This window comes from Vulpes vulpes, chromosome 4, assembly GCF_048418805.1.
Source record: "Vulpes vulpes isolate BD-2025 chromosome 4, VulVul3, whole genome shotgun sequence".
NCBI classification, from domain to species: domain Eukaryota; kingdom Metazoa; phylum Chordata; class Mammalia; order Carnivora; family Canidae; genus Vulpes; species Vulpes vulpes.
The window spans coordinates 65,458,757-65,594,507 of NC_132783.1; the positions used below are offsets into that span (position 1 = coordinate 65,458,757).

General features: G+C 42.0%; 1 protein-coding gene and 1 long non-coding RNA gene across 2 annotated transcripts; one reads left to right on the plus strand and one right to left on the minus strand.

Annotated features, from left to right (window-relative positions):
- Window positions 1-22,536: 22,536 nt before the first annotated feature.
- On the minus strand, window positions 22,537-65,927 carry KCNK1 (potassium two pore domain channel subfamily K member 1). The gene is made up of 3 exons (XM_026008705.2): window positions 65,488-65,927; window positions 26,734-27,129; window positions 22,537-23,809 (listed from the first exon to the last, which is right to left on the minus strand). The coding sequence occupies exons 1-3, from the start codon at window positions 65,840-65,842 to the stop codon at window positions 23,550-23,552; spliced, it is 1,011 nt and encodes a 336-aa protein (XP_025864490.1). The 5' UTR covers window positions 65,843-65,927; the 3' UTR covers window positions 22,537-23,549.
- A 256-nt stretch (window positions 65,928-66,183) lies between these two features.
- LOC112927352 (uncharacterized) lies at window positions 66,184-91,680 on the plus strand. Its single transcript, XR_012001079.1, has 5 exons — window positions 66,184-66,324; window positions 68,461-68,503; window positions 78,941-79,016; window positions 87,846-87,932; window positions 91,455-91,680. It is a non-coding gene; the product is annotated as an uncharacterized lncRNA (long non-coding RNA).
- Window positions 91,681-135,751: the final 44,071 nt, after the last annotated feature.

Genomic DNA, 135,751 nt, shown 5'->3' on the forward strand with positions numbered 1-135,751 from the left:
AGAACCCATTAAAGATGCCAGGCACATAGTAGGTGCCCAGTAATTATTAGTGTACTCTCCTAACATTTACCTTATGAGGCAGACAGTAACCACCTGTCACAGAAGGAAGAAGGAAGATTCAGTTAAACTAACATTCTCAATGCCATCTGGGAATCAGTTAACATATGTAAATTATCTAAGTGGGTCCTGGTACATGGTAAGTGTCCTCCTGAATGTAAGCTCAAGACTTATTTGTTACTAAAATAAATGTTAGTTCACTATCCTCATTTCCACGGTTCTTATGTGTGAACACAACATTAAGAAGTTTCTGTTCCCCATGTAACTTGCCTATCTTGGGCATATATTCAGGCCACTTTTGCCAGATACAAGAAATGAGGCAGCATTAGACATGGCTCCTGTTCAATGGCCTGACAAAATCATTTAATAGCAAAATATAAAAATCCATCTGGGAGAAAGAGAAAACTACAGTGGGAGATGTAGCCAAACCACGTAGGGGAAGGGATTAGGATAAAATGTTGAGATTGAACAGCATTACTCAAGGGATCCGTTTTGAAATGACAACAGAAGGATCCCTGGGTGGCGCAGAGGTTTGGTGCCTGCCTTTGGCCCAGGGCGCAATCCTGGAGACCCGGGATCGAATCCCACGTCGGGCTCCCGGTGCATGGAGCCTGCTTCTCCCTCTGCCTATGTCTCTGCCTCTCTCTCTCTCTCTCTCTCTCTGTGGGTGTGTGTGTGTGTGACTATCATAAATAAATTTAAAAAAAAGAACTTTAAAAAAAATGAAATGACAATGGAAGAATCTAGAGATGAATGTCACGTGGGTGCATAGCAGGTGGTGGGGCGGATAAGGGGAGGGAGGAAGAGAAAATTGGAAACAGCAGGGACAGAGCTATAACTGGCATCAGCAGAGACATGAAGGTGAAAGCTGGCACTGGAACAGCATTAGGTTATTAGAACACCAGCTGATGGCAGTCAGGAGAAACAGGACCTGAGTTAGTGCCAACAATGACAGCATATAAAAGAGGGAGGAAATGGAAACCGAAGTGGCAATAAATTGAAGTTAGGCTTGAACATAGTCTAAGACCCATTCATTCACACACAAGCCATTTCAGTAGTAATAGTAATATGGTTAGGCCTCACTGTGCACTATGTCCTGGGCTAAGCGTGGCATCCGGGACTTTGTTGATAAGACATACAGTTGAAGGGTTCGAGGGCCATGTTCTTTCCCCCTCCACAGCATGTTTGTATTTCCCCTAGGCATCTAAAAGGAATAAATGGAAGAAGAAATTACAGAGTATGGTTCTCTTGGGATGCCTAATGTGAAGCAGCTTCTATAGGAACACCAGCAAGATGAAGATGGTTTTGTAGCAACAATAGGACTCTATAGGTTCCAATCTGTTCGGTGGATGAATCACAAATTAGTGTAGTAGTGCTCCAAAGAAATAAGAGGATGGTAGAAAAAGATCTGCATGAGGTAGTGAGTGTTCAATCAGTGCATGGAAAGTGAGAATGTGCAACCCAGTAAACATTTTATTATTAACCCTCAACTTTGAAAGACAATATAAAAATACTCTCAGTGAGATCTTCTTTGCAAGAGAACCTGTCAAGTTTTTACATCTCTATGTATTTATGTAGTTTTTATATGTCTATGTATTTATGTATCAAGACAGGAAACACATCAGATAGTTGCTCATAGAGTCATCCTAGTGTTACCAGTTCCCATGGCCTGATTTCTCATGGGTTGACATGACAAAGGCCTGATGTCCCTGCATGAGCTGTAAGAGAGGAACCTTGAAAATAGGAACTCTGAGCTTACGAAGGCGGCTGACGCATCTTCTCTTCCTTTCCTCTTCTGACAGGATGGGTGACGGTAGGTAGGCAGGGCGAGATTGAGAGAGAAAATAAGAGAGAGAGACCTTTGCTCTGGAATGTAAGCAAATATTCTCTGGGAAGGGAGGGGGGATGTTCCTACTTTTTTATTATCCACTTGAATGTAAGCAAATGACTCCATGGGAGATAAAACTTTAAATTCCCCAGAGCAGTACACAATCTCTCACTTCCGAGGCATGTTGGTCATTCAATCATCCTTTAACCCACGTGGCCAGTAATTTTGCTCAGAAGTCTCTGACTATGGGTAAATATGAAAATGTTCATGGAGAGTTATTTCCCAGCACTAAAGAACTGGTGTGCCTTGATGCTTGAATACATTGTATTGATCTTCTATGATCACACCTATTTTCCAAATATTTCCATTTCTACTGTGTCTGTACAACCCTGCCTTCATACCTTTTATTTACTTTGCTCCTTCCCTACAGCATGATTCTCTACCTGGTTTTCCTAGAGCCCTAGTTTCTGTAATGATCCCCAGGGAACTCTAGGGAAGCTGGGATGTATAGTAAAGAAAGGATCTCTTTCTTTGAATTCTGCCATTTCAATACCCAAACATCTGTAGCTCTTGTTCTATTTACTTGTTTTATTTATATGGTGTTTCCACATTTAAAAACTAAGTTTTTTATGGAGGTGCTTGGGGGGCTCAGTCATTAAGTGGTTGCCATTGGCTCAGGCCATGATCTTGGGGTCCTGGGATCCAGCCCCAGGTCAGGCTCCCTGCTCAGTGGAGGGTCTGCTTTCCCCTCTCTCTCTGCTGCTCCCTCTTGTGCTCTCTCTCGCTCTCTGTTTCTCATATAAATAAATAAAATCTTTTAAAAAAATAAGAAAATAAAAATGCATTTTATATGAAGAAAGGGACTCCTCATAGCAGACCCTTTTATAGGGCAAAATTTTAATTTTGATGAAATCCAATGTATCAAATTTTCCTCTTATGGATCATGCTTTGGATGTCAAGTTTAAAAACTTTTTGCCTAGCTCTAGACTCTGAGTATTTTCTTCTTTTTTTTATAAGTGTCTCGTAGTTTTGTGTTTTATCCTTAAGCCCATGGTCTATTTTGAGTTAGCCTTTGTATAACTGTATACTTAATGAAACTTACCTCAAGATAGTTATTTTGGCCTCTGAATACCAATCACCCTGTTCGTATTTGTTGAAAAACCTGTATTTCCTCAACTAAATTGTTTCTATACCTTTGACAAAAGTTAGCTTGTCATATTAGTGTAGGTGTATTCTTAGATTCTCTACTCTGTTTCATTGATTGATGTGTCTATCCTATCAGTACCACCCAATTTGACTGGCTATGTAATAAATCTTAAAGAATCCGGTAAACTGACTCTTCCCATTTCATTATTTTTCAAAATTGCTTAGCTCTTCAAGTTCCTTTTCATTTCCATTTCCATTTTATTTTATATATTTTTAAAGATTTTATTGATTTATTGATTATAGAAAGAGAGAGACAGTAAAAAAGCATGTTCAAGCAAGTGGGGGAAGCAGCGGGAGGGGGGAGGAAGGGGCAAGCAGATTCCACACTCGTGTAGAACCCAATGCAGGACACTATCCCACCACCCTGAGAACATGACCTGAGCTGAAACCAAGAGTCCAACTCTTAACTGACTGAGTCACCCAGATGCCCCTCCATATAAATTTTAGAATAATTTTGTCTATATCTGCAAAATATTATTCTGGAGTTTGATAAAAATTTGTACTAAACTTGGGTATCAGTTTGAGGAAAGCTGATACCTTTACTATGTTAATCTCCCAATCCATGAACATGACATATCTCTCCATCTAGTTATATCATATTTAATATCTTTCATTAGCTTTTACAGTTTTCAAAATACAAGTTCTCTACATATTTTGTTAGATTTATATCTAAATATTTCATTTTTATTTTGAGTTGATTATAAATGGAATTGTATTTTAAATTTTTGTTTGTGTTCATTGTTGATATATAGAAATATAATTGTTTTTTTGTATGTTTATCTTTTACACTGTGACTTTACTGCACTCATTGTTCTAGAGGGTTTTTTTTTTTTCACTGTGATAAAATATGCATAACACAAAACTTACCAGGGCACCTGGGTGGCTCAGTTGGTTGAGTGTCTGCCTTTGGCACATGTCATGATCTCAAGATCCTGAGATCTAGCCCCACGTCTGGGCTCCCTGCTCAGTGGGGAGTCTGATTCTCCCTCTCTATGTGTTCCTCCCCACAACTCGTGCTCTCTCTCTCAAATAAATAAATGAAATCTTAAAAAAAAATAAAATTTACCACTTAAGCCATATTTATGTGTATAGTTCAGTGGCAGTAAGTACATTCACCATCACCACTATCTCTAGAACTTTTTCATCACACCAAATTGAAACTCTGTAGCAGTTAAATATAACTCCCCATTCTCTGCCTCCTCCCCAGATACAGACAGTCACTAACTCTATAAATTTGGTTATTCCAGGTACATCATATAAGTGGAATCATATACTATTTGTCCTTTTGTGTCTGAAGTATTTCACTTCAGACTTCATGTCTTCAAGTTTCATCCATGTTGTAGTATGAGTATATGTCCTTCTTTAACCAATCTAAATGTCTATGTTATTTTATTATACAAAGACAAGTCCTCTATAATACCAAAACACACAGACATTTTAATTCTGTCCTCAGATTGATCTATCTCATTGCCTAGTATTTTGGAGGCAAACAACCCATTGCTTAATTTTTTAAATTCAATTTTCTTTTCTTTTTTTTAAAGATATTATCTATTTATTATCTTAGGGAGAGAGAGCACACATGCATGCATAAGCATACATGAGCAGGGGGAGGGGTAGACAGAGAGAGACAGAATCTTAAGCAGACTCTGGACTAGTGTGGAGTCCAACATGGGTCTCCACCTTGTGACCCAGAGATCATAACCTGAGCTGAAATCAAGAGTCAGACACTCAACCAACTGAGCCACTCAGGCACCCCTTAAATTCAATGTTCTTAAAGTAGAATAGATACTGTATAGACACAGATAAAACTAAAACTGTCATCTTACTGGAATGAAGAATTTCCTTCCTTTCGAAGATGGGATAATATTTTATTATATGTTTATACCATGTTTTGTTTATCTATTCATCCATCAATAGACATTAGGATTGTTTTCACTTTTGGCTATTGTGAACAATGCTGCTATGAACATGGGTGTAGAAGTATCTCTTTGAGACCCTGCTTTCAATTCTTTTGGTATAAAAGTAGAATCACTAGATCATATGGTAATTCCATGCATATTTTTTTGAGGAATTATCATACTGTGCCGTTTTACATTCCCACCTGCAATTAACAAGGGCTGCAGTTTTCCCACATCCTCACCAACTCTGTTGTTTCCTGTTTTTTTCTTTTTAAATAATTGATCCTAATAGGTGTGAAGTGGCATCTTATTGTCATTTTTCTTGCATCTTCCTAATGCTTAGTTATCATCTTTGCATGTACTTATGTTCATTTTATATCTTCTTGGAGAAATATCTAGTCAAGTCCTTTACCCATTTTTAAAAATTGGGTTGTTTGCTTTTTGTTGTTGAGTTGTAGTTCTTTGTACATTTTGGATATTAATCTCTTATCAGATATGCTATATGCAGGTATTTTCTCCATTCTCTGTGTTGCCTTTTCACTCTCTTGATCATGTCTTTTGATGCACAGAAGCCTTTAATTTGAAGAAGTCTGATTTATCTATTTTTTTCTTTTGTTGCCTATGTTTTTGGTGTCATATCCAAGAAATAATTGCTGAGTCCAATGTCATGAAGCTTTTCCTCTATGTTTTCTTCTAAGAGTTTTATAGTTTTAGCTCTTATATGTAAGTTTTGATCCATTTTGAGATAATTTTAGTATATGGTGTTAGGGCAAGGGTCCAACTTCCTTCTTTTATTAGTGAGTTCTAGAAAGTATTTGTAGATTCTTTGGGATTTTATTTATTTTTTTAAGATTTTTTTTTATTTATTCATGAGAGACAGAGAGAGAGACAGAGAGAGAGAGAGAGGCAGAGACACAGGCAGAGGGAGAAGCAGGTTCCATGCAGGGAGCCTGATGTGGGACTCGATCCTGGGACTCCAGGATCACACCCTGGGCTGAAGGCAGGCCCTAAACCACTGAGCCACAGGTGCGCCCAATTTTTTTTTCTTTGGGATTTTCTGTATAGACCATCACATCATCTTCAAATAGAGACGGTTATATTTCTTTATTTTAAATATTTATGTGTTTTATTTCCTTTTCTTGCCTTGGTGCACTGAATACTGTTACAGTGTCCAGAATTATGATGAATAAAAATGGTGATAGTTGGGACACTTGGGTGGCCCAGTGGTTGTCTGCCTTCAGCTTAGGGCGTGATCCTGGGGTCTGGGATTGAGTCCCCACATCAGGCTCCTGGTGGGGAGCCTGCTTTGCGCTCTGCCTTTGTCTCTGCCTCTCTCTGTGTGTGTCTCTCGTGAATAAATAAATAAAATCTTGAAAAAAAATGGTGATAACAAACATCCTGGCATTGTTCCCAGTCTTAGGAGGGAAGTATTCAGTTTTTTATCATTAAGCATATTGTTAACTGTAGGTGTTTTTTGTTTTGTTTTGTTTTGTCTGTATATACTTTCTATCAAGTAGAGGAAGTTCTTCTCTTGGCTGAGACTTTCTTTTTTTTTTTTTTCACTTGTTTTAAGTGTGTTCATAATTGTGTTTTATGATGGCTGCTGTAACATCTTTGTCAGAAATTCTAACATCTGTGTCATGTTGTCATTGGTATCTGCTGAGTGTTTTTTCATTCAGTTTGAGATCTTCTGAGTTCTTGGTTTGAGTGTTTTTCAACTGAAACCTGAACATTTTTTTATTATATAATGTGACTCTTATTTAAACCTTCTATTTTAATAGCATTCTCTTATACAGCTTAGGCAGAAGGTGAAGGTCACTGCCTCATTACCAACAGGAGGAGGTAAAAGCCCAGGTTTGCCATTTAGCTTCACTGACTCCTGAGAGGAAAGGGGTTCAATGTTACTTCTAGATAGGGGTGGAAGTTTTGGCTTTCCACGTGGTCTCCATTGATACCATTGTGTGGCTGGTCTCTTACCATGGGTGGTGATTAAAGCTCTTCTACTAGGCCTCCTCTGACTCTGAACGAGCAGTAGGGGGAGAGGCATCTGTCAGGTCAATGTCAGGCTCTACTGATACTGTTGGAGTGGAGGAAAGTGAGTAGGAGAGGAGGCTCATTACTGCCTGATATGCAGTCCCTAGCCCTTGCTTGGCCTCTTCTTGCACTACCTGGGTGACAGCAATGGAGTGCCTCACTATAGCTTGGTGAGGTTTGAAGTCTAGGCTTCCTAATATGCCTTTGCTGGCCTGGATGTCATGGGACATTTTTTTTTCTCCTGTGATGTTTGCTTGCTGTGTCTTCCTGGCTCCACTATTCAGAATTTTCTTGTGTTTATTCTGTATATAATGTCCAAAGTTGTAATTAGTGAGAAAAATAAGGAAAAATATCTCTATTCTGTCTTTTTTTTTTTTTTTTTTTTTTTTAGTTTTTACTTATTTATTTGAGAGAGAAAGAGAGAAAGCATGAGCAGGGGGTAGGGGCAGAGGGAGAGGGAAAAGCAGACTTCCCACTCAGCAGGGAGTCTGACAGACAGTTCGATCCCAGGACTCTGGGATCATGACCTGAGCCAAAGGCAGATACTTAACTGACTGAGCCACCCAGGAGCACCATATCTTCCTGGACACAGAATTCTAAGTTTACTTTTACTTGTTAAGACACTAGATCTTAATTATTCCCACCAGATAAAAAGACATGATAATTATGTGATGTGATAAAGGTGCTAGCTAATTCTATGATGGCAATTATATTGTAATATATGAATACAACAAATCAACATGTTGTGCCTCTTAAACTTATACAATATTATATATGTAAATATATTTTAGTTAAAAAAAGATAAGGGAAGGCAAAGCTGGGGATGAGGAAAATGAAACTTTAATGGTTAGACTAAAGCTTCAGACCCCTACAGAGCCTGTGGCAAAGCCTACAAAGTCACCTTGTCTTAAGACTGCCTCATTTTAAATTATATCATCGTTGTAACTGTGAAAGCATCAGACCTTCTCAGTAGGTTGTGAAACAGTCTAAACTTGAGAAAAGAAAGTCATGTTGAAGATTTTGAGGGGGGAAGCTGCTAAGTGAATTTCATCTATGTTTAAGAAATCAAATTTGTGGGGGCACCAGGGTGGTGCAGTCAGTCAAGCATCTAACTCTTGGTTTTGGTGCAAGTCGTGATTTGCAGGTTGTGAGATGGAGCCCTGCATTGGGCTCTGTGCTCAGCATGGAGTAACAGATTGTCTCTCCCGTTCCCTCTGCCCCTTACCCCCACGCTCCCTCTCTTTCAAAGAATAAATAAATCTTAATTAAAAAAAGGAAATAAACCAAATCTATAGTCAATGATCTATTTAAGCAGAGGACAGCACTGAGGGACTGTGGGCAGAAGTTTTGAGGGGTCACCCCAGCATTTCAAAGGACTCCAAATGCACTTAGCATCCCCCCTGTGCTTACCCCTTTGGCTTGCTTATATCTATAATACAAGCATATGTCTTGCCCACATATTGCCTATACATTATTCCTAAAAGGCCTCTCTAGATTTTGATAATAATTTATTGATGAGATTTCCCCCTTTAGCTCAAGTTAGACACTGAGTTAAAGAAAGGGGGTGTGACAGCCTCAACCCTGCATCTCTGGGCTGCACAGTGACCAGGCAGTGTTTAGAGTCTCCTCCATTAGTCAACAAAGTGAGCTCACAGCTTCTAGGGCCTTCAGGTTCCCAGAAAAATGAGGAGGAGAGGTTATAGGCTCACCTTATCAAACACCCTCCAGCAGATGCCACAGCCATTCCAAATCTTGGCCTAGAGTGGAAATGGTGTGGTTTTAAGAGCTGACAGGTAGAAACCTCAGCCTTCCTTTCTGCCACACTGGAGCTCCTTTCTGAAACAAAGAATGGTGACAATTCTTTGCATGCCTCACAGAAGAGTGTCTCTGCATTCTGGAGGGGGAGGCAGAGGGTGGTGATGAGGGGAACACTCCTCTCCGTGACATGTTATTGGGATCATGCAGACTTCTGGGAAGCCAGAACACTCTGCTCCATTGCAGCTACAAATCTTTAGACCTGGTAACATATTTTGAGCTTTGAGTTCTCCCCCCAAAAAAACCCATATCTGTACTTTGCTTTATTGAACGAAGGCTTACATTTATTTTTAAAGATGTGTTTATTTATTTAGAGAGGGGGAGGGGAAGAGGGAGAGAGAAACCCAAGCAGACTCTGCAGTGAGTATGGAGACTAACATGGGTCTCAATCTGACAACCTTGAGATCATGGCCCGATCCGAACCCAAGAGTCAGTTGCTTAACTGGCACCCCAGGGCTTACATTTCAATAGGTAAATAAACATGCTCTAGTGGTATTCAATGATCTTTCTATTGCTTTCTCTTGGCAAGAAACTTATTGTAAAGAGAAGTATGAATGGTACAGAGGTCAGAGAGTTGTTCAGAAAATTGAATAATGCTTCACTTGATGAGAAGGTGACAGTTCTTTCATTAATTTTCCAGGAAGTAGTTGAGTTGGAAGATCTAATGATCAGATCTAAAGGTCTAAGGTAAATTCCCATTCATCATCAACACTGAAAGAAAGAAGCCTTTAGGTAGAACATCACTTACTCTAGACGTGTCACACAAATATCTACTTCTATGGATAAAATTATCTTGTATTTTTTGGAACATCTTCTACCATGAATATAGTGACAATGAGCTATCTCATGGAAATACCATAGGCATTAATTATAATACAGTGCATGTGAAGTGCTTACCACTTATAAAAAGACTTAGATCTTAAGTCATTTTTCATGTTTTCATACAATGAACATTACGTTCTACTATGTAACACGATCTGACTTGACTTTCAGTTGTGATTTGGCAATAAACAAAGAATTCTTGTTTGGCTTTTCATCAGCCAGGAGCAAGTCCAGTTCTATATGGAGGATATCAATCAGAAAACTTGACTGTTTCCTGATGTCATTAATTGTGCTTCTCACAACACATATCTTTACCTTTGTGCTTCCTAATTATAAATATTTTATACCTAAAAGGCTAATAATACTTGTGGGTTGCTTTGAGATAATGCCTGGAAAACAATCATAGAAAAAATGCAATATTAGAATGAGTACAATTACCTCTTGACAGTGTATGGGCCCCCCAAAATAATCCTACTTTATTTGTAATCCCACCCTTTCTTCCTCCTTCATTTCTTCTTGTACTTGCATCTTTATCTATATATACCAACCACACACACTTCTCTGCAAGGATTAAGATCTTTCCAGATCTCGAAGGGTAAAACCTCCTAGATCTTTCCCTTTATAAATAGAAAGCTAAATCCACTTATGTTCATGAAAATGACTCTTACCAGGATGTTCAATTTCAGACATGACTTAAAAGCTACGGGTGTAGCCCTTCCAGCAGGGCTTTCTGCTTCCTTGGTTAGGCGATCTTAGTGCATTTTTAGAAACAGTGTTGGGGGAATGTTCCAAACAGCTCTGTGAGCCGGCAAAATGGTTGACTCTAGAGGCAAGGTCTCTCACACTGTGTTAGTTTTCAAGCTCCAGTTATTTAACAGGCCTTTAATCTGCCCTAGGTGCACTCAGCTCCCAGTAACTCCCTTTTTTATTCAATATTTACCAGAACCAGTAGTGATAATACACTCAGGCTGGGGCCTGAGTGCTGTCCTGGAGAGGAAGGGGGTTTGGGAAGCTTGGAGCAATGAGGCTGTGGGAAAACCATCAAGGGCCTCTCTCGAGCTCTATGATGACCCCATATGGGTTGGCAGGTGAAAAGACAAAATGGTTTCTTACCATGACTGATGGGGCCTCTCATGGTGACCATGTCTGGTTCCCAGTGTGCTTTTATCATACAGTAGTTATTGGCACAAAAAGTTCATAAATTGAAGATGAGTCAAATAAATGAAGTCACTGTGTTGGTCTCAGCCTATTAATAGTGATGCCACTGACAAGGAATGCCTTGGGCCCTTGCCTGGGTAGCAAGCCTCCACAGACTAGGGGTCAATGTTGAGGCTGGAAGGTACAGGGCACACCGGAGGGCCACACAGCAAGGTCACCAGGAGAAAGAGAGAAAGAACTCTGCCATTATTAGGGTCTGAGGGTAGGCTATTTGGGTTAAGTGGGTTCATTCTTTTAAAAAAATGTATTGGAATATAGTTGACACACAATGTTATATGAGTTTTAAGTGTACATCATAGTGATTTGACAAGTTTTTATGTTACACTGTGCTCACTGTGTAGCCACCATCTGTCACCACACGGCACCATTACAACATCATTGACTATATTCCCTATGTTATACCTTTCATCCTGGTGACTTACTCATTCCATAACTAGAAGCTCCTATCTCCCACTCCCCTTCACCCATTTTGCCCATCCCTCCACCCCACCCCCTCTGACAACAAAAGCTGAATCACCAGTAGTTACAGGTCTTTTTCTCCTTTCTGTTTGTTCACTCATTTGTTTTGTTTTTTAGATTCCACAAATGAGTGAAAAACTGGTTCACTCTTTATTGGTTCATTTAAAGCATAAGAGTGGGAGTTAAGGCCCGGGAGGGAGCAGCAGGGTCACTCAAGAGGTTAGCCAACTATTGCCCAGGGCTTCCTGAAAGAGGGAACTCCATAGGTGGGATGGTCCCATTCCTTCCCTGGTTGTTTTGCCAGTAGCTATGTCCATACAGCTAGCTGGCAATGTATTTATTCAAGACGGGTGTCTTTAGACATGGATGCTTCCCCAGTGAAATAGCTCAGTCAGGTACTTACATTACAGAAACAGAGGGGAATAGCAAAGCAGGAGAAAGGAGGCAAGTAAAGAGCAACTGGAGGTTTAAATTTATGTCCAGAATAAATAAAAGATACCCCTAATAAAAGCCTCTCTCCACTGCCTTTTTTTTTCCTGAAACACAAAACTTACATAATTTGGGTACACTGGTATAATAATATAAGCCTCCTACCTTCCCATAACTGTTGAGCTGGTTCTTTGGTTTCAGGCCCTGGCTGGCTCAGCTGAAGCTCTTGGATCCCCTGCATGTGGGTTCGGCCACATTCCAACCTGGGCCTGCTGCTGACCTGGGCAGCAAGACCAAGCTAGAATGAGGGCAGCATCTTGCATCTGCCATTCTTGCCTGCCACCAGCTCTCATCTAAGTGAATCTGATCTCCTGTACTTGGACAGGATCCTGTTACTCGTCAGTCTAGACCCCTTCGGTGATGTCTTACTGCTCGTAGGCCACAGACACTACTTCCCCATGGGTCTGCCCCTCCAGCTTTAGCTCCCATCAGACCCCCCCACCTCCCCACCCCCACTGCTGCTTTCTCTGCTGTGGCCACACTTATGCCCCATGATGACCTTTATTGTCCCTTCCATGGCTGGACCATCCTCCCTCCTTATTCACCTACTAAACTTCTACTCATTTTCGAACACTGACTAGATCAAATCTAACAGCCTCCTGGAGCACTCTACCTCTGCTCTGGATCCCTGCACAGGTGCTACTTTAGTTGTTTGTCCCAGGCTGGCTTCCCTGGGAGACTGGCTCTGACCCCTTAAAGTCCCAGCATGAGTGGTATGTTGGTGGGTACTCAAACGGGGTGTGCTGCATTGAGGATGGCCCTGAGAATTGGTCCACAGTGGAGCCACAGGGCTGGGCCTTTGAACCTGGCATTGGCTGTCATTGGATAGACTCCATGGAGGAGATGTCATCCTGAACAAGGCAGCTTTTTTCAGCAGAGGACAAGTAAAAGACTCAGCAGTGAGCCATTAGCCAGCAACAGTGCAGGCAGGGTACTGGGGAGGTAGTGCCTCAGTCCCAGAAGGGGTTCTGGGAAGCCCATGATAGCATCCACTACAGTACTTGTGTTGTTTGGCCAATGCCTCTCTGGGCCCCCTGGTGCAAGCTTCTTGAGAATAGCGTCAGTTTTGTTGTGCAAGTGTTTAGTGTAGCACTGGGCACAGTTCGGGATCTGGTAGATGTTTGTTAAAGGACAAATTAATCCAATCTATGCGATCAACCTTCCAGGTTTGCCCAAGACTGTCCTGGTTTTAGCAGTGAAAGCCCTATATCTCAGGAAAACCATCAGTCCCAGGAAAACTGGAGCAACTGGTCACCCTACCCCTACCATTCCTAAATACTCCTACTAACCCTGAATGGAGTTCACTGTAACTTATGGTTTACCTTGCAGATAGTCTGGCAGGGACTACCCTTCTTGCTCTTAAATGAGGAGATAGACCTTGACTTTGGTTTACATTTCTGCTTCTAAGACTTAAGTCTTACTATCCCTTTTCTACATCGAGCCTCTGGTTTCTGACCTACATTTGTAAGGCATTGGCCATTCCTGTAACCCAGCAGGTCCGTCTAGATTCCTAATCTCAGGACACTCTGGTCTACCTCATCCTGTTGCCACTTGACCATCTCTCATTCTCTTTCCACTCTCTCCAATCACTTGAAAACTAGGGGATGGTGTGATATGTTGTCTCATGTAAGGTGCTGCTTCACAAAGGAATGACTGTGTCTTTTTGAAACTATAGGCTCAGTGGGAATCACGGGCTGGCCTGGATCAAGGAAAGAATAATCAGGCCAACACCATGGAGAAGATGGTGTGGTCCGTGTCACCTGGTTCAAACTGATCCACTTAGAGAACTTAAGAGACATAGAACAGTTTGGGAATTTTCTTGGAAAAAATTCAAAAGAACAGCATTGGGCTCTCTACATTCAGTCCCCTGTTAGGCTATCTGATCTCTGTGATCATTTCCAATGCAGGCTTCTAGGATAAAATCTGAAGCTCAAAGGTCTTGGGTTTCTTGCCAACTAGGATATCTGGCTCCATTGGTACACTTCCTTTTCACACTAAATTTTAAGTCCAATTCCCACTCTTTATGAACATATCTATTGGGAATTTAATCAATTTTGACTGGTGACATGTCTGATGAATGGGGAGACCATCTAAGGAGGAATGTGTTAAAATGCTAAAGAGATGAGTAGCCAGTCGGGCATCACCCAATGTCTAGACCTACAATTTTGAGAGGAGCAAGAAAAAAATCTCCTGATGTCTTGGCACATCTGCAGATGAAAATACACTGTCTTCCTTTCAGGGATGTTCATCTACAGATACCCACTAAAAGGAAAAAAAAATCAGTAACGTTGCAGTTCACACAATACTGACCCACTTTAAGGAATGTTCACCACAGAACATATTTGTACTATTATTTTATGAAGATACAGTTGGGAAATGGTGTGTAAATTTAATGGGATAACTAGGACTAGTCACTATCAAAGCATCAGTGTGCAGTGAGATTCATGCAAAACTACTCTACTGGATATGATTTCATCTTTCTTTGAAGGCACTAAAATCTTCTACATAGTTCCAGTGTAACTGTTGTGAGCACTGATCATCATTGTGGAGCAGGGCCAGTTAAAAACCAATTCCTAGTTGATAGCTTGTTTGCTATTACCTGGACACAGGAAGTCATAAACTTCCATGTCTAAATAGGCACAAGATAATGTTGTTTCAGAATTATGTGGGAAACTCTTTCCCTCATGGTAACTGATATGAAAATGATCTTCTTCACTGGGATCAGGTCTCATCTCACCCCCCACTGAAGAATCAGTGCTTACCTCAGGACCTGGTGGCAACTTCTAAATCTGGGTTAACCCAGGTGGTCACAGGACTAGCACTTAGTCCATGGGGTCTCATGGACAGAGAAATAGTTTTGGAATTGGTATCTTTGACAAAGAACTTTCACTAGTTACATGGAATGGAATAAAAACAAAATGTGTAATATATTACTATAAAACAGCTGTAGATGCAATTATGTAATTATCCATCATTCTACCAAATTAGCTTCCTAAATTTAAGGCTCGAGCCACATAAGAATAAAATAAGTTGGCATTAGATGTCACATGTGTGTACAACTGGAATTCTATGCAGGATACAAAAACACATTTAGATTATGGCTAAGTATTTCAGAAGGTACAGGTAGGAATATGTCCTTTGTTTCCGACTCTTCATGTATACTATTTAAAATGTTTGGAGTGCCTGAGTGACTTCATTGGTTAACCATCTGCCTTTGGCTCAGATCTTGATACCAGGTCTTGAGATCGAGCCCCTTATTGCTGAGCAGGGAGTCTGCTTCTCCGTCTTCCTCTGCCCTTCTTCCCAGCTCATTTTTTCTTTCTCAAATAAAGAAAATCTTTTAAAACATAAGATATTGGGATGCCTGGATGGCTCAATGGTTGAGCGTCTGCCTTTGGCTCAGGGCATGATTCCGGTCCCAGGATCAAGTCCCACATCAGGCTCCCTACATGGAGCCTGCTTCTCCCTCTGCCTGTGTCTCTGCCTCTCCCTGTGTGTCTCTCATGAATAAGTAAATTTTAAAAATCTTTAAAAAAATAAAATATTTATCAGACCCACTGTGTTATACGCATTAAGGTCACCCCCCCCCTCCATTCTGGGTATCTATGCTGAGAGCCTTTCCTGGTCTCTTTATCCCACTTCTGCTTTCATAAAACTGCCATGTCCACCTTGTAGCTAAATCCAATGTCATTTCCTTTAGCACATTTGGAATTTTCTAGCAGTCGACACTTTGCCCACATTCTGTGTCTTGATACCTTCCTTCCAAATGTCAGGCACCATACTGGGTTTTTTGCACACATCATCTCATTTAATCTCTGTGAAGGTCTGCATTACACCAAACCCAACATTATCACCAACCAAACTCATCTCTTCTCAACCTGTACTTTTATTCTTATCAGTTGTTTTTATTACAATTGACATGCAAGATCTTATTAGTTTTAGGTGTACAACGTGGTTGGAGATTCATATCCATTGTGAAATGCTCATTACAAGAAGTCTAGTTAATGTCTGTCACCATACAAAGTGAATGCAATTGTTATTGACTATATTCTCCATACTTATTATTATTAGTAAGTCATCCCTGTGACTTCTTTATAAGTGGAGATTTGCATTTCTTGACTCTCGCCTACCTCCAAACCACTTCCCCTCTGGCAATCACCAATCCATCTTCTGTATCTATGAGTCTAAGTTTTGTTTGGTTTGACTGTTTTGTTTTTTTAGATTCCACATATAAGCAAAATCATCTTGAGATTTGTCTCCCACTGCCTTATTTCACTGAGCATAACACACTCTAGGTCCATCCATGTTGTTGTAAATGGCAATATTTCATTCTTTTTCACGGCTGAGTAATATTCCATATATATTGTTTCCATGTCTTGGCTATTGTAAATAATGCTACAGTGAACACAGGGGTGCATATATCTTTTCAAATTAGTGTTTTCATTTTCTTCAGATACCCAGTCTGAGAGCTGAGGATCATATGATAATTCTTTTAAAAATTTTTAAAAACTTTATGAAGAGCCTCCATGCTGTCCTCCACAGTGGCTGCACCAATTTACACTCCCACCAATAGTATACAAGGGTTCCCTTTCCTCCATGTCCTCACCAACACTAGTTATTTCTTGTCTTTTGATAACAGCCACTATGACTGGTGTGGGGTGATATCTCATTGTGGTTTCAACTTTTTTTTGAGTACTACTACTTTAGGTTTAGATTAGAAGCTTTTGTCTCTTCTTCATTATAATTTTTATGAGTAGGAAATCATGGTGATACCCCTTGAAGCTCTGTGGGAGTGTTCCCTCACCACTTCTTTCTTTCCTCCTTTGTTTCTCTTCTAGTCCATGTTTACCAGCACATGTCTCATGACTGTGACAGGGACCCAGCTGTCCTTCCCACTCTTAGCCTGGGCTAACCTTCTTCTGCCTTTGGTATCTATGTTCCAATTCTCAGAACACTCCGGTACTTTGACTAAGTTTTCAAAACACTCTTCCTACTGTATTTCTCACTATTCCTTCACCTACTTAGTTACCAATATTACTGTTATATAAGAAGCAAGCTGGATGTAGAAACATTTTGAGGCTCAGAATGGTTATTAAATAATTCTGGCACTTGGGGCACCTGGGTGGCTCAGTGGGTTAAGCATCTGCCTCAGCTCAGGTTATGATCCTAGGGTCCTGGGATCGAACCCCACAACGGGCTCCCGGCTCAGTGGGGAGTCTGCTTACTCTCCTTCTAACCCCCCCCCCAGCTTGTGCTCTTGTGCTCTTTCTCTCTCAAATAAATAAAATCTTTAAAAAAGTAATTTTGAAAAAAAAAAAGTAATTCTGGCACCTATATTTTGTTATGACAGATGATATGCCAGGGTGTTGGGCTAAGAGCTTTTCAAGAAATTGCTGGGACCCTTACATACCCAAAGAAGATACAATTCTCCCCACCTGAGAGATGAGCTGAGGTCAGCCATAGTTTGCCCATCACCCCACGACCAGAGAATGGCTCAAGTGGGCCTAGGAGCAGGACTGATGCCTTATAATTCGTATCACAAGTCCCTATTCTATAGCCACCCAGCTGTGCTCGTCACTTTGGCTTATGCTGCTCTCCCAAATGCCACTACCCTGTGTTTCTAAGATCCAGTGGCCCCACAAAACCTTTCCTACTATTAAAGTGAAATACAGAATGGAGGCCAGGCTTGAAAACTCCCTGAGCAGACCAGAACATTCATTTATTTATTCATTCATTTATTGAGAGTGAGCATGCATGCACATATGTGGGCACTCACATGTGAGAGCTCAAAGGAGGGGCAGAGGGAGAATTCCAAACAGGCTCCATGCCCAGTGCTGAGCCTCATACAGGGCTCGATCTCATGACCCTGAGATCATGACCTGAGCCGAAACCAAGAGTCTGAACGAAGGCTTAACCAACTGAGCCACCTAGGTGTCATCTGAACACTTAAACCATATACGTCAAACTAACACTTGCTTATTTCAAGAATGTGGGTGAAACTTAGGTTATTTCCTGTAAATGCCTCTAATAATCACAAAAGAAACTTAAGTCTTAACTTGCTTAATTGGTATGAGACAACCACTTTTAACCAATCCCTGCCGTTGGTGACCATTGTCAAGGCTAAAACTCTCCCTCCTCTTCACTTTCTAAGCCATTCTGCACTTCATATTGGTTCTGGGTTTCAAGGTTCCCAGTTTGTGAACTGCTATTATATACACAATAAGCTCTTACTAAACATGATTTTACTTATCTGGTTTCAATTTTCCCTATTTCTGTATTTTTGACACCACCCACCCCAATGCCAGATACCTCTTCCTCCTTTGAGTTCATGATCATTTTCCATCTGCAAGACACCACGGAGTATTAGAATTTCATGACCCCATGTTGCTAGTTAGTGTATTGTTTATTCTCCACATAGAAAATAGGTGAGTTCCTTGAGAACCTGCACCATATGTCACTTACACAGCACTAGGAATCAACTTGTCCTTCAGGGAAATGCCTAAAATTGTTTTTGTTTAAAGATTTATTTTAGAGATATAGAGAGTGCATGTGAGAGGGAGAAGGGGCAGAGGGAAAGAATCCTCATGCAGACTCTCCCCTAAGCATGGAGCCCCACAAGGGGCCAAGATCATGACCTGAGCTGAAACCAAGAGTCAGACACTTAACCGATTGAGCCACCCAGGTGCCCCTAAAATTGGTTTTAATGGTAGCAGCTAACAGGCATGAAAGTGTTCCCTATTAAGCACCAGATGCTGGCTCCTTGCTTTGCATTCATCATCTCCTTCAGCCCCTGGAAACACCCTCCTGTAATCCTTGAGCTGTAACACCTGCAGACAGCCCTTAGGTTCACCTGTTCCCCAAGAACCAGTTCCTTTTAGAACCAGATCAGAGGGGAGCTCCTGTGACCCCTTCACACACCTTTACCTCTTCACATGGACTGGGGCCCCATGGGTGATCTGGAGGGGGTTGGGGGGGGCGGTTTGAGGATGTGAGGCACGGTGCAAAAAACTGGTAGGGAGAGTCCAAAACTTAAGTGTGCAAATGATGTCAAGCTACCTTGAATTTTTCACCATGCTCAGCCCATCTATTAACCTATAAGGGTAATGATTCACTGTTATATTTAGTTATTTATAGCTTTGTCATTATACTGATTTTTAGCTACTGCTTATAATAATTTTTTTAAAAACAAGTCTATGCTTTCAAGTGATTTTGATAGCTTACATTGATTTTTTTTTCTTTTTTGTAAAAAGAGTGTATAACTCACGCTGCAAACTCTTCATTCTTTCTCTACTCCCCGGTATAGCATCTTTCTTTCTTTCTTAGCTCACAGGCAGGTGTCGCGGGGATGAGATTCACATGCACCTCTTTTCTGCAAGTCTGATGCTCCACGTGGGATTCACCGACATGGATTCTCACACACAGGTAAGTAAGCGCCCATGATTTTACCATTTTATGACCTGGGTACAAAGCTTTTCACACTTGACCTGATACTCTGCCTAATGTGCATAAAATGCCTCTTTTCTTTCTGCCTTAGATAAGCCATGAAGACTTGAGATTCACACATCAGCCAGAAACAACTTCAAATGCAGGGTGATTTCTTTTCCTTTTTTTTTTTTTTTTAAGATTTTATTTATTTGAAAGAGACAATGAGCAATGGGGAGGAGAGGGAGGGGCAGAAGGAGTAGGTGGGGAGGAGCAGAGCAGGAGAGAGAAGCAGGCTCCCTGCTGAGCAGCGGGGCCCACGCAGGGGAAGGCTCCATCCCAGGACCCCAGGAACATGACCTGAGTTCAAGGCAGACACTTAACTGACTGAACCATCCAGGCGCCCCCATTTGGTTCTTCTCGTAAAGCCCCTCCACAATGATCTGAAATACATTCTTGGTGGCAATAGCCAGGTTCCTGCAGACTGATGTATGAGGCCTGTCCTCCAGCCACTGCCCCTTCCTTGGAGCACATCACTAACACTGACACGTGAAGTCTGCACCTGGCATGGCCCTGGGCTCTGCTGCTCTCTGCCCAACATGGGGCTCGATCCCAGGACCTGGAGATCATGACCTGAATCCAAGGCAGATATTTAATCAACAGAGCCACCCAGGCATCCCTAATGCAGCAATTTAAAGCAATAACATTTATACAGAGCAAGAATAAAGTAATGCAGGAGTTTCAGGTAAATTATGCTAATGTTTCTGAGCACCTACGGACTCATTGGTAAGTTAAATATCTCACTGCCAATGGGCTCTGGGTGTCTAGCCACTGCTTAGAAAGAATTGCTGACTTATATGCATGGATATATATATATATATATATATACACATATATATATATACATACATACATATATATATATATAAAATGGTCACAACTTATATACTAATGGACAAAAATGAAAAAAAACCCTCAAGACTCAATTTCTCCAATTAAAATAAATGTCTGATTTACTTACAGAAGACTCTGGTAGTCAGATAAATGACAGCAAAGCTATACACTCATGAGCTTACTACCTCATCTTGAAAAAGGAGATATTTAGCCTAAAAGAATTTTTCAGACAATGGAAGTTATATTTAAAAAGCAAGCCTCTTAATGGGGCAACTGGCTGGCTTAGTCAGTGGAGTTTGTGACTACTGACCTCAGGGCTGTGAGTTCAAGCCCCACATCAGGTGTAGCGTTTACTTAAAAATAAACTCATTTAGGGGGACCTGGATGGCTCAGTAGGTTAAAAATCTGCCTTTGTCTCAGGTCATGATCCCAGGGTCCCAGGATTGAGCCAGCATTGGGTTCCCTGCTCAATGGGGAGTCTGCTTCTCCCTCTTCTTCTGCTCCTCCATCCCCTTGCTCATCCGTACTCTGTCAAATAAATAAAATCTTTAAAATAACCCTGAATTTTAATCATTTTATATGGAAATACATCCCCACTTACTCTATTTCCTTAGAATATATTAAGTGTAGTTTAACATTGTTATGAAAATCACAATATTGAAATAACTTAAAAAAAAAAAACAACGCTGTCCTGGGGGCTGTTTGCTCCCACTGGGAGGGCTATAGAAGGCAGTTCTTTTCTTCTGAGTCTGCCTTTCATGTCAGGCTTTCAACAGCCCTGGCAACTCCTCTCAGTGCACCTACTAGCAGTTAGCAAATGGTTCTCAAAGCAGATGGCAGAGGGCACTAGGATCCACAAACCACACACAGCCGGCTGGCAAAGTTTTACCAATGTGGAAAATCCATTTTCGCAATCCAGTATTCATACTTTCACAATTGTGCTGGCCTGAGTGTGTCCTGTTGTTTTGCTTATGTAACCTGAAATTCATACACAGGAGTACTCTCCTTGAAAGACACGGGTTTCTGCTGCTTCTCTATCCTGAGGGTATTTCCTAGGATTCTTAAGAACTCAATCTAGAACACTCCTGCCAAAGAGTTAGATCACTGAGCTTATATTTGACTCCAAATCCTCTTTGCTAGTATTCACTCCCACCTTCACCTTCACCCATGCTCCCCTTCAACCAGAAAGTTCCAAGGTCACCTCCCTGCTGCCCACTGCTCACTGCCTGCTGCTCCTTGCGCCCCAGCGGGTCCACTGTCTGTTCTCTGATTGACAGCAGGCTCCTCCTTCAGGACCACAGGTGGGCATCTGCTCATTGGCCAAGGACCAAAAGCAAGCACAGGAAGATACTCTGCCTTACAATATGCATCCAACAGAGCACAGGAGGCAACACTTGCTCCCAATTTTGCACCTCCCCCTTCACATTCAAAACAACAAAAGCAATTTGAAGGGCACTAAGTTAGTGCCTTCTCTGCAGAATCATAAAATTATGCTTTGAAAATTAACTAGTTCTGTGACTCAATAACATCATGATTCATGATGCTATTTCTCCTTCTTTGTATTTTGCACTCCCCTCTTAGTCAAGAATGGTGGCACCTCAGTTCTCTTTTCCTGCAAGGAATATAAAGACACTGTCTCTTTGTAAAAGCCACCATTCGTGTGGCTTGTATCCTGCAACACCACTGTACCATCTGTGAACTTTCCAAACCAGTCGTGTCCTTGATGCATGCCCCTATTGGCTGAGGAGTCTCTATTCCACTCCTTAACCAACCACCAACCCCCAGCCTAAGAGCAGCCTCCACCGTGGAGACACAGCATGGGATGTAGAAGAAATGTGCTTACAGGGCAGCATCACCCAGATCTAGAGGAATCGAACACTGGAAGGTGGAGAGGGGATTGTCTACTGAGGGCATCACAGGAGCTCTGGAGTGGCATGGAGGCTCCAGAATGGAACTTTCTTATGGTTTTGTTATTCTGAGGCCAGATGAGATCTCCTACAATAAGGAAGGGCCCTGCTTATGGAAGGTCAGCAGGCAGCAGGAAAGACCTAGTAATGGTGTGGGCCCAGGGTGGCACGTCATGGAGATGTTTCTGAGCAAGCCCCCTAAGGCGAGGACACTCTGCTTGGTTGGCTCATCAGCTCATCAGGGCATGGATTCCCATCAACAACTCAAGCAGCACCTCCCGGGCAACTACCTAGGGGAGAGGAGACTCGGTTAGCAGGTCACTGAGGATCAGCTATCACACAGGGTCTTTTTCATTTTCTCTTCTGAAGTTCTTAATAGTGTCCTGTGTATACCAGTTAAATGTTGCCTTAGTGGCTCCTATAAAGGAGTATATATATATATTATCCACATGGAGGAAAGCTTTTCTTGATATATTAAAGCATAGGATTGCAACCAGCTATGATTTTTATTGATTTCATCTTGTAAATTTAAAAGCTCTCTGATTAATTTAACAGAATCTGTTCATTTGGGGCTTCTCTATTCGTGTTCTGGGCTTTAGTACCAGGTGACTACAAATCACAGCGCACTTTCAAACAAAATAACTTCTTTTACAAATCATATTAGTCATTAGCTGTTCTCTTCCAGAGAAATACTTACAAATATTTTAGACACTTGATATCATACTATTACAAGGGGTAGAAACATTTATTGTAGCAGAATACTATAGTAACTCACTCCTAAATGTATTGTTTCTCTTATTTTATTGTAGCAACTCTCGATTCTTTAGTACAAAGAGAAATCAAAAGGAAAAAATATCTACAATCTTGGGTTAAGAAGTATGCTGGGATCTGGTGACTAAACCATATGTACAAGATATAAACATATTTATACTTGTATGTACACAGTTAATGGTTGCCTATTCATTATAAATAGTAGGTTTAAGTTAGATTCTACAAAAATAATGATTTGGGATGGGCACATGCAAACTGGTACACATAAACTTATTTATAAAACACATCTCTATGCTTCTCTCTTTTTTTGTTCTCAAATATAAATGTTACTATTTAGCCATCAGCTAAAATGATTTAAATCCCAAAGTCCCCAATCAAAAGTATAAAATCTGCTTCTATCCACAGCAGCACACTTCTTCAAGTATTCTTTATCTCTTTGTAAAGTCTAGGTAATTTTGTCACATATGAATTATAGGTACAATTATAGGTACATATCCTATTTCCTCAGGAGACAGTCCTCCAGAGTAAAAGCTTCCTTTGTTTCATGACTTTGGTGTGTGTGTGTGTGTGTGTGTGTGTGTGTGTGTGTGTGTGTTTGTAAATATTTCAAACAGTAGATATCTGTTAAAAGATCATCTTGGCTTCTACAATGCTCATTCAAATAAATAAGACAAAGGCTTTTTCTCCTGGCCCCGACCCTGGTGCTCTGGGGACAATGCCACAAAGCCATCAGTTGCCCGCCGAGCCATCAGGGTGGGCAGAAGACTGCAGGCTCACGAAAGGCTCGTTCTGCTTCCGATCCTCCTTGGGGCCCCCTGCCTGGTCTGCGATGGATGAGAAGGACAACTGGTCGTGTTCTATGATGTGTACTCGGTCTTCATCCTTGTCCTTCTTCACATAGAACATTTTTCTGAATTTTTTGAGCTCGTGGAGTTCACAGAAGGTTTCTAGAACTACCAACATGGCAATGAGGCCAAGTAGCAGGTAACCTGAGTGAGAGAAAAGCATGTCAGTGGGATCAAGTCATGGATGACTCAAGCAGCGACACAAGAGTGTGCCACTTTTTGAATTTCTAGGGATGTTCTGAGGTCCGTGGCTCCAAGAGGGATTACCCAGAGAAAAATGAAGAATGACTTAACTTTCTACAAACTTTGATTATTCAGAATCAGGGAGTAATTTCTGAGAAAACAATAAGCTGGGGCTGACATGGCATCATTAAAGAGAATGCCATCCTGCACTCACCTGCCCCAAAGGGAGACCTGCAGGGAGAGGGCTCTTCACCTCTGCTTCATCATCAATGGCTCCCAAAAACCCAGTGACACGTCCCTAGAGTTTTTGATTGAAGGCTCAGCACAGAGCTTGCCACCTTATTAAGGACTCGATACTTTTGTCAGTATTTCCACCAGGGAGTAAGAAGGACAGCAGTAGAAATTATAGTTTAGATGAAAACCCCTCTAAGAATTAATGCCAACATGGATCAGGCCTTTGTGTAGGGATTCACCCTTGACCAGGATCTAACTGCACACTGAGCGCCCATGATGGGACAGTCATTTTGGGGGCATGTGGACCACTCACTGATTAACTCTATCAGCTTCTTACACCAAAATAAAAGATAACCTGTTGATTCAGGTCACATGCTTATTCCCTGAATTTGGTGATGGGACAGTGGTGATTTTAAGGCAGTTCCAACACATTTAAAATCAGTTCCCGGGAAATAAAAATTCATCATGGAAGGGAACAGGGAAGTGAAAATGAAAATGAAAAATAACAAAATCCCAATTTCATGGCCCAGTGGTAAGATGTTTGCAGAGGATTTTCAGGAAATAAATGAACCAGCTAGAATGAGTAGCATAATAGGGACGAGGGGGCTGATTATCTCAAGAATGCAGAGAAACACCATTCTAGCATCTGTAGAATTTGGCTATTAAGTTTTGATGATAACATGGTATACCGTAGAAAGAGCAATGACAGGGGTGCCTGGGTGTCTCAGTTGGTCAAGCAACCAACTCTTGATTTCAGCTCAGGTCATGATCTCAGGGTGGTGAGATCCAGCTCCATGTCAGCTCTGTGCTCAGTGGGGAGTCTACTTGGGATTCTTTCTCTCTCTCTCCCTCTCCCTCTGCCCCTCCCTGCTGTGTGCATGTCTGTGTGCACTCTCTCACTCTAAAATCAATCAATCCATAAAAAAAAAAAAAAGAAATAGCAATGACATTGTTGGACTAGTTGACAATTCCCCCTCTTTTCCTTCATCCAGTGTTTAGTCAAGCCCTTGAGTGCTGACAAAAATACCCATGGGGTTTCAGGCAAAAGCTGTGGGATTTTATCCTATGCACAACTTAATATACCTTTGAAATATTTGCTCCGCTCAGTGTGTATGGTACATGGCCACCTAAGAAAACCTGGTTCACATTGTAACAAGTGCTAAGATCATCTTCAAGGCTTTAGCATTATTGAAAAAATTGAGGGAGTTCAACAGTTGGGCAGAATTTGAGAAGACAGTGAACACAAGAGGGAAGTAGAGCTAGCAAACACAATGACAGAAACGTTCAACTTCTCTAAGTTCTAAAAAAACTAAATTAAAAATAGGAGGTAATAGTTTACCTAACAGATGAAAAAACATTTTAAGATAATGTTTATTGGAGCTACCAAATTTGCAACAGAATGCCCCTAATTCTACTGGCCCACGCTACCCCATGAAGGCTGAAACCATTATGCTCAGATCACTTAAGCTTGTAATGCCATTTGGAAAGCACCAGGTCAGTATGTTTTGTGTGTCACAAGAAAGGTATATTCGCTTTGGCCAGCAATCCTACTTCTGGAAAGATATCCAAGTAGAAAAAGTATAAACATATACAAAGATTTACTATAGTGTTGTTTATAACGCTCCCAGCTTGGAAGCAATCTAAACAGTCAGTAGAGGCGTTGTTCGATTACAATATAGCCACTGCTGAAATATTATGTGGACATTAAAAATAATTATGGTAACTGAAGGAAATATGAACTCTTGTTTGTAACTCTTTGGTCAACATTTATGGAATGTGTATGGTTGAGAGGCACTGTTCAAAGCATTGGGGTTTACGACTGAAGTCTCTGACCTCGGTAAGCCCCAGGTTTAATGAAAATGTTAACATATACACAATTCAACTAATCATGTTGTCAGGTTAAAACTACAAGACAGGGCTAGGACACGCATCTGACTGCCTGAGTATCTACTATGATCTGTGAGGAGACATGACATGAGCCGAGTTTTGAATAATTCTTGAGATGACAGAAATGAATACTGTATACTTATTATGATACAAAAGAAAGAAAGGGCACACCAAAACTAAGAGTCTCTTGAAAACAGATTTCTAAGTTCCCCACATCCTTTTGAATTTTAAAAAAATGTTAAAAATTATAAACCACTGGCCATCTGAATCTGAATGCCTAACTTCACATACAAAACTCTGAAAATGGTTCACATATATTCTAACTTCTTTGAAAAAGAACCAGATGGACCAATGAGATCAGCAACTCTTTTAAGATTTTCCTGGTATATTAAAGAACATAATTGATAGCAACAGGCTAAATTCTAGCCCTAGTTTTCTGGAACTTAAAATATTTAATAAAAACAGCAACTTTTTTAAAATTAAAAGTTGGTGATTCAGTAATATTCAATGTGGTACATTTTTACACTGTAATTTATAATGCTTCCTATGTTATTAGTAAGAAATTGATCAGTTATGTTATTTGTTATTAGTAAGAAATTGATCAGCAGTTTTAAGGTGCCTGAAAAAATAAGATTTTTGCATAAAGAGCTTGAAAATTTATCAATGAAAAGGCGATCAGGGCTTTAATGAATAACTATTCATTGGTAGGTAAGGTGGGGTGTGAACAGTAAAGCAGGCCAAGGGGGTGGGGTCTGGATACTCACATGTGATCCCAATCTTATAGAGCTCTCTGAATTTTTGATTGTAGCCTTCTCCAGGAACGTAATCCCCTAGGCCAATGGTGCTCAGGGAAATAAAACAAAAATAAAATGACTCGAGGAAGTTCCAGTCATCCTCCAGGATGGAGAACACAGCGGCTGGGATGAAGAAGAAGCAGGACACAGTGACAAACCCAAGGAGAACGGCATGGACGATGGCCACCATCTGTTTGGAGAAGCCCCAGCGCACGTGGAAGTAGAGGACAGGCCTGCGGGTGACGTGGATGGTGACACGCTGGACCACTGCTGTCAGGAATAGGAGGGTGAATGGAATCCCGATGACCGAGTAGATGATGCAGAAGGCCTTACCTCCATCTGACAAGGGCACGGTGTGGCCATAACCTGTATGGAGGAGGTGAAGAGTAAGAGGAGGGCAGTCATACCTCGGGTCTGATACTTTAAAGGCTCGATCAGAATATTTACTGCAAGTACCTGGGTGGCTCAGCCGCTTAAACATCTGCCTTCAGCTCAGATCGTGATCTCAGGGTCCTGGGATGGAGCCCCACTTTGGGCTCCGTGCTCAGGGGGGAGTCTGCTTCTCCCTCTCCCTTTGCCCCTCCCCACTGGTTTGTGCGTGCGCACGCTCTCTCTCTGTCTCAAATAAACAATTTTTTAAGAGTATTTACTGCAATAATTCAACAGAGGATGTCACTGCCCTTGATGAAATCTAACTAGCTCTTCCCACCACACCCAGGCCTGGTTTGAATTCACTGTCAGGCTGAAATAGAAGCTCTGGGTGCCAAGGGGCTGGCACCCATTGTCTGAGACCAGCAGGGCAAACCCATCAGAGGGCACCTACTTCCCTAGGCTGATGTACCCCACCCCCATTCCCCCCACCCTGGGGATCCTCGTTAGTACCCAGACAAAACAAACAAAACAAACTACTCATAGCATGTTCTAAGAGGGATGGCTGAACTGTGGGCAGGCGAAGGAGACTCCAGGAAGATACAGACATGGCAAAAGAACATGAAGGTTAAGGTATACCAAGTCTCAGGAGTGAGCATTTCTTTTAAAAATATTGTGCTTGGCTACCTGGCTAAATGGCATATTGAGAAACTATAACTCTTCCCCCCTTATTATTTCCAAAGGCTCTAAGATGCCGTACATTAAAAAAAAGACATTAGGGCCATGGTCAAAACATATATTTATCTGACTTTCCATGAGGTTTGAGTCCTTCCCCAATTAAGCCATTCAACAGACTATCCAACAAATGCTGGTAAGAGGGAAGCCAGCCGGCAGAGGCTCCACATACTGTTTTTAAAACTTCACGTCCACGTACTGTTTTTAAAATTTCATGAGGACTTCACTTCATCCTCAAAGGCTTAACACGTTTGAACAAGTCAGTTCAGGAAAAAGCCAACAAAATGCCTTTTTTTTTTTTTTTTTGGTGAAACTAGATCCTGAAGAAGTCTCACATATGTGATGATGATTTCAAAACCCGATTTCTCCTACATATCTTCCTGAAAAATAAACAACTCTGACAATCCTTCTGCTCCAGACCCCCAGATTCTCAGCTTGATGGCAGTTACTGGGGAAGCGCCCAGGGCCAGGTGGTCAATGAAAGCTTCCTTGTGATCCCCACACACAGCATCAACACAACAGTCAGGTGGCAATCAGCCAGCCCAGGGGCACTTGGGTCATGAACGAGGTATGGGGAGTCCCAGAAATTTACAGAAATTGTTTGCAGCATGTACATCCACACGTGCAAGATTCCGGAATCTTGGATTCTCAAGAGTTACGAACAGTTGTTCTGAGCATCAAGTGCCTAAATCCATGGGGCCCTCGCACACCCCTGCTGCTCTTGGTGTGCCAATGTTGGGCTCTGGGCATGGCTAAGGGGGAAGTGGGCAAGTCAGAGCATCTGGAGAACAGGAATGATGGGGATGGTGAATGATGTTCCCGCCACAGAAGGAAGCAGGAGAGAGTCCACTGTTGCTGGTGAAGCCTGAGTAAAGCAGCCACCTCACAGGAGATCGGGGCCAATCCCAGCCAGAGGAGAAGCGAGGCCTCAGGAGAGATGTTCTTGTGGCCAGAGATCTCTGGAAAGGACATTTCACTTAACCATAAAAAAGCCACTGGAAAACGACGACAGTTTTGGTTCTGTGCCTGTGTGAAAGTCTGAGGAGACCACAGAGCTCAGGTGGAGGTGCCAAGGGTGGCTGCCACCATGGCAGGAATTTTGGAGAGAAGATGTAGGATGGGAGGAATCAGATGGACTCCGCAAAAGTCTGTAAGTTTATCACTTTATTATGCTGTTTGGTAGTATTTTTATAAATTATCTTTTCTAAAAGTAGAACACACCAATTTCCTGCGGCCCACCTCTTCTGTACCATCTGTTCCAATAAATCACACGATTTCGGTTCTAGTAGGAAAAAAAGTAAATAACCATCTAATTTTAAAATATTTTAGGAATAACTTCTACTATCAAATGACAACAGCTCTTTCCATTAGAATGTAAACTGACTTTCCATTGACTAAAATGTTATCTCTGAGCAATGAAAATAATCATTACAAGACTCTAAACCTCCCCCTGCAGTAATGCATTTTTATGCCAGTGATATGTTCCCACTAAGAGATTTAAAATCACCAACGTGTAGATTACTCACTGAAAGCCTGTTTCTTCTCCTGATGTTACATTAAATAATTTCTGCTAATGTAAAGTTAAGTGTTAAATTTACATTCCTTTGGTATTGACCGTACTTTCGGTGCGGGCCTTATTGGGAATACTACCCTCTATGCAGAGTGCACAGCAATTCTTTTGCAGATAGCCCTTAATGCATCAGATGGAAACTTTCAGTGATATTGAATTTTAATGAAGTGGTGAATAATTTACTCAAGTTCAGTCAACTGAACCCCTAGATAAATCACCAAGAAAAGCTCATATTTTAAAATCTTATATTAAAATCCATTACAAAACATGAAGAATGTAGCAAAATAGTAATAAGCCTTACATATTTGGTGTTCTTTCATTTCTTACATATTTGGTGTTCATTCATTTTTCTAAGGCTATTCATACAATTTTGGGACATTGTAAGAGCATAGGTATAATAGGGGTGGGGGGTTGTACTAAGGATAGTGTCCTCAGAAATAAGAAATACTGCTTCCCAGTTGGTTCTAACAGCAACAGTCCTGACGCTGTGCTAGCTAACATCTAGTCTGGGGCTATGCCATGGTGGATCTGGGCCTTCTTGTTTTTCTGGTATTTAAGCCCTCTTGAAGTCCCAGACAGGGAACCTTTGTGGGCTCCTCTTCAGATCATTAGAACAAGTCACCCACAGGCAACTTCCTCCCATGTATCAGATGTTTTTGAGAGAGGGGTAGCCTACTGCTTATTGTGTCCTCTTATTGTGACTTTGCACATATAATAAATATTGTCATTTATTTACATTATTTAGTATGATAGAGTACAGCGTATACACTTTGAATTAAGTTAGCTTGATGCCTGCTTAAAAACCATCTATAAAAGAATCTCAATCTCTGAAATCAACACCGGTAGAGATACTGAAATAAATTACAGTGTTTCCTCTCCTATAAAACAGACTTTTGGGCAGCCTGGGTGGCTCAGCGGTTTAGCACCATTCGGCCCAGGGCATGATCCTGGAGACCCAGGATCAAGGCCCACGTCAGGCTCCCTGCATGGAGCCTGCTTCTCCCTCTGCCTGTGTCTCTGGCCTGTGTCTCTGCCTCTCTCTCTCTCTCTCTCTCTGTGTCTTTTATGAATAAATAAATAAAATCTTTAGAAATAAAATAAAATAAAACAGACCTTAATCTGCAATCCTGAGCTTTTGCTTATTCATTATCTCTTTCCCATTAGGCCATGAGCCCCTGATGGGAAAATCATGTCCTCTGCTATGAAGCTCTCCAGGGCTCCCATCCATGGTGCTATCCAATCCACAGAGAGCAAGAATGCTGGGGTTGTGACTTCAAATCTGGGAGGGCCAGAAATTCACTGATTGGCAATGAATAGGCTTCTGGTCACATTGACTTTGCTACTTGAATCTTATCATTTGCTTGGAATAAATTTTTTTCACAGCTTCAGTGTGTGATCAGCTTCTATAGACACCCTGCAACAAGTCTTCATAGCTCCTTGTTTTACAGCAATACTTTTCAAAGACTCACACACGGGATAAACTCTGTTCATCCCCTCCATCTGGATCAACTAAAAGACGGGGAATGTACCGCTTCTCTTATTTTGCTTATTATAGAAGTTATTTACAATGGAGCAAAGACTCAAGGGGAGTCTAAAGAGGCTGAATAGAAATATTGGCAAAAACTGAAAGTGGCCATTCTGACAGATGGCCCATATTAACACCCTGCATTTAAAAACTAGGAGATCCCAGCAAATGGCCTGGATGTCATACATGGGAGCACCTTGCACTTTTTGCAACGAGAGTTTCACCCCAAAACAGCAGTACTGTAAAAGAACAATCAGAAGTGTTAACTATGGCAAGGAGCGCCTGCCACACATCCATCACTCTGGTTCTGGAAAGGATGAAGGTGAGCTCAAAACAACCAAAAAAGAAGCCTCCTCTTGCTCATGGTACATCTTCCCTAGCACTGTTTTCCCATTTTGTTTTAAGATTTTTTGAATAACCACTTTTTAGCTCTAGATTTCAGATTATGATTCTTTTTTATTTTTTCATATTTTTAGAACTCTTTTTCCATCTTTTTAAGTTGTTTTTAAAGATTTGCTTATTTATTTTAGAAAGAGAAAGAGACAACATGAGCAGGAGGGGAAGAGGGAGGGAGAGAGGGAGAGAGGGAGGGAGGGAGAGACAGACAGACAGACAGACAGACCCAAGCAGACTCCATACTGAGTGTGGAGCCTGATGCAGGGCTCGATCTCACCACCTTAGGATCACAAGCTGAACCAAACCAAGAGTCAGATGCTTAATTGACTTGCTATCCAGGCTCCCCCTCCGTCTTTTTTAAAAGACATATATCCCTGCAATGTCTTCTCTCACACTAACCTCTAGCGATTCTTGCAAGCCAAGATCACCTGTGAAGCCCTGCTTCATAAAACTGAAATTAGGAGAGAAGGGAGTGTGCTGAATAACTTTTTCAAACTATCCTCCCTTCTGCTGTTCCTGATGAGCAGGCAAGCAAGCACCAGGGTGACAGCCTGGCTTTCCGATCTGCCTTGTCCTCCTGTGCAAGCCTAACTCTGTCAAGGTACTAACAGGGCCAATCACGTCTTTCAGTGATAATCTGGTAACATGCACAGGAAGATACTATAGGTTACAGTAGTACAGCACAGGGAATAGTTGGTCAAGGGCATTTTTTTCCCTATGGAAAAAGATAGGTAATCATCTCTACCTTCCCAAACTCCAGCTTTTTCCATTGTACCATCTACTGAGCACTGTTATTTAAGGTCTTTATTAGGTTACTGGAGGCAGGAAAAGGTTGCACATGACCCACTACCCGATACGAGGTTATAACCAAATTCTGTCATATTTTTAGTACAGCTTTCCCAGAATTCCGAGCAGTCACGTTTCTTGTGGTTTCCACAGGAAGGAACAGGCAAAGCCGGGCACACAGACTGGGTTGAAAAGTTTCAGTGGATTTTGGGGGCACAGCAGTTGTCCCTCGTCATCTAGCATCTGGCCTTGGGGGTCACCAGGGCAGCAGCAGGGCAGAGGCTGAGAGTCCGAGAAAGCAGTGCTTGGGGGTGTGGGCTCCGGATTGGCTGGGTTGTATATGAAAGGTGTGCTCACAGGTAAGCCCTTCATTATCTAGGACTGGCTAACCCTGGGAAGGGTGGTTCCTTCAACATCAGCAAGGCTGCAAGAGGTCAAAGCATCAAAATAAAAAAGATGTGATACAGGAGAGCAAAGCAAGAGCCCAGTCTGGACAGGCATATAACCACACCAGGAAGAATCCAGTGAACTGGGTACAGGCACAGGGAGACGTGCTGGACAGCATTTCAAAAAAGTCACAGAATGTGGTCCCTTCTATACTCTGGACTCCTAGAACCTTTACATTCTCCCCACACTTGTTACTTGTTAACTCTGGTCTTTCCTGCAGACCTGGGAAGAGTGTTCCAGAGAGAAAAGGAAGGTGCTTGGTGTGTAATGCCCCAGGCAGTGTGCCAGGTGTGCATAAGCACCATCTCCTTTCTTCTTCATACCAAACCTCTGAGATAAGCATGCCAGTCCCTCTTTTACAAAAAAGGAGACGATGTAATTAGTTTACCAAAGTTCTAACAGCAAGCATGTGAGGGAGGCAGATCTGAACCATGTGTTCCCCAATCTTTTCAATCTGGCCCTAGGGCTGTGGTGAGGAGAAATAAGGGAAAAACAGAAAGGGAGCTGTGGGCAATTACCCAATTCCATGGGAAATAACTGGAGAAATCCTGGATATTTCCAAAGAAAGGAATCCTCTGAAACAGATGAGATCCAGCACAATGACCCCAGGGCTTGGCTACCCCACGCCTGGGCTTGCAGAAACTCCCCAGTGGCCCCAGGCCAGAGCCAGGCTACCGGGGCAGAGCACTCACTCTTCCCCATCCTCATCCTCCACTGGACTTGAGAATTCTAGTTTTCTGATTCACTATTGCCTTTGCCTTGGGGTTCCTTCGAAGATTTCTTTCCACTTTTGATCTCACCTAAGTGAAATCCTCTCTGATCTACCTGACCCCAATTCCAGGAGAACAGGAGTCGGGGTTTATACATCCTCACAGTGAATGCAACCCACATAATCTCTGACAGGCATGATCACTTGTTGCAGAGAAGGCACTGCCATGGATGTGCCCCGGCATTCCCATTACCAGCTACTGCTTGACATGCATGCCCTTGACGGCACGGCATCCCCTCTGCACCCTTAGTAGACGGCTCAGCATACCTGCTCATGCCCATGCTCCCACCTGCCTGCCTGTCACACACAGACCCATCATCCTTCCACTGCTGGCACACTTGAAGGAAGAGTGGGCACCGGGGTGGCTCAGTGGTTAAGTGTCTGCCTCTGGCTCGGGTCATGATCCCGGGGTCCTGGGATTGAGTCCTACATCGGGCTCCCTGCATGGAACCTGCTTCTCCCTCTGCCTGTGTCTCTGCCTCTCTCTTCTGTGTCTCATGAATAAATAAATAAAATCTTTAAAAAAAATAGTTAAAACTGACTCAAAGTCTGAGCACTGCAGAAAATGGCACAGCTGAAGACTCACATATTCCTGTGTTTTTTATTCATTTTTATTTTCTTCTCACTCATTCCTGACCATTTCTTAGGAATTTTGGCAGCAGGACAACAAAGTGAGGCTGAAGAAAAGAACGGAACAATGGGTCTAGTTTTTCCTAAAGCCTCAATTTTTAGATGAGGCTTCCTGATCTATTAACTAAAGCAAATATTTCCTCTACCTGCCACTTCCCTCAGGTTTGCCTTTGGGTTTGACATAATGATCCTGCAGCCATGACTACCATGAGGTTTAAAAGTTACTATATTGGAAAGGCTTCCCAGTGATGCACTTTTAGAACAGGGTTTTAAAATTCATGCTGTAGGCATTTCTCCCTCAGCATGGATGCTGTGCAGACAACTCAGGATTTCAATTTCTTTTCCCTTGGGAACAGTTGGGCACCTTGCCCGTGGAAGATGGACTCAAAAGGTAATAGAAAAGATGCTGCATGACAAGGGAGAGAAGATACACCATTTACTTGATGCTAAGTTTCTACTTCCTACCCCTGCACATAATCAATATGGATCTTGCCTGGCCCAAAGCTTAACTCCAGACTAGAAGAAGCCAAAGTGGTCCCAAACTCTCACATGGTGTAAAGGGAGGGGTACCTAGACACCTGCTGAATCAAACCACATTTCCACTGCTCCCATTATAGAGTCTCAAAACAGTGATGTCCCAAGGATTCTAGATACTCTGGGTGGAATGGGAAAATCTCTACACCTTTAAAGGGAGAGGTTCCTGAAATAGATTTTATTTATTCATGAGAGACACAGAGAGAGAGGCAGACACATAGGCAGAGGGAGAAGCAGGCTCCATGCAGGGAACCTGATGCAGGACTCAATCCCAGGACCCTGGGATCAAGGCCTGAGTTGAAGGCATACATTCAACCACTGAGCCACCCAGGCATCCCAGGTTCCTGAAATAAAGTAAACATTTTCTTTTTCCTTTCCATCAGACTGTAAAGTCTTTAAGGCTCTTGAACTCTGAGAACATGGAGAGGAAGATGCAAACAAAAAAAGCCCTTTGCAATACTACGCTTGTAAGCTAAGTGGGGCTTAGAGGAGCAGGCTGAGGAATCGGATTTCTAAAACTGAATCCTGGCTCTGCTTCTTACTAGCTGTGAGGCCCTCAGAAACTTTATGACTTCATTTCCTCATTTGTCAAATATGAGTAATACATCCTACCCTCATGGAGGGGTTATGAGGATTACATAAAATTATCCACATGAAGCAATTAGCACAGGTGCCTGTATGTACAAAGTCCAATGAAGGTAAACTCCTCTTTTGATGCTGAAAATAAATAACTAATGGAATCATCTCGACAATATGTATGCTTTTTCAGATGGGGCCAGAATGTTCCTAGGCACACTAGTTAGAAGTTGTCTGTACTCTCATCTCTGTTCTCTGTACACATTTGAATTCTCCTAACAGGGACACCTGGGTGGCTCAGTGGTTGAGCATCAGTCTGCCTTTGGCTCAGGGTGTGATCCCAGAGTCCTGGGAACGAGTCCCATATTGGGCTCCCTGCATAGAGCCTGCTTCTCCCTCTGTCTATGTCTCTGCCTCTCTCTGTGTCTCTCATAAATAAGTAAATAAAATCTTTAAAAAAAAAATTCTCCTAACATCCTTCAAAACCTCTTCTTCCACACTGATGCTTGAAGCAGTCCCTGATAATGACTGAAGACCTACCACAGCCACTCAGGAAACAATCTGGCATAGGAACTTTGTGGCTGCTCTGCAATTTGGGAGGCTAGTAATGACCCCCCCCCCCCCCATAGAAACATCCAAAGACTCCCTCTCAGGTTCTCATTCCCTCCATTGTAAACTGACCCAATATGGTGGCCATTCACCACAGTCACCTTTTCATGAGGAGATACCAGTAGATTCCAATGACCAAAGGTAGTGGAAACTGCAGATCCCTTCTACAAAACTCCTCTACCAGGTGTGCCACATTACAACAAAAAGAGGAACGAAATAGTTGTAAACTCAGGGCACTTCGAACTCTCTTAGGTCCTTGAACAAGGAGTTTGCCAGAGTCACTTTTCTTGAACAACACTATTCTTGAAGCTAGATTCAACTACCTTCTGATCAAATCAGGTGACAAAATCCTCAGGTCCTTCCTTGAGTGGCAGAGCACAGAACAGGACGGAGTCCTACGCCTTAAATACCATTATGAGGGATCCCTGTTGGCTGGGTGCACAAAGATTTTATACCCACTTCATGTAAGAGTAGATGAACAACATCTCTAGTCAATCTACATAACTTCACCACCAATCTTACCCATGAAAAACACCCCTATTATTCCTTATGCTAATTAATGGACTCCCTGGTCTAGCTATTTAGGTACTTGCTGAGACAGACTTAGGAACGGAGATGTCTAATTACTTTCAAATGATAACTTTTGCTCCACTATTCCTAATTAGGAACTTCACCTGCTACCCCCGTCCCTGCAGTGCAGATTCATCAACAAGAGTGCTAATTGTATTCTCTAGGTGCTAAAAAACAACTCTTCATTCTAAGTGTCTGACAAGTGACAGACCTTTCCTTCTAGGGGATCTTGCTGCTCTGAGTAATGGCCCAACCCTTACCCCAAGGGGTAAGGATCTCCTTCAGAAACAAGCATGAGTGGGGTCTTTGTGCTTGGAGGCCTGTAGTTGGTGTGTTAAATAAAGAATATACAGATTAGGGATGCCTGGGTGGCTCAGTGGTTGAGCATCTGCCTTTGGCTCAGGGCGTGATCCCGGTTCCGGGATCGAGTCCCGAATCAGGCTTCCTGCATGGAGCCTGCTTCTCCATGTCTCTGCCTCTCTCTGTGTGTCTCTCATGAATAAATAAATAAAATCTTTAAAAAAAAGAATATACAGATTATGATTTACTGACTGAGGTGGCATAAGCCACCCATTCAGGGTCAGCAGGTGGCTCCCCCAGCATCCAAGCTCCTACTTGGGAAAGTGAAAAACCACAGGGTGGTTTTGATTGAAAGGAGCAGTTTCCATACATTTACAGAAAAGTCACAGATTTATTACTTATAGATCCCAGAAACAGACAGGGGGACTAAGCCAGAGGAAGGACAGTCCTCCATCCTAGCTCTTGAGGGAGCAAGTGATAGAGAGCAGGGTAGCAAACACCTACTACTTATAAGGTGGTTGGAGAAGAGGTCCCTAACTTTTCATTTTGTTCACGGGCTTGACTCAAAGTGGTTACTTTATCTTTTTATTTATGTGTTTATGTATTTAGTTGGGGAGCGAGGGGTGGGGCAGAGGGAGAGAGACTCTCAAGCAGGCTCCATGCCCAGCATAGAGACTGATGCAGGGCTTGATCTCACAACCCTGACATCATGACCTGAGTTGAAATCAAGAGCCACCCAGGTGTTCCTCTAAGTGGTTACTTTAAATGGAGCCCCAGGAAAAGCAAAGTGGGAACATGGGGTAGGAGTTCTCAGCTCAGGTTCTTACTTAAATGTCCAGACTCTGGGTACAAGCAGGGTGGTCCTACTATCAAATGCCCGGGCAGCAACTCAAAATCCCCATTTTCTCTTCACAGATTTCCACAGGAGGAGGCTCACCTTTCTGCCTTGGCCCCAGAGTAAGGAATGTGGGGGGCAGGGCCGCCTGTACCCACCAAGGACACGGACCCTTGTTACTGTAAGCCGCTGAGACCTGGGGGCCATGTCACCCCAGCACCACCTTGCAGAAATTTCCCAATACACCAGGAAAAAATAAAAAGAAGGAGGGGGAGGTATGTGGGATGGATGATACAGGATGGCAAAACTGGGTGTGGACAGCTGGCCTGTGGGTATGTGGAGTACTCATTATATAGTTCTCTAATTTTGTATATATTTCGTAATCACCTATAATAAAAAAAAAAAGTTGAGGCTTTGAAATGTGGACGTAAGAGCAACTTTTCATCTAGACAACCTCTGAGGAAGTTCAGGACTTTCTTTACTCCTTAAAATCCTAATTCTTACTTACAGACAGTACTAGAAATAGAAAGAAGGTAAACCAGAGCTCAGAGGTGTGGCACTTAGGTCTGGCACAGCCAAATCTGATTTCTTAATTTAATGCCATTCAAACCCATAACAATCCTATAATCTCCTTAGCTAGAGGAGCTGAAACCTCAGGTTGTTCTTTAACGGCACACACTCCTGAGCCATGGGCCTTGTACTGTACCCACAAGCACTGGAGACAGTCTCGGGTTTCCTCACAGCTTTTCCAGGGGTTTAAAGCAAATGAGCTACCTGCTCCTGTATGTGGGACAGAATTCCTAGAGGAGCCCAGGTCGACCTGCCAGGCTGGAGGGGTGCATCCCAGGAAGCACCTCCTGGGCTTAGCAACCTGCCATCGATATGCAGTGCTCCAGAAAATGCTATTTCCTAAAGGCTGTAGGAACTGCAATCAGCAACAACACAGCTCCCCACACATATGCTGAGCTGGACTTCCATCACCCTATGAAGCTACCACGGTGCACAAGGATTCCTTGAGAGCATGGTGCCAGAGCGAAATGGAGAACCGATAACCAACACCGAAAAGGCAAAGGGGCCCTCCCCATTTGGCATCGGTGCACTTGTGTTTATCGGCCCTGAATGGGATCACTGGTGGGGGGTGCAAAGTAGGGAGGATGAGGGGTGCTGTGCAGGGCAGAAACTCTCCCATCCACCTGGGCACGGACACCCTCCTCCCAAGGGGCCTCACGACGCTCACCTGGCCCTCCACCAAGCAGCTGTGTCTGCCATAGGGTCGTTTTAGCCCTAAATTTCAACCAATGTTGAAACTGCACCCAGGCAAGGGCTTTGACAAGACCATTTACGTTTGCCAGTGAAGCAGCTGGGATCCTGACTAATTCTGTGACCAAATTTTCCCACTGCTATTTCCCTCACACACCACCCTATGGATACACCAGCCTTGTGTCTACTCTTCTTAAAGTCCGAGTCCTAACCCTAGAGCCTTTGCACGTGCTGTTCCCTTGGTCTTCCAGGGCTGGTACCTCCTCTTCATTCTGGTCTCAGACTCAGCATCACTAAGTCAAGAGAAGGCTCCCAGGTCACCCTCTCTAAAGTAACTCCATCCCTCGGTCACTGAAACCCATTATCCTGTTGCAGTTTCCCGTGGCACCAAACATCATCTTACTCAGGTATGTGCTGACTGCCTCCCCAACCACGATGGAGACCAGGGTCTTGTTCGTCTCGTTTACTGCTGTATGCCTAAGTGCCTGGAAGAGCTGCTTTGCCAGTAAGGTGCACTTCCTACATATTTGTTGGCTGTGAATCAGGAGGGTACCTGCTTGAGGAGCACAATAGAGCCCCCTGAGATGGGTGACAGTTTTATTGTAAAGAAAAGTAAAATGCAACAGCTCTTTTAGTTCTGTGGCATCACATGTGATTTTGCCTTGTACTTTCCCTGCACTCTAAATATTCTACACTGAGCATAATTGGTGGTGGTGGGGGGGGGGGAGGTGTCAGGTGATTTTAAACAATGCCCTGTCTGGAGATGATGCTAGAAGCAGTGCCCATATATAGACTCAGCCACCTCATACCCATGCAAAGGGGGTGCAGGGGTGAGGTGACTTTATTTTTATTTTTTTATTTTTTGGGTGAGGTGACTTTAGCTACTCCTGCCCACCCACCAGATCTGAGGCCCAGTGGGCAGCCCACACCCTTTTAAGAAATCCACGTCTCCATTTACCCCTCAAATGGCATCACTGTCTGAGGAGAAGACAAGGAAAGCAAAGCAGAACAAGGGAGGAAAGTACAGTGTTTAAAAGGAACTTACTCTGGGAAAAGTGCGGTACTAAAAATAGGAGCTCAGCAGAGGAAATGGTGCCCGATGGAAGGAAAAGTAAAACTGACTTCATATAGACACAAATTCCAGGGATGCCAGTGGTTGAGCGTCTGCCTTCGGCTCAGGTCATGATCCTGGGGTCCTATGATTGAGGCCCACGTTGGGATCCCCACAGGGAGTCTGCTTCTCCCTCTGCCTATGTCTCTGCCTCGGTGTCTCTCATGAATAAATTTTTAAAAAATCTTAAAAAAATAAAAAGACACGAATTCCAATGAGTGTGCAGAGTGGGCCATTCTCTCACCCAGAACTCCCATCCAAGCCATTTAATTTCAACTAATACTTACACGTACCCCTGCCCCCCCTCCAAAGTCCCTAATCCATACATATTCCGAGTCTGCACCTCTCTCCTCAAACCCAGCCCTCCATTCCCACCCACCTAGCCACGGACCACAGCTACCTTTAAGCCAGCATACAGACAGACTGGCTCTCCCCGCCCCCAGCTGCATTCTCCAGGTTAGAGAGCAACTCCACTGTCCACCCACCAGCCTTGGAGCAATCCCCAGCTCTCACGGCCTCACCCCTAGCATTCGAGTGGACACCAAGGGCCACTGATTTTGGAAAAACGTCCCTAATTTATTCTGTGATGTCTTAGATGAGGCCGTGATCATCAGTCCCCTGTATGTAGAACCTCTGCTTGCTTTTCTCCTACTCTGCCCCTCCCCCACACTGCCAATTCTCACCACAAAAGGGATTCAGATCCCTCAGGTGAATGCTTCATACCCACGTGTCCAGCCTCACTGCTGGATCAGAGGGAATCCAGACACATTCTCAGGACGCCCCCAACACTTACACAATTTTGCACCTGCTGTCCCTCACCTCTCTCTGTCCTGTCCCCAAGTCCCTCAGGCATTGGTCCCTGCATGGGCTCCCCCAGCAACTGACATGCAGGACCCGAGAGGCCGGCAGAGCCACACATTTCCTGTCCCTGCCACCCTAGAAGCGAGGAGCTGGCTGCCTGACCCAGCTCTGCTTAAGCAGATATGAATGGGAGCTGGATCGGAAAGCTTCGCTGCTTCCTGCCTTTATTCCAGACAGCATGTCTGGAGCGGAGTACCCATCCTGTGACTCTGGCCTGAGGGTCCAAGCCACGTGGGGGGAAGGGACCAGGCAGGTGGAGCAGATAGACCAATGCCAGCAACTGCTCACTGCCAGACCTTATCACCAGAGAAAAACTGCACCTCCTCCCCATTAATTTAAGCCACTACAAACTGGAACTTTTTTTTTCACAGCTGAAAGCAATTTTCATTGGTATAGTTACTTGTATTACAATGATCAGTTTACATGTTTAAGATATGCTTGACCCCTGGCTGGGGCTCTTAGCTTATTTCTCTAAACTCTGGAACCCAGCACAGAGCCTTGCAGGTGACGAGCATCCCTCAGGAGGAAAGCAGTCCTAAAAGGCTATTATGGGCAGACATGAGACAGACCTGGCCTTTATTCTCAACACTTTTCCACAAAGCCACCTCTGGAGCAATTTACAGGGGTACCTCCTGTAAATTAAGAGATTAAAAATACATATGTAAAATGTAACCACATTTCCATCATGGGGAAATTAGCTCACATGATCAGAAAATAACTTTTGAGGTCAACTCATTTTACCATTAACATCTAACTATAATTAATTACTTTCATGTCTGTTTTATCTTTCAATGGAGATGAAATTAGCAATATAATGAGTCTACTGAATTCAAGCTAATCACCAGGTCAAAAGCAAGGTTGGGCTTCCCAAAAGTCCCTAAGAGCTTAGCAACAAGAATGCCAATTACTCTATTCCTTAACTGGCCAGCCCACAATAAACCAATCTGAATTAAGCCTACATAGATACCAATATTGTGCAATTGCTATTTCTTTTAAGTGTTTGCATGCCTTTTCAAATCTATCCATGGTGCAAAAAAGTTATCAAAGGACTAGTTTCCAATTTATTTAAATATTACTGCCTCAAACAAGTATTATAGGGCTTTCTCTCTCTATTGCTTCCCACATACTTGGGGGATTACAGTCTTTCTGTTTGGGAAAGAGAATTCTCATCTCAGGCCTCTCTTTGGATACATTTGCAAAGTCCCCTTTGCAGATCCTCACTGGAAAAATGAGAATACTGAGTAATGGCAGTACCCCTCAACAAATGCTTAATTTGTAAACTCTCTTTTCCGTTTATCCCCAAAACGCGAGGTTAGCAAGAGCATAAAGCAGGAATGAGGCAGGAAGAGCCCCACTAAGGATCTCTATCAGGTGAGTTCCAATCTGGCACTTGTGTAAAAAGGAATCAGCATTCAGGATTGCATTGCAGAAAGGAGTTTTCAGGATAAAATTCAGGAGTACAAAATGAAAACCAAAACTAAAACCAAGCAAACGTGAACAAACCACAATGTCAAATTCATGGGATGATTGACTGCCTGTTGCTTTTTAAAAAATGGATGGCTTGAGGGGAGGATGGTATTTGACCCAAACACACAGAGAATGTTCAATGCTTTGCCAGACGTTAGATTCTTCTAACTTTAAAGATTCTTGGCAGATAAGTGAGCAGAAGTTTGGTGGTGAAAAGGAGGGTATCTCCTGTGGAGAGATGCCACTAGGCAATAAAGCTGGAAGATTAATCCCTCTCAGTCTAAGCCCAAAAACCAGTAATAGTTTGTGTATGTTCAGGTCTCTAGGACACACCCATAATGCATGAAAGGTTTTTAGATGATTTAGATGCTGTGTCTTCACAGACACAGGAGCGTAGCCATGCTCCTCTTATCTTAATGAAAAATAAAGATATGGAAACAGAAAGAGAGCATCTTAAAAATGCAAAACGGTGTATTATTAGGGGTTAACTTTGTGGTAAAAAACGTTCTAAATAACAAAGAAAGAGGCCGATATGTACAACATGAGGCCAGTGCTAGCCCTGTTTTCGATCTGGTCCAGATTCAGGGTCACATGAATGAAAAACCCAAATCCTATATATTCATTTCTTCTCTTGGTACATCAGGATCTGAGCCCAATTGTGGAGCCAAGAGCCATGCACAAATACACATGTAGGTGCAAAGCTGTGGGGACAAGACCTCTGAAGACTTTTGATCAGAGGCAACTAATTGTCATCGGGCTTATGGTTTACCCTCCCAAACAGTGAGTGGTCTCATTTGTTATGGCCAGTTACCCTGGGGTAGCAGGAAAAACCTAATCTGTCACTTCTGTGGACACACACACTCCCCCCTTCGAGCCAAACATAGGAAGCACAAGTTGCTTGGAGGAGTCACGTGAATTCCTCTCTTTCTAAAAATATTACTTTCTGGCATAAAACGCGACTGAGCCTGGTTCAACTTAGTCATCGCGCCCATGGCTGCAGAGCTGGTATATGCATCACTTCCCGCGCTGCACCAGCTGGGTCCCCACAGCCCCGCACCTGTGCCATCGGGCAGCGCAGCCAGAAGGGCCGTCAGAAGACCCTCCTTAAAGGCTGGCAGCCTCCAGAATCTTCACGAAGTTGCTGCACAAGACAGTTTATTCTGCAGTGCTTTGGTCCCATCTAAGGAAAGGGAAACACTCTCATGCTTGCTAAACCATCATTCCTAGAGCTGGTCATTTCTTTCTTTCCTTTTTTTTTTTTTTTTTTTTAATTGATCATGAAACACACACATACACACACACCCCAGAGAGAGAAAAGAATCACTTTTTCTTCTCTTCCTAACCCACAGCTTTGTGTGACATCAGGAAACAGCTGTCGTGAGCTCCCTGTTCAGGGCAGGCACACTGCAGTCAGGGGAAGTGGAGGCACGTGGGGTCCCCCTCACTTTAAACCATTTCAATCCGACACTCCAAAGGCTTTGTTTTACTACTGACACCATTAAGCTAACACGGGTGGATAGCCAAACTGGTATTTTACTAACTTTTAAAATCAATGCTCCCTTCGGCTAAACAACACAAAGAAAAGTAAACCCATCATGGGAGAGAGACTGGCTTGTCCAGCAGGGGAGGGCGGATAACCCTTTATGTGTTTTGTTTCTCCACAGCCCTGAACATTCCATCAAGCATTAATTTCTGTAATTTGCACAGTAAATATAAAATGTAATCCTCAGTATTCACACTACATATCTCTCCTCTCCCCCATAGCTGCTAAGAATCTCTGCTCTTAGAGGCCTTAAATGTTAAGTCTAATCAGCCCAATAAATAGAACCACTTAAAATGTAAAATGAATTTCTTGCACCTCAAACATCTGAACTGAATTTACTTTTAATCCAGAGGCTCCCAAAAGGACACTACATTCTAACCATTCCGGTGTACCAAAAAACAGAATTCCTGTGGTAGAGGTTTCATACGGACGAAAACCTCATCACTGGCCAGGCCCTGGGAAACATGCCACAGTCAGGAAGATCCTACTGAAAGCGTGGTAATTCTGTGTCTAAGAAAAGATGAACACCCACCGCCAAATGGAAATTTTGATTTGAAAGAGCTTAGAGGCTAGCTTGAGAGGAATTACGGTGAAAAATCGAGAGATGGGCAGAAAAATCGGTGAAGTGGATGGGTGAATTTTTCAAAGTCCTTTTGTTTCCACTTCTCCTAACATTTTCCTCTTACTGAGAAAACAGAAGCCAACAAAATAGAGCTCGCGTAAGAATGCACCGGCCCATCTCTGCACCCGTGACAATGACCGCCCCCCTTGCCTTTCTCTTGGGTTTAGGAAGCCAGCTCTGCCCCCCACCCCCACATGAGGTCCCGGACCCACTCACTCACCCCAGGACACGGGCCAGCGAGTCGGCACGCTTTCCATAAACGTTGTTAACTCTATCTTACAGAAACACACTGATCCTTCTCTGATCCACCACTTCCCCGCCAGCTAACACCCATCTTTCTGTTCCTCTGCACAGCAGGACTCTTAGAAACCAGGATCAACCTCCGCCTCCAGTTCGTCACCTCTGTCTCTCTCCCTTTTTTTTAATAGACTACTTTTTAGAGCAGTTTTAGTTTCACAGCAGAATTGAGCAGAAGGTACAGAGAGTTTCCGTACACTTCTTGCCCACTCACGCACAGCCTCCCCCGTTAGGAGCACTCCCCACCAGAGGAGTACATTTGTGACAATGGACGAACCCACGCTGACACATTATTATCTCCCAGAATGTCCACAGTCTATTCCTGGTGCATTCTATGGATTTAGACAAATGTATAATGACATGCTATACACCCGCAGAGTGTCATAAGGACCAGTTTTACTGCCCTAAAACTCCTCTGAGGCTCATTCACAGCAGCCCCGCCCCAACCCCTGGCAACTGCAGATCTTTGTACTGTCCCCATCAGTTTTGCTTTTTCCAGGATGTTATAGTTGGAAACATACAGTACACTGCCTTTTCACCTTGCCTTCTTTCACTTAGCAATATGCATTTAAGATTTCTCCAAGTCTTTTCATGGCTTCATAGCACATTTCTTTTTAGCAATGAATAATACTCCATTCATTAGACCACAGCTTATTTACTCACCCACCTAAGGACACTTTCATTTTCTTTTGAGTCTAACTCAGATTGAGCTTTTACCCCCACCAATCCAGGACCTTGCCATTGCTAAATCCCATGGCAATCTCCACCTTCACCTACTGACCCATCGGTAGCATCTGATACCACCACTCATGCCTACTAACAATGTCTCCATCATTGGTTGATCAACCTCCAGGCCATGGCAGTCACCTGGCTTTCCCATGACATCACCGATCACCTCTCTGGCTTCTTATTTGATCCCTCCTCTTTCTGATCTGTGAGGTTGCATGGCCTAGACCCACACATCCAACAATGTCCTCAGTTCTCCACTTGGCTGGGCACCCCCAGGCATCTAATCTTACCATGTCCCCAGTTGAGCTCCTGGGTCTCCCCCACTACCTCCAACCTGTTTCTCTGGGTTTGTCTCCTCTCAGTCTATGGCACTTTTTTCTTGCTGTGGCTCATACCAAAAACCCTATGGTGATGCTCTCTCTTCTTGTTCCATCACTTTCACCTATGTCTAATCCCTCAGCAAATGCTACTGGCTCCACCATTGAAGAATGTCTAGAATCTGACCAATTCTTACCACCCCCCACTCTACTCTTATGGTCTAACCCATGAAAATCTCTCTGATGACCACTCTAGTGGCCTACCAACGGGTCTCCCTGATCTGTCCAGCCTCCTATACTCTGTTGTCCAAAGAGCAGCACAATGACCCTAGGAAACAAGTCAGGTTGTGTTACTCTTCCACTTCAAATCCTCCAGTGGTGCTCAGTCTCTCCCTCACAATGAGACTCAAATTCTTCATTATGGCCATTATGGTCTTACATGATATGACCCCACAACACATCCCTTGAATTTCGTTTGCTACTCTACCTTGCTGTTTACCCAGCTCCAGTCATACTGGCCTCCAAGCTCCATGACAGGCATGCTTCTGACTCCGGGCCTTTGCATATGCTGTCCCTGCTGCCTGGGATGGTCTTTCCTCAACTATCCATTTTGCTGGCTTACTCACTGACTTTAGGTCTTTATTCAAAAGCTGTCTAACTCACAGAAGCCTGCATAAGCCTCCTTATGTAAAATATCAATGATCCCCTCAATTCAAACCTATCTCACCCTTCCCTTATTTTATTTTTCCTAAGCATGTATTTTATTTACTTATATTGGTATATTGTCATTCTTCCCTTTTAGAACATATATTCCACAGCGGGAAGTCTGATCTACACTGTACCCCTGACATTCCTTAAGCACCTAAAAATATGCCTGGCACAAAATCAGTGCCCAAAAGACTTTTTATGCAAGTATTAAAGAATGCATGAGTGAATGAGAGAGTAAATGAATTCCACTTGGCAGAATCAAATCCATAGTTTAATCTTTAACAAAAACCCAAATTACTGGGTTTGGTGCCTCATTAACATATTATTAAACAGATCACATGGAAAGAAGTATCAAAATTTCAAATAAAATATACAAAGCTGCAATGTACTACTGGCTTAAACTCTCCACTTTATTCAATCATTTACAAGTATGAAAAGCAACAAAAATGTGATGGTTGAAGCCAGGTTCCCTTTGGGCAAGGAGTATATTTGCTCTGTTTATTCCCATATTTTAAGCTTAGCAGAGGCCAGCTCACAGTGAGAACTCAAAAGATATTTGTGGCTTGAATGAACACTAAATGTGGCTTTTGTTTTGGTTAGATGTCATTAGTTATTGAGTATACTAGGGTGAACATACTCTCAGGGGTACGCAGGGGAACTCTGCAGGTATACATGTAAAACATTTCTATGGAAAATATTTTTTTTTCCATTCAAAGGCTAGTAATTTCTATTAACAATATTAAAATGGTTCCTACAAAAGAAGAAAAAAATGGGTATTTACCTGTCAGCTACTATGAGAATTTCAGTTTTGAAAAAGATTTTTTTAGAGCAGTTTTAGGTTCACAGCAAAACTGCGCAGAAGGTACAGAGAGTTCCAATATACCTCCTGCCCCCCTCCCCCATCCATAGCCTCCCCCTTCATCAACATCCCCCTCCACTCTGGTCCATCTGTTATAATTGATGGACCTACCGTGATGTATCATTGTCACACAGAGTCTATAGTTTCTATTAGGGCTCACTCTTGGTGCTGTACCATGTATGGGTCTGGGCAAATGTACAATTGCATGCATCCATCATTACATACAGAGAAACTTCCCTGTCCTAAAAATTCTCTGTGTTTTGCCTATTTATCCCTCCCCCCACCTCAAGATAATTCCATCTTTCTTTTTTTAGGATGATAATTCAATCTTAAAGCATTGGCCTATACAACGGACAGGTTAGACCAGAGGATTACCTACACTTAAACCTTCTTCTTTTCGAGTTGGGCTAAGGGGTAGAAGCCTTGAGTAGCAATGAGGGTAATAATAATATCAACTTAACATTGGAAGGAAATAATTGTTTCTTCCAATTTAAAGGGTCCCATCTGGATGAAATAACCACTTCATATTCAGATGCCTGAGTGGGACACACTGGCAAACTAAAAAACATAATCACGCATCTGTCTACTCCCAGATGATGATCATGATTTTCCTTCAGCTTTTATTAATCCTTCAGATTAATTGATTTGAAGGAAGTATAAGTACAGGATCATCAGATTAATTGATTTGAAGGAAGTATAAGTACAGGATCATCAGCCCCAGTAGAGATTTCTGGTGATCCTTTTGCCAAAGGGGTACTCAAGACACTTCAGAGTGCAGGTCACCATATGTCAGGCAGCAGTGGATATAACGACCCCATGAGCCCTGCTTCTACTTAATACCCTGCCACCAAACTCATCAACTCTCAAAATCCATCAGAGTCTCTCAAAGTCCTCCCAGGATTGTCAGAGCATTTGGACTTGAGTTCCCATACTGCTACTTCCTAACTGCTTCTGGTTAAACAAGACACCTAAATTCTCTGGCCTCAATTTCACATCTGTAAAACTGAGTTGATTAAGGTCTGCTCTGCTATCCATATGTGAATATTCCAATAGCCAAAGAAAGCAATGTTAGTGAGGGCAGTTTGAAAAATTTAAAAGTGGCTTCTGCACAGCAAAAGAAACAGTCAACAAAACTAAAAGACAACCTACAGAGTGGGAGAAGATATTTGCAAATGACATATCAGATAAAGGGCTAGTATCTAAGATCTGTAAAGAACTTATCAAACTCAACACTCAAGAAACAAAAAATCCGATCATGAAACGGGCAGAAGACATGAACAGAAATTTCTCCAAAGAAGACATACACATGGCCAAAAAGCACAAGAGAAAATGCTCCACATCACTGACCATCAGGGAAATACAAATCAAAACCACAATGAGATACCACCTCACACCGTGAGAGAATGGTGAAAATTAACAAGACAGGAAACAACAGATGTTGCAAAGGATGTGGAGAAAGAGGAACCCTCTTGCACTGTTGGTGGGAATGTGAACTGGTGCAGCCACTCTGGAAAACAGTGTGGAGGTTCCTCAGTTAAAAATAGAGCTACCCTATGACCCAGCAATTGCACTGCTGGGGATTTACCCCAAAGATACAGATGCAGTGAAACGCCGGGACACCTGCACCCCGATATGCACAGCAGCAATGTCCACAAGAGTCAAACTGAGGAAGGAGCCTCAATGTCCGACAGATGAATGGATAAAGAAGATGTGGTCTGTGTATACAATGGAATATTCCTCAGCCATCAGAAAGGACAAATACCCACTATTTGCTTTGACTTGGATGAAACTGGAGGATATTATGCTGAGTGAAGTAATTCAACTGGAGAAGGACCATCATCATATGGTTTCACTTATATGGAGATTATAAAAAATAGTGAAAGGGATTATAAAGGAAAGGAGGGGAACTGAGTGGGAAAAATTAGAGAGGGAGACAAACCATAAGAGACTCCTAACTCTGGGAAACGAACAAAGGGTTGCAGAAGGGGAGGTGGGTAGGGGGTTGGGGTAACTGGGTGACAGGCACTGAGGAGGATACTTGATGAGATGAGCACTGAGTGTTATACTATATGTTGGCAAATTGAATTTAAATTTTTAAAAAATGTAAAAAAAAAAAAGAGACCCAATGAGGAAAAAAAAAAAAAGAAAAATTTAAAAGTGGTATCAAAATGTAAATATTCTTATGGAGTGTGTATTTCTTCTTGTCTCCTCTTTGTATTATTCATTGTCACTGCCAAACATCTGTTGTCACAATTTCTTTTACCCAGAAAATACTCCGTAAGTGAATAAATGGGACTACTGTTTTGCTGTGGACAAATGAGTATTCTAACACCCCACCCCACCAACCCTTCCTAGAAGCCACGATGGTTTTCCCTTGGCGCCTACAACTAACGATTAAATCATGTGCTTTTTATTCCCCTCCTTTCTAAGCATTGCCCCAAACCTCACAAACAAAAAATTCCCCTAAAAAAAAAAAACATGGAATTTCAGACACTGAAACTATCAAAACTCATCTCCTTTTCAGATGGTCTCCAAACACTAAGTAAATTTACTATTTTACAGGGTATTATTGAAGATTTTGGACAAATTGACACCACAATTTATTCTTCTCTTAAGGAAGACCAAATAGGACTCCAAATCTGTCTTACAAAACTGGCAGTTTAAGGAACTCGATAAAGACAAATATTTAGATTCAAGAATATTTCCTGAATTCCTCAGAAAGGCAAACATAAATGGGCTAGCAATGTTTTCCAAGTATAATTAAGTTAATCTGGCTTTTTTAACGTACTGACCTATAGGGAAATACCCTGGGGAAGAGTCCTAAAATACATACACTAATGAAGTTTTCTTCTTAAAGGTCAATTTTCTTTTTAATATACTTTCACTGTTTTCACACTTGCCAGAACAATGCAAGTGACAAGTCCATCTAATATAGGGTAGATTTCTAAGGGTTACAAAATGAGCCAATATTGTCCATTGTCCTCTCCAGCCCTGTTTCTCAAGCAGATGGCGCTGCTATTGTCATACCAATCACTCATTAGGGAGCCTGGGTGGCTTAGGTGTCTGCCTTCAATGAGGGCCATGATCTCAGGATCCTCGAATTGAGCCCTATGTTGGGCTCCCTGCTCAGCAGGGAATCTGCTTCTCCCTCTCCCACTACCCCCTTGTGTTCTCTGTCTCTCTCAAATAAATAAATTAATTTAAAAAAATACAACAATTTGCTCATTAGTAATCAGTATAATTTTCACTGAAATGACACATGGAATCAAACCAAAGTTAACTATGGCTACCCTTGCCCCTGCAGGAGCCAATAAGGAAACTCTGCTGCAGGGCAGGTGGATGCTAGATCCTGGGAAGCCAGGTTTCTTAACATTTCTGAGAATAGAAAGTACAGTCTCCTGGCTCCTGTCTTTAGAGGAAAGGGCTGTTTTAGAGATGAGAAGCTCCCCCAAACTACGTTCTGAGAGCTGAATTGCAAGGGAACCTGAGGAGGAAGAAAAGCTGGAGGCAAATCAGGCAGAGATGTGGGCCAGGAAGTGCACCCGGGGACCCTTCTGGGAAGGGGCATAGACCTAGTGTAATCAGAAAAGAGGGACTGTGACCTTGAGATCAGTACATGGACAACAGAGGACCCCAATTAAGTGGACAAAGAAGCATGTGTGGCGGTTGGCCCACAGCACACGGTCAGCTAGCGGTAGCAATTACTGGAATCACGGGCCAGACCTCTTGTGAAGCCCCAGCAGCAAGCAGGGAACAGCCCCACTGCCAGGAGAGCCAGCAGAGCATCTGCACTGATCTCAAAAAAAAAAAAAAAAAAAAAAAAAAGGATAAAAATTTAGTACTGGTAAGATTATGGGAAAAAAATGCATCCTTGAGGGGTCTTGTCTATTCACTGGCCTTACCATCCTACCTGGTCAAAATGACTAATGAAACATTCTCTGTGAGATCACCAGGCAATGTGGTTGTCTGCATGTCCAAATGTATTAGCTTCATATTAAAGATATTTTTAGGGAGAAAAAAGAGAGAAAACAGGGCAACCCTGTCCATGTAGAAGTGAGTCTGTACAGAACATGTCATGGAAGGAATCATTCCCTTGGGCAGCAGCCTTGGGGGAATAAAGAGGACACTCCCTGAACTGAACTGAGAGGGCAGAGCACAAAGCAACCCCATGACAAGAAGCTCTTCAGCCAAATGCCATTTTCGCACTGAGCAGAACGCAAAGCAGTGTTTTCCTTCTGGAACAAACCCACAGCATACACGCAGACGCAGAGTCCGAGGGGGCACTACTTTCTGTCACGGCGTCTTGGGCAGACACTGCCTGGTTGGTGCTGCTGGAAGTCACCGTTGGCTTTTAGGACCAGGGACCAGAGCCACAGTTCCTCCAGCCAAAGAAAAGGGGGCCAAACCAGAAGACAGTTTCAGTTGCCAAAGTTTCTGGAATGCACAACTCTCTCTACCTCTACATTTAATGGGAAATTGGGGACAACCTGCTGGGGAGAAGGTGGACCCTCCAGGCACCTAATGAGAACGAGCACAGGAATAAGCCCAATGTATAAGAACATCAAAGATGTTTCTTTAGGAACACACAGATTCTAGCCCAGCTTCATTACACAGATAAGGAAATGATAGGGGCTGGAAACACCTGAAAACAAATAAATAGTCTCACATATACCCCAATACGTGCCACCTCTTAAAACACACAGAGCAGCCAGATGATGGTGGGTGACTTTATCATACTCGTACAGAACAGCTTTCAAAACCACCCTGCAAACAATCAATTAAATTCAATGCTGAGCTCAAGTACCTTCTCAAGGTGTAGGGCACAGCCAGACTTATTTTATTTTAGCTTCTAAGCTGATAACTGTGGAGCTTGAAGTCCTATCATTAAGAGGAAATAAAATCAGGCAGATCTAATTGAACTGTGTGCCCAAGAGCCCTGGTTCTCAGCCTTCCCCGCCCAACAGCTACACAAACACTAGCTATCTGGCGAGGGGCTCACTCTCATGGGTATGCCCCGATGTTGTCAGAACCCCACCATTTGGTGGCAATGGGAAGCAATCTGATAATCAATAACCATCATGCTTATTAGAATCACTGATTACTAATCAGACTGTGGATACATGATTCTCAGGGCCAGGTCTCATACTTTTCAAGAAAGCATGTTAGAATGGAAGTAAAGGTAACATTACTATAGGAATAATAGTCAATCTGCTCTGTTTCAAGTAAGTCTTTTGGAAATACCAAAGCGCACTTGCTGCAAGCAGCTACATATCAGTCTTCTATGGGGCTCTTAATTGCTCTGAGGGTGCACATGACCGAGGAGCACTGGGGGGACTGGGGGCGTGTCTGACCCAGGGACGCCTGAGCTCAGCAGTTTAGCGTCTGCCTTTGGCTCAGGTCGTGATCCCGGGGTCCTGAGATCTAGTCCTGCGTTGAGATCCCTACAGGGAGTCTGCTTCTCCCTCTGCCTGTGTCTCTGCCTCTCTCTGTGTGTCCCTCATGAATAAATAAAATTTTTACAAAAAGAAAAATAACATGATATAGGGAATGGCTATTCTACTTAGAACTTTCTCAAACTATTTAAAAATGCCCATTTGTAACTGAGATCCTAATTACAAAAACCATTTACAGCCACAGCCTCAAGAGCTTCTTCATCATCTTATGGCTGAATCTGTGAGAATCTGGGGTGGGGGGCCCAGCTCCCCATGTCCCCTAGAAGCACACTCGAAGTCTGGGTCTGGCTAACTGTGCATGTGAGCAGGTGAAGGAGCACAGAACTGTAGCTTGCTCCCTGCCACATACATATCCGGAAAGACCTCACATTCCTGTTTATGGCACCAACTTGGCTTCTCAGCAAGGCCTTGGGGTGGGGTTTGGCGTTCAGGCTATGAAACTCTTGGTATCCTCAAGGACCCAGGATAACCTCCCTTATCCCACGGTGCCCCAGGGCTGAGGAGGTCCCACTTATGTCCACCTAGGCACGCAGTGTGAGGTCTTCCCATGGCTCTCCCCACCTCATCCCTGCAACTCTGTCTTCTCATGCTAGTGGCCCTTTTGGGAGTTTGGCACAAGGCACCTTGTGTCTGAGTGACAGCCAAAGCCTCAGAGCCATGTTGCCAGACTCCAGCTTTTCCTGTTTTTAGTCAGGCTGCAAGCCAGACCATGTGTCATGGTGCCCTTCAGGAACATCCATGGCTCCCTATTGCCCATGGAGTTAAGTGCAACCTCTGCTTCCCACAGTTGACACCACCCTCAGCCCCCACCTCTAAGCCTCTTGTCTGCCCCTGGCCAAGCAGTTCTGGACCTGGTGAGGCTGGGATCCTCACACTCTGTGGTCAGGCTAGACTCCCACTCTGTCCATGCTGAGCATTATGTCCCTTGCCTCAACTGTCCTCCTTCCTTCTCGCCACCCAAACTGTGTGCCCATGCTGTTTGTTCACCTCTAGTCACCTCCACATGTCAGCCCATGCTGGTCACCCCCTCAAAATCCTACGGCTGGATTCAGGGCCCCACTCAATTCAGCAAGCAGCTCTCCACAGTTTTATACTTCAGTCTCTCCCGCTGGACCATAGACTTCTCAAGGTCAGGGCTTAAGCTTTTCTTATATGTCCCCACACTTTGGGGACAGGATAGACAAGTACTCACTCAGTCAACCTTCCAGAGACTAGGGCCATAGAAGCTCAGAGCTGGAGGAGAATCTTTCTTAGTCCTTTCATCGAATTGAGATGCAACAACTCAAGGTCGCTCTGGCGACCTTATCAGTGAATTTTTGTTGCTAATGACTTGCCAGAAGAGAACCCAGAACCCCCCACCGAAGTCTATAGATCAACGTTATTGAGCCTCTTATGTCCACCACCCTTCACTCACCCCTTGGGCCTAATTTCTTAAAGTTCCCTAACAAACATTTCTCAGTGATCTATGTAGGGTTGCTCAGTATATTGCAAAGTAAACGTTCCTCCCAAAAAGAATTCACGGTTTTTCTCACTTTTCCCTCAATCAGGCTGTACTTTTGAATATTAATTATTCAGTCTGATATCATGGCAGTTGTACTTGACAACTGCAGTCCCTGGCTCCTGAGGGAAAATCCATCCCTGTGCCCAGTTATGGGTGGGGGGTGGGGGTGCTGGGACACTGAGGAGGGGAAGCCAGCGGGCAGAAGCAACTTCCCAGACATATACTGCCCCGCTAACCCTGGGTAAGGGGACACAGCCTCGCCAGGCAAGAGATGATGACCAGCACACATCAACACACACGATGAAGCCAGGAGTGACATGAAGGAGGCAACCTGGATGAGCAGGTTCAGGTGCAAGTATGTCTTTTCAGCCTCCTTCTGATTACCTTCACAAATAACAGGTGTTCAGCCAGAGATGCTCGAAGAATAAATGTGGATTTAGCTCCCGGTCCAGAAACTACCAATAGCAGAGTTTTTTTGTTGTTGTTGTCATTGTTGTTTTGGTAATTTTAGTTTTGCTCTCTTTCTTTCCACCTTTGTTGGTTCAATTTTTAAACCTAAGATGCATTGCAGGGTTGCAGAGGCGGGGAAGCACATCATGGGCCCAGCCTAGCGGATGACAGATTGCTTGTCCACACAGCAGCGCTCCTCCCTGCTGTGTGGGGGTGTGAACGCGTGGGAGGCATCCGCACCCTCCTGCCGAGCGGTGCATCTGTGCAGGCTGCCCGTGGGCGGGGCTCGTGTCCCAGGGCCTGGGTGGCAGGTAGGTCCTGACATGGGTCTCTCCTTGCCGAGCTGAGAACTAGGTGAGGCCCTGTGACAGGGAGGCAGAGGCAGGACAGCCTCCCCAGAGCCTTGAATTAACTTAATCCCCCTAACCACAGTGTTTAAATAATTGAATGCCTTGGTAACCAGTGTTCAAACATTTAAAGAATTTTAGCTACAAGAGTGTTTTAACCTTTCAGTTCTGGTTTCAAACATTCGGCTTTCCACAGCTCGGGGACATCAAAAATACGGTATTTGGAAACAGAAAGGCACACCTCAGATCATCAATGATTAGCTGGGGGCCATGTTATTCAAATGGGATCATTTCAAATAGTAATTCTTATTACCATTTCAAAGGGTAACTTAAAAACAAGCAGGAGAAATGAAAATTACTCCCGTGGTTTGGAGAGTCACATGATAATTTCACCATATGTTACAACCTGTAAATGCATTTATTTGAAGCTGATCTATCAACCTTTTAAAGTGGTTAGATGGATCCCTCATGGGAGAGAAAGAATTTATTTTTCTTATTTACTTCCTAAAAGCAGAAAAGACCCACGTTGATTCCTTGGCAATTTATTTAATGTTAGCTGCTTCTAAAAAATGCACTGAAGATGTTTATCTACTATTGTTCTTTGGACTATACATGCAACATAACTTCTAAATTGACCATTTATGTCAAATACTAAATATCCTATTGTCAAATTTTTTTCAAAGATTTTATTTATTTTTATTTGAGAGACGGAGAGAGAGCAGGAGCAGGGCTAGGGGCAGAGGGAGAAGCAGACTCTTAGCCAAGCAGGGAGTCCGACTTGGGGCTCGGTCCCAGGACCCCGAGATCATGACCTGAGCTGAAGGCAGGTGTTTAGCCGCTTGAGCCACCCAGGTGCCCCCCTATTGTTAAATTAAAAAAAAAAAAGCAAATCCTTCTTCCTCACCCCCCAGTTTTCTATACAGACTCACATAATATTAATTTAGAAAACAATATTACAGTTTAGATACTCTTTCTTAGCCTAGAAGTTGAAGTATTTTAAACTACTGTTAAATGTATTTATTAAATGGTAACTTAGCCCAGAGGATTCATATGCTCCCCCGGAAGACCTTTTCCTTCTCTATCTATGGCCACACTATTTCTCTTTCAAGGCCAAGTTCAGATATCACCCCTCAAAAGCTTTCTTCATCTCTGCAGTCATATAATGATGCATGGGATGTAACTTGAAATCACAGCACGCTGTTACAGGGCAAGACGGGCCCTGGTAATGCCACACAGGGTGAGTGCAGTGCAGCCTCGTGTGGACCCCGAACACTCAGTAGAACCTCAAGTCTGACAGGCCCATCACTAAGCTCCAGACGCTCCACCCAAAACCCGACACTTCCCCTGCCTTCTCTGTCTCCAGGTGGGGCTCAGATCAAAAAAGCTGGAGTCATTCTTGATTATGTTTTTCCAACACCTCACATCCAATCCATCAGCAACTCCTGTTGGGTCCACCATCCATTTGTATCAGAAATCTAACCACCTCTCACCACCTACTTCCACCACCCGCTCTAGAAGCCACCCACAGCCTCATCCGGGTTCTCGAAAACGTCCCAATTTGGGCTGTGGGCTTCCACCCTTGCCCTGCAACAGCAGCCTGAGTGAACCTGGTAGACCAGTCAGCCGGATCACACTACCTTTCTGCTCAAACTCTCCCAGGGCTCTCTACTTCACTCTACTTCAGAAAAGCCCAAAGCTTTACAGTGGCCTCAGACATCCCACTCCACCTGCCCCCTTCCCTCCTCCTTGCCCTCATCATGTGCTGTCTTACTCAGCACCAGCCAGTGGCCTTCTAGCAGCATCTCCAATGTGGGGACTTGATTCTAGAACAGCTCCCCCCCACCTCCCAGATAGCTGGATGATGCACTCCCACCTCCTCTGGAGCCTGACGCCAATGCCATTTTGTCAGTAAGGCCTTTTGTGACTTGCTTAGCAAAGACCACAGTCCTAGCCCCCACCCCATGCCCAAGTCCACACTGACACACACTCTCACTTCCATGGCTCCCCCTGCTGCGGGCAGATCTCCTTAGCCATCCATCCTGCCCCAAGTGCTGTGCCTTTTCCTCAGCTCTGTGTACCTCCTGTACTCTTCCTGGGTCTCTTTCACTCCTTACACAAAACATAACACTTCTGACACTTCCAGTCCCCAAACATGCAGAGGTTTTTCTCCTCAAACAAGCACTTTTCTGCAACAGCAGCTGGTGTCCTGCAATGCAACCCCGTTCTGACACTACCTACTTGGAGATGGTGTCAGATCCCTCAGGGGAAGGGCTCAATCCCACAAGACTCCCCTGCTGCAGACACCAGGCCAGGCCATCAGCTGTACTTCCAACTTCGTAGCCATAAATCCGAGTTCCCAAGATCCCTGCCTCAGGATCAACTAATTTCCTACAGCAGCTCACAGAGCTCAGGAAAACAGTCTGTCTGCTAGCTCACTGTTCATCAGGAAAGGATGTAACAGATGGTGAGGCTGGGAGGGTCCTCAGAGCACGAGCTTCTGTCCCTGTGGAGTTGGAGTATGGATGTGTTCACCAACCTCAAAGCTCCCTGAACCCCGTGCCATTGGGATCCTGTGCTATTGGGATATCTACGGAGGCTTCCTCACGATGATGTAACAGATAGTTAACTGCCTTTCCAGCCCCTGTCCCCTCTCTGGATGATGAGGGTAGGGCTCAAAGTTCCAAGCTTCTCATCTGGTGACTAGCCACCATCCCAGACCACAGGCAGAGTTGCTGGTAGAACAAGACTCAGGAACTTAGAAAGGTTTTAGGAGCTCTGTGCCAGGAACCACCAGACAGAGACCCATGTGTATTTTGGGTTATCTCCCACTTAATCATCTTATTTCACAGTATCTCCTTCCTCCTATCAGGTAGACATCCAGGAAGGCAAGATCCCTAAGTGCCTGGAACAGTACCTGGTGAGCCTAAGTGCTCAATAAATACTTGCTCGAGAATGCAAGCCTCTCTCCTCTCTTTGGGTCACTTAGGCCCTTCCACAGTATACTGAGTGTATGTGAGACACTCAGAATTGTCTGTAAGTAAATGACTACAGAACTCATTTAAGTAACATGGGCCTATTTCCTTAAGACAATGAAATTATATCTCAGGCCTCTTTAAAATGGGTAACAGCTGAGTGAAGTAAGTCAATCGGAGAAGGACAAACATTGTATGTTCTCATTCATTTGGGGAATATAAATAATAGTGAAAGGGAATATAAAGGAAGGGAGAAGAAATGTTGGGAAATATCAGGAAGGGAGACAGAACATAAAGACTCCTAACTCGGGGAAACGAACTAGGGGTGGTGGAGGGGGAGGAGGGCGGGTGTTGGAGGGGAATGGGTGACGGGCACTGAGGTGGACACTTGACGGGATGAGCACTGGGTGTTTTTCTGTATGTTGGTAAATTGAACACCAATAAAAATTAATTAAAAAATAAAAAAATAAAATGGGTAACATCTTCAGAAATCTCCTCCTTTTACAGAGGAGGAGATAGACTCAGACATGGGAAGAAATGTGCCTTCCTTTGCACTCAGGGAGGACCTACTGAGCGCCAGGAATGCAACATGAGGCTGAGACAGTGCTCATTCTCCAGACCTCTTTTTTGGGGAGACACACATGAAAACACATCATTTCCGCCCAAGGTGGTCAGTGCTGCAACAGAAGAATGGAATATTCCAATAGAAAGTGGTACACAACATGTCCTGGGAACCAGCAGGCAGAAGAGAAAGGGCAGGAACAAAGGGCACATGGGTGTGGGGAGACAGGAGCAGAGGCCCAGGCCCATAGGTACCCAGGTCATCTGGCCAGGGCAGCACTCTCTCCCCAGGATACGGGCACCTCTCCAACCTCCCCTCCTCACGTCCTCCCTCACTGTGGATGGAAGGTCTCCTTCAGACTGTGTTGCAGACTCTGACCAGAGCCTGAATAAACATCAAGAGGCTTCCATAATGCTGAGTGGAGAGGGGGCTAAGGTGTCACTTTGAGTAAACAGCTTAACTTGGGTCCCTGTACCACTGCAGCAGTAACAAGGGACAAACATCATAATAGGCTTCAACCAACCTATTATTATTTTCTTCTAGTTGAAATACAGTTGACACACATTACATGACTTTCAGGTGTAAAATACACCAATTTGACAAATCTAAGCTTCACTTCTTATATCTGACATGCAATCCACTGACCACCAGCAGAGAAATAAGAACTAGTTTTTATTGCATGTTTTTGCTTGCTCTGCTCTGCACCCACCAACCATGCTCATGTTGACTTCGCATTACTGGGTCACTGAGTTACTGAGGAGCTTTCCGCCTAAAGCTCATCACCAGGTACCGATATGTGAATCTAAGCAGGATTCAGAACGCTGGCTTTCACTTCACAAAGCAAGTCAACCTTAGCCAGGGGACCCAATGGATAGCCAGGGGACCCAATGGATAGCCAGTGAGGAAACACTGCTGATGTCAAACACAGCCCAATTAATCTTTCTGATATAAGAACTGATTCTGTTTTACAGATTAAGTAATAGAAACATGGATACAACCACAAAATGCAAGACTGCTGGTCTGATTCATGCCCAGGGACAGGATCATAGTCCTTTCAGCTGTACCTCTTCTGGCTCCAAATCCCCCTTCACCTTGTCCTTCACTTTGATCTTGGGTCAGGGGCATAGTCCTGTACCCACAGAGAACTGCCACCACCTCTGAGGACAAGGAGTCCACGTAGAATGAATGAATAAAGAAGTCAGAGCACAAACTGGGTGTGGGAGACAGAAGCATCATGGAAGTCTAGAGGACACCCCCACAGTTGCCTGCTTTTTGATAGAGACAACCCTTATCTCCCACTGGTAACAGATACGGTGATCATGGCAGAGTCAGCAGAGAAGTTAAACACTTCAGTAGTCCATGGATTTGGCTACAGTTGGGGTCGAATGATGTCTCTTGAGAATGAAATCTAGCACAGTCAATTCCATGCCAAAGAGGGGGTATGATATAGACAGTCTCTCTGTCCCTGAAATGGACTCATAGTAAGTTGAACCACATGAAATCGCTGTATGGGTCAAAACAATCAAGCACCAGCAATTTCACACGCTCTAAGCTTAGAGTCCTCTTCTGTGCTACAGACGGCAGATGCTCTCCCCGCCAACAGCAGTCCAAGGAGTGGTGCCATAAAACAACTTGTCCTGAAAGGCACCAGACTTTCCACTAGGTTACTGGTACAACAGAAAATGATATTCTTGACAAGATTTACAGTTAAGTCATAAAAGCAAACACGTAATTTCTTTCAAGTTATTGTCATTTATAATCTCAACAGTATGTTCCAAGGGTCATAAAATAGGCATAGATAACAGCAAATTTATAGGTCTGAAAAAAAAACCCTTCAAAATGCTAAAGAATGGATGTTTTATAGACAGGGATGGGTTTACACAGTGAGCACAAGTACATACTCCTTTTCCATTACTGGGTGGAAATGCTTCTAGGATCCATTACACATTTCTCCATCTTCTTAAACGGAGGCATATTAAAGTATTATTCTTGATTCTTTAGGATATCTATTACTCTACTGTGCTCTAAAATAATGACGTCTTATTCATGCATATGAAGTTGTAGGTTGCAATGGCCAACATGTAAAAGTCCTGTTTCTTGTGCTCCTATGTTTGTTTTTTTTGTTTGTTCTGTCAGTGCAACTAAAACACACACACACACACACAAACCACACAAAACAGTACTTCTGTGTTAGTTCGCTAGGGCTGCATAAAAAAGTAGCACAGACTGGGTGACTCGAATAACAGCTGGAGGCTGGAAGTTCAGGATCAAGGTGCTGTCTTTTGAGGCCTCTTTCCTTGACTTGCACATGGTACCTTCTCATTGTGTCCTCATTTAAAACTTTATCACTTCTTTAAAGGTCCTGTCTCCAAATAAATAGTCCGATTTAAAAGTATAGGGGTTAGGACTTCATCACATGAACCCTGGAGCCACATTCAGCCCATATCCACTTCCCCTGCCTCAACCCTATGCAGATTTTAAGCTCTTAACCCAGACATGTCTGGATTCAAATCAAGGCCACACTTCTAGTTTTGTGACCTAGGTAGGGTCACTCAACCAAAATTTTAGTTTTAGCCTCTAGAGTGAGGATAATGACACTTGAGATGGTATACATAGCGAGTTCAATAAAAGTTTCCCTGTAAAAATACCACTTTATTTTTCTGATTTTTAAACTATTTCTCTTTTCATGACCTTTCACTTAGGCTTGCCCATAGCTGTGCCTTTCCTTCTTCAATTTGCTAGAGGCTTCTAACCCAGATTATTGAATTTGTTAGAATCAAACATAAAGGCTCAAAGTCAAGACCAAAGGCTCTCCTGTGAATAAAGAGTGCAACCTTCAGCACGCGGTGGGATTTCAGATCTCTTCCAGCTGATAGTCTGCTTGTCTGTTTCTGCAGGAATTTCTTTCCTCGTTGGCATTTCTGTTTCAGATATAATACAGCATTTACCACACATGTGAGATGGGGTAATTCTAATGTGAGGTGTGGCTTTGTCAGCATTAAAAAAAAAAAAAAAAAAAAGGCAGTGTCACAAATTTGACCAGAAACTAGTGACATTCTTTGATAAACAATCATTTGCTTTGGAAGTGGCTGGGGTGGTAGCAACTAATTTAAATACTGCATACCACTGAAAAAACAGCACCAGATAGACTCAGATGCTGACTGGACTTCTAGAAAGTTTTCCAAAAGGAAGCACAGCCCTTAGCCCTCCTCAGAGAAACTTAAGAGTTCCTTCTAAGTCTCATTCTAGAGCAGGGTTTGGCAAATTATTTTCTGCAAAAGGCCAAGCAGTAAACGTTTAGGTTTTGTGGACACGCATGGGTTCGATCACAAATACTCAACTTTGCCTTGGTAGTGGGGAAGCAGCCATACGTGACACAAGATCAAATGGCTGTGTCCACCAACACAAACTTTCTATGGACACTAAAATTTGGTTTTTGTGAAACTCTCATGTGTCCACAAATATTACTTTTCTTTTGATTTCTTTTCAGCCATCTGAAAATAGGAATACTGTTCTTAGCTTGGGCTGCACAAAAACAGGTGGTGAGTTAGATTTGGCCCAGAAGCCATCATTTGCCCACCGTTATTAGCTTGCAAAAGCTCAATATGGATTTGTTGTTAACAATAACCCATTTCTCCTACAGTTTGAAAACTAAAGTTCAATCTGGCACCCCCATTTCCTTCTCCCAACTTGTCTTCCTGTAAACAGCCAATGCTGTAGCAGCTCCCTGCCTGACTAGATCAAAGGCCACTGTAAAACAAACCAAATCAAGTTCCTTTTCTGAGCATTCATTCATTCATTCATTCACTGATTTGGTTCTATACCCAGAGTAGAGTCCAATGTGGGGCTTGAACTCACAACCTTGAGATCCAGACCTGAGCTGAGATCAACGGTTGGACACTTAACCAATGAAGCCACCCAAGTGCCCCTCTGAGCATTTCAAATAAGGTTTAAAATCTCTCTGCGTAAAAAGGGATCAGGCGGTGTCCTGATGCAAGGCAACAGGCTTGCAGCTGACAGCAACCGGACTCAAGCCATTTTTCGGACCTGCATTTACAATGCAGCAAAAGGAAATGGCAGCCTTATAGTCAACCGCCCACGAAACTGTATTTTTACCAAACATTAGTGTGTTAGGGGGTTGAATAAAGAAGCAAACTTACAGTAAACAGACATGACAATTTTCTTAATTATTTCTTACTTCCTTAGTCTCACCTAGACATTCCTTAATCTTTGAAAAAAAATCACAGTATAAAAGTTATGTGGGAAATACCTCAGTCTATAATGCCTTTTATTTTTATACAGCCCTTCCCTCTGAAAAGGTAAAAGTGTACTGCACTCTTCCCTTCCATTCCCATACAGTCCCCAGGTAGGTGTTCCTGTACCTTTTTATTTTTTTTTAATCCAAGAGAAGTAAAGAGATGGTCGGTTGTTCGAAATAATTCAGAGTCCTTGGCAGAGCAGAGATTGAAGACAACATCCCTGAATCACTGACCTAAGTCTCCTTCCAAAGAGACCATGAAGACTTTGCCTGGTTCCTCACAGAAATGGGAGCTTGTCCTTTCCGAGATGAGAATATTCGTCCATGAGCACATTCACTGTATCACCATGATTTCTACCAAGAACAGCAACTCTGTAACGCCCACCGTTACCGCTCTGGACAAACCAGGGTAACAACTGGATCAGTGATTTGCCATCTACAGTGCTAGAAGAATTCAACCAAACCATAGCATGTCTTGCATCTCCCTGAAGGAGAAGCATGAACCACAATTCCACTTCAAGTTGTCTGATATTTTCCCAGAAACTATGTTTCTAGTATTGAAGCAGACTAGCTTGATTGACAAATTGTCTGACCCCCTGCCACAACACCAGTGCGTTGATACCACAGGGAACATCCCAATATATTAGATCGTGGGTCCACACAAAACCAGTAGAAGAGCATCTTTGATCTAGAGAATTCTGAAGCTTACTGGAACTCTAATTGAACTGGTAAAGTCAATTCTATCAATGACAAGAATTCACTGATTTGCTAACTGTACAAACCAAGCGGCACATTTTTTATCTAGTTTATCCTTAAGTGCCCCTTGTACCGATTTCCTAAATGAACTCTTGTCTTACATGAATACAGACTTTCTTAGGAACTAAATGTAATCTGAATACCAATAATAAGACATCTAATCCCACTTCTTTCTTTTTTAACCGCAACTGCAGTTTTCCTAACTTAAAAAAAGGTAGGAGAGAGAACCTGGGAAGTAACTCTTTAGTCATGATATAAACTCCTATTTTTGAGATTTAATTGGCTGCCTATCACAAGATTCGGCAGAGCAGTGTCAGTCATGGAAAATCCCACCCAGCAAAAGCAAACACATTCTTTTCCTCACAATATTCTTATCCTGTTGCCTTGAAAATACCACTACGAAAACACTAAAGTGATAATTACTCTTCACAAGGTTTCCTCAACATTGTGACCCAATTGTGGAGCTTCTGTAGCTGGGTGAAAACACTCAGTTCCGCAGAGGATGAATGATTCTCAATTTAGGACAAATGTACTTCAAAGGAAAAGCATGGTGACTTCTAAATGATCCCTGGATCCCAGCTCCCTGAAGACAATGGAAGTAGCACTTGTCAAAATAAAACTAAAGACTGATGTCGGCAGAATTGAAAAGATGGCAAGTCCTGTTTGTTTAGCGCTAACTTTAACATAGTTTCTAAAATATCATAACGCAAGCTCATATTCTGTTTACTCCGATTTAGTAACGCACCCCAGACTTCTAAATCATTGTTTTCACAGGATCTATACTGAAAGTGGACTATTACTCAGTACCACTTACAACCAAAACAATGCACTGGGTTTAGCCCAAAGGGAGTGCAAACAACCCTGGGAGGTGCAGAGGGGGTGGAGTGAAGAAAGAACTGTTGTCACACAAAGTTGATTCACCTGCTAGGGAGGTGGGGGAGGGGCGGGTACGGTCTTCCTGGCAGGGACCACACCCGCCCAAATTCCAGGACTACCCTGGTAACTAGTAAGTGTGTGACCTTGTTCAAGCCAAGATGGATTGTTCAAAGATTCGATCTTCTGGATAAAAAGGGGACTTCGCTGAACGTTCTTTGAGATACTTTCCAGGGTTCAAGTATCAACTTACAAATCTCTCCAACCAGGGCGAGTGCCCCACTTCCCGCTGGGGAGATTCAGCCTTCATTCATCTGATCCGGCAGAGTAAGGGCGCCCTGGGGCACTCGCCGGCCTGCGCTTTCGCCCGAGGACGCTCCTCCCGTCCGGGAGCTTCCTGCGGGCTGAGTAGTGCGGTCAAGTGTCCCTGCGAAGTTTAGGGGTGGCCTTGCACACCTGAAGTTGAAAAAACTGCTGAATCAGGGTGCCCCCATTTTGCCAGATCAGAGGCGATCGGATGCTCCCTTCCCTCAGCCTTCCTCCTATTCTGAAAAGAAACCAGATCCGCCGGTCTGCTCGGACAGAGGTCACCTGCGGAGAGCAGTGGTGTCACTCGGCTGCCCCTACCACCGCCCCCAAAACAGCAAAGAGCCGAGAAACCTGTGCATCACCAAAAGGGAGGGCACCCTCGGGAAGGTGACCCCTCGGCGCGGCCTCGGCCCTGCGGGGGGCCAGGGAGGAAGGTGGGCGCGCTTGAGGCAACCGCGCTTGAGGCTCCCGCATCCCCCAGCCCCGCCGCGGGGCGGCCGCGATGCTCCAGATGCCGCCCGGACAGTCGGCGCTGGGTACCGCGGAGCGGGGACGCGGCCCGTGGAGCCCGAGCGGCCACCCAGGCCGGAGCCTTTGGGGACCACTTCCCGGGAGTTACCGGCGGCAACACCCAAGGCGCGCTCCGAGGCCACCCGCCGGCTCCGGCTCCGCGGGCTGAGCGCGCCCCGGGGGGGCCGGGGGGGGCGGGGGGGGCTGGGGGCGCCGAGGGGCCCGGCGGGGGGCGGGGGGCGGGGGGCGGGGGGCGGAGGGGGCGGGGCCGGGCCGGGGCGGCCGCGGTGGCCCTCGCGGGCCTCTACCTGTGGTGGACAGCACGGTGCTGGCGAAGAAGAGCGCGGAGGTGAAGTCCCAGTTCCAGTTGCCCGAGGCGTTGCTGAGCACCGACACGCCGTAGTTGCTGGCCTCCAGCACGCGGCCCAGGAACTGCTCGAGCTGCTGCTCCGACAGGCACTCGTGCTCCTCCAGGAAGCGCCGCTTCAGCTTGCGCAGCTCCTGGCGCAGCAGGTCCTCGTAGGGCAGCTCCACCGACGAGAAGACCACGGCGCCGAAGACCAGGTAGAGCAGGTAGCCGAGCACCAGGAAGCCGAAGCACCAGGCCGAGCGGTGCCGCTCCACCAGGCGCACGCACGAGCTGCCGGCCAGGGACTGCAGCATCTTCCCCCGCCGCCGCCGCCGCCGCCGCCGCCGCCGCCGCCGCCGCCGCCACAGCCGAGGCCCACGCAGCAGACCGGCCCGAGCGCGGCCCGCCGCCCCGCCGGCCCTCGGCCCCGCCCCGGCCCCGCCCCGGCCCCGCCCCGGCCCCGCCCCGCCGGCCCTCGGCCCCGCCCCGGCCCCGCCCCGGCCCCGCCCCGCCCCCGCCCCGCCCCCGCCCCGCCGCCCTCGGCCACGCCCCGGCCACGCCCACAGCCCGGCCCGGCCACGCCCCGCCGGCCCTCGACCCCGCCCCGGCCCCGCCCCGCCGGCCCTCGGCCCCGCCCCCGCCCCGCCCCCGCCCCCACGCGCGCCCTCGACGCTCCCCGGCGGCGCAGTCTGCCTGCGATTGGCTCGCCCGGGGGAGGTTTTCCTTCCTTCTTTTCCTGTTTCCCCGCAATAGAAACGGCCCCGGTGATGTGGCGCTGACGTGGTCGCCGGCTCAGGTAACCCGGGAGTCGGCCGAGACCGCGTGGCAAGCTCGGCGGGAGCGCCGGGGCTGGGCGCGGGGCCCGCGGGTGGGCGGCGCGCGGGGGCCCGGACCCCCTCCCGCCGCCGCAGACACGCGCTGCCCTCCCGGGAGCTGCAGCCCAGCCCGGCGGGCAGCGGGCGGCGGGCGGCGGGCGGCGGGCGGGTGTGACGGCCCGTGTGCGGCGCGCTGCCTGCCCAAGCCTCCGGTGCCCGCTACACCTGCCGCCCACCAGGTCCCACCTATTTCTTCTTGATCTCCACAGCCTGTAGGGCAAAATAGCGAGCGCGAGGATGCTTTCCTTCGTCTGCCTTATTGGCCCAAGGCTCGAGCCATCTGGTGCCAGTGATGATGGTGAAAATACCAAAACCTCGGGGTTGGAAGGTGCCTTGGGTCATAGAAGCCTCCTCCCGCTCAAGAATCTGAGAGCAAAGGAGAGTTTGAGAAAAGTCACATTTCTGAACTCTCGCTTTTTTTTTTTTTCTGAACTCTCGCTTTTTAAAATGAAGAGGGAAGCAAAGTTAACAGGAGAAACTGAGCTTTCCCGAGTGTTCTTTTTAAGGTGACCGCGTCAGTGTCACCACTTGACTGTGGGTGAGAGTAAAAACCAGTGCACCCTTTTGGAAAGGCAATTTGGCAGTACATTTCCAGAACCTTGAGGTGTTTCTGTACTCTGGCTCCGTGATGTGTCCTAAGAAAAAATCATCAGGCAAAGATTTATAGACAAGGCTATTCATAACTAGTACATGTATATTATATACAGGCGACACACATGTGTCCATGTTTTATGAGATAAGAGTCAGGAACAATCAAAATGCTCCAAGTAGGGGAATGGTTAGATAAATTATGTTATCTCTACAGCGTGGATATCATGTAGCTATTAAAGATGTATTTGAAGACTATTGAAGTATACTTGATCTTACTTATTGAAAATACAGTCTTATGTCTAGAATCTCAAATACATAAACTGGCTCCCAACAGTTGTCTTTGAGTGATAGTGGAGTACATAGGTGACTTTTATTTCTAGTACATTTTTATAGTTTTAAAATTTTCTGCAGAAATGTTTTTTTTCCTATGCAGTAGATTAGGCAGATATAGTTCTATTTAACAATACAAAATACAAATATTTTACATATTTGAGATTCTCCCAGCTGAGCCTGACCCGACTCATGAGATATAATAACACAGTTGCTATTTTCAACCATCAGGTTTTCAGATAGCTGCTTGTACACTGACAGATAGCCAGAGCAGCATGCATCTAGATTATGCTGAACTTTACAAATCATCATTACAAGGTTTCTTCAGATGAATTTGTCATTGTCTCCCGAATTTCACTTCTCTGACTTAGACCTCTGCCCTAGGTCCATATTACAACTAGGCCAGGGATCCCAAATACTTTTAAATCATATGTTACCATCAGACTATGGTAGAAATTGGAAATATGATAGGAGTGGTCTGGTAGGGACCAGACGTAGGTGTTGCCCAGCAAGGTAAGATCTGTTGAGTGGAACCTGGAGGTAGGTGGGCTAAAGAGCACACGTATTTCTGTGGTTTCGGCTCTCATAGTTGACCTGAATCTTGAGAATAGAGGTTGGCTGCCTCCCTTCCTCTTCTCAGCCCACTGCTCTGGACATGTCATTCACCTGTCTTCAGGGAAGTTAGCAATCTCAGCAATGTCAGGTCTAGGACTTCTGTGGGCTGGCTACTTCCCTCTTGTGACCATGCAAACTGGAACTCACATCTCTGCCACCCTATACCTGCCTCAGCATGACAGAGATCATCCCATGTATTTCTCAGAAAAAAAAAAAAGGAATATGGAAGAACACTCAGAGGAAAGGGTGGAGATTCACAAGAGGGGAGCAAGGGTGGGATGGGAGGGGATGCACTGGGTGCGAGAGGCAGTGGGGCTGTTTTCTGCATTGGTGTTCACGTTAATTGACATAATTTGGAGACAAGTGACCAAGCTTTGTGAAAAACAAATCTTGCACTGGCACAGAGCCTTGCAAGTTAATCAGACAGAGAGATAATGATGTAAATGATCACTATTGTACTGTATGATAATAAGACATCAATGACGCACAGTTTATGTGACTAGGCTTAATTCTCTCAACAGGTTGAGATGATGAGAACAATTTGTAAAGATTGTAGCTCTATAGGTAAGTCGTTCACTTTCTAAAAGTGAAATTCACAAACACAGCCAATCAGCAGCAAGGACAAAATATTAGCATTTGTAATTCCTTTTCTGGCTTTATACCCCCAAAGAGTTGAAAGCAGGAACTCTAAGAGGCATTTGTGTACCCATGTTCACAGCATTATTGACAATAGTCAAGGGGAGGAAGCACCCAAGTGTCCACCAATAGCTGAATGGATAAGCAAAATGTAGTATAAACTTACAATGATGGAAGTTTGCATCTTACAAAAATCTTACACCTTACAAAAATACAATGGAGTATTTTTCAGCCTTAAAAAATAATGCAATTCTGACACATGCTATAATATGAACTTGAGGATATTGTCTTAAGCAAAATAAGCCAATTGCAAAGGGTAAAACCTGTATGATTCCACTTACATAAGATATTTAGAGTAGTCAAACTCAAGTTTGAATGAATTGTGGTTGCCAGGGGCTGAGAAGAAAGGGAAGTGGGGAGTTAGTGTCTAATAGGGATGGACAGAGTTTCAATTTTGCAAGATAAAAAATACTGGAGACGGATGGCGGTGGTTGTACAAAATAATATGAATGTGCTTTTGGTGCAACTGAACTGCACACTTAAAAATAGCCATGATAGTAAATTTTGTGTTATGTATATTTTATCATAATTTTTAAAAATGTTGGCATTTGGGTTGGCAGTAGGAATGCAGTCCTTAAGAGTGAGCTGAAGCTATCCCACCAGCCAACAAGCTGTATCCCTAATGTGGGTCTTTGAAGTTGACATCTTTAACTTCTGGAGAGTGTTGGACAGTCTGTGGGGGTGAGGGTGCTCAGTACAAGGAATCTCAGTGACATGGCCCATATCCCCATGAGATATTCCTGGCTGATGATGGGTCTGGAAACTCAGCTTGGAGAAATGGCAGGAGTATTCCAGGCATTTGCCCTGAAGAAAGAAAATTTAGGATGATGTGATGGCTACATGCAGAGAAAAAATAGGCAAATTTATTTTGTGTGTCTTCCAAGGGCAAAGCTAGGACTAACGGATGAAAGATACAAGGTATAGGACTTAGAAATTCCTGTAAGAGAGAACGTTCTCATGACTTGACTGCCAACGGAATGAGCTGCCTCTAGAAACAATGAGCTCCAGCCATGAGGTTCAAGCAGAAGGCAAACAATTGCAAATTAGAAAGATACAATGGAGAGCATTTAGCCTATTAAGGTTCTTAACAAATCTGAGATCTTGCAGTTGTAGCATCTACAAGGTCAGGTGTATGGGGAGGACAGGTGTGGAACAAGTAAAACACAAAGTTACCCTGAGGTGCCTCCGAAAATTGTGGATTCCTAGCCAGGAATCCCAACCTGCTCCAGCCTTGAGCCGCTAACTCCTGGCGGTGCCCAGCCCCCTGGCTTCTCTGTTGTCTTTGACAAAGGGTGTTGCCACGTCCGCTTACTGTGGTGGGAGGTGTCCACCATGTGAGAAACGCAGATCAGGTTCAGCCTGTGGGTGGGTCTGGTGGTGGAGTAGCAAGCAGCAGATGACCCCCCTTCAGGTCCTCCTGCCTACGCACGCCTGTGACACACTGTGCACCCTGGCCTGAACAATGTTCCTAATTTCCCTGCTCTCAGCTCTGTCTCTTAAGCAGGCCTCCGATCACACGTTACCTGTGAGTGCTAAAACATAATCGATCCCTGCTCACTTCTTATTTATGGGTGCCAGAAATAAGGAAGGAAAGGGGAGAAAGATGGAAGCAAGAGATTGAATAGAAGGTGGAGATGCTGAAACTTAAAAAAAAAATTTTTTTTTAGTTAAAAGAAGAGCCACTGTAGAGAGTATTCTGATGACGTCCACTGCTCTACCCTGCCATGCGTGTTGGAAAGGACCCCCAGCAGCACACATACCTCCCCCACTGTCCCCTGCCTCTGAGCTCCTGCTCATCTGAGCTGTGGTCACCTCACAGTTAACTCAGCACTTCATCGCTCTCCAAAACCAGGTCATGTGTCTCAGCAATCTGAAATGGGCTCCCCCAGTCTTGGTTATTCCATGATTTCAGATGGCTATGGTGTGGGAGGTTATGGCCCTAATACTGGAAAAGAGAGAGGAAGAAGTGTTGGGCATTTTTTTTTCCTCCTGGAGTGGTCCAGCCTGGATGTTGGCTCTCATCAGTGCTCCCCCTAAGTGACAGCCCCTGGCCAGCAAGCTCTTTGATGGCTTGGCACAATGCACTTCATAAGCTATTGTGTGTGCACGTGGGGCACCAAGTGTCTTCCAGGAAGCTTTCCAGCAGAGTGGCTTTATCCTTGAGGTCAGTGGTTTACCTTTTCAAGAACCTACCTACTCAGACAGAAAAAGACTGAGATTCCTCCACCAAACTCCCCCAAACTTTAGGTCCAGGACTCCAAATGAAGTCTGTAAACTTCGGAGTTTGCTTTATTAGTACCTCTTGAGTTTGCTTTATTAGTACCTCCTCTCCATCCTAGTATAGTTTAATTCCTCCCGTATCACATGCCACTTCCACTTAAACCTTCCTGTATTGCAAGACCTCATCCAGATCTACCATTTAGGCCACCTTTTTAAACTACCAAACTAGGGGTGCCTGGTAGTGTAGTTCCTTAAGTGTCTGACTCATGGTTGCAGCTCAGGTCATGAGGTGGAGCAGAACATCATCGGCTCAGTGCAGAGTTGGCTTGGGATTTTCTTTCCCTCTCTGTCTGCTCCTCCCCGCTGCTCATTCTCTCTCTCTCTCTCTCTCTCCCCCCTCTCTCTTTCTCTCTCTCAAATAAATAAATCTTTAAAAAAAAAACTAAATGCACAAAACCCTATCTCTCTTCCCTCTGAATTCATCTACATACATTATCTGTTTGCGTGTCCAGGTCCCTAACATACCCCTTCCAGTGTCATTATTTTTATGAGTGCAGTTGACCCTTGAACAACATGGGTTTGCACTTCCTAGGTCAACTTATGTATGTTTTTTTTTCTATACAATGCAGTACTGTAAATATATTTTCCTTATGATTTTCTTAATATTTTCTGTAGCTTTACTATAAGAATACAGTGTGTGACACATAGGACATATAAAATGTATGTTAACTGACTATGTTATCAGTAAGACTTCTGGTCAGTAGTAAGCTATTGGTGGTTAAATTTTGGGAGAGTCAGAAGTTATTTGCAGATTTGCAGCTGCATGGGAGATTGGTGCCCCCAACCCCAGCATTGTTCAAGTATCAACCATAGATGCTTTGTCTCCCTATGACAGTGTAGACTCTCAGGAAAAATCCCTGCATCTCTTAGTTCTTTGTATCCTTGATAGCACTTGGTACAATTTTTTCATATGATGAATGTACCATAAATACTTTTGATTGTTTGATTAATAAATAATCACAATGATTACATTTTTCCCAGGCATGAAAAATTTGTTTAGTGAGAAATGTTTTTAGAACCGTGGTCAACCACCCTGTGCTTATGTACTAAGTATTTGTCATTGCTTTCAATGCGAGGAAGCTATTCTTAGCACAAGGAACTGCTTGAGGGGCCCCAGACAGGGAAGTGATTTATTTGGGGGGTAATTTTGTTCTATTGGATTCTAGGGTTTTCGATATACATTGAATTGAACTTCAATTCAATTCATTGAATAAAAAACATGTCCCACTAGTTCATCTTTGAATATTTGCCCTGCACATCACCTTTGAAATACGACACAACACAACACACTTACAGATCCTAGGAGCAGGACTATGGCCATGACCCTACCCCTAACATGACTGATTGGACTACGCATAGAGCTTGAACCAAAGCTGGTCAAACCAATGATTGTCTGTCTACCAACCAGATTCATTGCAATTATCTGAGAACCCGGTAGGGTTTCTCAGGCAGCAGTGGGTGCTGGGGCTGAAAGGGATCAGGTACAAGAGAAGAAAACTGCCTGTGTGAAAAATAAGAAAGGAGAAGACAGAGGAGCAAGACTTCAGTGAAAAGAGAGAGGCAGAGGGAGATTGTGTAAATTGAGCAGTAAGTAGAGAATGTGCAAGCAAAAGTAGCCAGATAAGACAGTGCCCCCAAAATGCTTGGCGATGTAAAGGGACGAGAAAGAACAGAGTTAGAGGAACATATAGAATATTATCTATTATTTTAAGATGAGAGAAACTTTGACCAAAAGACATTGGAAACAATCAAGAAAGGATGTGGGAAGTAGAGCAGGAAGAAAACCAGGGGGGAGTGGTAATCTGTAAGCCAAGGAGGAGAGAGATTAACCAGGAAAATACTCTAGAGGTTGGAGGCTACAAGGGGATATACAGGTGAAGGGTGAAATGTGACCATCAAGGAGCTGTGGGAAACCCCATCCAGTGTAGTTCTAGAGGGCCTGGCAGATACTAGCTGCTGTTAAGAAGAGTGAGGTGAGAAGTGAAGACCATAAGCCCAGAACATTAGCTCCAGCTAGACTGAGGGATGGAAAGGGAGTGATTAATGGGGATATGGAATGGGGCTGGGGACGGTTGTTGTATGGACATGTTGTGTGCTTAAGACAACTAGAGACTTGAGCATGATTGTGTACTGCTGGGAAGGAGCCAGTAGAAAAGTGGGGTATAAAGCAGGAGAAGAAAGAAGAGACACTGGATAAAGAATGGTTCCAGAAATGTGAACCGGTGCAGCCACTCTGGAAAACTATGTGGAGGTTCCTCAAAGAGTTAAAAATAGACCTGCCCTACGACCCAGCAATTGCACTGCTGGGGATTTACCCCAAAGATACAGATGCAATGAAACGCCGGGACACCTGCACCCCGATGTTTCTAGCAGCAATGTCCACAATAGCCAAACTGTGGAAGGAGCCTCAGTGTCCATCAAAAGATGAATGGATAAAGATGTGGTTTATGTATACAATGGAATATTACTCAGCCATTAGAAATGACAAATACCCACCATTTGCTTCAATGTGGATGGAACTGGAGGGTATTATGCTGAGTGAAATAAGTCAATTGGAGAAGGACAAACATTATATGGTCTCATTCATTTGGGGACTATAAATAATAGTGAAAGGGAATAGAAGGGAAAGGAGAAGAAATGGGTAGGAAATATCAGAAAGGGAGACAGAGCATGAAGACTCCTAACTCTGGGAAATGAACTAGGGGTGGTGGAAGGGTAGGAGGGCGGGGGGTGGGGGTGAATGGGTGATGGGCACTGAGGGGGGCACTTGACGGGATGAGCACTGGGTGTTATTCTGTATGTTGGCAAATTGAACACCAATAAAAATAAATTTATTATTAAAAAAAAAAGAATGGTCCCAGAGGAAGTAGGTATGACTGTGATCCATAGCATAGAAGTTGACGAAGAAAGAGAGAAAAGCAAGTGTTGGATGGTTCATTCACTTATTTATTGCTTCATTTAACAAATAGAGATTGAAAAACAAGACTTGTGCTAGGCTCAGAGAATGTAATAGTGAACAAAATGTTTCTTGTCTTAAAGAAATATTCAAATGAGAGAGTCAAACATTAACTAAATATGAAGAGAGAGGAACTATATGGCAGGTATACATGCAGGGAATATAAGGCAGGTAACAGGGAAGTCTGTCTGAATAAGGGAATCAGAAAGGCTTCCCTGAACCCTGCTATTTAGGCTGAACTGAAAGATGATTGGGATTAACTAAAAGAAAGAAGTGGGACTGAGGGAGAGTTTGGAACTAGGGGGAAAAGAGGCTATAAAGGTGGTGGGCCCAGATCACACAGGACCTTGCAGGGCAGATTAGGAATATAGGTCTTTTTCATGGACTCCAAGGAAGGGTTTTCAGCATAAGAATTTGCATTTCAAAATATCCACTTTGCAATGTAAAGAATGGGCCAGAGTATAGCAGGAGTTGATTCCATGGAACCACTGGATTGGGAAGGAATGTTCCAGAAAGTGAATGATGGCAATTTACCTCCATGGGTAAATGCAGTAAGGGCAGAGATCACTGCCTGTTCTGTAGCCTCAGCACCTAGAACAGAATCTGGCACATAGTGGAAGTTCATGGAAATGAAAATGAATGAATGAATGAATGAATGTGAGCAGATAGGCATAAAGACTTGAGAAGTCTCCAGGATTTGGGGTTGGACTGAGTGGATACATGGGTGTAGGTGGAACAAGGGCATCAGGTTTCTGGCTTGTGGGCAGAAATGGTGGTGGCACCATTAACTGAAGTTGAGAGGAGGATAAGGTTTGCAAGAGAGGTTCATGATTTCAGTTTAGGACAAGTTGAGTCCAAGTTACTCCTCAGGTATGCAAGGGAACATGTCCCACTAGGCAGTTGTCTATACAAGTTTAGATCTCGGCAAATTCTGGGGGAGATGGACGTCAGAATGGTGGGTTATCCAGATTAACATTCATCTATGGAACATTCTAGAGAGTGACAGTTTTGGCTTTACAATGGAAGAGAGTGACTGAAGTTTAGTAGAGGTAGGAGATTATTGGCATAAAGAAGGTCAAAAACATACAGATATTGGTTGCTGGATGGGACACCCACACAGATGTCAAATATTTCCCAGGAAGATGGCAGGAATAGATGTAAGAGATAGCATAAGCCAAAAGCCACAGTCCTTAGAGACCTGTGGAAGGAGAGATAGAACAAGAGGAACAGGCTGAGAAATTGTCCCCAAGTGCTACAAAGATGCACAGGTAAAGAGAAGGGTGTTAGCCTAGGTTTTAGGAGACTCTGCTTCTACCTCCAACCAGCTATGCATCTTGAATAAGTCATTTATCGTCCCTTGGCTTCTTTTTCTTCATGGGCTTAACAAACAAACAAAAAAAGAACAAAGAGGACTGATAATAACTCATCACCTATCTATACCTACAATGAGAATCAAGGAAAATAATTAACCTATAAATATATGATTGGGGACTATGGAAAAGTAAGGCATGGTCGCAATGACTTTTCACAGCTGAGCTGTGTGCTAAGAGCCCCACGTATTCAGAAGATGAAAGACACATTGTGAACTGTGTTGAGCTACCAAAAGTGTCTTCCTGAGAAAAGTCATTCTTGAACTAGGACTTCAAATACCATGTGTTAGATAAACACGTATATTTAAAAAAGAAGAAAAGAAAATATTTGAGACAAGAATTAGCAAGCCACAGATTGACCGTACAATAAGCATTTACTTGAAGGCAAATATAAGCAAATAAACAGAGTAGAAATAAAAGGTATATGGATCTGCCACTGCTTTTATTTATTTTTTTTTTTGGAATGATCAAACGTGTGGTTTTGTTCTCCATAGAATACAAAAATTTGTCTACTCTTTTCAATATAAAGTGCTATCAGCATCTATTTTATTTGGGAAGAGAGGACATAAATGGAATCATCGGATGTCAAAGTAATAGGAAGAGAGTTTCTAGCACATGTGTGTGTGTTGCAGGCTCAGCAGATAGATCATATCAAGAGCTAACATCAGAGCTATGCAGTGCCCAGACCAGCCCCTTGGCCAAAGCTCACCTCCTGGTCAGCCTCATTGGTCTTTGGTGAAACCATAGCCCAGAGCTGACTCTCTCTTGAGACTCGAATCCACTAAGACACCCCAAATAAAAGGGCTTTGTGTTTCTTCCGTGTGGTGACTGGGCTATTTTCACAGAATGTGAAATTAGTAGGACTGCTGTGGTACATTCTTGTCCTTATAAGAATTTGGAGTTTTGCTCTAGTATGTTGTATGCTTGCCCTGTCCTTGCTTTTCAAGCAAACCTGCTGTCTTGGAGGCCACCCCCTTACTGACCTGTGGCCACCTACAGTGCTGCATCAGGACTCTAAGGACAGCCCCTGAGAGTTTTGGTTCCCCAGGCTATTCAATCAAACACTAATCTAGGTACTGCTGCAAAGGGACTTTGCAGATGGAATTAAGGTTACTAATCAGGTGACATTAAAACAAGGAAATTAACCTGGAATATCCAGTAGGGCCCAGTGGAATCACTGGAGCCCTGAAAATCAGAAGAGGAAGGTCAGAGACTTTGTTAGAGAGAGGTTGATGAGGCAAAGGAGAGGTGAGGGGGATTTGAAGCATGGGAAAGATTCACCAGGTAGGAACTGTGGATGCTTCTAGAAGCTGAGAGCAACTCCCACCTGACAGCCAGTCAGGAAATGGGTATGTCAATCAACCAGGAACTGGGTTCTGCCCACATTCTTCCTAAGAGCCTCCAGCAAGGGATACTGTCCTGCTGACACCTGGATGGGGCCCCGTGAGACCAGGCAGAGAAGGCTGACCCAGGTCCCAAGCAGCTCCACAACGTACTTAAGTTGTGTGACCCGGCAGCCCTGGTGGCTCGGCGGTTTAGCGCCGCCTTCAGCCCAGGACGTGATCCTGGAGACCAGGGATCCAGTCCCGCGTTGGGCTCCTGCACGGAGCCTGCTTCTCCCTCTGCCTGTGTCTCTGCCTCTCTCTCTCCTTATGTCTCTCATGAATAAAAAAAAAAAAAAGAAGAAGAAGAAGAAGAAGAAGTGTGTGACCCTGTGAGTCTGTTCCCTCAGATGAAAACAGACAGCGTTAATGTGAGCTCCTGGGGTTGGGAATCTTATGTGTGAAGGGGATGGTATTGGTCTGCAAGGCTTACCTAAGGTAACTTGAAAGTATTTCGTAAACCAAGAAGTGGTTTGAAGTGCTGGTTATTACTAAGGACAAGTTTGCTACCTCACTCCTCTGTCATTATTTCACTGTTGAGGAGCCGAGAAGTCCTTTGTATCTTATCTTCCCTGCCTCTGCAAACCTTTTTAACACAGAGACTTTTCAGGGCATGTAGATCTGAATGGTACCCAGATGTATTCAGCTCGCCGCAGACATAAATCCCCAGGAAATAAGAAGTGTAATTTCTTTTAGACTTACCCAGAACTCATAAACTTTTTTTTTTTAATTAATTTTTATTGGTGTTCAATTTACCAACATACAGAAAAACACCCAGTGCTCATCCCGTCAAGTGTCCACCTCAGTGCCCGTCACCCATTCCCCTCCAACACCCGCCCTCCTCCCCCTCCACCACCCCTAGTTCGTTTCCCCGAGTTAGGAGTCTTTATGTTCTGTCTCCCTTCCTGATATTTCCCAACATTTCTTCTCCCTTCCTTTATATTCCCTTTCACTATTATTCATATTCCCCAAATGAATGAGAACATACACTGTTTGTCCTTCTCCGACTGACTTACTTCACTCAGCATAATACCCTCCAGTTCCATCCATGTTGAAGCAAATGGTGGGTATTTGTCGTTTCTAATTGCTGCAGAACTCATAAACTTTAATATATGGTACATTCTATCAAGTCGGAAGGGAATATAGGGCCTCCTGGCTGAGACCTCATCCCTGCTTCACTGCCCAGCGAGAAAATAGCAGGATTAAAATAAACAAATTGGGGGATCCCTGGGTGGCTCAGCGGTTTTGCGCCTGCCTTTGGCTCAGGGCGTGATCCTGTAGTCCCGGGATCGAGTCCCGCATCGGGCTCCCTGCATGGAGCCTGCTTCTCCCTCTGCCTGTGTCTCTGCCTCTCTCTCTCTTTCTCTCTCTCTCTGTCTATCATAAATAAATAAATAAGTAAGTAAATAAATAAATAAATAAATAAATCTTTAAAAAAATAAAATAAATTGTAATAATAATGATACCTGTTATGTATATAGAGATAGGCATTGGACTAAATGATTTCTTTTTTTTAAGATTTATTTATTTATTTGAGAGTGCAAGAGAGAAAGAGAGATCATGGGGAATAGGAGAGAAAGGAGGGGAAAGCTTCAGGGCCGACTCCTCGCTGAGTGTGAAGCCCAATGCAGGCTCTATCTCACCACCCTGAGATCACGACCTGAGCAGAAACCAAGACTTGAAGGCTTATGTGGAATCTAAATGATTTTTATTTTATTTCGTTTGAGCTCCAACAAGTCCGTAAGGAGGAGCAGTCATCCCCATAAGGTTGACGAAACTGAGGTTTAGGGAAATTAAGTAACTTGCCTGAGGTCAAACAACTCCTACCTGAAACAACTGTGAATAAGGCAAGTTTGCTGAACACAGTGGCTTTCCCTTTTCTGTCATTTTATCCCATCCTTGTATCTATAATTGCAGAAATCTGTAAAAATGCCTCTACTTGCAAAATGTAAGAGATTCAAGTCTTTACCAGAAATGTTATGATATAAAATATTTATATTTCTGTAAGTTGGTGAGTTTGTAGGTTTTTATTTCTTGTTACTTCTAATTCATATGTATAATACAACATAATTTTATATATATGTATACAGCCTATTACATATACACAATATGTCATGCATACATATACACAAGGTGTACATTCACAAAACCTCATTTTAAAATTATGTGTACAGCCTCTGTGGCTGTACACATGGATTTTTTTCTTATTGTTTCTTTCATTCACATGTCCTATTTAATTCTTTTTCAATATTTTTTCTTTCTTCTCTCTTTCCTACCTGATCTTTCTCTTTTATTCTTTTTCTTTTTTCCAACACAGGTCCTGAACCACAACCCCGAGACCAAGGCCCAAGCTGAGATCCAGAGTCAGATGCTCAACTGACTGAGCCACCCAGGTGCCCCTCTCTTTTATTCTTTATTATTCTATTATCCCTTTTTTTAAAAAAAAAGATTTTATTTATTTATTCACGAGAGTCAGAGAGAAAGAGAGTCAGAGACACAGGCAGAGGGAGAAGCAGGCTCCAAGCTTGGAGCCCTATGTGGGACTCGATTCCGGGACTCCAGGATCAGGCCCTGGGCTGAAGGCGGCGCTAAACCGCTGAGCCACCCGGGCTGCCCTATTATCCCTTTTTTAAAACTGAAGTATAGTTGACACACCATGCTTTAAAAAAAAATTATTTATTCGTGAGAGACAGAGAGAAGCAGAGGAAGAAGCAGGCTCCCCACAGGGAGCTCAATGAGGGACTTGATCCCAGGACCCTGGGATCATGACCTGAGCCAAAGGTGGATGCTCAGCCACTGAGCCACCCAGGCATCCCTACACACCATGTTACATTAGTTTCAGGTGTGCAACATAGTGATGCAACAACTCTATATTATACATGTGTGTCTGTGTGTATATATATATCAACATACAATGCTATTACAATATCGTTCACTATATTCCTTGTCATATCTTTCATCCTGGTGACTTATTCACTCCTTACTGGAAGCCTGTGTCTCCCACTCTCCTTCACCCATTTTATCCATCGTCTCTCCTCTCTCTCCGCCCTCCTCCCTCTCTCTCTGCCCTCCCCTCAGCTTGTTCCCTGTATTTATGGATTTGTTTATTCATGTTTTGTTTTTGAAATTCTACACATAAGTAAAATGTTATGGTATTTGTCTTTTTCTGTCAGCATAATATGTTCTAGGGCCATCCATGATGTCACAAATGGCAAGATCTTATCCTTTTTATGGCTAACTAATATTCCATTGTGTATATACACCACCTCTTCTTTATCCATTCATCAGTGGACACTTGGACTTCTTCCATCGTAAATAATGACGCTATAAGCATAAGGGTGCATGCATCCCTTAGTGTTCCTATCTGACTCTTGATTCTGGCTCAGGTCATGATCTCAGCATCATAAGATTGAGCCCCACATCGTGCTCTACACTCAGCGTGGAGTCTGCTTGAGATTCTCTTCCTTTCCCTTCCCCTCCCCCTCCACTGCTTTCCCCACTTATGATCTCTCTCTCTCTCCTGTCTCTAAAATAAATAAAATCTTTCAACTAGTGTTCTTCTGTTATTTGGGCAAATACCTAGTAGTGTAGTTGCTGGATCATAAGGCAATACTATTTTTAATATTTTTGAGGAACCTTCATATTATTTTCCAGAGTGGCTGCAACAGTTTGCATTCCCACCAATAATTCATGAGTGTTCCTTTTCTGCACATCCTCACCACACTTGTTGTTTCTTGAGTTGTTGATTTTATACATTCTGACAGGTATGATGGGATATCTCATTGTGGTTGTGATTTGCATTTCCCGGATGATCAGTGATGTTGAGCATCCTTTCACATGTCTGTTGGCCATCTGGATGTCTTCTTTGGAGACACACCAGTTCATGGATTCTACCCAATTTTAAATTGGATTATTTGGTTTTTGAGTGTTGAGTTTTATAAGTTCTTTATATATTTTGGATGCCAGCCTTTTATCAGATATGTCATTTGCAATTATCTTCTCCCATTCTTTAGGTTGCCTTTTAGTTTTGTTGCTTGTTTCCTTTGCGGTGCAGAAGCTTCTTATTTTGCTATAGTCCCAATAGTTTATTTTTGCTTTTGTTTCTCTTGCCTCAGGAGACATCTAGAAAGAAGCTGCTAAGGCTGATGTCAAAAAAGTTACCCATGTTATCTTCTACAGTTTGTATGGTTTCAGGTCTCACATTAGGTCTTCCATTTTGAATTTATTTTTGTGCATGGTGCAAGAAAGTGGTCCAATTCATTCTTCTGCATATTGCAGTCCAGTTTTTCAGCACCATTTGTTGAAGAAACTTTTTCCCATTGGATATTCGTTCCTGCTTTGTCGAAGGTTAATTGACCATATAATTGTGGGTTTACTTCTGGATTTTCTATTCTGTTCTGTTGATCTGCGTGTCTATTTTTGTGCCAGTAACCATACAGTTTTGATTACTACAGCTCTGTAATGTAACTTGCAGTCCAGAATTGTGGTACCAACAGCTTTGTTTTTCTTTTTCAAGGTTGCTGTGGCTATTAGCAGTTCCATACAAATTTTAGGATTATTTGTTCTCTTTCTGTGAACAATGCTGTTGGTATTTTGATAGGGATTGCATTCAATGTGTAGATTGCTTTGGGTAGTATAGACATTTTAACAGTATTTATTCTTCCAATCCATGAGCATGGAGTGTCTTTCCATTTCTTTGTGTCATCTTCAATTCTTTCATTAGTGTTTTATTTTTTTTAAAGATTTTTATTTATTTATTTATTTATTAATGAGAGAGAGAGAGAGAGAGAGAGAGAGAAAAAGGCATAGGCAGAAGGAGAAGCAGGCTCCATGCAGGGAGCCCGATGTGGGACTCAATCCTGGGTCTTCAGGATCACACCCTGGGCCGAAGGCGGCTCTAAACTGCTGAGCAACCCGGGCTGCCTTCATCAGTGTTTTATAGGTTTTCAGAATATACCTCTTTTACCTCTTTGGTTAGTGATATCTCGTTATTTTAGGTGCAATTATAAATGGAATTATTTTCTTAATTTCCCTTTCTGCTTCTTCATTATTGGTGTATACAAATACAGTGGATTTCTGTACATTGATTTTGTATGCTGCAGCATTACTGAATTATTTTATCAATTCTAACAGGTTTGGGGTGAAGTTTTTTCTGTTTTCTACCTATAACATGTCATCTGCAAATAGTGAATGTTTTAATTCTTCCTTATGGATTTGGATTACTTTTTGTTGTTGTTGTTGTTGTTGTTGTTGTTGTTGTCTGATTGCTATGGCTAGGATTTCCAGTACTGTGTTGAATAAAAGTGGTGAGAGTGGACATCCTTGTCTTGTTCCTGATGTTACAGGAAAAGCTCTTAGTTTTTCTCCATTAAGCATGATGTTAGCTATAGGTTTTTCATAGACGACCTTTATTATTTTGAGTTATGTTCCCTCTAAAGCTATTTCATTGAGGGCTTTTATCATGAATGAATTTTGTCCTTTGTCAAATGCTTTTTATGCACCTATTGAAATGATCATATGGTTCTTATTCTTTCTCTTCTTGAGGTGATGCTGTCACATTGATTGATATGTGAATACTGAGCCACATGTACAACCCATGAATGAATCCCATTTGATCATGGTGAATGATATTTTTAATGTGTTGTTGAATTTGGTTTGCTAGTATCTTGTTAAGAATTTTTGTATCTATGTTCAGCAGGAATATTGGCCTATAGTTCTCTTTTTTAGTGGTATCTTTATCTGGTTTTGGTATCAGGGTAAGGCTGGCCTTATAGAATTAATTTGCAAGTTTTCCTTCCTTTTCTATATTTTGGGATAGTTTGAGAAGATTAGGCATTAATGCTTCTTTAAATGTTTGGTAGAATTCACCTTTGAAGCCATGTGATTCTCAATTTTTGTTTGTTGGGAATATTTTGATTTCTGACTCAAATTCTTTGCTGGTTACCAGTCTGTTCAAATTTTCTATTTCTTCCTGCTTCCGTTTTGGTAGTTTAAATGTTTCTAGGAATTTATCCATCTCTTCTAGGTCATCCAACTTGTTGGCATGTATTTTTTCATAATATTCTTTTATGACTGTTTGTATTTCTGTGGTGTTATTATTTCTCTCATTTGTGATTTTGTTTATTGAGTCCTTTCTCTTTTTTTCTTGATAAGTCTGGCTAGAGGTTAATCAATCACATTGATCTTTTTAAAGAACCAGCTCCTGGTTTCATTGATCTGTACTATTGTTTTTTAGTTTCTATATCATTTATTCCTGCTCTAATCTTTATTGTTTCCTTCCTTCTGTGGTTTTAGGTTTAATTTGTTCTTTTTTCTAGCTCCTTTAGGTATAAAGTTAGGTCATTAATTTGAGATTTTTCTTGCTTCTTGAGGTCAGCCTGTATGTGACAAACTTCCCTTTCAGAACTGCTTTTGCAGCATCCCAGAGGCTTTGGAGCACTGTGTTTTCATTTTCATTTGTTTCTACATAATTTTTTATTTCTTTTTTGATTTCTTGGTTGACTCATTTATTGTTTAGTTAGTAGCAAGTTTTTAAAACACCGATGTTTGTGCTCTTTCCAGATTTTTTCTTATGACTGACTTCTAGTTGTATAGCGTTGTGGTCAGAAAAGATACATGTTATGACTTCAATCTTCTTGAATTTGTGGAGGTTTGTTTTCTGTGCTAATATGTAATTTATTCTGGAGGATGTTCCATATGCACTTGAAAAGAATGTGCATTCTGCTGTTTTAGGATGGAATATTCTGATTATCTTTGTTAAATCCATCTGATTCAGTGTGTCATTGAAAGCCATTGTTTCCTTGTTGGTTTTCTGTTTAGGTGATCTGTTTATTGATGTAAATAGGGTGTTATGGTCCCCTATGATTGTCGTATTATTATTATTGATTAGTTCCTTTATGTTTGTTATTAACTATGTTTTTTTTAAGATTTTATTTATTTACCCATGAGAGACACACAGAGAGAGAGAGAGAGAGACAGAAACAGAGACAGAGACACAGGCAGAGGGAGAAGCAGGCTCCTTGAAGGGAGCCCGACGTGGACCTCGATCCCAGGTCTCCAGGATCACGCCCTGACTGAGGCGGTGCTAAACTGCTGAACCACCTGGGCTGCCCATGTTATTAACTGTTTAATGTATTTGGGTGTACATGTGCTGGGTGCATAAAAATAATTATTAGACCTCCCTGTTGGATTGTCTCCTTTATTATTATATACTTCTTTGTCTTTTATTATAATCTTTATAATAAAGATTATTATATGTCTTTATTTGAGAGAAAGAGAAGCAGAAAGAGGCAGAAGGAGAGAGAGAGAATTTTTAAGCAAACTCTGTGCTAAGTGTGGAGGCTAACGTGGGGCTCAATCCATGACTCTGAGATCATGACCTGTGCTGGAATCAAGAGCTGGATGTTTAACCAACTGTGCCATCCAGGCACCCTACAGTCTTTGTTTTAAAGTCTATTTTGTCCAATATAAGTATTGCTACTCCAGCTTTCTTTTGACATCCAGGTTCATGATAGATGTTTCTCTATCCTTTTACTTTCAATCTTTAGTTATTTGTTTTTAAAGATTTTATTTATTCATTTGAGAGAGAGAGAAAGTAAGGGGGAGAGAGAGAGAGAGAGAGAGAGGAGAATGAGTGGGGGGAGGGGTAGGAGGAGAGGGAGAAGTAGACTTCCTGCTGAACAGGGAGTCTATGCAGGACTGGATTCCAAGACCCCAAGGTCATGACCTGAGCTGAAGGCAGATGCTTAACTGACTAAGCCACTTCGGCACCCCTCCTTTACTGATTTTTTTACAGAAAAATTCATTTTTACTACTTTTGTGTTTCCTACCTCTATACAGTCACTTTTGGTCTCTCCTTTCCACTCAAAGATTCACTTTCAATATTTCTTGCAGGACTGGTTTAGTGGTCATGAACTCTTTTAGTTTTTGTTTGTCTGGGAAACTATCTCTCTTTCTATTCTGAACGATAGCCTTGCAGGATAGAGTATCCTTGGCTGGAGATTTTTCTCATTTAGTACTTTGAATATATCCTGCTACTCCCTTCTGGCTTATAAAGTTTTATTGAAAAATCTCCTGCTAGCCTTATGTTTTTTTCTTATAAGTTAATGACATCTTTTATCTCACTGACTTTAAAAGTTTTTCTTTATCACAATATTTTGCAAACTTAATTACAATGTGTCTTGGTGTTGGTCTGCTTTTGTTGATTCTTTTGGGGGTTTTTCTGTGCCTCTTGGACCTGGTCTTCATTTCCTTCCCCAGATTACAGAAGTTTTCAATTATTATTTCTTGAAATAAATTTTCTGCCCCTCTTTCTTCTTCTTCTGGGATCCCTATAATATGAATATTATTATGTCTGATGGAGTCACTGAGTTCCCTAAATATGTTTTTGTTTTGCATAATTTTTTCCCTCTGTCTTTTGTTCAGCTTCATTACCTTCCATTACTCTTTCTTCTAGGTCACTAATTCATTCCTCTGCTTCTTCCTTCATTCCATCAAGTGTGTTTGTTGTTCATTCTATCAAGTGTGTTTCTCATTTCATTTATTGAGCCCTTTATCTCTGCTGTTATTCCTTATTTCTGTGTTAAGGGTCTCATTCATATCTCTCACCTTTTTTCTCAAGTCCAGTGAATATCTTTATGATCACTGCTTTTAGATTCTCTATCAGGCTTATTCCTTCTATCTGTTTCATGTAGACCTCTGGCTATGGCCTTGGCTTGTTCTTTCATTTGGGATAAATTTCTCTGTCTCATCATGTTTTCTGCCTCTCTGTCTGTTTCTCTGCGTTAAGAAAGCCACCTGTGTCTTCTCTTTAAAGTAGTGATTTTATGAAGAAGCAGTCCTGAAGTGCCCTGCAGTGCCATGTCCCCTGCTCCCAGAACCTGGCACTTCAGGAGAGTATCCTGTGTGTGTTTCTCATTCCCTGCTGTTATGTCTGAGTCACTTTTCCTTTCAGTGCAGCCATCTGCACAGACTTTTTACCTGCTGTGGGCTGTGCTTGCTCTCTGGCATTAGTGTGAGCCAGGCAAGACAGCTTTGGGAGAGGAGAGTGTGCCTGCTGGGGAACTTGGGAGCAAGGTGGCAATTTTGGCCAAATTTGCACCGGCCTCCCTCCACCTCTATATTGAGTTGTAGCATTTGTTCGTCCAGTCCTTGGATCACTCTCGGGTTTATTGACTTGGATGTGGATGTTATCCAGTTGAAATGTAGGATGGGCTGAGCTCAGGGTTTTCCTATTTCACCATCTTCCCAAGCTCCTCTCACAGAGTCTATAATTTAGCTAATGGTATTATACCAATGTTTACTTCTCTATTTTTAATCATGTGGCTATACAAGCTAGTAACATTAGGGTAAGTAGAGTGAGGAACATAGAGGGACTCTGTACTATTTTGCACTTTTTATGTAAGCCTAAAATTATTTCAAAATGCAAAGTGAAAAGAGTTGAAAAAAAAGAGTGAAAAGTGTTGTCAAAGATGTAGAATAACTAGGAGTCTCATAGCATTTTTGGTGGGAGTAGGAAATGCTGCAATTAGTTTGGGAAACATTTTAGTACTTTCTCATAAAGTAAATCATGCAAATTATCCTGTGACCCAGCAGTTCTATTCCAGAAAGATGAACACAGTCATTGACCATAGTTGAAAACACTGTATTGTATAATTGAAATTGGCTAACAGAGGAGACCTTGGTATTCCCAACAAAAAACACCCCCCCCCAAAAAAAAAAAACAAAAAACCAAAACAAAACAGAAACAACAAAACTAAATCTGTCAGATGGGGGATGTTTTCATTAACTTTTACAATGTATACATTTATCAAATCATCACTCTGTGCACTTTAAATCTTACAATTTTATTTGTCAATTATACCTCAACAAAACTAACTAAATAAATAAATGAGGAAGAGTTCTTAAAAACAAAGAAGGAAAAAGTCACCAAAAGGCTTGTTTTCAAACATTAGTTTTATTTATAATACAATTTGTCTAAATTATATGAATTTATACAATGGAGTTGTCCCCAGTAATGAAGGAATGAACTCCTGATAAAATGACAACATGCATGAATCTAATGACAGTATGCTGTGTGAAGAAGTCAGGCATGAAATAATATGTACTATATGGTTTTGTAAATATGAAAGCAATCTAGGGTAGAAAGCGATCAGATTGGTGGTTGCCTGCAGTGGGGGAGATATTGACTGCAAAGGGGCAAGAGGAACTTTCTGGGGAGAGGAAAATATTTGTAATGTTGCCTGGAATGGTGATTAGACAGGTGTATATGCTTGCAAAAGTTATCACCTGTGTGCTTAAATATATGGATGTTATTATATATAAATTATACGATGGTAATGGTTTTTAAAAGTGAAAGGAAAAAGATGTATTAAATATCTACTCTGTTTCAGAAATAAGGCAATATTCTGGGTCCTTAAAAATGTTGTCCTCAACAAACACATAGATTGTAGGGTGATCAGAGATCACAACACACTGGTGTGAGGAACGAGAGTTTGGACTTCTGTCAGGTGACCTAGATTCAAATATCATTTCTACCCCTTACTGCTAATGCAAACTTTGTAGAGTTATAGAACCTATCTAAGCCTTGGTTTCTTATTTTAATGTAAAAATTAGATTAATAAATGTACCAACCACTCAGGGCTGGGAAGATAAACAAGACATTGCATGTAAAATGCTTTCACCCACAGCGTGGGACACAGAATAAGTGCTCTATAAATCTTTCCACTTATTGTAAAATTCCACAGGGGCAGGCACTGCATCTGTTTTGCTCATGTGGAGGCTGTAGAATCTTTTATGGTGCCTGTCATGGAGTAAATGTGAAATAAATATTTGTGAGATGAATAAATGGAGGAACCAGGAGGGAGCCAAGGGTAGGGAAGGGAGAAATGGGGCTCAGGGTGTGGGAGGATTTCTCAGGGGGTCTGTTGGCTTGCTTTGTCTTCCCCTTTGGGGCATCTTTCTTCCCCTGGCCCAGCTCTTCTTAGAGATAATTTCTATATCTTCAGAAGCATCATGTACATTTCTACTCCTTCTCTTTTGGTGCAGATCCATCTCTCTGCCTGAAATGATTGTTGTCTCTGTAATCCCCCAGTTTAAGGCCTATCCCCTCCAAAAAGGCTTCCTGAAGGGTCTGAAACTTCTGACCTGAACTCCTCTAGCACCATGGGAAATCATTCATTTGGTATTGTGATTGTTGCCTTGTCTTGGTCCCTTCCCCTTAGCTGAAGATCTCTGACAAGACACTTTCATGAGAAGGATAAGAAGGAATTTCAGGCAACAAAACACGTGCTGTCTTCTACAGAAAGCAGGTGAGAAGTGGAATGAGTTTATGTGACTTCTATTTTATCTGGGAAGTAGGAGGTGAGATAATCTGCTAAGTGTGATTAAAACAATGATGTGCATGGGATGTGAGGAAAGAAAAATAGGAGAGCAAATGGATAGAAGGAGCAGAGGAGCACATTGAGACATACTGAGAATACCATTGAGGCTGGAGACTGTAGGCTTGTAATGGCTGTCATCTGTTCAGTTTGGATTTTCTGGAGCAGTCTTCAGGTTTTTGGCATAAAATAGACTAGAGTTTTGCTAGGGGTCTGGAAGGGTGAGGGAACAAGAGGACAGGGTTTCCTTACAAGGAGATGAGTTACAATGATGGGTGGTGGTATCTACACAGTAGCATAGAGAAGGAAAGGAGTTAGAAGCTAAGAACTCAGAAGGAAAACAAAGTATTAAGCAACTAGTGGTCTCCATGAGGTGGGAGACCAAGAATGGTTAGAATATGGCAGTGAAGGAATAAAAACAGAGCAAGTTGTAGCCACAATACAGATTTATTTCAGAAGTGTGGAGTGAGTTCTGGGTGATGACAATTTCTAGGATTTAGCCATTGCCAAAGTGGAGGGAAGAAAGTCACTGGATGAGCTATGAGTTGAGGATTATGTATTTTGACATTGAAGACATGCAAGACAGTGCCAGGACCAGGGTAGAGAAAGAAACTACATGCCAAGAGCGGAAATCTCCAGGGTTTTAAGAATGCATGGAAAGTTAGTGGCTGGGACACCTGGGTGGCTCAGCAGTTGAGTGTTTGCCTTCAGCTCGGGGCGTGATCCCTGGGTCTGGAGATTGAGTCCTGCATCAGCCTCCCTGCACAGAGCCTGCTTCTCCCTCTGCCTATGTCTCTGCCTCTCTCTCTCTCTCCCTCTTTCTCTCTCTCTCTCTCTCTCTGTCTCTCCTGAATAAATAAATAAAATCTTTTTTTAAAAAAAGTTGGTGGCGGGATCCCTGGGTGGCGCAGCGGTTTGGCGCCTGCCTTTGGCCCAGGGCGCGATCCTGGAGACCCGGGATCGAATCCCACGTCGGGCTCCCGGTGCATGGAGCCTGCTTCTCCCTCTGCCTGTGTCTCTGCCTCTCTCTCTCTCTCTCTCTGTGTGACTATCATAAATAAATAAAAAAAATTAAAAAAATTAAAAAAAAAAAAGAAAAAAGCAAGTGTCAGAAAACTATTAAAAAAAATAAATAAATAAAAATAAAAATAAAAAAAGTTGGTGGCTAACAAAGATGGTGGTCAAAGGAAGAAGTGCTGCTTTTAGTGCTGACTCCCAATTGAGGATCCTTTTACTGAGGAGAGAGATGGATTGGAAATTGATTTAGGAACTTGAGAAGCATGCTGATCGCTTCTCCAGCCCCGACATGTGGTAAAATGAAGGGCATCCACCAAGGGCTGCCAGGTATATACCAGGACGACCAGATTTTAAGAAGGCAGAAGGTATTCTGTGATTGGAATAAAGAAGTAGGTGACATGGCTTTGGTAAAGGTCATAAATGGTAAATGAGAAACTTTGCACAGAAAAGAGCTGTGGAAATGACAGGTAGAGGAGAAGTGCAGAACAAAGTGCAGATGAGAGCACAAAAGAGGATGGACTATACAAAAGAGCCTACATTTTGCAAGGTGGCCAAAAAAGATGGAGAAATGCGGTGGAGCAGAATTAACTGGTCTCAAGGTTTCAAAGCACACTATAGTCCAGAGCAGGTGCAGGTGCAGCTGAAGCTCAAAACTGTATCACCCTGGCTTGCAGTCAACCTGGCCACTGAGCAATGCCTTCTGCTTCTGCTCACCTCCTCACTGCTCCCTGGATGCAAGAGCATGGTCACCTTCAACCTAAGAAATATTGTCACGGTAAATCAAACACCAGCCTTCCCCCACCTTTGTTACTGATCCCTGAATGTAGGTTGCATGCTAGATGTTTTCATTCTAGAATGGCTATTAACCTATTTCAGAGCACTGTTTTTTTCTTTTAAATACTCTTTACTTTTTTTCCAAATTGCTTCCCCCCCCCCCAACTTTTACTGGTGTTTTAAATTTTGTAGATCATTTCCACAGAAATCATTCATTGGAGTAACTTCCTTACAGTAACTATGGAAGCAGGCAAGCCATTACTATCCACTTTCTCCAGATGAGTAAATTAAGAATTTGTAAACTCCTTTTTAAAGGGCATCTTAGTTCAATGCTTCTTCAGTGTTTTTGAGGGGTCTGTCCTTTGAATGCAAAGTCACAGAGCATACTTATAAGGCTGCTCTGAAACATGCCTACAAAATAATTATGATGTACTTGGTGATATATTTAAAAATGAAACCTAAGAGCTTGGTAATAATAGCTTCCTGTCACTATTACTTTGTCATCTTTCAAGGACTTTTAAATCACTGAGAAATATATTTATTCTTTGCTGAAAACCACATAAATGCAGATGCAAGTGACAGATAATCACTAATGAGAATGATTCATAGAGGTGGCTGCATTTGAAACAAGGAGCATGTTTGGTGTTTGTTTAAGACAACAGTAGAGTAGGCACTCAAAAATAAGTTGATAGACCTAAGTCTGTGGCCTTAAGATTTTCATAGTTTTAAAAGACTGCCTTTTCAATCCAGATTTTTAAATGGCAGAAACCTCCCTGAATGTGCACTTGTGTGTTTGGAGATTAGGGAATGGGAGGTGTTTGTAGTGGTTTTCAATCTTATCAAAATAGATTTGGTCAGAATAAGAAGTAAAAAATGTCCAAAGTGTCCATCCCTTTAAGTGAAACAGATAAAGGTTAGGGATTTGGCCTATAAATTATTATAGACTTGTAATGACCCCACATTTTTACCTGGGCTTTCTAGTAAGTATTTTTTTATATACTTTAAAAGATTCAGTAGAGGGGCACCTGGATGGCTTTCAGTTGCTTGAGCTTCTGACTCTTGCTTTTGGGTCCAGTCATGGTCTCAGGATCATGAGATTGAGCCCTGTGTCAGGCTCCACACTCAGTGGGAGGTCTGTTTGAGATTCTCTCCCTTTGAACCCCTCCCCCCCATCTCCCTCTCTCTGTCTCCCTCTCTCTCTCTCTCTCTCAAATAAATAAATAGATAGATAAATAAATAAATAAATTTTTGTTTTAAAGATTATATTTATTTATTCATGAGAGACACACACAGAAAGAGAGAGAGGCAGAGATGCAGGCAGAGGGAGAAGCAGGTTCCATGCAGGGAGCCTGATGTGGGACTCGATCCCAGATCTCCAGGATCACGCCCTGGGCCAAGGTAGGCGCTAAACCGCTGAGCCACTGGGGCTGCCCAAATAAATAAATCTTTTAAAAAATTCAGTTGAATCATATAACATTGCTGTTTGTCAGTAAAATGATGGTCAAATACAAGAAATTTCATATGGCTCAAAAAAATATTTACCTAAAATACAAGATAATTAGAATCGACCCTGTGCCTGACACACACTTCTCTGTGGGAGCTTAAAAAATAAAAGCTTCTATTTATCTTCTTGGTCAGTCTTTTCTTCTTTCCTTGAAACAGGTAACTCGAACCAAATCTGCACTGCCACTCTTGATCCTTCAGGCCCAAATCTTATTCTTCGAGTCATTTGCAAGAGGGAAGAGACTGGAACCTGCCACAAAAGACCTAAGGCCCCTAAAGTCCCTCCCCAAGAAATTCTTAATCCAGCTATAATTAATTAATACATTATTACTCTTTATGAATTAAGCACCCATTGATTTAAGTGATAAATAAACATTAAGTTATGTACTCTCCTTTCATTGCTTTTTTTAGAGTCAAAAGTGAATAAGAATAAAGTAATCTCCCCCCCCCCCCAGGTGTATATTATACTCAGTTTGGGAAATAGGTCATAGCATTTCAAAATATATAAAAATATGACCCATGGTCAGCTAGACTATGTCATTAAAAGTGACTTCACATGTGTATGCCCCAGGAGACTAAGGAAATATTGCCATGGAAACTTTGATTTGGGGTTTTGCTTGTTTGTTTTAAAGATTTTATTTATTTATTTGAGAGAGAGCCAGCATGAGCAGGGGGGAGGGGCAGAGGAGAAGTAGGCTCCCAGCTGAGCAGGGAGCCTGACACAGGGCTTCATCCCAGGATCCCAGGATCATGACCTGAGCCAAAGGCACACATTTAACCTACTGAGGCATCCAGGGACCTTGATACTGAGTTTTTAAGTGTAAATTTCTCATTTGTGAAATTACAGTTGCAAAACATTTTGTGTAGGAAGTTGGTCCCCTTCATCAGAAGCAAGGAATTACTTTCCCACTTTACTAATCAACTGCATTGAATTTTATTCTAAACTGTGAGTGAGATTTGCCTCTTTTTTTTTATGCCAGCTTTACCAAACTGGGCATTTTCTAATCAAAGCACCATTGAAAATACTTAAAATTCATGTTGTTGAGTGTATTGGCTTTACTTACAAGAGATTTTCCAGGAAAATAAGTTAAAAGCAGTGAATCCTGGAAAACATTTTGCTTTTAGTTCAGTATAACAAGTTCAGCATATTATTTTTAATTGCTCAACAGATAATGGCAATCATCCTCACATCTACATTTCTCTACAAAGTTTACAGAGATAATTTATACAAAAATATGAATATTTGGCCAATCATCATCACCTCAGTGCACGTCTATAGTTTATATAGTGTTTGTTATATTTATCCATTCTCCTTCATCTCTGAATAATTAACATTCAAGATTTCTAGCAGATTTTGACATTAACAATGGATTAGGGATTTTCTCTAGAAGAGGTTCACTGGTAAGGTAGGAAATAAGGATGGGAGATCTGAAGCAAAATCTGATCTAATACAGACATTCAACTGAGACATGCTTTCAAACCAACCAATTGGCAGAGATTACATCTGTCATGAGAAATTTAAATAGAATGCATTGTAAGAGTGACATCATTTTTCCCACATGCATTAGAAATATTTACAAAGAACAGAAATATGGCTAAAAGAACTTATAGTACTTTTATGCAAGGTTATACATTTTATTTATTTGTTTAGTAAGTTAGTTATTATCTATAGAGGGATAAGAAGTCTTTCTATATAAATTGTATAGGATATTACCTGTACACTTACATATATATGTGTATGTGTGTGTGTCCTTCAATTATACTGACAGAGAGATTATTGCTTTTCCTAAATATTCTGTTCCAACCAACTGCAACCTACTTCACTAAAGTGCATCTGGCCTAAATAAAATTTTAATTAATTCTGCAATAATAATTATACCACTATTATCTATAAATTCCTGTCTGAATTTGTCAAGTGGACAGAGATTTTGAAACGAATGTCATTTAGGAATTGGGTTTAGACAACTCGTGAGCATTGTATTAAAAAGTTCTGCTATGGAAATCCAATATATAAACTGTGAATAAGCATGAAATGATCATTAGATCATTACCAAACTGATTAGATTTCAACCAGGCACTTTATTGAACTTAGTCCATTTTTTCTTACTGTCCTCTTGCTGTCCTTTTCAATTCAATTACATGTTTTTTGAATACTATATACATTTACATTAAAAAGATAGTCATAGCTAAGAAGCATGTTAATATCTGTTCAATTTCCACTTTCAGCCTAGATTCTGTCCCCCTTCCCTGCAGTTCCTTGTAGAACGAGCATCTGAACCATAAAGCATATTTACAGCATACACAAAAATAAACTCAAAATGGACTAAAGACCTAAATGTGAAACCTGAAACCATAAAAGTTCTAAAAGAAAACATAGGCAGTAATTGCTCAGACATTGGCACTAAGTGAAATTTTTCCAGATTTGATTCCTCAGGGAAGGAAAATTAAAAAAGCAGAAATAAAAAATTCAGACTACACTGAAATAAAAAGCTCCTGCACAGCCAAGATATGGAAGCAACCTAAGTGTCCATTGATAGATAAATGGATAAAGAATGGAATATTACTTAGCCATAAAAGGATGAGATCTTGCCACATGTGGCAACATGGATGGATCTAGAGGGTATTATGCTAAGCAAAATAAATCAAAGACAAATATCATATGACTTCACTTATACATGGAATCTAAAAAAACAAACCAATGACTAAATAAACAAAAAGCACAAATAGACCCATCAATACAGACAACAAACTGATGGTTGCCAAAGGGGAGGGAGAGTGGGGGACAGGTAAAATGGGTGAAGGGAGTAGGAGATACAGGCTTTCAGTTATGGAGTGAATAAGTCACTTGGATGAAAGATACAACATAGGGAATATAATCAATGATATTGTCATAGTAGTGAGACATGGTAGCCGCACTTGTGGTGAGCATGGCATAAAGTATAGAGTTGTGAATCACTACTCTGTATACCTGAAACTAATGTAATATGTGTCACCTATACTTCAAGATACACATGCACACACACACACACATGCACACACACATACACACACACAAAGGCACAGAACACATTAAGTATAAAAATATTTCAAGGTGCCTGGGTAGCTCAGTCAGTGAAGCATCTGCTTTAGCTCAGGTCATGATCTCGGGTCCCAGGACACAGGCTCTGGTCCTACATCAGGCTCCATGCTCAGTGGGGAGTCTGCTTCTCCCTCTCCCTCTGCTACTCTCCCCTGCTCATGTACACACTCCCTTTCTCTCTCAAATAAATAAATAAAATATTAAAAACAAAACACATAATATTTCAACTAGTTCAAAGAACTGATAAAGAATTGCCAGAGAACTGATAAAGACTGACTTGTATAGTCAATAGCTTTATAATAAAGGAGCCAAAATAATACAATGGAAAAGGATAAATATCTTTAATAAATGATACTGAAATATCTAGATGTCCATTTTTTAAAAAATGAACCTCAACTGATCTCTCACCATACACAAAAATTGAATTGAGATAAACCTTATGTCTAAATATAAAAACCATAATCATAAAGCTTATAAAGGAAAACAGGAGAATCTCTTAATTACTTTGGAGAAATGTTTAATTTTACTTGAGTAGGCCATTTTACCCAGATTATTTGGTTAAGCAGTAGTCTAAATGCTTCTGTGAATATATTTTTTATTTTATTTTATTTTATTTTATTTTATTTTATTTTATTTTAATTTATTTTATTTTTTGTGAATATATTTTTAAGATAATATTAACATTTAAATCAGTAGACTTGAGTTGAGGGTTTCGCCTGGTTAGACGGTTAAACATCCAATTCCTGGTTTTAGCTTAGATCATGATCGCATGGGTTGTGGAACAGCCCCACATTGGGTTCCACACTCAGCTTGAAGTCTCCTTGAAGATCCTCCCCCTCTGCCTCCTTCCCACTTGTGTGCTCACTCTCTCTCTCTCAAATAAATCTTAAAAAATAAATAAATAAATCAGTAGACTGTGTAAAATAGATTATTCTTCATCTTCATAATGTGGTGGGCCTCTTCCAATCAGTTGAAGTCTTACAAGATAAAAGACTGGAGAACCCTGGAGAACCCTGGAGAAATTGGAAATCTACCTGCAGAGAGACTTCAGACTCAAAGTGCTACATAAACTCTTTCCAGAGTCTCCAGCCTGTCACCTGCCTTATAGATTTGGGAGTTGCCAGCCTCCCCAATTCTGCGAGCCAATTCTTTGAAATAAAACTCTCTCTCTTTCCTGTATCCCAGCACAAGAAAAAGTGGAGGGAGTGAGAAAAGTGCATATGCAATGTTTTCAGGTCCAGACCTGAAAGTGGCACTCTTCACTTCTACTCTTTTGTCATTGGAGAACTCATAGTGATAAATGCACTCCCACAGGCACAGGGGATGGAGATTTCCACAGGCCCAGCTATCAGTCTACTATGGAGAAAGAAAAGACTGTATTTTTGTAGCTACCTGGAAGCTTCCACTGTCTAGAGACTGTTGCTAAGCTGAAAGTCTTAAATTTTTCCAATTTTAAAAGTAAGTTGTTCTATTAAACTTTGCATGAGAAAATGTTTGTATTATGTGTAAGGTATAAGGCAAAACAGTAGAATGGAAACTGATACATTCAGCACCCAAACTTAACAATTAGAACCATTACCACTTTCTTGGATGTCCCTTCTCAATTCCCTCCCCTGCTCACACTTTGATTCAAGTCCCTCCCACATGCAAAATAACATCCATGGTCTCCCAAGATTCCCTAGTGTCTTATCCTGCTAAAGCACTTGCTCAAAGCCCAAAAACTCATTCAAATCATCTAATTCAGGGTGGATGAGATCCCTGGTGCAATCCATCTGTGGGCCTGTGGGAACTAGAGGCAAGTGACCCCAATACACTGAAAATACAATTGTGGGACCAGCATAGGATAACGGGTATAGACATTTCAGCCCAAGTGAATGGAAGGTAATACGGAGGCCCTACACCATTGAGCTCTGAAATAGAGAAGGGCAAAAGTTGAGTTTTTCTTGATTAGGTCTCCAGGCCCAGGAATGATCCTTTGCAGCACTTTGGCTTGACTGGCTAGGCTCTTGGCCCCACCCCTTGGCCTCATGGCTCCACCCTCTGGGCTTTTGGCTCCTCTTTCTGGGTTCATGGCTCCTCCCTCTGAGTCATCCTTACTCATGAAAAGTAGTAAGTTGCTATGTATTGTTGAATAATATTATCAGCCTATTTCCTACCAGTAGGATTTTTGGGGGTCCAACATCCTTCCTTTCATTATATTCTCTCTGTCCCTTTTTGCACCAAAAACCAAATTTTTGGACACTATTTTTGCTGAAACAATTTCTGTCAAAAACTTTGTAGACTTTGCATTGATTTCATGGGGATTTACTCCATTAGACAAAATCCACGCCCACAGATGTTGTTAAGATAAGCTCTTCTCTGTCTTTAGCTTCTGCTCAGATGGCTGAGAGCCCCGCAAGCTTCCTAGAGGACCTCTGCTTTGAGAGGATCTGTGAGGCACACCCTTGATCTCTTGAAAGGGCCTTTTGTGCCTTGAAAGGGCCTTTCTTGACCCTCCCATGGTTTAGCAGAAGTTGTTCTGTTAGTCACACACTCAACCTTTTCACTGTGACACGCTTTTGGCAGCCGCCATAGCATCTGGTGCCATCTGGAGAGGCCAAGAATTTTGAAAAGTCTCCTAGTCCTTCTTCCTTTTTTGTTAAAGAGTTCTTTCCTCAATTTATCTCTCTCTTTTTGCATTTTATCGCAAGTGGATGGAGTGAACCTGATATGGGCTAAGCTTCACCAAGCCTGGAGGCCAGCCCTGAGCCTGCCAGGCTGTGATTATAATGACGTGGTATTCTCAGCCTCCCTAGGTGGGAATTGAGAACAAAGGAACACTTTCCAACTCCCGTTATATGGTCAGTATAACTCTGACACAAAACCAGATAAGGATATTACAATAAAGAAAAATTATTATGCCAGTGTTCCTCAGGAACACAGATGCAAAATGACAACAAATCAAATCCAGCATTGCATAAAAAGAATAATTTCTCATGACTGAGATAGGTTTATTCTATGAATTTATAATATAGGAAATCAATCGGTGTGTTGAGCATATTAATAAGATAAAGGAAAAATTCATATGCTCATTTCAATAAATGCAGAAAGCTATTTCATAAAATCCAATACCATCTTATGATGAAATCTCAGAGCAATTAGGAATAGCAGGAAATAGCCAGAAAGGTGTTCCAGGGGAGCTTATCCACAAAACACCCATCACTGGGGTACCTGGGTGGCTCTGTTGGTTAAGTGTCTGCCTTTGACTCAGGTCATGATCTCAGAGTCCTGAGTTTGAGCCCTGCATGGGGCTCCCTGCTCAGTGAGGAGCCTGCTTCTCCCTCTCCTTCTGCCTTTTCCCCTGCTTGTGCTCTCTCACTCTCTCTCTCTGTCAAATAGATAAATAAAATCTTTAAAAAAAAAAAATGCCCATCACTGGGCAGCCCTGGTGGCTCAGCGGTTTAGCGCCGCCTTCAGCCCAGGGTGTGATCCTGGAGACTTGGGATTGAGTCCCATGTTGGGCTCCCTGCACGGAGCCTGCTTCTCCCTCTGCCTATGTCTGTGCCCCTCTCTCTCTCTCTCTCTGTGTGTGTGTGTGTGTGTTTGTGTGTGTGTGTGTGTCTCATGAATAAATAAATAAAAATCTTTAAAAAAAATACCCATCACTAACAACATAAGTAATAGCAAGCATTGAATGCTTTTCCCATGAGTTGAGAAACATGGGTATCCACCATTAATCACTGCTATTTAACATCATGCTAAAGTTCCTAGTTAGTGCATTAAGAGAAAAAAATGTATACTAAACTGTAAACAACATGAACTTTAAAAGTATTATTATTCATAGATAATGTCATTATGTATACAGATTATACAAAAGAACCCATGGTTCACATTAAGTAGTAAATGAATTCAGGAAGGTCATTATATACAAGGTTAATATGCAAACATCAACTGAATTTCTACTTACTAGAAACATTTGAAGACTGAAATTATAAAAACATTTCCAGTAGTATCAAAGGCCACTAAATGCCTAGCAATAAATTTAATGAAACATGTTACAATAGGCAGAATAATACCCCTGTAATGATGTCTATGTCCTAATCCCTGGAACCTATGACTATAGTATCTTATATGGCTGAAGGGACTTTGTAGAGGTGATGAAGGACTTTGAGGTGGAGAGGGTATGCTGGATTATCCAGGTGAGATCAATATAATCACATGGGTCCTTAAAATTAGAGGTTTCCTGGCTGTGGTTAGAGAAAGAGATATGAGGATGGAAGCAGGATCAGAGAGAAGCTATGTTGCTGGCTTTGAAGATGGAGGAGGAGGCCATGAGCCAACACATTCTGGATTCCAGAGAAGGCACCTGAATGAATTGCCTCCTTGAACCTCCAGAAAGCACGTGTCTCTGCTGACACCTTGATTTTAACTCTGTAAGACCCATTTTGGACTTCTGAGGCTGGGAACTGTAAGATACTCTGTTGTTATAAGCAAATAAGCTTAAATATTTATGATAATTTGTTAGAGCAGCAATAGGAAACAAATGCAATATGATGTTACCATTATTGGAGTGCTGCTGTAAAAAACACCTAAGAATATGGAAGGGGCTGGGGCATGGGGCAGTGGGTGGAGCCTGGAAGAATTGAGGACCGTGGCAGAAAAAGCCTGGACTGCCCTGAATAGATTGTTAGTAGAAATATGGATGTAAATGACTCTGCTGGTGGGCACGCAGAAAGAAGTAAGGAGCATCACAGAGAAATCCTAGAATATCTTATAGAGTGTGTAAATCCTCATAAATAGACTGCTGGTAGACATATAGATGTTAATGGTGCTGCTGCTGAGGGCAGAAATAAATGAAGAACATATTTTTAGAAATGGGAAGAAAAGGGAACCTTGCCAGACAGTGGTAGAATGCTAAGCTGAAGTGTGACCTAAAGTTATGTGGAAGGAGAACTTGTAAGTGATGAGCTTGGATATTAATGGAGCAACTTTCCAAGGAAAGTATGGAAGGCACAGCCTGGTCTCTGCTTGCTTCTCACAGGAAAATGTGAGAGGAAGGAGATCAGCTGAGGGACGAACTATTAAGCAAAACTAAATCAGTGCCTGACTACAGGTGTGCTGACAACACTGACTCCATCTTTGAACCGCTATCTTGTTCACACACAATGACCTTCCTTGGGGCTTCATGTTCCAGGCCTTTTGGAGGTTAATGTATGCCCTGAATGGAATTCAGAAAGGCTTGTTCTGAGCCTCCCTAACCTGACATACAGGTGGTGCCACTTTAGATAAGTAGTAAAATGACTGAAACATGGGTAGCTCCATTTTGACCTCACCACAGTGCCCCTCGCTCCATAAAACCTGTGGATGAAGGTCCAGATGGGAGCAGAGAAGAGATGCCTATTGCCTGGATTACTGTCCACCTGATCTTACCTGCCCACCCCCATCAGTAAGTGACCCTGAATAAAACTCTCTAAATGATACAGAGTGGCTTGCACTGTTTTGCCGTCACCAAGTGCCTTCTCAGTCTGGGGGATACTTTACTGTTCTTCCTCCACCTTCTAACACCTGATGATTTGGGAAATTCAAAGTTGTTCCAGATTGCAAAAAATGCTAGAATTTGGAGACTTGGAGGAAATCATGCTCTGGAATGGAAGCCAAGGGAGTCGGAGGACAACATTTTGCTAGTGCCTGGAAAGAACAAAAGGTCTCAGTAATCAGTCACAGAATTCTTTGAAGGGATTGGGTATGTGACTCAAGGATCTCCTCAGCCTTTTCAGCAGAAGCCAAATATAGAAGTGGTATCATCTAGAAAAGATGGATGGATTAGTCTCTTGTCTAATGAAGTGGCTCTCTGTGACCTATGCGGGAGACCCACAGGTTTTTGAAATTTTTATACCACCAGAAACACTGCTGCCTTGGACCGAAAGGGATACCAAGTGAAATGAAAGAAGGCTATTGGACTCTTAAAATTCTACAGACAGGAAACAGGCTGGTAAAACTACCCAGATTCTAATACATGCTACCTTTATTTAAAAACAAAAACAAAATTCAGAGGGCAGGGCTGAAAGCCCAGAGAGTAAAACCTGAGCCCAGAGGGCAGAGCTGTGAACCATAAAGTATTATTGCCAGGACTGAAACCTAATGTTTTCCCAGCTGGATTTTGAAATTGCTTGGGACTGAGGATCCCATTTTTCCTTCCTCCCCTTACCTTCGCCCTATTTTAACAGGAATGTCAATAACTATTATCCATGGTATCCATGCCTATGCCATCTTACCTTTGGGGAAAACAGAACACTTTCTAGTTTCACAGATCTAAAAAATGGAGAGGAAGTTTGCCCAGAATGGATCATAACCAGAATCTCACCTGTGTCTAATTTAGATAATGTAGATAAGATTTTGGGCTTTAGGTTAATGCTTGAATGGGCTGCTATGTTGGGGGATGATGGTATGGGGTGAACATATTTGGCATATGGGACAGGTGTGCATCTTTAAGGATCAGGGGTGGACTGTGGTAGGCCTCTGTGGTATGGAACTGAAGTTTCTGTCCAACTGCCAGCAAGGAACTGAGTCTTGCCAACCGCATGAGTGAGCTTGGCAGTGGCTATTAATGATGAACTCCTCAGATGACCATCACTCTGGCCAAGACCTGACTAAACCCTCATGAGAGACCCTGAACTAGAACCGCATCACCAAGCTGCTCCCAAATGTCTGAACCTCAGAAACTCTGTGAAATAATGAATATTTGTTATTTTGGGATGCTTAAATTTGAGGGCAATTTACCACGCAGCAACAGATAACTGATATCATCATTTAATAATTTTATTTTTAAAATAAATTTATTTTAAAAAATGCAGGAACAAACCAAATGCCCATCAGGTGGTGAATGAGTAAACAGATGTGGTATACCTGTATGAGGGAATATTATTCTGTCATACAAAGGAATGAGACAGTGTGTATGCTGCACTATAGCCCAATGTTGAAAATGCGCTGAATGAAAGAAACGAGATGTAAAAGACTCCCTACTGTACAGTTCCATTTACATGAAATGTCCTGAACAGGCAAAGTCATGGAAGCAGAAAGTAGACTAGTGGTTGCCAGGGGCTGGAGGAGGGGGAATGGGAGTGGCTGCTAATAGGTACAGGATTGCTTTTTGGAGCGGTGAAAACATTCTGGAAAGAGGAAATGGTGGTAGCTGTACAACTCTGTGAATGTTTTAGTACCTGAATTGTGCTCTTTTTTTAAAGTGTGAATTTCATGGGATGTGTATTATACTTCAATTCAAAGAGAAAGGGGAAAAAAGGAAGACAAGGAGAGTTTTTTGATAGATGTAAGAGAATTGTTAGCAATGAGCATTTTTGGGGTTTTTTTGTTTTTGTTTTTGTTGTTGTTTTTGTTTTTACATAAGAGACTGAAGCAACAGCAATGCGGGATGGCAGTGGATGTGAGCAGGGAAAGAGAAGAGAAAGTGTTAAGAAACTGTTTCTTTCATCACATTTGATCAAAAGAGGTAAAAGACTCAAGCAGTTTGAAAATACTTTTTTGGAGAGCACCTGGGTGTCTCAGTGGTTGAGCATCTGCATTTGGTTCAGGGTGTGATCCTGGGGTCCTGGGATCGAGTTGCCATCGGGCTCCCCGCAGGGAACCTGCTTCTCCCTCTGCCTCTGTCTCTGCCTCTGTCTCTGTGTCTCTCATGATAAATAAATAAAAGCTTAAAAAAAAAAAAAAGAGAATACTCTTTGATGTGTGGACCTTTCCACCTTCTGAGACTGAAACCCAGCAGCCATGTTTTTATGAACATTGCAGAAGTAGAATAAATAGTCTCTGAAATCAAATCAAGGTATGTAACATTTATTTTGTGGGAGAAAAATGAACAAACAAGTAATACAATATGACACCTCGTTGAGTGCTACACTGCAGGATGTAAACAATAAATCTGTAGAACCTTGGAGAGAAAGATCAAAGAGGATAGTTGGAATCAGTTCACCTACTATAATGAGTTTTGTATATTTATGGGAATCCAAGGGACATGCAGAAATCTCAGTTGTAGTAGTGGCTGACTCACCAATCCCTACTAAATTCCAATCGAATTGCCAAATATTAACATAAAACCAAAGTCTGAGTTTAACTTTTCAAAAAAGGAATATATGTTCACAAGGTGTACAAAATTTGATAAAATATTTTACTCTCCCTGTGTATTTGGATATGAAGTCCTTGAGGTCTGATCTTTGTGCTCTCTAGTTTCTAGTAGTGCTTTACACGTAGTAAGTCCCTGATACACTGGTTATTTGGTCATGAATAATAAAACCCAGGTCTAAGCTCATTATCAACTCTAGATGTTTAGCATCCCAATGAGCTCCTTCGCCAAATTGCTGAAGATTGCGTTTCTCTGCTTTGAAAACTGTTATGTTCTGTGAATACTACAAGTTATATTTAGCTGTATTTACTTAGAATAGTCAAGATATAAATACTCTGGGGATCCTGAAGAAAATAGGATCCTTCAGAGAACATAATTCTGATTAGATCTCAGAACGTTTTCTACCGCCTTGCTCCCCAAATATTTATGTTCTGGCACGGCCCCCACACTTCCTTCACAGTCAAGGAGAGACCCGGGGTCAGAGCAAAAAAACTGCACAAAGGCAACTCACTATGGGAAATTTTAAATGATTGTAAACCACATTTCCCACTACCTATTGTAATTTTTAGAACTTAATGATTTCTATTATGTTTCTTCATTATATTTATATCATGGAACCTAGGGATGTCCAGGGGACAAGCCTTCTTGAGGGGCAGCACAGCATAGTGGTTCACAGCTAGGATACCGGAGCAAGACTCCAGTTCTACTTACCAACTTTTCAGCTTACTTGCTCTGTGCCTTCTTTTTTTTATGGGGGCAATAATGGTATAACTATCTCTTAGGGTTGTTTTGGAGATTAACTGACACAAGGTAAAGCACTTAGGGAAGCATCTGCACACAATAGGAGTTATATAAGTTTTTAGCTATTATTTATGATCATTCCTGGAATCTGTTAACACGTAATGGAACAATTTGGAAATCTGTGCCCCAAGGAACTGAACTATTTACCATGTAGCTCTATGCTCCTGGGCAGGGCAGAGGGGCCACAGGAAGGTCTGGCAGGCTATTTACATCTTATAACTTAAGTTGATTCCTGGTTGGGTTGAAAGAGCAGAACAGCAAATATAATCCAAGTACACTATTCATGGAAAGCATTAAACTGAGAGATGTAACCTACACATGTTTTCATCCCTCATTCTTTTATTCCTTCTCCTGACCTTACCTCCATGTCCCCTTGCCCCCCTTCCCCTTACTGTTTTCTTCCATCCTTTTACATTTCTTTGATTATTATCTCTGAAATCTGTGAGAAATTGCTTTCTATAGTGAAGCTGAGAAATTGGGAGCCCCTCAAAAAGGTAATATTAAAAGCACATTTAGCCTGATGTTATAACCAGGAAATTAAACTTTGAAATTGTTATTCTGCCTTGAAATTATTTTTCCTGATTCTTAACTGTGGAAAATGAGCAATCTGCTTTAAACATGGCCACATTTCACTACAGAGGAAATTGCTTTTCATTCTGAGATTTTCAAATTTGGATGCACTTATATTAAAAGTTCGTCATCCCATCCAGGTTTCCTACAGGCTGCAATTCAAACAGAACGCATACTGTGCTGGCTCTCTTTTATGACCAAATTCTGTTCCTCTCATACTATCATCCCAAGTTGCTCTCCTTCTGGGTTTTTGAAATCAATCTAATGATCAGAGGTGCCATAGGGGAGATTTTCTTCATATGTCAATAGTATACTTTGTATTACTTTCTAGACTTCAGTTTCCTTCTTTCTTTCTTTTTTTTCTTTCTTTCTCTTTCTTTCTTTCTTTCTTTCTTTCTTTCTTTCTTTCTTTCTTCTTCTTTTTTCTTTCTTTCCTTTTTGAGAGAGGGAGCATGAGCAGGGTGGGGTACAGACAGAGAGGGAGGGAGAGAGATTCCCAAGCCAACTCCATGCCCAGCATGGAGCCTGTCATGGGGCTTGATGTCACAACCCTGAGATCATGACCTGAGCCAAAATCCAGAGTTGGGCTCTCAACCGACTGAGCCACCCAGGCGCCTTTGGACTTAAGTATATTGCTGTATACTTGCAGCTTAGATGCAGCATTGACAATGAAAATTACTGTGTAAGACTCATTATAAAGACATAAAGATTCCATTTAGGATGTTATTTTTTGGTTTTGAAATGGTACTGGGTTTGAGGGGTGACCTGTCAACTGTCATATTCCCAGCTCTTCTCCCACAAATGGAACACCAAAGCAGTTATAGTGCAACTAGAAGAAAAATACATAACTGGAAGGGAGTGATTGGTTGTAGTCACCATGGGAACCCAGCAACCTGCAAGAGGGGAAAATATGGTCATGCTAAACAGGCTTCAGTGACCTAGCTCCAGGAAGAATAACAGAACAACTCAAACTCATTCCATTCACTCACTCAGTACTTTTTTGAGAGCTCCCTGGGGTGAGGGTAAAGATCAGAAGTGAGGTAATGAGTTAGAAAGGATAAAAATAGAAAGGCTCCCTGTCCTTAGGGACTTACCTTCTAGTTCACTTAATGATGGATTTATTAATTTCTTTGCAGTTTTCCATTTCAGTTAATGAGCCCAACTCTATTCTGCTGGATACTAAGAGAACAGAAGTAAGACAATCTTTACCTGTGACAGGAAACAAAAACAGTTTGAGACGTTATATCAAGTCTTAAAGGTTTCTTGTTCTAGTCTTGTTTTCAGCATTCTCAAATCCATCCAGCCTCACCACCTTGGAGGTGCCATTGTCTCATTTATCTTTATATTTCCAATGCCTAACACTGTGCCTGACACATACTAAAGATTCAGCAAAGTGTATTGAAGGAACGAACTCATTTCTCCAAAAGATCAAGGCTACCTCAGAGCAAACATCTCATTTTTCAGGCACTATGCTAGTACTATACAAAATTGAAAGTGTTCTCTGGCTTTTTAAGTAACACTCTTAATAAATTGGAGTAAGTATTGTCAAATATTAGCAAATCTTTGACTGTGATCATCATTTATTATCTGAAATATCTCATTTTCTTCGGAACAGTTATTAAATCTGGAAGTCATAGAAACCAGAAGAAATAGAATTACAACTCCAATTTAATCTCATAATTGTTCTTCTATGATAGCTTAATAATGTGTTAATCAGCTTTGCCTTGGTCAAGTGTTGCCAGGTTCAAGAAAATATACACTACACTTCTACAAACATGGTTAAACCTATAAAAAATTATTTTTTGCCTTTAGGTCCTGTACAGAAATCATATTGATTTCTTAAATGCACAAATGTTACCTTTGATACAGTTATCAATCAATTTATTCCATGAATTTAATGGAGCACTATTTTTTAAATTTTTATTTATTTATTCATGAGAGAGAGAGACACACACACACACAGAAAGAGGCAGAGACACCAGCAGAGGGAGAAGCAGGCTCCATGCATGGAGCCCGACGTGGGACTCGATCCTGGGTCTCCAGGATCATGCCCCCGGCCAAAGGCAGGCGCCAAACCGCTGAGCCACCCAGGGATCCCTGGGCCACCCAGGGATCCCCTAATGGAGCACTATTAATGAAACATGCAATACCTGAATTAAGTCTCTAGCCAAGTAAGTATCTAGAAGTGTGTGTTGTTGGATTTTTTTCTTCTTGAAGATATGGACCATGTCTCAGAAGACAAGCAAAGCTTTATAGGAGTTGCCAACCCACATGTCTACCTGCTTATTCCTGAGCACATTCTGCTGTAAGCCAAAGGCTTAATGAGCTGGAGCTGATGATTGAGTTGGAGCTGATGACTGATCCCTAGGGACTGAAACACCCAGGAAATAAGGTTCACCTCTCAACACGTTGCTCTGGGTAGTAAACCCACTCTGAGGGAGAAGGACAAAGGTATACCCAGGGGGACACTGACATCAGGTCACATAGGGTTGGATATGAATCCTCCTGTCAAGTTTCTTATTTTATATTCCCTCTGGGTCAGTTCCCTTCCTTCTGCTTCCTTTGAAAGGTATACATGTACTTGTCTCAAATATTGACATGATACTAGGGGCTAGGATGGTATTAACTGTGGAAAAATGTAACACAGTCCCACAATCCCTTAGCTAAAGTCCTTGAGGCTATAAATTAGCTTACTATTTTTTGGGTTTTATATTGTATAATATCCAAACAAGTCCGGAGGCAGAACCCAGAAATCAAATACATTAACATTTCTTCCATACCATGCATGAATATTTGCATTAAATGGAATGAAGTTTAAAGTAGCCTCATGCTATTTTGAGTTAGATTTTGTTGCCAAATGAATTGTGAAAAACTTTGTTTTCAGATCATTTTTTGACTTTGGAATTGCAAGTGAAGTATTATAAAGCACTCAGCCACTCCTCACCTTTCATATGATCCTCATTTCCCACCTCCCTCACTCCATCCTGCCCCTGCTCAGGTAATGGTTCACAATATTCTAAAGCATAGTCTTTGGTCTTATGCCTGCTTGACCTGAGGAATTTACCAGAATGGCAAAGAGGCCACAGTATGTTTTGCCAGATCCAGGAAATCCTATTTGAGATTTAGTTCTTCTGGGTCAGCATTTGGGGGAAGATACCATTTCCCTCCCATACAAGTAAGTGGTGTGATTTCCTCAAGCATCCCAGTGAGCTCAATAACAAAATGAGGTAGTGGTTACTCAGCCAATGGATAGGGCAGAGGCGCCAACATATGTCAAGGTTCAGGGGTAAAAGCATGGTGTTTTGGGGCAGCTGGGTGGCTCAGTTAATGATCCTAGGTCATAGTCCCATGATCCTGAGATAGAGTCCCACATCAGGCTCCATGCTCAGTGAAGAGCCTGCTTCTCCCTCTCTCTGCAATTGTGCTGCCACTCGCTTATTCTGTCCCTCTCCCCCCAGAAAAAAAAAATAAAATCTAAAAAACAAAAAACAAAAAACCCACAGAGTATTTTTGATCCACAGAGTCACTGCAAATAGTTCTACGGCACTGAAGGAAGGGATGGGTGTACGGACAGGTCTGGACAAGGGACAGATGGAAGGCCAGGAGTAGACTAAGGATGAATGTGAGCACATGACAGTGGTCATGAGGTCAGGGCAGTAGAAAGGGTGGGCGATGTAGAGAAGGTGGCCTTGGCTGTCATATAACACAATCCTTTATCCCAGAGAGTGGTGGGGAGTCATTGACAAGTTTTAAGTAGGAGAACATGCTGAGATTTGTGTTATTTTGAAAATCCTTTGTTGTATCATTGAGGATGTGCATTAGATGCATCACAAGAAGGGACTTTATTATTAGTGTCCTTGTTTTAACTTTAGCAAGAGACAGGCTAGTTGAGGGATTTAAAAGAGATGATTGATTATCCTCTAATGTTTGTCTTCCCTTTCTTCCTTAATTTCCTTCCATAGATTTTAAAATAAATTTTTTGGGACGCTTGGGTGGCTCAGCAGTTGAGTGTCTGCCTTCGTTTGCCTTCGGTCATGATCCCAGTCCTGGGACTGAGTCCTGCATCCGGCTCCTTGTATGGAGCCTGCTTCTCCCTCTGCCTGTGTCTCTGCCTCTCTCTGTGTGTCTGTCATGAATAAATAAATAAAATCTTTAAAAGATAAATAAAATAAACTTTTCATAAGTCCATTAAGTATACAAGTTCAATTTAAGAATTAGTCTAAGAATTGCCTTGTGATCAGCAGGAAAAGAAATTCCTGTACTCAGCAGGTATAAGAGGATAGAATTCCTTGTACTAGCAGTGAAGGGAAAAGTGACCCAACTTCAAAAAGACTGTTTGGAAGAGATTTTAATAATTTACCTAGACTAGTCAGCATTTGTGTAGTAAAATATGAAGTATTTATCATTTTGTTGAAACCTTTTCTAACTACTGACATGCACCACTGTTTAACTACACAGGGTCAGGTGACTAAACTCTGGACAAAAGGATGTAAGGAACAACAGTATGGGGGGAAGGGGTTGTCTTTCCCTTTCTTTGCTGCTTGCTGGAAGGTATATAGCAAACACCAAAAGAAGTCTGCATTCCCACCCCTGTGCAGGTACAATGTCATGTCTAGGATATCTATTTCTTTTTTTTTTTTTTTTAAGATTTTTTTTTTTTTATTTATTTGAGAGAGGCAGAGAGAGCACTAGTAGCAGAAGGGCAGAGGGAGAGCCACAAGCAGACTCCCCAGAGCCAAAGTCGGATGCTTAACTGACTGAGCCACCCAGGCCCTCCTCTAGAATACCTATTTCTGGACCTCTTTTATGTAAAAGAAAAGTAAACTTCATCTTGTTTAAGCCACAATTACTTTGTACTATCTTGTGTAGTCAAATATAATCCTAACCAATGTAGGATCACTGATCATTTGAGGTTCTGCCATTTTCTTTGTTTCAAATGCTTATTAGTTTGAAACATTTTTAAATGACAGGTTCTTTGTTTGCAGAAACATAAGCCAAATATGCCCTCACTATTTGAAGAAAAAAGACATGTTGTCACTGCTTTACATTGAAGTAAGATTAAATGTCCCTAGAATGTAGTGTAACTTCAACAATGTTTTCTTCATGGCTATACCTTTGGTATTTAAAAGGAATTTATGTAATTCATTCAGTAAGACAAATGATCACTCATGATTTGCCATCTATGGAAATTTAAATTTGTATTGAGTCTGATTAAAGAGAATTACATTTCTATCTCAGTGAACTTTTAAATGGCGTAAATCATCCTGATATAGCTTTTATATTTCTACAAGCTTAAAGAAAAGAAAGAAAACTGCCAAAGAAAATGGCATCCATTGAACCACTTTGAATAATTAAAACAAGAATTCTAAGTACCTAGGCATTAGGCAATCTCAAAAAATAATTTTCAGCAGGTTAGGCACATGAAAAAAACCAAATTCTCATGTTCAGGGTCAAATGAACTTAAACAAAGGTGCCAAGACCACTCCATGAGGAAAGGATAGTTTCTTCTACAAATGGTGCTGGGAAAATTGGAAATCCACAGGCAAAAGAATAAAGTTGGATCCTTACACCAGATATAAATTAACTCAAACTAGATTAGAAACTTAACCATAAGACATAAAATGTAGAAGTCCTAGAAGAAAACATAGGGGAAATTTTCATGACATTAGATTTGACCTGAATTTCTGGGACTTGACACCCAAAACACAAGCAAAAGAAGCAAAGATACGTAAATATGAGTATATCAAATTGAAAAGCTTCTATACCTTAAAGGATACAGTTAACAAAGTGAAAAGGCAATCCTTGGAATTGGAGAAAATATTTGCAAATCATGTACCTAATAAGGGAATTAACATCCACAATATATAAAGAGCTATAATTCAATAACAACAAAAAACAATGTCCCAATTTTTAAAATGGACAAAGGACCTTAGTCCTTTCTCCAAAGTTGATAAGCAGATAGCCAATAAACATATGAAAAGATGCTCAACACCATTACTCTTTAAAGATGCAAATGGAAACCACCATGAGATTATCACCTTACACTCATACAAATACTTGATGATTCCATTTCTATGAGGCATCTAGAGTAATCAAATTCATAGAAACTGAAAGTACAGTGGTGGGTTGCTGGAGGAGTTGGGGAAAGGAGGAATGGGAAGCTATTGTTTTATTGGGTATAGAGTTTCAGTTTTGCAAAATGAAAAGGTATTGGCAATCTGTTGTATTACAATGTGAATATACTTAGCACTACTGACACCTAGAAATGGTTAAGATGCTAAATTGGTAAATACAGTATTTTTTTTACTACAATTAAAAGTAACAATAAAAAACAGCCCCAAGCAGACAAAAAATTATAAAGAAAAATTTTCAGATGTATTTTGCCATGACATAAAATCATTTGGTATTAGAGTATTTTTCCTGAAATTGAATTCACAGGTAAGGTAATTGGTCTTAAGTGGTTAGAAGTTGTTTTCGTTTTCTGTGCTGACGCACCTCTTGGTGCCCCTTTGAGTGCAAATAGTTCCATTTCTGTTCCTCATCTTGCCCTGGCTGAGCTACCACATAGCTAACTATGTGGATTGCTTAGAAAAGAGGAAATGACTACATTCAAAGCAAAATAATTCTTAGCAATAAAGAAAACGTCACAAAATGTTAAGATTGTATTGATTTGTAAAATTCCCTAAATGGAGTGCCAGATTTGAAGCAGGCTTTTAATCTTTAAAAAATTCAGTCCTTGTGGAGTGTCATAGAACATAGGCTGCTCATTTTGACCACTTGAGCAAGCAAGTAAACACCTGTTGAGCTTTGCTAAAGAATTCTGATTTGAGGACACCTGGGTGGTTCAGCGGTTAAGCATCTGCCTTTGGCTCAGAGCATGATCCCAGAGTCCTGGGATAGAGTCCAATATCAGGCTCCCTTCATGGAGCCTGCTTCTCCCTCTGCCTGTGTCTCTGCCTCTCTCTGTGTGTCTCGAATGAATGAATGAATGAATGAATGAATGAATAAATAAATAAATAAATAAATAAATAAAATCTTTTAAAAAAAGAAAGAATTCTGATTTCTTAGAAATAATTAATAAAAGTGACTGTTTTGTCCAAATCTTACTGTCTTCAGAGTTTGATCACACTTTTTTCCCCAAACTTTCCCAGCCACTTCAGTTCCAGGGTTTTTTGTTTGTTTCTGAATGCCTCCAAAATTCACAGGGTTTGCATCCCCAATGGATGGAGTTCATAAATGATTGGTATAATTGGTTGAATGCTGTGTCATTACATGTTAGTTGTTCTTGGTTGAAAGTTCTTTGAGAGGGAGAACTGCATTTTATATTTCTTTTATGATTCTGGTGCCAACACAATGTTCAGGACATTGTCAGAGGACCATGCTGTTGTTTCTGCATTAATGATGAATAGTCACACCTCTTCCAAAAATGTCTTGGTTTGTTCATAAGCTATTTGATATGAGGGAGATATTATTCTTCAGATGGGAGATAGGCATTTGGGGAATGTTCCTTCCAAAGGCATAAGTCATATCTCCCAGTTCTCACAGCCAGCAGGCACTCATGCCTCTGTGCCTACCTAGTGCTTATGTGCTGGACTTTTCCAAGGTTCTAGATCTGCCACCAGCTTGCTTCCTGTTGACTTCCATATGCTACCTCTATAGGTTGAGGTTTCAGCTAACTAACCTTTTCCTGTTATCTATGTATGCCTTTAATTTATTCATTCAGTCATTTATGTTTTAAAAACTCCTTTGCTGTCAACTTTGCAGGAGTTGGGGAAAGATAGGAGACAAATATTTATTTTCTACCCATCACATTTAACTATCTCTCTGTGCCTTTATGAAGAAAGTATACTTTAGCCCTGAGAGTGGTCTATCCAGGAGAAGGTGGTATGGCTGTGGAGTCTCCTTGGCAGGGGATGAGAGTTTTAAGGGATTCTTTTACCTTGATGAGGGTTTTACACTAAATTCAGAAAGTGATGTAGAGCTTCTGTAGAAATTTAAGGAGCATGGAAGCTTATACCTCAGACACTTCTATTTTATTTTATTTTTAAAAAGATTTTATTTACTTGACAGAGAGAGTACACACAAGCTGGGGAACAGTAGGCAAAGGGAGAGGGAGAAGCAGACTCCCTGATGAGCAGGGAACTCAAAGCAGGGCTCAATCCCAGGACCCTGGGATCATGACTTCAGCTGAAGGCAGGTGAGCCACCCAGACATCGCTGCCTCAGACACTTTTAATATGGTTTGGTTTCCTTTGTCTCTGAATTCACATTGGATTCCCAGCTTCCAGCCAAAAGGCAGTCCAACAGAGCTACCTGAGGTAATGAAAATATTCTTTATCTGTGTTGCCCAATATGGTGGTCCCTAGCCACATGTGACTATTGAGCACTTAAAATATGATTAATGAAACTAAGGAACAGAACTTTTAATTTTATGTAATTTTAATTAATTTAATAGCCACATATGATTAATATATCCTGAGTTGGAAAGCATAGCTCTTGCTCCCAGAATTTGATTTTATCCTTCTCTAATTATTTCACTTGTGTCTGCCTTGTCACTCCAAACAGATTTTTTTTTTTTTACTCCAGATTTTTAAGACCCTAAAGATAGTGACCTGCTCAGATGATAATCTTAGCTCACAGTTCAATAATGGATGGCACAGAGCTGGTCTATAAATGGAATTACTGATTGATTTGATTATGATGCATGAGAAAGAACTCTGAGCTGGGGGTCAGGAGATCTGGTTCTGATACTACCATAACAAGTTAGATAACTTCGGGGAAAGCTATTCTTTGATTCATAATCATGGGGTCAGAAAGTTATTTTTGACTGAGTCCCACCTAATTTGTTATCAATTGTGGTAGTGAAGGTTCTCCAGAAACATAGAATATATATAATTAATGCAGATATACATATTATATGTATACATATGAATTATATATAAATGCATATTATGTAAATATATAATTGTATATTATATATTATAAATAATTATATGTATAAATATATATATGTAGAGAGAGAGAGAGAGGGAGACTTCTTGTAGGGAATTGGCTCATAGGAATTGGCTTACATGATTATGCAGACTGGCAGGTCACATCCTGGAAGGCGGGATGGCATCTACTCAGGGAAGAGTAGCTGCTGCAACTAGAGTCCCAAGGAATCTGCCATCAGAATCCTTTGAAGGACCTCAGTCTGTCTCTCTGAAGTCGTCCAACTGATTGGCTGAGGCTTTACCCATACTATGGTAAAGAGTCTACTGATTTAAATGTTAATCTTATCTGAAAAAAAAAATATCTTCAAGGCAACATATAAACCAAAATATCTGTGTACCTTAGCCCAGCCAAGCCAATTCACCACTACTCCAGTAATACGTGAGTCATCAAACTTTGCAAATATGTTGCTCTTATAGGTAAATGAGAAGATGTGTTCACCCCTCTCAGCTTTGCATTCCTGAAACAACATAATGGGAGAGAAAAGGAATATGATTGAATGGGACAATGGCTTGTTTGGAGGACCCCTGGGAATGTACACTGGAAAAAGGTTGGATCTAGTATTGGAAAAGTCAAACAAGGAATCTATGCCTTGTATTGCCCTCTTTGGAGAACTTCAGTGCTTGTGGGCCTCAGCTCCTTTCTGAGGAATTTCCTGTGCGTTGGTTAACATTCAGTATACCAAATGCCTGACTGTCCTGAAAAAGTGGTTTTGCCAGGTCTGGTAACTTCCTGAATCAATCAGATCTTTTTTACAGTGGGTGAAGAGTCTAATGTTCTATAGAAAGAACATAACCTGGGGCCCCCTGGGTGAGTCAGTCAGTTAGCATCTGACTCTTGGTTTCAGGTCAGGTCATGATCTGTGTCATGAGATCCAGCCCTACAGTGGGCTCGGTGCTCAATGCAGAGTCTGCTTGAGGATTCGGTCTCACTGTTTCTCTCTGCCCCAACCCCACTCTTGCACCTTCTGTAAATAAATAAATAAATAAATAAATAAATAAATAAATAAATAATAAAATTTTAAAAAATAAAATAAAAAATAAAGAACATACCATTAATAATGTGGACAGATTCTGAATGATACCTAGAAAGAAAAGGGAAAGCAAAGAGCAACAGAAAAGATAAGTAGAAATCATGAGGAACAGTAGAGAAAAATGACTAGAAATGGTAGATTGGCTGAGTCACTGGGATATCAAGTAGTAAAGTTCTGAGTGGAGGCTGTTGGCCACTGAAGACACTTCAAGATAAGCTGGTCACCAAATTGCCTTGTAAGTGACCTAAGTATATCCTGTGTCCACTGTGTTTCTTACTTGCCATCCTCCTTCCCTTGAGCTGCCCCATGGATTGCTACCTTGAAATAACCTAAGTGCCTCACTGTTCCCTAGCATCCTAAAAAAAGCTGAATAGAGGAATGAATGCTGACTTCATCAATCTCTCCGGGCTCTCTTTTCCCAGCTGCGGCATTCTGGGACTGAGCCAAATCATCTTTAAATTCTCTTCAGCCGTGATTTTTATTTTACCATTGGTAGTATTGGGACAAGGTGGATAGTTTGCACAGCAATACTCCAAGAATATAAAAGAAGAGAGGTCACCGCAGTCTGGTGTTGTCCTTCCCAGCTCGGTGGGGAGGTCATGGCATAAAAGTGTTGCCAAGACATCTATCTGATCCTGCATTTTACAGAAGCTCAGAGTGAACAGTGGATGTTCGCTAGCACAATCCTTTTGTATTACTGTAACTGTATAAACAATCCTTTCTAAAAATGTGGGTTATTTTCCAATTAGAAATACGTATTTATCAGAAGAAAACATAAGAGGAAGAAAATAATAGGACAATCACTCCCATTACTTTGAGATAGCCCTTATTAATAGATTCAAGTATTTTTCTCCTCTTCACGCTCTTTTCAACCAACCTTGCATCGTGAATGTTTTCCTGTCATTAAATGTTTTATGAAAATTAGATTTTCATAGATACACAGTATTATGTGCTATACTGAGAGTGTACTAATTCTGTTATTAAAATTTCTCTTATTTTTCAATACATTCATATATAAATCTTTATGTCCATCTCTAATTCTTTTTTTTTTTTTTATTGGATGAGCCTGAAAACAGATTCTGGACATTTGTAAGGCATTTGACACCCACCGCTAAACTGTATCCCAGAACAGTTGTGCTGATGTATGCCCCTTCCAGGAGGACTATAAAAGCACCCTATTTCCTTACACTTAGGTCACAAGTATTATCTATTTTCCCCTAATTTTTGTCAAATTGCCAGATTTTTGTCAAATATGAAATCTCATTATAATTTTCATTTCTTTGGTAATTAATAACAGGAATCCATCTTCAGATACTTAAAGGCCATTTAAATTTCTTCTTTCGGGGCAGCCCTGGTGGCTCAGCAGTTTAGTGCCACCTTCAGTCCAGGGCGTGATCCTGGAGGCCCCGGATTGAGTCCCACGTCAGGCTCCCTGCATGGAGCCTGCTTCTCCCTCTGCCTGTGTCTCTGCCTCCCTCTCTCTGTGTCTCTCATGAATAAATAAATAAAATCTTTAAAAAAAAAAATTCTTCTTTCGGGACACTTGGGTGGCTCAGCGGTTGAACATCTATCTGCCTTTGGCTCTGGTCAAGATCCTGGAATGGAGTCCCACATCAGCAGGTCCCCGCGAGGCGCCTGCTTCTCCCTCTGCCTCTCTCTGTGTCTCTCATAAATAAATAAAGAAATCTTTTAAAAAATAAATTTCTTCTTTCATGAATCATCTCTTGAAATCATCTGCCTATTTTTCTATTGGTATGCTTATCTTTTTCTGGTTGATTTTAAGAGCTCTCTATATATGGATGCTATCATTGGGTTTATGTAAAGGTAAAAAACAAAAACTGAAACAACTTCCTCCCCCTGTTCTTTTGCTATGTATGCAAATCTTTTTAGAGGCTAAATAAGCCTCTTGCCAGCCTCACCACTCAGGAATGTTTCTCTTAAGGGCTTAGAGCCCTCTTTTTGAAATGCAAACATCAAGGAAGAGTGTGCCTCTAACTTCATCACTTGGGGAAGTTAACCTGGCTACTGGCCTCTAAACCTCCTGCTTGTCAGAGGAATACAAGGAGAAGTTTCCTTTTCCTTCAGATAAAGGAACAGCTATCTACTCCAATTACCAGGTGAATATTTAACAAATGGTGTCATAAGGTCTTCCTTCAAAGAGAACCCATGACCATAAATCCTGAGAACCTGTGAATAAAGGGTTTCCTGCTAGCTTATAGACAAGATGGTGTTCTTTCTGTCTTCATAATCTCATTAGCATATTCTCTGGGATGTGTGTGGCAGTCTGTTCTGATGTGAATTCAGTAATAAAACTGTTATCTTTATTTTGTACGTGTGTGGAGAGTATTTCTCAGGATGGACCAGAAATTTTATTTTAATTCCCCCCCCCCAACAGTCATGATATATATTCCAAAAGGATTTTGCATTGTGTTTATTTCTTTGTGTTTTATGTGTTTATTGATGGGCAGATGTGCTATATTTGGATCTACCAATCTGGTTTTTTTTTCTTATGGTTTCTTTCTATGCTTTTACTCTCATAAAATCCTTCCTATCCTGAGAACAAATACATGTTCTTCATTTTTCCTTTGTCCTTTATGGTTTTAAGTTTTTAGGTTAAACACTCTAAGTCATTAAGAATTCACTTTGGTATATGGTATAAAGTATATGTAATATCACACTCCCAAACCCCAAATCTATTACCAATTATCAGACACATATTTAACTTCTTCATTGTGAAGATTGTATCTGTGAGGATTATGGTTATCTGATGTGATGATGTGGAAATAAAGTGACATCCAAGCAGAAGACATGGGCTTTCAGCTCAGCTCAGACAACAACTCCCCAATGTGTGTCATTTCTTTGCCTCCTCTAACTTCTTTATAAGCACATGGACAAACTTGGCTGTCATATTTGTGTGAAATTGGGCAAATTCTCTGCCTTTTTGTGCTTCAATTTTCTCAGCTATAAAATGGAGGTGATCATATAATTCCCTCATAGGATTATGGTAAGGATTAAATTAGGTAATATGCATAGAGTTTAGAACAATGCCTGATACCCATACGTACTTGAAGAAATGCTAGTTAATACAATTATAATGATCTCATTGGTGATAAATATGCTTAATATGAGGCTATTTCTTTTCTTCTGCAGAAGGTGCTGTTAGACCAGTAAGGACTCTTTTTGACATTAACATTATGAATGGAGGAATGGTACTTACTCTGTGAATCTGTTCATCCCATTATCTGAGCTTCAGTTCGGTCATTGTTAATTACTCACAGCGATATGGTATTAAAGTACACAGTGTATTTGTTGCTCAGGTGCCATAACAAAGTCCCACAAAATGGGGGCTTCAACAATAGACATTTATTGTGTTGCATTCTGAAGGCCAGAAGTCAAAAATCAAGGTATTGGCAAGGCTGTTTTCTTCTGAGGGTTGTGAGGATAGGATCTGTTCCAGGCTTCTCTTCTTGGCTTGTAAATCTTCACATTCACAAGGGGTTTCTCCCATGAGGCTCTGTGTCCATATTTCCCCAAAGCAGCCTTGAATGAGAGCCCACGCTAATGACCACACTTGAAAGTGATTACTGATCTCCAAATAAGAGAAAAACCCTAAGTCCAATAATGTCATATTCTGGTGTTGGCAGTTAGGACTTCAACATATGAACTGGGGCGGGGGGCACAATTCAACACATAATACATGGTAAAGTTGTCTATGACAACAGCAGCAGCACCTAGGGGAAGCCTCCCTATAAGACATTTCTACAGTAGACAGTAGTGAGGGAGAAAGCATCTGCAAGCAGAAGCCTCAGAAGTATTCCCACTCAATTTTAAAGAGGTTTCCTTCTGACTTGAGGGGATGGCTTTTACTGGAAAAACAATCACTTAGATTATTTTCTTCTTCACTTTGTCTTTCTGTATCCATTAACTAAGAATAAAATCCCACACATGTAAACTCTAAATAAATTTAGAGGAAATTAGAAACCTTTTGAGTTAAAGCCCTTAGTAAACCCTTATGTAGCAAGGAAAAATGTCCAGTTCTAACATGATTAATATGAAACTTACATGTCCGAAGAGATTTTTCTCATTTTTAAAATTTTTTCTCATTTTGATAGCAGATTGTACTTGAATTGATTTGCCAGCATCAGAGCAATGATGAATGGGAAAACAATGCTATTGAGATTTTTTTTTTCTTCCACAGGCAGCTGTAAATCACACAAAGATCTTCATAGTAATTATAGCATGTGACAATCTGACTCAACAAAATGCCATCAATCAAAAATGCACTTTGGTGTCTGCTCCGTGGCTTAACACATGAATTAATGGGGAGCTTGTGTGGAGAATTAGTCATGAGTATGGATAGAAAAAGAAAAAATGTAGGAAGGCAAGCAATCTGCAGGACATGTTTTCTACTCGTGAGAAGGAGGGCATTGGTGGGACTACTCACAGTCCTCCTTCTTTTCCTACTTTCTCTTTCACCTGCCTATCCTCCCAGAGCTAATTCTACTTACAGCATGAGAAAGGGAAGCAAATGGGAAGTTCACAGGATGGTGGAGGGAAAAGTAGCTATAGGCTGCAATGGGATACAGTTATAGATCTGAGTAGCAGAGGGGACTGTGGGCTTATCTTTCTCCATTGTAAATGATCAGCACTCAAAATGGCACAGTTATGTCATGTGAAGTTAGACCTAGATTGGAGTCCTACTCCTTTTGTAGACTGAAAAATCACTCAATCTTCTTGAGCCTTCGGGTGAACGATTCCCTCTGCCCCTCCCCCTGCTCTTGCCCATGAGAGAAATAGAATGCTATTTCTCTCTCAAATAAATAAATAAAATCTTTTAAAAATTCTGAAGTAATGGACAGTTAATTAGCTCTTTGGTTGTTGTCAACAGAGAAAAAAGCTATAAGTTAATCACCAATCACACTGTGATTTCTTTGAAGAAAGATCTTGTTTTGCTGGTTCCACAGTTGCCTGGAAAAGAGAATTGGGAATGTAGGAGATGATCAGCTTCTGTGTGGATGCAGAAAGTGGGGAGGCTGGAAATTAAGATTTTGTCATTGTTTTCTCCTTAGAGGCCAAGCTAAACTGAAGGAGGTGGGAGCCATTTGGGTGGCAGCTGGTATAGAAAATGCATCTCTAAATAACCCAACACGAACACTTCACATAGCGAACAATGCACTAGTCCCCAACACATTGTATTTTATCTTTGTTTCCTTCTGAGTCTATTCTGCATAATATAACCTTTATTTCTCAATGATTTCTCTATAGGCAATTTATTGTTGACTTTGCTAATTGCTGCATTGCAGGAGTACTCTGTCCTGGTAGCCAGCCCCCTAGAGGGTGCTGTCTTTGTCTTTGTCTTACTTAAATCCAGTTCAAGAACGTGGCTGAGCTTGTAGTGTGTTTGAAAGACTGTGCCATAATGGGCACAGTAGGGGCAACAGAGACACAGTTCATGCTCACTAAGATATCAGACATCTTTCAAGGAAGCAGACAGGATTAATCTTCATGGTGGGAAGAGGGAGTGTCTGGAAAGGTTTGAATTAAAATTTGAAGGATAGATAAATAAGATGTGGAAGTCATTCTAGACTGGAGAAACAGACTGAAGCAAAAGGTACATGGATGAAACATTTTATGCCAAGTTGTTAATAAATTATCGCCTCTTTGTGTGCTACCTTTCCAGCTCAGCAAATAGTTCTGTTCAGTATGGCAAGGCCAGGGGAAGATATTTGGGAGTGGGTGGGAGGACCATTCACTATGTTCTCAAATCACGCTCTGCAGTACCTCAAACTGGACAGGAGTGGGAGCTGGCCAAGTCAAATACAGACGGACCCTTCCACTTGCCATGCTCTCTATGGTTACTTGACTTCTTTGTTAAACAATGTGATCGCATTCAGTTTTAATCTTGTTTTTAAAAGCTTAAATCAACAATCCACAAAAAAAGAACAAAACTTCACTCATGTGGATGATTGCCCATATCAATCAAATAACAAAATGCAGTGAACACAGTATATATAATTCAGCATTTCTGAAGTCTTTTACAGGGAAGATTTCTCAGGAGGACTGGCTGTGAAGCAGACAATCTACAGAAAATGTCCACTGTGCTTACATCAGCCCCCAGGTCCCTGGGTGTCCCTGGGTAAGGAGTGGAGATAAAGAGAAAATAAACTGTTGTGTAAAACCAAAATCCTCATTGTTCTATGTCATGTAGGAAATATGTACAGTCTGCAGTTCCTAAACCCATGTGTGATGTGTGATTATCACTAAGAACCATGGGTGATTTTCTGGTGATTCATTGTCAGCAATATTGATTCACATATGATCTGGATTAGAAAAATATGGCATCATTTTCAACTTAAGTGAGAAAAATAAGACAGCCCATCTTTCTCTTATTTGTTCTCTAGGACAATATATTCCATTTTCGCTTTCTTCTTATTGCTTCATATTTGGAGAGAACAGGTCAATAGATCAATAAATGTCATTACCTCATTTGCCTAAAATTACAAAGCGAGTACAGATTTCAGCCTCCCAGGCACAAGAATGCACTGGATTACACAGCATTAGGCACCTATTAACATCACAGCCACATGATAATATCATGCTCCATTACAAGAAATGACTAACTCCCCTTTTTATCCCTTCTTAAACAATTCTCTCCAGAATTACTCCTTATTTTAAAAGTTTAATCTAAGTGGATGACTTAGATACAACAAATGCTATATATATGAGCTTAATGACAGCCACAAATTCTTACCATGTTCATGGATCTTTGACTATGGGGACCCAACAAGGCCCTGAAGACTTACTAATCCCCCATGCCCTCACAACACAGAGCCTCTGATGTCAGCAGCACCTCTTCCTTAGAAATGGACTAATAGTTTGCTGAGCAGACAAGAACAGAAATAAGACCCGCAGGCATATAAGGTCGGTCCTGAAAATAAACAAGCAGTAGCCAGGTCTGAGTCTGTGGTCCAACAGCCAGGCACAGACTGCTGCTGGGTGATGCCAAGACCAGAGGTGAGGTGCTCAAAGCCACCGTCCCCAGAAAGACAAACACACAGGGAAGCCAAAGTGACCAAGGAGTTATGAGGGGAGGGGGACAGATAGAAGCAGAAACAAGGAAGCAGTTGCTAGAAGGGTCCAACTAATTCTGTCGGATACTGTTTTCCTTACATGGGACGAACTTGTTTTGGTAGGACCAAACTCACTGAGCATTTCTGTGCCAGAACAACCCCATGGAGGAAGTACTCCCATCACCCATTTTGACCCAAGAGGAGAGTCAGGAAGAGTGGAGGTGAGTTGGTCGCCACAGTGCACAGTGATAGGGTGTGCTGGGATGAGACCCAAGTCTACTCTGATGCCAGAGCCTCAAACGTCCCATGACTCTGCTTCCCACTTCCACCAAGGCGATGGAACCAGGTTTATTAACTGGAACAGAATTTGGAGCAGGAAGACAGGAACAGCTTCCAGCAGTGAAACGAATCCTAGCATGGACAACCAGGGGCCCATAGTGATGTTACTCTGAGGGGTGCTTCCTCCCTACCTTCATGTGGACAGAACTTATTTTCAAATACAGGTATTATTATTATTGAGGTAAGTCAGTCCAGCAGTTTGGGAGGTCAGTCCAGCAGTTGGGAGACATTGCCATTAAAATGATACTTTGTTACAGTTCCCAAGAGTTGGGGGCACACCAGACCATGGGGGGCCAAGGGGGAAGCCTCAGGGTTAGTCACAAAGCAGAGGGAGAGGGACACTGTGAGCAAGAGCCTTGAATATGGTCTCTTTGGGAAGGAACAGAAGAGGCAGGATAAAAGCAGGCTCAGGATTGGCTAGTTTGAATAATTTCAGGGCTCTGGGGCAGAGAGGCTGTCCCCAGTTGTCAGATACCTGGCCCTGGGTGATTAGGACAGGGAGACATAGTCCAGAGTGAGAGCCCCATAGAGGAAGTGGAGGGATGGGCTCGAGGAGTTGGTTGGTTTGTATTTGAGAGGTGGGGTGGGGGGCTAGTTTGCTACCTGTGAGAATTGTCTAACTCTGGGAGGACTGGTCTGTCCAGTGTTAGCAAGGCCCAGGTGTCAAAGCATCAGAACTACAGAAAATCAAAGGCCCAATCAATATACATATATCTCCATTAACATAACACTCCTGTCCTCACCCAGGGAAAAGAAGGGGCTTATCCACTGGGACTTTGAGAAAACTGGGCATTATTTTCATCCTCCTCTTCTTTCCCCCTTGGATAAGAACCTGACTTTAGAGAACACTCCTACTTTTTATCAATCCTGAGGGAAGCTAGGCCACAGAAGCCTTGCCTCTGTGGTGGAGGGCAGTGGTGGCCAGCACTGGATGGAAAGTTAATATTCAGTTCTGCAGCTAAGTATTAGGAAGTCAACTTCCCTGCAGATCTAAGGCACATTCACCAATGCCAACACGCTTGGCAAACATGACCTGATATTGGGTCATATCTCTTTGTTGGTTCTGGCGAGGATAAGATATATGATTATTACTGTGTCCTCCCCAGGAATTTAGAAGGGTAATAATTGCCACAGTAGGGAAACAGCTTTTGATCCTGATTACCATTCAGTTAAATGCCTGGGACCCCAAATAGTACTTCCACCTGGCAAAATAAAATGAGCGACTCATAGAATCTTGGCTGTGGTTCGACTTCTGCTAAGGTGTGATTGTTGTGTCTTCTCTTTAAGAACATGTGAGATAGGCCCTGGGAATACATAGCCTCACACTCCAAAAGGAGTGTCCTTTAGTCAGTTAATCTTGACAGAATCGAACTCTTCCGACCATTAGGGTGAGCATGCATTAGGGTGAGATTCTCACCCAAGACAATGCAGCAAAGAGCCACAATTGCCTGGGTCCTTCCTCTTGCTTCAGAAATCTTAAGCCAATGACCAACTACAAATCCCAAGCTCCTCTTCATTATTCTTATTAGGCAACTTATGGTATCTGCTGGAAATTGCCCTCTATTTGGCATGCCAGAGTTGTCAAGAGATCGTAGACTATTCAGTTCAGATGAAGAAGGTAAGAGGAGGAGAAAAGGGAAGAATGTGGTTAGTAGGCTCCACCACTACATTTCGTTTATCAGAAAGCACTACATTAACCTAGTTTTTAGACAGATTTATGCACAACTAAATACATATGTAAGTGTCCATTTTGGTGACTTTGACAAATGCAACCACCATGGAAACAAGGTATAAGATCTTCCCATCACCCTTCACAGTCATCAGCACACACACACAGAGGCAACTACTATCATGATTAGTTTCAACATAGTTTAGTTTCACTTGTTCTAGAACTTTACATGAATAAAGTCAAATAGTGTGTATTTGTAATAGCAATGAAATAAAGCAAAGGGGGAAAAGGGTGAAAGGAATAAGATAAAATCTGGAGGACATGAAATAGACACTGAGCTCTTTGGTGTTCCTTTCTGCAATCGAGGCAAAGATTTGTCTCACTTCCGTAGCAGCATTGATCATAGCAATGCCCTTCCCACAGCCCCAGCTCCACTCTGGTAACTAGGCCAATGACAACTATGACATCATCAACCATTGTGAGCTCTGTCTTTGGAGGTTAATATGGAAAACTAATTGAGATATTAGGTGAAAGAATAGTCCTCGAAATTACTGTAATTCAACAAAAATAGGTTATTTAGCCAAAAAGTCCAGTTGATCCATTTGGAATTTTAAAATGTTAAGTGAAATTACCATATATTGAAAAAGTAAAGTTTCTTTTGTTATAGTTCTCGCCACTGTTATATGAGATAATAAATTTGATATTTAGCTATTTACCTTGTAATCTGAAGTATTGTACTTTGCATGCACAATTTGGGTGAGTGATTTTCATCATAAAAAGAAGCCACGTGAGGTTTCCTTTATTCTCTGTGTTCCTAGCAAGTTTCAATTTGCAATCCCCTTTACACATTCAATATATTTTTCAAAATTGTATTTCTCAGTTTTGGGAGAAAGATGTGGAAGAGGGAATTGATATAAACTGTATCATAAATACTAATAACTCCTCAGTAAATCTCAGATGTCTACAGCCTCCTCATTACAGAGCCAGAAGCAAAACAATCTCTGAAAATATTCATGCACAGAAAGCATTGGAAAAATCCAAGACTCTTCTCCATCGTACCCCGTTACTAGTCTGTCTGAAAAGCTTCCATGTGAACTATTACATAGGATCCTGTGAAGCACTCCCAGCTCTGCCGTCAGGCTGGGGGGCTGCATCTGAGAACAGTGTGAAGGCTGGCTGTGTTTTGGGCACTCCCAGTGTGCATGTCTGCTTCTCTGAGCATGCAGTCCGCAGCTCCACAGGATTCTACCTTAGTTCCAGAGCTAAATTCCCAAGTAGGGAAAGCAGAAAAACTATGAAAACAATGCACCTCATTCCTATGCCTAGGGGATAGGCAAAAAGAGCCTGTAGGAAAAATGACATGGGAGCAGGAGACTTTGGTTCCCAGTAAGGCCAGTTCCAGAACTCTGTCACCCAGTTTTGCCTGTAGGGCTTCCCATTCTTTGTCCTCTCTTCCTATGCTCATATATCCGTGTGCACCCTAGAATCATCCACCACAACCCTCAGAGCACCCCACCACACACCATAGACATTTCTCTTTACTTGTCCCCCTTATGTCAAAAGACAGTGTCCACATTCTTTGCACTGCATGTAAGATAATCTGTTAACCAAGTACAGAGGACTAGATTTTAACAGGTTATCTCTGAAGTAGCAGGATTCTAGCCCACAGAAAGGACCTTGTAACTATGGTCTGTTAGGAAAAAGGATTTAGAGAAAAGAGGCTCCTTTGAAACCTACAAAGAGTGTCATCTACCCAGCCATAGGCAGACGAGGCCTGGGGGTGAACAGGGAGTAGGTTCTGTGGGTTCCACGGCTCCAGATTACTTGGAACACTTGAGGGTCATAGGTAATACCATACTAAGTTTTAAAACACAATTAAATGTGTTTTGTTTTCAATTTTAGAAAGTGGTAAAATGTCTTGTGTTAGGCAAGTTTCACCAATTTGCTCCTGATGAGTGATCCCAGCCACAGGACCCACAATGGTGGGAAGCAAGCGCTAAGATGATATGGCAGGTAGAAAACCAAAGCCACGGATGTCCACATCCCAGTCCCCAGAATCTTGGAGTTTGTTATCTTACAGGACAAGGGAGAGTTAAGTTTGCTAAACAGCTGGCTTTAAATTAGGCCTATGGATCTTAGGTTACCCAGGTGGGGCCAACATAATCACAATGGTCCTTAAAACTGGAAGAAGGAGGCAGAGAGATCCAAGTGATGTGCCACGAAACTGACACAGCCTGCCATCACATCGTTGACTTTGACAATGGAGGAAGGGATTTTTGGCCACCGGATGTGGGTAACTTCCAGCAGCTAGAAAAGGCAAATAAATGGATCTTCCTAAATGGCATCCAAAAAGGAATGTAGTTTTGCCAACAGCTTGATTTTTGCCTAGTGAGACCCATGTCAGACCTCTAACCTTCAGAACTGTAGGATAATACATTTGTATTGTTTTGAGGCTTTAAATTTGTGGTAATTTGTTACAGCAGCAACAGCAGATGACTCCAGGTGGGATGTTGGAGCAAATGGTTCTACACAGGAACCACTGTGCCTGAAATGCTGTTCTGTGAAGGACACACATCAGCTCCCCAAGACTGTCCCCTGCAAGCTCAGAAATACTGCTTTACTGTGTTTCTTCTTCTCTATTCCCTGTCACCATCTTACTTTAAGCTTGTGTCATCTTTTCCTTAAACTCTTTCAATAGCCCTTGAATTGGGCTATTCAGTTCAGCCTGCTTTCAGCTTGCCCACTTACAACCAAGCTCCACGTGTTAGAAGGGCGTTTTTCTATACTTATGTCACTGTCCTAGATAAATGCCTCCAGAGATGCCCACTGTCCATAGGCAGGGGCCATGCTCCATACAGAGCCCTCTTCTGTAGGCTTATTTCTAAATAACAGAGCCAAGAATGAAAACAAAGGCTCACATAAACCATGTGTAGATGTCATAAATCAACTTATCAGACAGGTAAACAGAATATGTTTTATTCTCCTGCTTTAAAAATCCAGATTTCAACTGAGAATGCTTTGACATTTGGGCCAGAACATGTCTGTATGCAGAGAGCTGGTACCCAGGCCCAAGTCCCTGACCTGTTTCTTATCCTCTTCTCCCTTTAGTTTTGCTTGTCTATTATACCATGAGGGACCATGTCAATCCCAACTTCTAACTCCACTGAAATCCTCTGCCAATAGCCATCCATAGGTTACCTATCATGCCCACAAATACATGCTGCTGGGATGGTCTGGCCTTGAACATGGATCCAGGGAAGAAGCCATCCAAGCCATGAAAGTAGACTCAGGGCCATTGGGCAAGGAATTCTGTGGTTCTAGGTATACAGATCTTGGTACAGAAGGAAAGACAATGGGTTTCAGGTGGGCATGTGTCCTTGGTCCTGCAGATTTCCTCCACATGGGATAAAAGGTGACCCAAGGGGGACCAGCACAGGATATTCTGAAGTTTGAGGGCCAGGGCAGTGGCTGTCTTTCAAGGAACCACTTCTCCAGTTCTCTAGCCATCTCCACCCCCACTTCATACCTTGTGCTTAGTATTATAAAAGTGCTGGTCAGATTTTGTACTAATGTGATGTTTTTTTTTCTGTGCATTTGCCTGTGTCACACCCATCTGGGTGCCATATAAAACAATAGATCATTCATCTCTTTGAACTATATTTTCTATTTTCTGTATTCCTGAACTTTTGAGCACAGCAAGCTGGCAACTGATTAACTGACCTGATTTTGTGACATGAAAATAGAGGGCATTAATTGAATTAAAGAATTGAAAAGGGTCATGTTTTTTCATTAACAACGGGTAGAAATATCAGGCAGTCATGCAGAATATAATCCACTCAAGCGTCAGCAGCTTTCTCATCAGGTATGAAAGCATTAGAAAGTGACAGTAATAAAGACGTGGTTCTGGAACAAGAACAGACACTCAGGTCAGGGAGTGGAATTATACAGGAACAAAAGGTCTCTCCTGGCATCATGGTTTCAGCATAGTGATGGGGGCAATGTTAAAGGTGCTGTCATTGCTTGAATGCAGTGTCAGCAATATGACTTAGAGAATGAGTCTTGGGTAAATAGTTGGAGTCCAGCTGGCCATTCCCATCAGGAGGTTCTCTTTATGGCATTCACTTTGCTTTACATTCAGTAAGGCAACATTTCCTTCTTCCAAAAAGCTTTAACATCCAACCTGGCCTTGTCATCAAAGGTGAAACACCATAGAGAATGAGATGAAACAGTAGCAATCCTTTTGGTGTTTAAGATGCAGATTTCGGGGAATCCTGGCTGGCTCAGTCAGGAGAGCATGCAAACTCTTGATCCCAGGGTAGTACATTCAAGCCCATCTTGGGTGTGTAGATTACTTAAAAATAATTTTTTTTAAATGTGGATTTCAACAAAGAACCTGCCCTGTTCATCTGTAGAAGAACCCAGCATATGGAATGATACTCCTAACCCAGGGCAAGAGGCTGAGCTTATAAGAGAACTGATCATCGAATTTTAAGAATGGAGGGTGCATAGTATATCTTGTAAAATATCACAGAAAAAAATCTAAGTGCCCACCGATGAATGAATGGATAAAGAAGATATGGTACACACACACACACACACACACACACACACACACACACAGAATGCCATTTGCAACAACATAGATGGACCTGGAGGGCATTACACTAAGTGAAATAAGTCAGACAGAGAAAGACAAATACCACATAATTTCATTTATATGTGGAATCTAAAAAACCAAACAAATAGGGGCAGCCCAGGTGGCTCAGCAGTTTAGCACCGCCTTCAGCCCAGGGCCTGATCCTGGAGACCTGGGATCGAATCCCACATCAGGCTCCTTGCATGGAGCCTGCTTCTCCCTCTGCCTGGGTCTCTGCCTCTTTCTCTCTCTCATGAATAAATAAATAAAATCGTAAAAAAAAAAAAAACAAAAGAAACAAAGAAACAATCTCAAATGGACTCATAAATACAGAGAACAAACTAGGTGCCAGAGGGGGAAAGGGGGTGGGGATATGGACAAAATGGATGAAGAAGAGTGGGATGCACAGGTTTCCATTTATGGAGTGAATAAGTCATGGGGATGGAGGGTACAACATAGGGAATACAGTTAATAATATTGTAGCACAGAGAACAAACTGGTGGTCACCAGAGGGGAGGTGGATGGGAGGATGGGCAAAATAGGTGAGGGGGATTAAAAGGTGTACGAACTTTCAGTCATAAAATAAGTCACAGAGGTGAAGTGTATAGCATTAGGGTTTATAGCCAGTAATATTGTAATAACTTTTATGGTGATAGATGGCGACTACACTTAACGTGGTAAACACTGAGTAATGTATAGAATTGTTGAATCAATACACTATACACCTGAAACTAATACAACATTGTATGCCAACTATCTTTTAATAATAAAAATTTGGGGCACTTGGGTGACTCAGTCAGTTCACTGCCTGACTCATAATTTTGGCTCAGGTCATGATCTCAGGGTTAAGAGATGGAGCTCCTGTTGGACTCAGCGCTCAGCCGGGAGTCTGTTTTAGGATTCTCCTCCCTCTTCCCCTGCCCTCCCCCACCCCCCACTCTCTCAAAGTATTAATAATACAAATTCAAAAGGAAATAAAATATCACAGAAGACAGAGACAACTGAGAGCTGGCAGAAATATTTGCAGTGTAGAAAACATTTTGGCTGGGCCAAACGGTTGTTCAGAGTCCTTTTCCATAAAAGGAAGATACTTGAAACACATCCCAGTCAGGTGAGATGAGATTGCTAAAATACATACAGAACTAAAAAAACAAAAAACAAAAAACAAAAAAACAAAAATGAAAAACAAAAATGAAGTCGAGAAATGGCTAGAGGGATAATCATGGGAGTGGAAGAGAAAGAACTACTCTGTTTTATAGACATAAATCTCAGATTGATTGATTTTTTTTTCTGTTACACCCTTAGAGGAACAGAAAACTTTATTTTTTTAATTTAATTTGTTTATTTTATACAATTTAACATTTAAAGATTTTATTTAAATTCAATTAATTAACATATAATGTATTATTGGTTTCAGAGGTAGAGGCCAGTGATTCATCAGTCTTATGTAATATCCAGTGTTCATTACATTGCATGTCCTCCTTAATATTCATCACCCAGTTACGCCTTCCCCCAGCAACCCTCAGTTTGTTTCCTATGATTAAGAGTCTCTTATGGTTTGTCTCCCTCTCTGATTTTATCTTGTTTTATTTTTTCCTCTTTTCCCCTATGATCCTCTGTTTTGTGTCTTAAATTCCACATATGAGTGAGATCATATGATAATTGTCTTTCTCTGACTTATTTCACTTAGCATAATACACTCTAATTCTATGCATGTCATTGCAAATGGCAAGATTTCATTCTTTTTGATGGTAGAGTACTAGTCCATTGTCTATATATACCATATCTTCTTTATCCATTCATCTGTCAATGGACAGATGAGCTCTTTCCATAGTTTGGCTATCGTGGACTTTGCTGCTATAAACATTGGGGTACAGCTGCCCCGCTGGATCACTACATTTGTATCTTTAGGGTAAATACACAGTAGTGCATTGCTGGGTCAGAGGGTAGCCTATTTTCAACTTTTTGGGGAACCTCCATACTCTTTCCCAGAATGGCTGCTGCAGCTTGCATTCCCACCAACAGTGTAAGAGGGTTGTCCTTTCTCCAAACCCTCACCAACATCTATCATTTCCTGACTTACTAATTTTAGCCATTATGACTGGTGTGAGGTGGTATTGATTTGTTTTCAATTGTGGTTTGATTTGTTTTCCCTGATGATGAGTGATATTGAGCATTTTTTCGTGTGTCTGTTGGCCATTTGGATGTCTTCAGTCTCAGATTTAAATACCAATGCCACTATTTGTCACTTGTAGTACCTTGGATAAGTTGAGAAATATTTTGAGTCTTAGGATTCCTATTTTTAAAAAATGTTAACCGGTATCAACATAATAAATTTGCATTTTGCCATTTGTAATCTGGTAACCATATTTAAATCCGAGGACTGCTATGAGGATTTCATGGAGGAACCCTTAGCTTTCGAGTCACGCAACAATGCCTGGCATATAGATAGAGGCCATGACTACCTGTGTGCACTTTGCTCTTCACAACATATTTGTTAATTTCCTCAGTTTATGACTCATGGAATAGTTTACATAGAGTAAAACACACAGATATGCAGATTGGTGAGATCTGTCACTTGTGTATAACCTTGTAACCACTGTGTAAACCAGATAATGAGTCTATCAACCCCGGAATGTTTCCTGGGCCTCTCTCTGCTAAGTTTCCCCACCTTAAGAACTATGTTAGCATCACTTACTCTCACCTGCCTTGAATATCATATCAATCAAGTATTATGACATCCTCTTCCTCTCCTTTTCATTTGCCTGCTCTCATTCAATATGATATTTTTGAAATATATTGTTGCATATATTAGTAGGAGATTTTTTTATTTCTGAGTATGAATATATTACAATATGTTTAGCTGTTTTCTTATTGACAGACACTGGGTTATTTCCAGTTTGGAGCTGTTGTATATAAAGCTGTTTTGAGGGTATAAGTTTTCACTTATTTGAGGCAAATACCTAAGCATGGAATTTCTCTGTCATAGAGTAGATGTATATTTAACTTTATCTATGCTAAACAGTTCTCTGGGGTGGCTGGGCAATAATATTTACACCCCACCAACAGTGTATAAGAGTTCACGTGTTCCACAACTTTGCCAACATTTAGTATTACCAGTCTGTTTCTATTTTAGCCATCCTGGTGTATGCAAATGGTAGTTCATTATAATTTAATTTAAATTCCCCTCCAATAGTTTTTAAGCACTTTTTTTTCTTGTATTTATTGGCCATTGATATAGCTTCTTTTCTGTAGGGTCTTTTAGAGATTTTGTCTGCTATTTTAAGAATTGAGCTCTTTGCTCCTTTAATTACTGGTTTAGAGCGATTTAAAAAGTATGTTTTGAATAAAAGTGTTTTATTAGGTATATGCATTAGGAATATTTTCAGAGTTTGTGTTTTGCCTTTTTATTGTCTTAATTATATTTTTTAAATTTTGTATAATCCAATTTATAACGTTTTTTATGATTAGGGCTTCTTATTTTATAAGAAGTCCTTGCCTAAAGCAGGTGTGCAAAGATCTTTTTCTATGCTTCCTGATAGAAGCTTTATTTTATTTTTAAAAAATATTTATTTATTTATTCATGAGAGACACACACAGAGAGGGAGGCGGAGACATAGGCAGAGGGAGAAGCAGGCTCCTCGCAGGGAGCCCCGTGCGGGACTTGATCCTGGGACTCCAGGAACAAGTCCTGGGCTGAAAGCAGGTGCTCAACCTTTGAGCCATCCAGGCATCCCCTGATAGAAGCTTTATTATTCAATTTTACATTTATGACAATGGTACATAGCAAATTAATTTTAAATGACTGATCAAGAACTTTAAATTGGGTTCCTTTTTTTGTAGTTTTTAAGGAAAGTATATTAAATATTTAATATGAGCTTTGGATTTCATATAGCAGAACTACACACTGAGAACTGTGAATCACATTCTCTATATTTCTATTTACATTTTATTAGTTATTAGCCTAGTAATGTGGAAAACATCAATGGGGGAATCTAGCAGGCTGAGAATTGATCTTCTTGGCCCTGAGAATAAATTACCATGTCTCTTGACAACCCGTTTTCCCTCATCAGGGACGAACTGTCATCCCAAGGACTTTCTCTTCCAAACGTTATCCCAAGGACTTTGAAGTGATTTGTAAGTGCAAAAATAAACACAACACCCTGGACCCCTGATGGGTGGAAGGTCTTCATGTATACAGGGGTTAGAACTCCATGACCACCACATCTTTGCATAGATGTGAAAGAAAATTCTAATGACTCTTTGCTACAAAATTCCATTTTACAGATATTTCTTATTTGTACTGAACCAAAGAATTACTTGCAATGAAATATTTTTGTTGTCATAAAAGAAATGTTTTCAGAGTAAAATTTAAATTTTGATGAGGTCAAATGTACCAGTTTTTCCTTTTATGGATCTTGTTTTTGGTGTCAGTTCTGTGCCTGAACTCTCTGCCCACTCTAGGTCTTGAGAATATTCTTCTTTTTTTCCCCTAAAAGTTTCATAGTTTGGGTTTTACATTTAAATCCGTAATTCATTTTTGTAAAAGATATGAGACAATGTTTTTCTTTGTTTTCCTTTTTGCCTGTAGATATGCAATTCTTGCACAATTGTTTCTTGAAAAGGTGATCTCTCCTTCATTCAATGGCTTTTGAGTGAGTCCATTCACTGAGTTTTTACTCTATTTATTGTATTTTTAGTTCTAAAGTTTCCATTTGGCTCTTCATATCCTGTTTCTTTGCTGAAATTTTCTATTTTTTCATATTTTTTTGAAGCATGTCTGGGGCACCTTGGTGGGTTGAGTGTCTGCCTTCAGCTCAGTTCATGATACCAGGGTCCTGGGATTGAGTCCTGCATTGGGTTCCCTGCTCAGTGGAGAGCTTGCTTTGCCCTCTCCCTCCGCTCCCCCCCCCCCCCCCCCCCCCCCCCCCCCGCTCATGCGCTCTCTCTTTCTCAAATAAATAAAATACTTTAAATAAAAGCATGTCTGAAATGGCTTGTGAAATATTCTTATGATGGATGCTTTAAAATCTGTCAGATAATTTTAGCAACTCTGTCATCTAGGAATTGGTATCTGTTGGTTATCTCTTTAACTCAGCTTAAGATCTTTTTGTCTTCAGGAAAGACAGGTGATTTTTCAGCTGAAACATAGACATTTGGGATATTAGAAGACCATCTTATTCATATCTTCTGGCTTAGCTAGCTTCCTGTCACACCACTGTGGCAAAGGTAGGGGCTGGGGTATATGTAGCCTCATCCCTTTGAAATTGCAGTAGAAGTCCAGATTCCCAATCTTCCATTCTACTGATACTTGAGAGGGTGAAGAACAGAAGCTCTTGTTTCTGTTGGGTCCAGGTAAGTCCACTAGTAGAAGTCCAGATTGCTCATATGGTTTTTACTAATGCTGTGGGGAGAGCAGCTTTCTTCTTGCTTGGTGGGGACGAAAATCTCTGCCTTCCCTGACACAGCCCCATGGGAGTTTGTAGTGATTTGTTATATTCTTGGGAGAGTGGAAGCCTAGACACCTCACTCAGCTTTTGCTGGCATATGTGGGATGAAGCCATGGATTTATGTACAGGTGTGTGTGGTCGAGGATGGTGGGGCATGTTGCGGTAGAGTGGTTATTTCTGAGAGTTTTCTCTTTGGCCAGAGAGACCAGGCATTTTAAAGGACTTTTTTCTTTTCTTCTCCTGTTTTAAAAAACTCTATGCCTGTTGATGTTTCTATGTTGTTGGCTTCTTCAGCACCCAGACTTAGATTTGAAACAAAGGAAACCCAAGGAACTCATCACTGTGTTGTCTTCATGCCCCAAAGTCTTTTAGCCAGTCTGCCTCTCTCCACCTTTCAAAGTCTGCTTCTGCTTTTTTCTATGTAATATCCAGAATTTTTCATTGTAATTATTGGAAGGAATATGGAAAGCTTTGTCTATGCCATCTTGGAAACAGAACCTTATTTTTAAAAAAGATTTTATTTTTATATTTGAGAGAGCCAGAGTGGGGGGAAGGGCAGATAGAGAGGGAGAAGCAGACTCCCTGGTGATCAGGGAGCCTGATGTGGGGCTCCATCCCAGGACCCTGGGATCATGACCTGAGCCAAAGGCAGACACTTAACCTTGTAAGCCACCTAGGTGCTCCAACAGAAACTTATTTTCAACTATCCTCTTTCTAGAACTTTCCCACAATGATGACTCCATTAAAATTTATTGATATAATGGCATGCCAAAATGTTCAATCCACCCAAAAGATTGTAACATAAATGGAGCCTACCTTTACTCTAACTGGTGGGAGCAGATGGGGAACAGGTGTTCATAAAATTGCACTGAGATCTCTAGAGTTGGTAAAATCAATTTGGGGTTTGAAGGAGGGGAGAGGAGAAGGATGTAAATCATGTCCTCTCCCCAACAGATACATACCGGCATCTCATGTGGTGCCACAGTAGTCCTAAAAACCCCAAATAGAAGTAGAGCAGGAGGTCTCTACCACGCAGCCATCAAAAGTAGCTATGTAGAAATTTCTCTCCATTATCATTCTTGTCTCAGGTATATCCCTATTAGGTGGATTATACATAAACAAGACATTATTATTTTTTTCTCCTTCTCTTGGCATACCAGTCTAGGGAGGTAGGGATCTGTAGTTGGAGTCATAGTCTTCCTGACTCCTGTCTTAAAACTAGCCTGGAAGGACCAGCTCCAAAAGCAACCCTCAATGCCCATTCAGAGACTTTCTTAAACAACAACAACAACAACAACAACAACAACAAAGTAGCTTTTCTTGGCTTTCTCTCCTTAGAAAAATACCATCAACTTTTCTTCTCTAATTCCTTTTGCAGATTGTTCATTCTGCAGTTGACATGTTATGAATTCCTCCTTTTCTTTCTCACTGAGGGGCAACCTAGCAACAATAAAGGGTATAGACACAGGTTCCAGACTACCAAGATTAAAATTCTAGCTGAGCCATTCTCAGGTTGGGTCACTTTGGCCAATATACTCCACCTTTCTGTTTTACCATCTGTGAAACGGGGATGAAAGCAGTAATCGCCTCAAGGGGTCATTGGGAAAATTTAATGAATTTGTATATTGTTCATTCCCGCCCACACCCCCACCCCCCAGCCAAAGACCACATGGTACACACCTTAGCCAGAACTGGGCTTATTATTTGCCTCAGTGGTAATAATGGAGGCAATAAATAATAACTAAGGAGAGATACATGCCATGGGGAACTCTGAGACACCACAGGACATCCCAGGAAGAGGGTGGTAACATCTCAGGAGGGTCTTTTTTTTTTTTTTTTTTTTTAAGGATTTAAGTTCATGCTGAGTGGTTTTGGAGAAAATCTAAGAAAGTGGACAGTTGCTCTGGACTGGTTGCTGTCAGAAAGCAGGGATGATTCCATGACTGGGTAGCTTGAATTTTTTTTATCCAGAAGGCGGAGGACCAAGGCTAAAGCTGTAATTGGGAAAGGAGCTACAGTCACTCCTGTGAACCCAAAGACAGCAGTTTGGTCATTTTAGTGGCTTGCATTGTGTCTTGCTTTCATCTTTCCTCAGGCATGATTATGGAGGAGTCTTGGACATAGTGACCTCATCTGATGTTCGTGGTCTGTGAAATTGTTTATGATCCGCAGGAGAACACTCTGGCTCAGCTCGGAGGCCAGCTACCAGCTACTAACTATCAGAGCTGCTTTGTTCTCTTTCCTAAAATATGTCCTTAGCACAGAGTATGATACAATATGGCTAAAAGTTCTGCTGCACTTGACCCCATGAGCAGCACTTCATGGAAGCTATTGTCTCTCCCATTGGGTATTGCAGGATTTTTCTTTGCTCTGGTCAAGCCATCACTTTTTTCATTTTTCATTATCATTTTTATGGAAGACCCTTTCTTAAGTATCAAATGACACAGAATATATAAGGTAGCCATAGTTTAAAGATTATTAGACACACCTCATCTTTGCACATCATGGCAAAAATGAGTAAAGTATTTCTACTGTGGGGTGCCTGGGTGGCACAGTCAGTTGGTTAAGTGTCTACCTTCTGCTCAGGTCATGATCCCAGGACCCTCAAGGGCTCACTGCTCAGCAGGGAGCCTGCTTCTCCCTCTCCCTCTGCCCCTCCCCTTGCTTGTACACATGCTCTCTCTGTCAAATAAATAAATAAAATCT

Bases quoted from the DNA above. Each gene is read 5' to 3' on its own strand.
- KCNK1 (XM_026008705.2), bottom strand. From the start codon at position 65,842: ATGCTGCAGTCCCTGGCCGGCAGCTCGTGCGTGCGCCTGGTGGAGCGG. The intron at 27,130-65,487 runs GTAGAGGCCCGC...TCCTCCATACAG, and splicing joins CACCGTGCTGTCCACCACAG to GTTATGGCCACACCGTGCCC. The intron at 23,810-26,733 runs GTGAGTATCCAG...TCTCTCACTCAG, and splicing joins CTATAAGATTGGGATCACAT to GTTACCTGCTACTTGGCCTC.